General features: G+C 41.6%; 1 protein-coding gene across 1 annotated transcript; it reads right to left on the bottom strand.

The window, feature by feature from the left end:
• Positions 1–3148: 3148 nt before the first annotated feature.
• Positions 3149–109818, bottom strand: LOC309386119 (cation channel sperm-associated auxiliary subunit beta-like). Its single transcript, XM_081941160.1, has 24 exons — positions 109624–109818; positions 104792–104961; positions 81547–81699; positions 78662–78731; positions 78029–78124; positions 68027–68145; positions 66615–66647; positions 64494–64560; positions 61374–61420; positions 49841–49993; positions 49255–49407; positions 47700–47844; positions 40557–40708; positions 39198–39334; positions 36182–36378; positions 34045–34371; positions 25655–25794; positions 22949–23158; positions 21061–21171; positions 20661–20771; positions 17883–18021; positions 9482–9582; positions 7136–7210; positions 3149–3654 (listed from the first exon to the last, which is right to left on the bottom strand). The coding sequence occupies exons 1-24, from the start codon at positions 109697–109699 to the stop codon at positions 3439–3441; spliced, it is 3198 nt and encodes a 1065-aa protein (XP_081797286.1). The 5' UTR covers positions 109700–109818; the 3' UTR covers positions 3149–3438.
• Between the last annotated feature and the right edge of the window lie 14695 nt (positions 109819–124513).

Raw genomic sequence — 124513 nt, 5'->3', positions numbered from 1 at the left:
AAAAGGATCTCACTTAACCAGAAAAATGGATATCAAATCAGCAAATACAACTCAGTGTGAACTTTTAAAAACATTCCTATATAATCAACTTCCACTAAAAGCCAACTTTATATTTGTTTACAAGTTCACTTTTCAATTGGCAGAGTCTCTGCTAGCATAGAAACATATATTCATTTTTATGCAATGTCCAAAACTGGGTTTGATCTTGTTATTTAAGGGCTACTTTAGCCAGAGCATGGCTAAAACAGCAATATTTCTTCCCCCTCCCCCCATTTAATGTTTGACACAAACTTTCTTTGTATCATCTTTAACTGTTGCTTAGTGAAGTAAATGAATAAAGTTGCACTTAGCTTAACTGTATATCTCGATCAGCGGTAGGATTCAATTTGTTTTACTACCGGTTCTGTGGGAGTGGCTTGGTGGGCATGGCATGGCTTGGTGGGCATGGCAGGGGAAGGATACTGTAAAATCTCTATTCCCTCCCCACTCCAGAGGAAGGTTACTGGAAAACCCACATTCTGGGGGCTGCTTGGAAAGATGGTTCAATGGTGGACAGGTCTACATGGCTTTAGCCCTGAACAGAAAAGGTGATCAGATGCTTCAATGTTGGTGGAATCTTCTCTAGAAGCTTCTCTAATGAGATATTGCTTCGGTATCTGGGGCTGGCTGGAGCAAACGAGATCAGGGCTCCAATGGAAACTCAAAATCTACAGCAGACTTTAAACAAGGAAGTCTGAGACTACAGGACAGCAGTTGGGAAATGAAAAGACCAGACTTTGTGGAAGCATTCAGATTCCTTTGCAGGAAGGCATCAACCACAGGAGTCTGGATTCCAGTCAAGAGATTGAAGGAAATGAAACTAAATCTCAAGCTACCAGCCAATATTCTGTAGTGGTATTGCAAACTGTATTGGTATTGAATTGGTAAGGTATATGGATGCCAACAGGGCAAAACACAAGACAGATTGTTAATCCTGTATGGGAGTGAGCCAATCAGCTAGGCAAGTGAAACACAGCCAATTGTTGTCCTATTGTCTAACAAAGCAGACTTTAGGATGTAAGAGCCAAAGCCAATAATATCTTTCAAATACAAGCAAAGATATATATCTTTAATAATTCTCAGTACTTTCTTTCTTTTACCATGTTAGAGAAAGTTTTTATGTCTTATCATGACATTTACTTTTTTTCTGTCTGAAAAGTAATACTGTGTGCTGTGCCTCTGAATTTAAATTGAAGCCCCCCCCAGCTGATTTTTAAAGTCAAATTTGGATGTAAGGCACACCATTTCTGCAAACTGCAGCTTGTATAGTTACCACTAGATGGTAATGTTTTATTTTATTCTGCACTTCTGAGGCTTGTCTTTTGCCTGGTTCTACAGGATGAAAAATTAGAAATCTACTCCATTTTTGGCAATATAGTCACCTTACATGTTTGTTATTTTATTCAGATCTGATTGCAACTTCTGATACTTTGCAGAAATTAGAGGTTTTAGAGAATTATGTGGGGTTCCCAAGCCAGAAACCTTTTCTTAGAGGAACCTGAATGAATTGATATTATGCATGTAACCTTTAGAATAGCAAGTTTGAATGACCTTTCTTGGTAAACCAATGGCACACTACATTAAACAATGTGAAATTCATTGCTTATGGTCTTAAAATGAGATATGCACAACAGCTTACTACGTATATCCTAAAGAACATTCATTAAGAGTTGGGTATAATCACGTTATTATTGGACATGAAAGACAGAAATTTGAACTGTAATCAATATGATTATATCTTATCCTATGGCATTATATTTGGAGCTAACATAGCATTGTTAGCCTCTGGGTCAATATCAAAGATGCCTAAGTTCTTTTGGATTATATCCTCACATTTGAAATATGCCATCTATCAAAACAGTGGATCTTTTCAGTCATGGGAGAGGACTAAAACAATTGTCATGCAACACTGGGATGAGAAATCTGCCCCTGACTTTGGTGTGCACTTGAATTGGTCTTCTTTTAGTAAAGACTAATGAAGATCATCTCTGAACATTCCATGTTTTGATAGTTCTGCTTTTTTCCAGGCCTTTTTCACTGCCTTTTTAATGGCTATGCTTGTAAAATTTAGGTGGGATAGATCCTGTATTGATGTTATACATATACTAGTCTTTACTGATTAGTTTTGGGTAATAATACAAAAAAAATCATTCCAGTGAGAAACTCACGTGATATACTGCATGGTAGGCTAAATGGAGCCCAGTGAAAAATAAACTTATTTGGGGGAAATCCTAAGTTTTGCATTATATCCATAGGTCAAGCAAACTGTAATGCTTCCTTTTTAGCCGAATGACTACACCTCAACTCACGGATAGTTTGGGAATCACTTTGAGAGAAGGAAGCGAGAGGAATAGAACAAAGTATTGCATTGAATCCTTAAACAGGAATATTGTTATACTCCTCATTTTTATTTCAGATTCCATTTTATATCATACATCTTTTTCTCATGCTGTATGGCAATGAACCAACCATATTAATCTGTGGGGACATTATTTTTAAAAAATAATATTTTGAATCTTTGCCCTTTGTTTCAAATTCCTGGAAGTATAAAGCACATATGTAACAGTAGTTGGTGGATTTTTTAAGCAAATGCAATAACAGTTAGACTTATATACTGTTTCACAGTGTTTTTTACAGCCCTCGCTAAGTGTTTTGAGGGTCATCATGTTGCCTCCAACAATCTGGGTCCTCTTTTTACTGATCTCGGAACTAGCCAGCAATACTACATTCTAACCACTACGCTATCATGGCTCTTTTTCTTTCTTTTTTGCTATATATACTTTTGTTTTCCTTTGAAATTATCTCTGAATAACTTCTTAAAATTTAAAAATGTTCAGTGTAATGTATATTCTCATTTATATTTTATCAGCCTCATAATTAGGGAATTTCTCGCTACAGTAAAATACATTATAATGCATTCATAATTTTGTTTTTAAATTTATTTGTTTTTAATCTTGTTTGTTCTTAACTTTGTTTAGTTACTTTTTTTTTGCAATGTATTAACATAAATGACAATAACTGCTAGATTTGACTTACAGAGCTTTTAATCAAAAATAACTGGTACTTAATAAATACAGAGTTAGAATGGATATATATTTAATAACTCTTTTCTATTACATGTTAATTAAGTTATTATATACTGTTGAATGACATTTTCTGAACATCAGTCTACACTTTGGCAAAAATAAATGCATACATAACTAGCTTCCTCACTCAAAAGCTAAAAAGTGCATGGCAACAGCAGCTAGAATAATGTCATATTTAGAAATCAAAGAATATTCTTTTTGTTATCTAACAAGAAAAAAACCCTAACAAATCCTTTCAATTTTTGTGGGCCAAATTAGACCAAAATAGCCACATACTGGCATGGCAGTGAGAACATTGTGCCATAATTAACAATTATGATTTGTTGCTTTCATATGATGCTTCACTGGCAACTGAAGTTTTTGATTCTACTTTGTTTCTGGTTTTCTTTCTTTTTAAAAAAGTTATTATCTGGATTTCATACATGTGCAGAAGAAAAGCTATAAAGAGAATCCCTCCTATTGACACAGCTACAACTGTAGTGATGAGATATTGTCCAGGAAAAGCCAGTGGTGGATCATCAACATAAATCTGCAATAAAAATATATCCCGGTAAACTGAAATGTCATACTACTTTAAAAGGTGTATCTTGAGATAGATAACTTAAGTTTACATTAGTAAATGTACCTTTGAAGCCAAGTCTAGCATTGCAAGTTTAAATACAGATTTGAAAATTTATTACATTAAAGAAGCAGAAAGAGCAGCTACATTTCCATTTTAGGACTATTCAAAGTTTTAAAATACAGTACAGGTACCGTAATCCTTGACTTATGACCAATTAGTGACAGTTCGATGTTCTGATGGGCCTACCTGGGTAGTGGTGGTACTTATGACCTGAATTCGAAGATCCTGTAGTTGTATCCCTGTGGTCACCTGACCACACTCTATGGCAATTTGCAATGTTCTGTGGTCACATGAACACATTTTGTAACCATTTTATAAAAGGTCATGTAACCAATTATTTTATACCCAGCATAAGTTACGATAGTGATGGACAAGTTCCACTACAGTTGTAATCTGAGGTTATATGTATATTATAAGAACTGAATAAATGGATGAATATCAATAAATCAGTCAATCAGTGTCAAAGTCTTGTAACGTTATATTTGTATTACTTAATGGTATATTTGCTTAACTTGCTTAAATTCTAGAAAGAGACAAATAGGGACAACCATTATAGTTCTCAATGGAACTATGTCTACATGGAGGGAAGTATAAATGAGGGTACCCCAAGATTCTATCTTAGGCCCAATGCTCTTCAACCTCTTCATAAACAGTTTAGATTAGGGAATAGAAAGGGAACTCATCAAATTTGCAGCAAACTACGGGAAATAGCCAAGACCTGAACACTGGGCCCTATCCAACAAAATGCAATTCAATGGTGAGAAAAGTACTGTAAGGTTTTATACTTGAGTAAGAAAAACCAAATGGATAGAATAGATGGTACCTGGCTCAACAGTATAACTGTGAGAGGCATCTAGGAGTCCTAGTGGACAACCACTTAAATATGAGCCACCAGTGTGCTGCAGCTGCCAAAAAAGCCACTGCAGTCCTAGTCTGAATCAACAGAGGATTATCACCACACGAACTATTAGTAGTGCTATATACTGCGTTGGTAAGACCAGACTTGGAATACTGCATCCAGTTCTGGTCCCTGCAATATAAAATGATACTGAGACTCTAGCAAGTGAGTAAAGAAGAACAACAAAGATGATTAGGGAGCTGGAAGCTGAAACATATGATGAATTGTTGTTGGGTATATCTAGTCCAGTGGTGGGCAACCTTTTTTTTCAACTGAGCCAAATCTCGCCAAAACCACGATTGAAATTTATTTTGAGAGCCACATTTTTAAAACCGAAAATACATAGGATGGTACACTGTTTTTAGTTTCAATAAACTCTGGCATTTGAAGCACGCAAGTCTTAAAGCTGTCAAGTTGCAAGACCCTCGCACCCCTAACTTTTTAGAAAAAAACCCCCAGGGGTCTTCAAACCTGACAGCTTTAAGACTTGTGGACTTCAACTCCCAGAATTCCTCCTCCAGTCATGTTGGCTCAGGAACTCTGGCATTGAAGCATGCAAGTCTTAAAGCTGTCAAGTTGCAAGACCCTCGCACCCCCAACCCTTTAGAAAAAAAAACCAGGGTCTTCAAACCTGACAGCTTGAAGACTTGTGGACTTCAACTCCCAGAATTCTGAGAATTGAAGTCCACCAAGGGCATCAATCATATTAGCCCAGGGATCTGTAAAATTGGCTCTTAAGACTCGTGGACTTCAACTCCCAGAATTCTGAGAATTGAAGTCCACCAGTCTTAAAACAGCCAACTTTGCAGACCTCTGTGTTAGCCCAAAGCCTGGCGCTGGGCGGGCCTTGCTCCCCCATTGGTGGAGCCCCAAGAAGTGAGGAGGGAGAAAAAGAGACGGAGGCCAAGGAGCTTCCCCCCCGCCCCCTCCCAGCAAAAATCTAACCGGGGAGCCGTGATCGGCTAATTTGCTACTGCCCGCCCGGCTCCCCAGTTAGAATTTTGCTAGGAGGGGGCGGGGGGGAAGCTCCTTAGCCTCCGTTTCTTTTTCTTCCTCCTTGCTTCTCGTCCCCGCCCGACTTCAGGATCCTCCCTAATCATTGTGGGTCGAAAAGAAAAAAGGGAAAGGGGCGCTTGTTTTGAAGTGCCCGAGAGGAGGGAGGGGAGCGGGCGCCCGGCACACAGAAGAGCCGCATTAAAATGTGTAAAGAGCTGACCACTGATCTAGTCTAAAAAGGAGCAGGACTAAGGATAACATGATAGCAATCTTCCAATATCTGAGAGGATGTCACAAAGAAGAGGGGAGTGAACTAGAGGTGGGTTCTTACCAGTTTGGACTGGTTTGGCCAAATAGGTACCGTGTTTCCCCGAAATTACGACATGTCCTGATAATAAGGCCATGCCACATTTTTCTGATGGGCAAAAATATAAGCTTTCCCCTGCAAATAAGCCCCCTGGACAACCCACTACCTCCGGCCAGGCAGAGTACCACACACCAACCTAGCGGTATCCCGAAGGTGCCAAGCCACAGGAACCGGGGAGGGGGGGCAAAGGTGATTGCATTGCTTGGTGCCTCCGGGATACCGCTAGGTTGGTGAGCAGTGCTGAGCCCAGCTGAGAGGGGGTTGCTGGGCAGCTGCTCTCTTGCGAGCGGGCTCCCAAAGAGCCGGGCACAGCCTCATGGGCAAATGGCTGTGTTGCGCTGTTGCAGCAGTGCAACACTACAGCCATGAAGCGACCACGCTCTTGAGCAGCCACCCGGAAAAACCCCTTTCCAGCCGAGCAAAGCATCATTCACTGACCTAGGGGTATCGCCAAGTCGTGTGAGCGTTTGTTCGCCGCCACCCGCCTCCTGCAGCTCTGCACCTTCGAAATGCCAGTGAATGGCGCTCTGCATGGCTGGAGAGGTGGGTTGAATGAGCGGCTCTTCTGCTCTTGCTCATGCGCCTCCCAGCCTCATGATGCTGTGGCCCAGCTCTCCCTGCAGAGCCAGAGCACCTTCACTGCCACTGCCGCCACCACCACTGCCATCTTATCATGGCTTTTTCGGCGGCTTCCAAACCGAGTCTTCCGGCAGTGGCCGATCTGGGCGTACGCTCTATGGTTGTGGGCTAGCTGCTTGCAGAGTGTACAACCATAGAGCATACGCCCAGAGCGGCCACTTCTGGGAGGCTCGGTTTGGAAGCCTCCGAAAAAGCCATGGTGGGATGGCGGTGGCGGCGGCAGTGGAGGTGCCCTGGCTCTGCAGCGAGAGCTGGGCCAGGGCATCATGAGCTGGGAGGCGCGTGAGCGAGAGCAGAACAGCCGCTCAAGCAAACCCTCTCTCCAGCCGTGCAGAGCGCCATTCACTAGCATTTCGATATCGCCAAGCCACGGGAGCCAGGTGGCGGCAAACACGTGGCTTGGCGATACCCCTAGAATAATGTAATTATTCTATGTATTTGAAATTTGTTTCATAGTCTTCTATATTTCAATACTGTGAAAAATATACCTGAAATTCATCAAATAAATTGCAAAAGGAGACTCTGGGAATAGTGGATACTCTGAAATGGAAAAGTTCAGATCCCTGTTAAAAAGAAACATTATTTTTTATTAGTGCATAATAATATTTCTTTTACTACAAATAGATTTTCTGGCATTGCTTAATCTGCTAAAATTAATGTTATTTCGAAGGTCATCTTGAAGGATATGAATTTAAATGTATGTGGGAATTTTCAGTTATCCAGGTTATGGTTGTCCCAAAGGTGTTTTTCCAAAAGACAAATGGACTTTCTTGTTTTTTTTCTTTGAAAACCCATTCTCCATCATTCAAACAGAATTGAAAAAGCTTCTTGGATAAAAAGGAAAACATTTTGAAGAAAAAAAACCCAAGAAAGTTCAACTTCCTTTTGGAAAAGCATCTCTGGGACCTGAATGGAAATGAATTGTTTTCTCTATTACTATTTTACTTTATTTGCAAAGTGGGATTTGCTGCCCTAAATAACTTGATTGGTTTTAGATAGGTGTCTTTATTTGGACAGATAGATAGGGATTTAAGTTAAACTACATTTATCATCTATTGACTGTCTATCTAGGTGAGGCGTGAAATGCTAACGGTTCGGGATGGTTCGCAGAACTGGTAGTAAAAAAAATACTTTAAAAAGTAAAAAAAAAGTTCTGACGATCATACGTTGCACAGCTGATCTTTGGACCTGCTAGGCCAAAAATGGGGGGGGAGGGGTGCTGAGAAAGAAAGAAAGAAAGAGAAAGAAAGAAGAAGGGAGACAGAAAGAAAGAAAAAGAAAGAAAAAAGAAAGGGAGGGAGAGAGGGAGGGAGGGAGAGAGGAAAAAAGGAGATTAAAGAAGGACTACAAACCTGGCACTAGACGCAGCTTCAGTGGATAATCCAGGGCTGGAAGGGACCAACGCTGTTCCAGCAGGACATCGTTAGTTTCTGTCTTTTGAGCCTCCAGTTCAGTGGTGGGTTTCAAATTTTTTTAGAAAGTCTTCTGCAGGTGTGGCCTGCTTTGTGGGTGGGAGTGGCTTGCCAGCCATGTGACTGGGTGGGAGTGGCTTGCCAGCCATGTGACCAACTGGGAGTGGCTTGGCAGTCATGTGACCAACTGGGAGTGGCTTGGCAGTCATGTGACTGGGTGGGCGTGGCCAACTTGTAAAATGTGGTGAAACTCTCTCACAACGCTCTTGCTTAGCAACCAAAATGTTGGCTCAGAAACTCTGGCATTTGAAGCACGCAATTCTTAAAGCTGTCAAGTTGAAAGATCCTTGCACTCCTAACCCTTTCGAAAAAAAAACCCAGGGATGTTCAAACTTGAGAGCTTTAAGACTTTAAGGTTTAAACAGAACTCTTAGAGGTGGGTGGGGCGATTGGTGAACCAGCCAATCAGTGAGCGGTGGATGGGCGGGGGGAGGGAGCTGGAACCGGTTCAAAATGGCACAGTAGATTTGTGGAACCTCTTCTATAGAAGAGGTTAGAAATGGCAGGAACCCACCCCTGCTCCAGTAACATGACTACATAGCCACGCCCACCCAGTCACATGATCCCACCACACCACAAGCCACACCCATAGAACCATTAATAAAAAAAATAGATTTCACCACTGATCTAGACCGATTCTGCCTTCTCTGAATATTCATGAAAATGAATATCATGATTGAGGGGTTTTTTTGCATTGGGAAACAACTAAAATTGGAGAACAATCTGCAAATATTTGTACTGAATTATTTAATGCAATGTGTATACTAATTAATGTTCATTCAACAAATCATAGATAGCAAAATCATGCAATTTTAGCAAATCTGATTTTTTTTTCTTGAAATACAGGTATTCAATTTAAGATACACCATTAGGGTAATAATTAACATTAGGATGGAAAAAATTCCCCCTTTGATGTGAAAACAAAGATTTTTTCTCTAGAGTTAAGATTGCCAATTGTTTGATTGGTCGTTTTGACCAAAATCAAGACCAAGGAAGAAAGCTTTAACCTATCTGTGTCTTGTGATGCCAATGACATTCACATTTCTCCCAGACGGTAGGTATTAAAGGCTCTTTTCAACCTGCTTGCCTTGTTGGATTTGTTTTGTGTCAGGCACTTCTTTGAGTTCCATGGGGGGAGGGAAGGTTTTTTTTACAAATGTAGTTTCTATTTGGGCTGCAAAAACCTGGATGATAGCTACTTGACATGTACCATCTCGCTGCTCTCTTATGATCATTCAGAAATTTGGAGCCAAGGTATGGTATTCCTAAAACAGGGTGGGATAGGATTCAAAATATGGTGTGCCAGATTGTGGCAACACTTTTGGCTTTCTATTCAAAATACGTATTTTATCAGAAGCTTACAGTTATTGATATAGTTAGCCCATCTGGATTATACAACTTGCTTTTGATCTTCTTCTCCAAGTATGTCCTTAGTTTTAACAAACTTAATGTTTCATTGGTACCTGAAAAAATATTTAAAATAGTTTTTGAGTAATAGTTCTACACATTGTCTGACTATGCATTCCAGTAATAAATGAATCTTACATAAATGGTGATTAGCCAATGCTTTGAATAAAGATATCCTTTAGCAAAAACTAAAAATTTAGATTAGAAATCAGAAATGGAGATCTATCTGCAGCAGATTTTTTGTTATCATGATAACTTATGATGAAAGGGCAAACTTAAAACTTGGTAAAGCAAAGTATCATCAAAACTCTTTATCATGAGTAGAAACTTTTCAAGAATAGTGAAAATGAAAATGAAAGTGGATAGATCTGGAAAACAATATTTTTCATTTTAAGTTATTGTAGGTTTGGCAAGGAAGAGAGCATTAAATTGTTGGAAGAAATGTCCTTGTGGGTTCAGATCCAAGTGGGGAAAAAGACACTGGAAACATGAAGCTGCTTGGAAAGATGGTTTAATGGTGGACATGATCACATGGCTTGAACTCCTGAACAGAAAAGGGAGATCACATGCTTCCAGATGTTGGGTGAAGAAGAAAAGAACGGGGGAAAGGGCTTTGCTGAGAGTTCCTGGGTTTTTTATACTCTGTTCGGCCCCACCTCTATGTTTCCTGTTCCTGGATAAGAATGGATTCTGATTGGTTGTCAGACTCCCAGGGGTGGGGGTCTTAGCTAACTTTGTAGATTGTGTGTCTTTTTGAGTCCCAAGCTTGGTTGAGTTCCCATATGCCATGTGGTGAGTTTCTGTAGAAAGCTAATCCTATCTTTGTTATGTTGAGTAGACTAGCCCAGGCTTTAATCGCTCATTGAGAAAAGGGGGGTCAGGAAGCTGCAAGGAGCTACTTTGTCTTTAAAAACATGTTTCTAGCTTTTTGCATCCAGTGAAATATAATATTCTGCCTTTTCAATATTTCCCAGGATATTTCATTTTCCTAGGGGAGGGGAGGGGTCCTAACTTCCTACAAAAGAACATGGCAACACAAACATTTTGAACAGAATTTCTCAGAAAGATTCCTTCTGAACCCTAGCAGTCTGCTTCTTACTAAAATAGGACGTAAAGTGAGATTTGGACATTAAGAGTGATCATACGGGGTCAGGCTGGATAGCCTCTTGGGGAGGCTTTCGTCTTGTTATTATAAAGTAAAAGACGGAGTTTGAAACTTGTAAAAGAACAGGAAGTATGAAGCCTAGCCGCAGAGTTCAGTTAAAGTTCTCACAAAACCACAGAGTTCAGCTAAAGTTCTTACAAAGCCACGTAGCCATTATGAGACTTGAGCTCCATACCTGCGGCCCAGACAAAAGGGGAAGCAAGACAGTATCTGCTTATAAGGCCTCTTTCCTCAAGGTAACCAATCAGAAATGGGTTAAGTATTTCCGTGTTGTGCTGCTTTTGACAAAGTATAAGAATGTGTGCTTCCATTAGAAGAGTTGTTCAGAAGTTACATGCTGGCCTTTGACTACCTTTTTGAACCTGGTTGCCAAATAAACTTCTCCTTGATCCTTAAACGTCTAAGCCCTGTTATTTTCTGCAACAATTGTGGTGACCATGGCAGGACTTAGAGCGGTATTTCACTGAGGATGGCAGAGATGGCCCAATCGAGGCCGTGTTGCCCAACCTTCAGGCGTCAACAGAGAGTTTCTCTGGGAGGAGGTAGATGATCTCCCTTGGCCATCCGGTGGACGCTACTGATCCAAGAACTGGACCGGGATGAGGACAAGTCAATAAATTACACTGGCTGAGAAGAAGAAGACGCCTGCAGGCAGGTATTGTGGGAATTGTAAACTCACTCGGTTGAGAGTGGAAGAGGGGGCCTGATCACCCCCCTGGGATCTGGGACTGGCACGTCCTAACAAGATCCTAGAATTGTGTGGGAGGTTAAGTCACTGCAGTTCCTGAAGGCGACTGTGATACTCCAGCACCCCAGATCGGTGACAGTGTCTTAGAAATAGAACATGGGTGGTGAAGGAAGCGTTCCTCGAACACTTCTTCAATACATGTTACTCTATACATCTTGATCTTTAAAAATAGGCCAACACTTGTAGGGAGGTCAAAAGATAGATACAGAAAACTTTGGATCTTTAAAAATATGCCAGCGCTTGTGGGGAGATAAAAAAAATTAGAAAAGAGAAGACACTGAACACCCCAGAACAAAGAAGAAGAAAAAGAGTTGTAAGGTGTGTAGTCCTGGGTAGACAGAATACAACACTCTTAGAAAAAAACCCCCTGAGATATAGTCAGTTACCTGGATGGGTAACAAGCCTCAAGGAGAAAAAAAAAGAAAAAAGAAAAAAGAAAAGGAGAGTCTCAATGAAACATTTAGCTGCTGTGTTGTTTTGACTTGCGTGTTTGTCTTTGTTGATGTGTTTAAGTGTGCTTTTTGTTTTTGTTTTACAAAAAGAAAAGAAAAGAGGAGGAACCAGATTGGGAACCTTAGTCCATTCATCTGCAAAAGTATTGGACCTTAGTTTTGTTAGGACTCAAACAAAAGGTAGGAACTTATCAAATTCAACAGAAAAAAGGATGAAAATTCAGGGGAATTCCTAGAATGCATTTATCAAACCTTTAGGCAATATACTACATTAGATCCTGAGGTTGAAGAAAATAAGAGAATGGTCAATATGATCTTCATTGGTCATTCTGCAGATGACATTAGGGTAAAAATTACAGAAGACAAAAAGGGGGGCCAGGAAAGGCATCTCTGAACTTGTGGAATGAGAATACAAAGCGTATATTAAGTGGGCTCAAAATCTCAGAGAAGAAGGGAATTCAAAGGGCAAGAAGAAATGTCGTTTTTCTCGCCGAAGCCCTTAGACAGGAAAAGCAGGAGGCCAGGGTAACTGCCGGAAGAATTGTCGAGGAGGGGTCAGTAGTTAGAATCCCACTCCCAGTCAGAGGAAGAGCTCTCCAGTTAGCAAAAGGGAAGGTGGTTAATGTCTACACAGACAGAAAATATGCATTTAGAGTTTTACATGCTCATGGGGCTATTTTGAAAGAAAATACTCACTGATTTTGTCACTTGATACATGCTGGAAAAAAGCACATATGCCATTGTTAATCAGGTTGCTCCAGCCTGTCTCTGTTATGCACAAAACAGGCATTTGAGATTTTAAAGTAAGCATTGCCTCAAGCTCATGTTAAGGAACTTCCCAATCTTGAGAAAACTTTCTTGACTCAAGAAAAGGGAAGTGGCAACAACCCATTTGTCAAAACAATGATGAAGTAGCAAAAAAAGGGAGCGGCATTGCCTTAAAATCCTGGCCGCAACTGCTCTTCTGATCAAGGAAGCTAATAAATTGACTTGTGGGCAGCCAATTACTATATTTATTAGTCATGCAATTTGTGGAGTATTAGAAACAAAGAGCAACTAGTGTGCTTGCCCGGGGGAATTAAAGATCTCATATGGGGGATCTGCACAATCTCCAAGCTGGATGCTCGGATCCAGCAGAAAAGGGAAGAGCAGCTGACAGAAAAGCAAAGCTGTCAGCAACCCGAGATGATCAGAGCCACCCTGACATGACAGCTTATTGGAAATGCAAAGGGGACTGAGCCCCAGATATTCTAAAGCAAAGGAACTCTAGGCAACTGTAGATTTGAAGGGACATAAGCAGGGAGAATGGTATATACTCCCAGATGGAATAATTTATGTACCAGAAAATTTAGCCTGGCCAGTAGTAATAGACTCTCACTCAACAAGTCACATGGACAAGAATGCATTTGCAAAAGCCTTTTAGCATATCATGTACATCAATTGCCTTCACTCACTATGTGCCCATGCAACTGAGAGATGTAATACATGTGCTCAAGTTATTCCAAGACAAGGACCTAGTCTTCCGCCAGGAAGTCAGCTCAAGGGATATTACCCTATGGATTCATTAATTATTGATTTCACACACATGCCCAAGTGTGGGCTGTATAAGGCAATGCTAGTCATAGTGTGTAATTATACTGGATGGCCTGAATGTTTTCCCACCAAGGCAAAGCAGGCATGCGAAGTAGCTAGAATCCTACTTAAAACATTGTGCCCTGATATGGAGCACAATGGGCCTGAGTTTGTGCATCAAGTAATTCAAAGGCTAGCAAAATCCTTAGGGACCCACTGGAGACTTCATTGTTCCCTGCACCCCCCAAAGTGGGGGTCACGCTGAACGTGCGAACTGCAATGTTAAAGAAAAGATAACCAAGGTGTGCCTTGAAACCCACTTTAAATGGGTGGATGCCTTGCCGCTGGCACTTTGCTCTGTGCATGCACTCCATGAAAGGGAATTAGGTTATCTCCTTTGGAAATGATATTTGGAAGACCCCCGGTTATAAGTGCTAACTTGAAAAATCACGTAGGGGACCTAGGTCAAATAGGGACCTCATGGGTGAATCAAATGGTGGGAGAATTAAATAATCAAATACAAGAAATCCAAAAATACTGTGTGTCCCTTAGTCCACCATTTCTGAACACCTCTGCTCATAATATTCAGGTGGGGGACAGAGTATGGGTAAAACACTGGAAAGGAAAGAACTTGAAACCCAGGTGGAAGAGCCCCTATACTGTGGTCATGTGTTCTCCACCTGCAGTAAGAGTGTTGGAATCCAAGTTTTGGATTCAGTGTACTCGAGTTAAGCCAGCTACTGATCAGTATTGGGAGACAGAGCGGGACAAAGCCCGTCCTTTAGTGGTACGCTTGAAGAAGCGCCCCCTATAACTGTGTTACCGGCAATGGGTAAACTACTTACGGGGCAGAAGAGGCCTTACTGGCGTCACCCCTGGAATCTGACTCCTCTACCTATGGCTGAAGATTTGGAGGAGGAAGGCAACATTCTGTTTATTAGATATAAGATGTATTAGAATCTCTGGGCACCTGTCAGAGGATGGAAAGTCGAGCATACATAGCCATAACTGCACTTTGCATTGCTTTAGTGAGTGTGCTTGCCCTTATTGTGAATTGCTGTATTGGATATTCATTCTTCTGGAGTCGCCCACTCCCCAGAAAGGCAGGTGCCAAGTCAAAAATCATTGATTGTGGCAGAGAGCAGTACGAAACCCCTGGAGACACCTATGTTTGAGGAAACCTGGGAGTGGGCTCTCTGTAGTGCTATATTAGTCCTAGGTCTGTGGACATTGTATGTTACAAATAGGGGTTGGTTTTGTGGAACACCTAAGATTGATATTGCCCTTTCCCAAGTCACATATAACCGCAACCTTCTTCCTGATGTAGTGATTTTGTAGATTAAGATAATTGTGATTGGGTAGGTTCTGTGTAAAGGACAATTATGTGGTATTTTGTGGCTTTGCCTGTTATTGGCAAAGGGCCTGCTGAGTGATAACATCCTGAACAGTAGTTCCCAATGTTGTGAGAATGCCCCAGTGATCCCCCTTGCCCTTGAGGGATGATCTGGGGATGTTGAGAACCTATGTCAAATGAATATCAGGAACCTGACATTCCTGTAGGGATATTGGCTGAAGAGCAATGTATATCAGAATTATACCTTAACCCTAGAGAGACACTTATGGATGTAAAACTAACCCACAGTATTTCTCCTTCTGCCCACAACCTCTTCCAACAGAAGGTCACCTTTTCGCTTCCGCCACCTTTCATCATTAGCAGATGGGGAGAGAATTTGACAACTGAAAAATGCCCAAGGCCATTTCAGCCACCCTGATTCCCAATTTGGCTCTCGATTCAATCCGTCACAGGATTATGTTTTCACTTTCCCCCTGGAAACACCAGTACTCATTATCTCTTTGAAGGATCAGTTCTCAGGGATAAGCAAAAGGACCCTAAGCAAGAAGTTCCATTACAACCATTGAGTGGCATGTTCGTGGCAGGAACCTTGGGGGTATGGATTAATGAAAAGAACTTTTCATACCTTTTCTATGAACATAGCTGTGTGTCTAGGAGAAAATGGGGTATTTTTCTTATGTGGGGGGAACACCTCTTCCCCAAGAAGAATGTTGTCAGTGGGGAACAAACTCTACCTGTTCCTCTCATGGGGCATATTCAGAAAAGAGTGCCACTAGTAATCCCACTGTTAGTAATCCTGGGAATAGGGACAGCAGTTGGAACAGGTGCAGGTGGAATGACACACTCCATAATACAGTTTAGGCACTGAGGAATTCCAAGAAAGCCTAAGCCAAATTGCTGGCACCTTGGTTGAGGTCTAAGATCAAATAGACTCCTTGGCAGCAGTGGTTTTTCAAAACCGGCATGCCATAGACCTCTTAACTGCTGAGAAAGGTGGGCTGTGTGTATTCCTGGGAGAAGACTGCTGTTTCTATATGAATAAATCAGGTGTGGTCCAAGAAATAGCCAAAGATTTGCGGGACCGGGCATCCAAGATTGGACAGAGGCTGCAAGGGGCAGATGCATAGTTCTCTTGGTTACCTGGGACTGGTTGGATTAAACAAATGCTATTTCTACTGTTATGTGGGATTGCAAGCCTAGCCTTTCTTCCTTGCGTGATACTCAGAAAACTAGTTATGAGGTCAGTAAAGGAAATAGAGGTTGAAAAAGAATTAGTTTTGATGGAAAGCCTTATTGACCATAGGATTGCCCCATATCCCTATGATAAGGATGAGATTTCAGACACAGGTACATATGTTCAACTTGCACCCTGGAGACTGGAGAGAGTGCCTTCAGAGGATAAGCCCTAAGAGCTATTCCATATGTATTACTTGTCTTTTTCTTTCTCGCTGCTATATATCATTATTTTGCATTAAGTATGTTATGCCAAAGATTATATGCTTGCATTATTGATTTAAAGCTCTGTAGTAGACTAGACTCAATTATAGCTAAAAATAGAGTATAGAAGCGGGGAATAAAATAGGACTTAAAGTGAGATTTGGGCATTAAGAGTGATCCAGTGATGTGCAGTCAGGGGAGGCAGGGAAGGCAGAGCCTCACCACTCTAATCATGAAAATTAAAAACAAATTACTCTGGGAAGCCGCAAAAGTGGCTGGGAGAGGCGCGCGGCTTGGTTTAGCCTCCCTGGACATTGCAGCATCAGCCCCAAGTGCACCGATCTCGCCATTTTTTGCATTGGGCGAGCCCGGTATCCTTGCAAGGGGAATGGGACCATGTGTGCAGGGGAAGGGGACCGCGGCTCACGCTGATCTGAGGCTGGCGCTTCCGAGCCTCCTGCACACGTGGTCCCATTCCCATTGCAAGCATCCTGGGCTCACCCGATGCAAAAAATGCCTAGGTAACATCATCAGTGCTAGAAGGGAGTGGGGAGGGGGAGGAGGAGAAAGGAGAAGTTTCTCTTCTCAGAAATGTCAGAAAGGGACAGGCAGGCTGCCACAGCTCCACTGAGAAGACATTTCTGAGAAGAGAAACTTCTCCTTTCACCCCCCCCCCCTTCTAGCACTGATGATATCATGTTACCTAGGCATTTTTTGCATCGGGCGAGGAATGGGATCACGTGTGCAGGAGGCTCCTCAGTGTCAGCCTCAGATCAGCGCAGCCGCGGTCCCCTTCATGTTGGCTCTAGAAGGAGGGGAATGGGACCACATGTGCAGGGGAAGGGGACTGCGGCTGCACTAATCTGAGGCTGGCGTTGAGGAGCCTCCTGCACATGTGATCCCATTCCTCTTGCAAGGATCCCGGGCTCGCCCGATGCAAAAAATGCCTAGGTAACATGATATCATCAGTGCTAGAAGGGAGTGGGGAGGGAGGAGGAGAAAGGAGAAGTTTCTCTTCTCAGAAATGTCTTCTCAGTGGAGCTGTGGCAGCCTGCCTGTCCCTTTCTGACATTTCTGAGAAGAGAAACTTCTCCAGTCGGGCTGTGCCCGTGTGATCGGAGCAACCACGCGGTTTGATGATGTCACCAGCCTCACCAGCCATAAACCTCACTGCACGTCACTGGAGTGATCATACGGGGTCAGGCTGGATAGCCTCTCGGGGACCCTTTCATGTTGTTATTATAAAGTAAAAGACAGAGTTTGGAGCTCGCAAAAGAACAGGAAGTATGAAGCTTAGCCGCAGAGTTCAGTTAAAGTTCTCACAAAACCTCAAAGTTCAGCTAAAGCCATGTAGCCATTATGAGACTAGAGCTCCATACCTGCAGTCCAGACAAAAGTGGAAGCAAGACAGTATCTGCTTATAAGGCCTCTTTCCTCAAGGTAACCAATCAGAAATGGGTTAAGTATTTCCGTGTTGTGCTACTTTTGACAAAGTATAAGAATGTGTGCTTCTATTAGAAGAGTTGTTTAGAAATTACATGCTAGCCTTTGACTAGCTTTTCTGAACCTGGCTGCCAAATAAACTTCTCCTTGAGACGTCTAAGGCCTGTTATTTTCTGCAACATTACCTGAAATTATCCAGTTTGTTCTATTGTTTACTTCGTTTATGGTGACAAAATAAGGAGATGTCAGATTAACAAGATAACCCTCATCTTCCACAACAAAATAGAGAGGAAGGTTTACTACTGGAAATTTCATCCGCAGCGCCTAAAGACAAATGTACCATAGAGACAGAGATGTTAAAATCATTTTATATAATGTTACCAATGTAGTGCACGGTTTTGAATGAGATAGCATTCAGACAACATAGGGTCTACAAAAACCTACTTAAAGTTGCCTAATTCAAGTCAAGTGTCAGTGGGAGTTTTGTTTTGAGAATATTTTTTTCCATTTGAAAGATAAGAAGTTAGAGAAAGTGATTTAAGAAGAGATACTTTGTGTATTATTTTGCATCTTCTTCTCCCACCCACAGATGTCTTACAGGGGAGGAATGGGCAATTAATTTTCCCAAGGGGCCATTTGAGAAACTGGGATTGTTGTGGAGGACCAAACCAATAACTTCTGGCTTTACTCTGCCCACTCACCCAGAAAGCCATCCTTCAACCCAGGCAGCAGTGGGTGGCTGAGCCCAAGCCCTCACGCAATGACCACTGCCACCAGCACCACCACCTCATTCCTTAGGCCGTTCCAGGTGAGGGGTGAAGTGCTGCACAGGTGCAGAAAAGTCATTTGCGTTCTTGCCGTCCTGTGACTGCCAGCTGACTGAAGGAGCCTACAGTGACTGGGCAAGAGCTGGACTTGACTCATCTCTCCCCCCTCCCCCCCGTGGCATGCTTATTACATTTGATTTTTAATTACTGATTAACCTTACATGAGCCAGACAGGGACAGCCAAAGGGCTGGATGTAGCCTGGGGGCTGTAAAATGCTACGTCTGCTCTAGACGCCAATAGTCAATCCATAATCAGATCTTCAGACAGGACTCCCAGTGATTCCCTTTCTATCCCTTCATCTAAATCATTGATGAAGATGTTGAAGAGTACTGGCCTACAACAGAGCCTTGGGGTACCCCACTGCATACTTACCTCCATGTAGATGCAGTTCTGTTGAGGACCACTACACATTGAGTGGTTAGTCAGTCAGTTGTGAATCCATCTGATGGTGATGCTATCTAACCCCCATTTTTCTATCTTATCAAGTAGTAGGTTGTGGTCTCCTTTACCAAACGTCTTACTGATGTTAAGGTAAACTATATCCTCAGCATTTTGCTGGCCCACTAATTTTGTCAGTTTGTGAAAGAATGCATAAGATTTATCTGGCATAATCTGATCTGATCTGTTTTTAAGAAACCCATGTTGGCTTCTAGTTAGGATTTTGCTTGCCTCTAGGGGGTGTTTGTAGATTCATTGCTTGATAATCTTTTCCAGAATCTTCCCAGGTATTGATGTATGACTGGTAGGTCTGTAATATCCTGGATCAATTTCCTCCCTCCTTTTTTGAAGATAGGAATTACAACAGCTCTTTTGCAGTCATCTAGTGGTTCCCCAGTCTCCAGGATCTTTGAAAGATATGGCTCAGTGGTTTTGCAGTCACATCTGCCAGTTCCTTCAGAACCTTGGGATGTAATCCATCTGGTGATGTGAACTCATCTAGACTGGATATGTGTTCTCTTATCATTTTCTTGCTTATTTTGTCTTCCATTCCTAATCTGTGTTAAGCAGTTCTGCTTTCTCTCTGCTGCTTGTCACCTTCTTACTATTTTCTCCTATTAATGGATCAATTCCTAGACTTTTTTTCATGCTTTGTAAATGTTGAGAGAAACGTTTTGTTATTTTTGACATTTGTCACAACTCTTAGTTCCTTTTGAGCCTTAGATTTCCTGACTTCATCTTTGCAGGTTTTGGTTATTTGTTGATATTTTGCCTTAATTATGTGCTCTTTTTCCACTTTTTATGCTTATCCTTTTTGGCTTTCAGTTTATCAGAGAGTTCTTTGTGCAGCCAAACTGGTTTCTTTTGAGTTCTCTTATTTTTCTTCCTCATTGGTATTGTGCTAGACTGGCCTTTTATAAGCTCACTTTTAAAGTTTCTCAAGCTTCTTGGGTTGTTTTCCATTGAGATTTCTTATCCATGGAGTCCCAGGTTCTCTCTAACTTTATTCAAATAAGCTTTCTTAAAGTCCAAGACTCTGGTTTGGCTCCCCCACCCCTATTCCTTGTGCTTGCATAATGTTGAATCCCAACATGGCATGGTCACTCCCTCCAAGGTTCCTATAATTTCATCTCTGTTAGTGGAATTAAGTCCTGGTTGGGGAGTTGAAGTCCACAATTCAGAAAGGTGCCAAGTTGGGAAACCCCTGCTCTAGTTCCCATCCCTACCTTTAGGAGACAAAGCTGTCTGCTAGATTTGTCAAGTTTGTCATTTCAAGAAAGGTATGTTTGCATATTAAATTTTCTGGGCATTAGAAGAAGAGAATATTTGTAGCTCAGGGTTAAACTGTGGGATTCTTCGCATACTGAGGATGTTACCTAGTTTAGTAATGAAATATCTGCAAAACAACAACCAAGCTCAGAGAGTATTAAGGATGCACACTACCTATGTAGAGGCTTCTTGATCCGTATTGGGTGATAAAAAAATAGTTGAACATTCCATTTTTGGAATTCTTTTCTTAGAGAGGTGTGCCTCTCACACTTTTTTAAAAAAAATACTGCTAATTAAATATGACATAGTTGATTGTATTTGTTTCTGAGTGTTACTGTGTCTTTGTAAATCCAGTCCCTATCTCCCAAAATTATTTCGAGAATGAAGCCCTTTCCAAACACATTAAGTAGGCGGCAGTTAAAGCTTACCTTCTCTTTACAGTCAGAAAAGGCAACAGAAAATGACAGCTTCATATTATCAGTACAACTGCACTCAGCTCGGCTTGATTTGTTAGCACACTGTTTGTACTTTCCAGAGGCCTGTGGAAAAGATATCTATTGATCTAAGACTGAACAGTGATCTGGTTTTTAAGTCAGTGACATTTTTGACTATCATTTGCTCACATGTAGGCTCCTAAATAGTAGAGTGGGAATGGAAAGGGATTTGCAACTTCTTTTCATTCTTAAAAGTGACTTGTAATTTATGAATACACTTGTATATTAACATTGTACATGGAAAAAAAGCATAGAAGCAAAGTATTTTAAGTTTATTTAAGTCTTAAAAATCATGGCATTCAAATGACAAAAATGATTAATATCCAAAACTTACTTTTGATCCTTCAAAATGATCTCTCAATCTAGGTTTACTTGGATCTGCATTATAAATATTATCTGTGAGTGGAACAGCAATTCCCATTACAGATGGTGGTCTATAGTTCACCTATATCAAAAATAACAACAAAAACTGTTGAGGAATACAAAGTGTACTTCAGCATCCTTTTTCTAATCCCAAACTCCTATTTATTAGTATTATTGATTCCTATGAAATTACGCTACCCTGATTCCACTGAAAGTGGTCTTTAAAAATTGTGCTAGGAATTGCAGTCTTCAGTACAATTTACGTAATGCATGTGCAGGAGATTTCCCCATCCCAAAAAAACATTAGCCAGCTAGTTGTTACTCATGTCTGTAATTATGACAAAGTGTTGTAAACTCTAGAGATACATGGATATAGTAATTTCTTCAAAACAAAGTGATGAGGTCAACAAATCCACAAACCTCAAATAAAGAATAGCGAAAGAAAATCCCTACCTACATATAAGGGATAGGTGGCCACGGTGCTACTACTAAACACACAGTTTTTTTTACTTACTAGACTATTGAAAGCAATCTAGTTCATAAAAGGCAAATGGATTACCTTCACAAAATGCATATATAAAATATCCACCCAATCCACACACAAAAGAGGGAATAGGTACACATGTATATATACAAGACAAATAAAGGATACAGAATTTTACACACAGTTTAAGTGCAACACACCCATTTGCTTCCCACCACCCCTAGACTCCAACTCCATTTCACTCATGGGACCCAGGAACTACTCTTCTGGGGTTCCAAGAATCCTGTTGGAGTTCTGAAGCTTAGCTATGAATCTGTGACCTAAAATTGATGGGATCTCCTGGGTTTTTCTATAGTCCTGGAATCTGGAGATGCAAAGGAAATTAGAAGGGCATGGTTGGTACTGATGGATCCAAAAGTCAGGGCTAGGTTTGAGTTGTCCTCTCCAAAGAGGTTGAAAAAGATGGCTTGCAGCACTTTTCATTCGGGCTTCAAAATGTGCAGGAGAAAAAAAAAGTAATACTGGAATAGGCACTTTAAGCTTTCACGTTATGCTGCTATATGCTGGGGCCTAAATCCAAACATTGCACAGTCCTAATGTTTTAGGACAAATAGCTCTGACCAAGAACTTTGCAGTGACTGGATTTCTGCTTTCACTATATAATAGGATTGTATAGTTGGGGCAACAGAGGCAAAGATCAGGGTATGCAACAAAAAAATGTTTTGCAACAAAACACCAGATGGGAGATCTTCAGTTATGAGATTGAAGCTCTGTCTGCTTTTTACATGGATTGGACACAAACATACAAATATGAGCAGAGTTTCAGCAACCCCTTGTGGCTGCCATCTTGACTTTTTTTAATCTCACCTTGGGGACATCACTGCATCAATTGAGAGTTTCCCCTAACTTCTAGCTTCCATATGGAGAGTCAGGAAGACTAGCCAGAACTGGAATGATTGTACACTGAAGATTGTCAAATTCTCTCAACCTTATTTACCTCATAATTGCACTTATAATACAATACAATAGTAGAGTTGGAAGGGACCTTGGAGGTCTTCTAGTCCAACCCCCTGCCTAGGCAGGAAACCCTATACTGTTTCAACTTGATAGGTTGCTAAGCAATGCTATCTCACAAATAAGCAAAGCACACTCAGCTATATCTTACCCATGGCAAATTTGCTTCAGTTTCCTTATACTTTAAAAATAATAATTCATTTCCAAATTAAAGGAATGATTGCAATGTAATTCAGTTGCATACTTTGATCCCAGGTGTCTGATTAGGTCCATCTCTGAAACAGTGGTGGCCAGAGACCATATTGCTACATCTTTGTTTTCTCCTGTCTAGAGCATTTTGAAAATTCTTCAGTATCCTTACCGGCAGAACCTTCAAATATTTACTGATCCCTGAATAATTGTACCCGAAGGTATTCGCCGAAGACAGCCAGTCGGATGAAGACAGTTTATAAGGTAGAACATAGTGTGCTGCTTTAAGGTAGGAGCAGGAAGTCTTCAAGGTTAATACAATACATAGAACATCACATAAGAGACTGCCATATGGCAGAATCACAGCTAAGGTAGTTTTACCCTAGGGATGATAATTAAAAAGCATAATATTAATTTGCCCCAATATAAAATAAATAATTATTATCCCATCATAAGACATTATCTACAAAAGCTCAAACATTAAAATGGTTAAATAGCTAAGCTGTCTTTCATTACAATAGTTCAAGAATTCTAGGTGGGAGAAATATATCTTCAGTGGAGACATTATTTGTACATTGAAATACAGCAAATATAATGTATACATTTTAAGAGAATCTTTCAATTCAGCTAATGAGAAACAATAACACAAAAATTCTCCATTTAAAAAGTATATATTGTTGCTTTCAGAAATCTTGCAGTGTAGTCCTAGAAATACTAGGAATTTAATTGGGCACAAGATAGTACATGTCACAATTTAATGTACGGTAGTTAGACTGGACCAGATGAATTCCTGCCTTCATACAAGAAGAAGAGTTCTGCTGGCAGTTTGCTTGAATGTGAGTAAAACTCTATATTGAATTGCGGATCCTGCTTTATCAACATATGCACTGTAATCTCATGAAACATTATGACATGTTTAAGTACATTTGAGCAAAGTTTCCATTTAAGCTGCCTGGTTTCCACCTGAGAAAATCTGCAGAAAGGAAAACACCTGTTTGCGAGGTGCTGTCTTATATATTTGAGCATTTCTGGTCTGTTTTGATATTATTAATCATAGCATCTTCTGGACCACCTGCAGGGAGGTTTGGGGGCATTGTTTTGTAGTAATTCTGCTCATTACTTCTGAATGGTTTCTATCGGTTGCAGTGGAGAAGGAGAGGTTGTCCCATAACCGCTAATTAAGGCATACATCAACCTCTTGCTTTGTAACTGTTATATGAAACTCCTGGGAGAGTCATCCAATGTGCTGATGGACTATGCTGTGCTATGCTATGCTATTCTATTCTATGGTATGCCATGCCATGCCATGCTATGCTATGCCATGCCATGCTATGCTATGCCATGCCATGCCATGCTATGCTAATACTCTGTATACTCTCAGATCCTGCTGTTCTGATTTGCTGCCCTTTTGGAGACTGTTAAGGTCTGAACAGGAAAGAAGAGGTTCAGATTGAATCAAAGCATGAACGAGTTGCAGTTTATACATCATGGTTCTTCGTTGGTATCAGTGTTATCCCTAAAGAGACAGGCATTTCCTGTCCAGGAACATGATCATGGTTTAAGGGTCCTTCTGTATTTGCAAATAGAGACTGTGACTAAGAGGGATTAAAATTAAATATGAGTGAATAGTCTCTTTGATGTGCTAATGCTCTAATGTTTGGAACTTACTTTGCCAAAAGGCCCTCATACCTTAGTTTTTATGCCTATGGCTCCTAGGATTCTACCCTGTTTTCCAAAAAATAATACCTCCCTGGATAATAAGCCCATCAGATGTCAGCGTTCCAAATATCATGTAGAATTACATGAGCGCATGTGCAAAAATAATCCCTGTTTTTTGGGGGGGGGGGGTCAAAAGAAAATTTCAGGGAAACACGGTAGAAATTACTGAGAAGGTTCCATTGTTGAGCTGGCCATTTTTATCCTTTTGTTGCCTGGGGTTTATATCTTTGGTTTTTCTAACATTAATATGAAATTTTACAATTTATATATCTGTTTTTTACATTGTTATTTTATCTGATTATTTTGCAGAATCAGATATGGAAAATCCCTCCTCCCTCCCTCCCTTCTTCCTTCTTTCTTTTCCCTTCTTCTAGTGGTGGTTTTCAAAAAAATTTAGGACCTATTCTGTAGGTGTGTCTTATTTTGTGGGCGTGGCTTGGTGGTCATGCAACCGGGTGTGAGTGACCAACTTGTAAAATGTTGTGAAACTCATTTAACAACACTCTTGTTTAGCAATCAATATTTTGGGCTCAGTTGTGATCATAAGTTCTCTTTCTTTTTCTTCCTTCTGTTTCCTTTCTTTCTTCTGTCTCTCGCTCCCTCCTTCTTTCTTTCTTTGTTTTCTTCCTTTGTTTTCCTTCCTTCCCTTCTTCCTTTATTTCTTGTGTGTGTCTCTCTCCCTCCTTCCTTCCTTCCTTCCTTCCTTCCTTCCTTCCTTCCTTCCTTCCTTCCTTCCTTCCTTCCTTCCACATGGCAATTGATCCTGGGAAGTCTATTGTGGCTGGAAGCACACAGCTTCCTTCATCTTAGAGTTCACTATCTACCTGTGTGGTGGCAGGAATAAACTTGGGAATTGAAGGGATGACAACCACTGGTTGAGAATACCTGAAGAAGATCATTTGTTTACAACTCTTTGAACTACTCCACGTTTATTCTGACCTGTATATTAGTTCAGACTGGAATCTCTGTGTTATAGTTAATACTCTTTAATATTCATTCCCTATATTATACCTATCCCGAGAAGAGATTTATACCTAAGCAGATCAAAACAAGTTTATTGTGCAATATGTATTGGATAGAAAGGGCTCGCCTAAACATTTGAGATCTAGCTACATAGTAAACTCTATCAAACAATTGAGCAAAACAGTTTGGGTATTACCTGTTCAAAAAATTTACTGTGAACAAATATTTTCAATATATAACTATGATTATCATCCCAGTAATCTTGTGTACTCAGATCCAGTAGAGTAGGCTTTCCAACTATTGCTCTCATCAGATACTGATGAAACACTATGAAAGCTGTGGATTGAAACAACCATGAAAATTATATTTATTTTTACTATTGGTTTTCTGCAGAATAATTTCACGTAAGAAGAGGAACACCTATTATTTTACAGACCATTTACGCAGATTATAATTTCTGAAAAACAAATAAAGTTAAATAAAGATCTTAACTGGAGCTAGTAATTGCACATTGTTCCACATAAAGCCCAATTTAAGGTTTTGCCTCAATATAAAGAATCACACATAAATAAATCATAGTACCACTTTCTGACCCTATGCAGGTATTCAGTCTGCGGAAGGAATGAGACATTGGAATCATGCTAGTTTCTGCCATTCAACTTAACATAAAGTTGGATGAATGAGTTTTCACATTTGCATAAGGGCTGTTGTGTGAGAAAGCCAACACATAATCATACAATATTTGGATAGTTCTGAACATGTTTCCTACCACCCTGTTTGAATTTTCCAATCCACTTGTTTTCCCAAATTTTAGTTTACAAGCCATTTCTTCTCCAGTGACGTCAGTGTCATAATGTATACACTATAACCCTCAAGAAACAAAACGATGCTTTGTAGTAGGAGGAATTACCCTGCCACTCTTGAAACTCCAACCCATAAACATTCTGTTTATAATGATTTAGTACTGAGTCCTCTGGGAATGTGCCTTAGGTGAGAGATAGTTAGGTTGGTGACTATTTTTTAATTGATTGCAATAAGAGAGCAAAACACCTAAAAATTTTTTAAAAAAATACAATGATAAGAAAAATCAAAGATGTACAGTACAAGAATAGAATAGGTGGAACTTCTGGTTGATTTCACAGTGAGAATGGATGGGAAATTAGCAGAGCTCTGATGAGCTCTGCAAAAACCAGCCGGTACCAGCTGTTGGGAGGCCTTCGGGCCATAGCCATCTTGCAGGGATGGTGAAGAAAGGAGAGGTGTTTCATGGATGGCAAGGAAGTAGAAATTCCTCATCAGGACAGAAACAAGCTCTCCCGATCAGTGGCAGGGGTGGCAGTCATTTTCCGATGGTTGTCTTGAAGCTGGGGCAACCGAACAAAGAATCGTGCTGGAGCGGTGTTTGGACAGAGCTGGGTGAGATAACTGCCAATTCTCAAGTAAAGAAAAATTTTGGAAATTTGAAATCGATGTTCTTAAATTAATTCCAGAGCTTGGAATAGTGGCTATTTTGCACTTGGGGAAAAAACAGAAAACGCTGAGACTACAAAATAAAAAGCCCAAGAAGAATTCATGCAATTGGGAAGCGAGGGAAAACCAAAGCATTGAAAAACAACAATAATTTTCAGGAGAAAATAGAATTTTTATGTTTATTTTAAACTCCTTGAATATTTTGATTAACTAGTAACTCATATGGAATAGAAATTCAGAGTGCCATCTATTGGACAAAAAATGTGCTACAAAGTTTAGCAGTTTTGGTGAGCAGAATATGTGCTAAGAACAAAACAGATAAAACAAGAGCTGGAAGATTTTACCTTGGCTATAAAGAAGAAGATAATTTGGACATTGTGAGAAAATTTAAGAAGTGCTTGTGTTTCTCTTTTGTCCTTTTCTTTGCTCTCTTTGAAGAAAACTAATTGTTAACTGGATTTGTTTATTTTTAGAATTGGGTTACTATTAGATATATTAATATAGCATAGCACTCTACTTTTGAAGAGAAGACAATAACTGAAGAAAAGAAGAAAAACAAGGAAATTAAATAGACTTTAAATTTGGACTAACTATGAAGAGAGATATTTGGGGAAGTTTTAAAAGATTGTTATATTGTTCTAAAATGGAGTTTCAGATATATGGAGAAATACTTTTGATGTTAAAAGAAGCAAGTGACTCTTTGATAGGTAATAAAGAAACAGAAAATGTGTTTAAACATACATAAATAAAATAGAGGGAGAATTTGAAGGGGGGGAATGTAAATGAAATACAAGAAGCTAAAAATTTAGAAGAGGAAGAAGTATAAAATAAAAATCAACTAGACAATGCCACAGAACCTATAGAAAGGTAGAAAGAGTAGAGAGGAAAAGGAGAAAGCCCTCCTCAAAAAAAGAAAAGGAAGCAGCTAAAATTTATTTATTTTATTTATTTATTTATTAATTCAATTTATAGGCCGCTCCCTCTCCACAAAGGGACTCGAGGTGGCGTACAATTCAATATACAAACAAATGACAAGGAGGAGGTATATACAAAAACATTTTACAATACATAAATAAATAATCATGAGTTAAAACAACACAATAAAATTAAAACAATTAAAATACCCCAAAAGTCAGAATTAATTTAAAATTTAAAATTGTCCAGGGTGATTAGAGAATGTAGTTATAATTCAAGCCAGGCCGGCTAGTTGGAACAGGTGGGTCTTGAGTTTCGTGTGGAAGGAGCGGAGATCGGTAGTTGTCCTAATGTCGGGGGGGGAGGTCATTCCAGAGGGCTGGGCCCATCACAGAGAAGGCCCTACCCCTCGGCGCCGCCCTCTGGCATTGCTTAGTGGATGGAACCCGGAGGATTCCCTCTCTGTGAGAGCGAATTGGTCGCAGGGATGTATGGGGCAGGATACGATCCCGCAAGTAACTAGGTCCTGTGCCATGGAGCGCTTTGAAGATGGTGATCAACACCTTGAAACGCACCCAGAAGACTACAGGGAGCCAGTGCAGCTCGCGCAGGAGAGGTGTCACATGGGAGTACCTCGTACTCCCCATAACTGCCCGCGCGGCCGCGTTCTGGACCAATTGCAGTCTCCGGGTGCATCTCAAGGGGAGCCCCATGTAGAGAGCATTACAGTAGTCCAGACGGGACGTCACCAGTGCATGAGTGACTGTACGAAGGGCATCCCGGTCCAATAGGGGGCACAATTGGCGCACCAGGCGAACCTGGTGGAACGCCCCCCTTGCCACGGCTGCCACATGGTCATCCATAGAAAGCCGGGCATCTAGGAGGACGCCCAAATTGCGCGCCCGCTCCACGGGGGCCAGTTGCTCGCCCCCAATGGCCAGCGATGGAGTCAGCTGGTTGAACTGGGGGGCCGGTAGCCACAGCCACTCCTAAAAGGCAAAAAGGGACATATTTTGCAGAGACAAATGAAAGTCTTGGTGTGGGAGGTGCAAAAAATAAGACAAAAAGGGATAAAAAGGACACAGAAGAGAAAGCACATAAAAATAAAGACAAGAGAAATAGAACCTCAAGAGAGCGGGATAAAAGGCAGATCAAAAAATCACTTAAAATGGGGTCCTCAAAAGAGCAAGAGATGATGGATAAGGAAAAAATGTTAACAGAAGAGAAGTATAATTATAGGGTAAATATTACTAGAAATATATAAAGAGTTAGATCAGTAGATGGGGATGTTGGCATCCTTCAGTCTGAAAAGACTATGGTATCGTGCTCCTAATGCAGCATCTGGTGTGGCTAAAAAGTCCAATTGGTGAATGGGGATGTGAAAGTAGATAATTTGATAATACTATTAATTTTGAATGTAATTTAAACAATGTGGGGGATTTAAAAATATCAATGATTGGGAAAGGGAAATTGTTGAGATATTTTCTGAGAAGAAGAAATATCTGGAAAAAACTGTAAAAAAGATGAAATATAGGGCATATGGTGATGTTAACTATGTATGAAAATTGAATAAGAAAAGATAAATAAATATGTAAAGAGAATAGTATGATTGAAGTTGGTATAGTAAAACTATGGTGAAAAATGATTAATATGCAAAGATTAGGTGTTTAGTAATGATAAGTAAGCTTAAATGAATTAATGGGAAAAGATAAAAGATTATATAAAAGAGATGAATATTGATGAAAGTGGGAGATTAGAATATACTGAAATTTTGGTTATAAATGAGATGTATAAATCGTGACCCAGTCAACACTCCGCCCATAAAGTATATATGATGGGGAGGGGGGGAATTGCAATAAAACTTTTTAAAAAAGAAATAGAATAGGTGGATCCTCAATAGAAGCAACTGCGAGTGATCTAGGACTCCTTCTAGACAACCATTAAAATATGAGCCAGCGGTGTGGCAGTGTGCCAATGCCTAGGCTGCATCAACAGAGGAATAGACTCAAGATCATGTGAAGTTGTTAGTACTGTTTTATAACGCCTTAGTAAGACCACACTTGATTAGAGGGTAAAACATATGAAGAATGGTTGCAGAAACTGGTTATGTCTAGTCTAGTGAAAAGAAGGACTAGTGGTGGCATGATAGCAGTATTCCAATATTTGAGAAGCTGCCACAAAGAATAACAGAATAGAGTTGGAAAGGACCTTGGAGGTCTTCTAATCCAACCCCCTCTCATTCAGAAAACACTATACCATTTCAGACCAATCTCTTCTTAAAACCTTCCAGTGTTGGAGCATTCACAACTTCAGGAGGCAAGTTGTTCCACTGATTAATTGTTCTGTCAGGAATTTTCTCTTTAGTTCTAGATTGCTTCTCTCCTTGATTAGTCTCCATCCATGCCTTCAGGTGCTTTGGAGACTAGGTTGACTCCCTCTTCTCTGTGGCAGCCCCTTAGATATTGGAACACTGCTATCATGTCATCCCCTACTCATTCTTTTAATTAAACTAGACATATCCAATTCCTGCAACCATTTTTGTATGTTTTAGCCTCCAGTCTCCTATTCTTCTTTACTGCTGTTCCCTGCACTCTTCTAGCATTTCAATAATATATATATATACATATTTATATTGTGGTGACCAAAACTGGATATAATATTCCAAGTGTGGTCTTACAAAGGCATTATAAAGAAATATTAACACTTCATGTGAAATTGATTCCATCCTTCTGCTGATGTAGCCTAGGACTGTGTTGGCTTTTCTGGCAGCTGTAGCACACTGGTGGTTCATATTTAAGTGATTGTCCACTAGGACTCCAAAATTACTCTCATAATTACTACTTTTGAGCCAGGTACCACCTATACTAAACCTGTGCATTTGGTTTTTCTTGCCTAAATGTAGAATCTTACTTTTTTTTTTTTTACAATTGGACTTCATTCTGTTAGATAGGGTCCAATGTTCAATTCTGTCAAGATCCTTCTGTATCTTAAGCCTATCTCCTGGGATGTTGACTGTTCCTGCCAGCTTGATGTCATCTGCAAATTTGATGAGTTCCGTATCTATCCCCTCATCTAAATCATTGATAAAGATGTTGAAGAGTATTGGGCTTAAGACAGAGTCTTGTGGTACCCCATTGCATACTTCCCTCCATGTAGATGCAGTCATGTTGAGGACTACACATTGAGTGCAGTTGGTCAGTCAGTTATGAATCCATCTGATGGTGATGCTATCTAACCCATATTTTTCTACCTTATTAAGTAGTAGGTTGTGGTCTACTTTATCAAATGCCTTACTGAAGTCCAAGTAAACTATAGTATACCCAAAGCATTTTGCTGGTCCATTGATTTTGTCACTTTGTGAAAGTATGCAATAAGATTTGACTGGCATGATCAGATTTTGACAAACTCATGTTGGCTTTTGGTTATGACTTTGTTTGCCTCTAGATCAGTGGGTCTCAATCTTCCTAATGCCGCGACCCTTTAATACAGTTCCTCATGTTGTGGTGACCCTCAACCATAAAATTATTTTATGTTTTCTGTATTTTTTCTAAAATACGTGTTTTCCGATGGTCTTAGGCGACCCCTGTGAAAGAGTCGTTCGACCCCCAAAGGTTAAGAACCACTGCTCTTGGTGTTTGCAGATTCATTGATTATCTTTTCCAGAACTTCCCAAGTATTGATGTAAGGCTGATAGGTCTGTAGTTTGCTGGATCCATTTTTTTTTTGAAAATGGAGCTACATCAGCTCTATTCCAGTCCTCTGGTAGTTCCCCAGTGCTCCAAGATCTTTGAAGATATAGTTCAGTGGTTCTTAGATCAAATCTGACAGCTCCTTCAGGACCTTGGGTTGTAATCCATCTGGTCCTAGTGATTTGAACTCTCTGAGGTGCACAGGTGTTCTTTTACCATTTTTTTGGCCTATTTTAATTTGTATTCCTAATCTGTTTTTTATAGTACAGTTTTTGATAGGTTGAACTGTTTTTTCCTTTTGTGTAAAGACAGATGGAAAAAAATGAATTAAGCAGTTCTCCACGTTGCATATCAACATGTTGCATACCTAGGAGTACTCATCTCAAATGATCTAAGCCCCAGAGTTCACTATAACAGCATTGCCAAAAAGGCATTAAGAGTTGTTAAACTAATTTTGTGGAGCTTTTTCCTCCAGTAATACTGTACTGCTAATTAGGTCATACAAAACCTTTGCCAGACCAATCTTCAAATATAGCTCTTCTGCTTCGAATCCACACTGTGTATCGGACATTAATACAATTGTGCGGGTCCAGAGGTATTTCATGAGAAGAGTACTCCACTCCTCTGGTCACAATAGAATATCTTATGCCACCAGGCTTGAAATTTTGGGCTTAGGCAACCTTTAATTATGTCGCCTATGGTCTGACCTAAGCATAGTACACAAAATTGTCTGCTACTACGTCTTACCTATCAACGACTACTTAAACTTCAACTGCAATAATACACAGGCAAACAATAGATATAAACTCAAGGTAAACCGCTCCAAACTCGATTGCAGAAAATATAATTTCACAATAGAGGGGTCAATGCCTGGAATGCTCTACCTGACTCTGTTGTTACTTCCTTTAACGTTAACCTTAGCTTTAACATTAAACTGTCTACCGTGGACCTCACCCCATTCCTAAGAGGTCTGAAAGGGGCATGGATAAGCCACCAGATGTCTCTGTCCTACTGTCCCCATTTATTTGTACTCATTACATGTGCTCATGTCCATGTTTATACTTATACCTATTACCTCGTACATGTTTGACAAACTAAATAAATAAAATAAATTTCTTGCCATTTTCTCCCATTAATGGACCAATAGTTTCCTCAACTTTTTTCTTGTTTTTTACATTTTAAAAGATTTTTTTTGTTATGTATTTCTTTTGTCACAGACTTATTTCATTTAGCTTTCCTGACTTCATCTTTGCAGCCTCAGGATATTCTGCCTAGTTATGTACCTATCTTTTTTGTGCTCAGTTTATCAGAGAGCTCTTTGTGGAGGCATGCTGGTTTCCTTCGAGAGCAGTTATTTTTCTTCTCCATTGGAATTGTGTTAGACTGGGCTTTTATAATCTCATTTTTCAAAAATTCCCAAGCTTCTTTTCCAAAGCACCAGAAGACAGGACAAGAAGCAATGGATGGAAGCTAATCAAAGTAGATCTAAGCTACAACTAAGGAGAAATTTCCTGACAGTGAGAACAATTAACCAGTGGAACTGCTTGCCTTTAAAAGTTGTGGATCACTAGAGATTTTTAAGAGATTAGACAGCCATTTGTCCAAAATGGTTTAGGGTCTCTTGTTTGAGTAGGGGTATATGGTCTCTTGTTGGATTAGAATACCTCTGAGATCCCTTACAACTCTATTATTTTATACCATATCATAAAAAATAAGAGTCATTAAACGGAAAGGATTGGAAAGATGCATTTTGCTTTACAGAGGTCTATCACAGCTAGGTGATGGTTTAATGTTGTCTATGGAAACTATAATGCCAGCCCATCTCTTTCATTTTTTAAAAAGTACTAGTCTTCATTTAGTGAGTGGTTTTTGTACCAATTGTTCATAATTACAATGATACATATTTTACAAGCAATCTCAAATTTATGTAAAACGAAGGAAAACTGAAGTAAGATCACAAACACAATCACAGCTTTAGTTAAAAACTTTTTTGTTTAACAACCCAATTGCCTGTCTCAATTGTGGTCAATAAATGAGAACTGCCAGTATTGTCTTATTTAAATCTTTTTGATTCTAGTTACCTATGCTAATAATTTTATTATTATAATTTTTCATTAAAATTGATAAGAGCTTGAAAGGCAATTAATGATTAATTAGGCAAGGATAGTATTTTTCCCAGTATAGAGTCAATCACCATCTAAGAAATTTTGCTTCAGAAGGTTGTAGTGGGGGCCAGGGATGACATTTTTCAGCCTTTTCTACAGATTGAGAAGCAGATAAATGAATTATGCATTTCAGAGCTTGATATTTCTATTTTGAACATTTTAAAGATAAAAAAGGCAGAGCTGCCTACCCATGAATAGCAGTGAATATTTGCACTGAGGTTACTAAAAACATACATTTAACTTAAATTAATATTTTCCTGCTGTAAAAACCTATTGTACATATATTTATAACACATTGAGAGTTAAAAAAGAGAGAAAGATACATGCATGATTCCAGTGGTTCTTACCAGTATTAACTGGAGTTACTCTGAATGAAAAATGCAATTTTCCTCCAAGATCCAGGTATTTAATGGCATGGAGTGGTAGATCATCAAACTGTTGTACTACATATCTACATTCGTCAACTACAATTTTCCATTTTCTGCCATTTGTTGTGCCAAAGTCATACAGAAACCACTCATCAGGTGGAAAACTGTGGTTTAGAAGCATTTTTTCAGGCAAAGTGGCCATTCCTAAAGCGTTAAGATCATCCACAACCTCAGTGATAAAGAAACTGCTAGTGCCTGGAATCACCACTGTCTTTTCAACATCAGTTGCCTTAAATACATTAGTACCTGAAAAAAAATTACACACAGAGAGCTGTCATTAAAATGAGTTGACATTAAAATGAATAAGACTAATTTATTCAAAAATAATTTCCTGGCCTATGCCAGCTTCACTTAGTATAAGGAACCTTAGATTTTTATACCTTAATTAACAATAAAAGGCACATTTTCACCATAGTTTTCTAGCCATGTATGACAGCACACTCAGATTAATTCCGCTTGTCATTCTTCTTTAGAATGAGAAAACAAACACAACTATCAGCTTTCTGGGAACTGAGGATGAAAGGGTTCTGTCTCGGGTGATGCAGAAAATGGCAAATATGTGGGGAAGAAAACCAAGATAAAGCCTTCCAAATTGACAATATTCTTTATGCCAAGTGAAGTTCTTAACCACTATGGTGCTTCAGCAGTACTGGAAAGGCAAAGATATATTCTGCAGAAAGTTTAGAATGCACACGTAATAAGGTGTGTTGGATATGTTAACTGACCCAAGTTACTTCTAAAAATAAAAGTGGTAGGACATAAACAAACGAACAAACAAACATTAGCCCAGTTGAATGGATGATTCTCTGCAAAGAAACCAATGAGCTATTGAGGATAGCCCACAACCAACTGAAACACTGTAGCCCAAAGTGACAAAAGCATTCCAAGTGTCAATATTACCTGGATTTTTTAGGCTTCATTATCAGTCTTTTAATAAAGATGATAATTAGCCTTATTAGCATAGCATCTGTGTCTCCTTCTGAAGTGCGGGAAACCATGTTTTCTTTATCTAAAAATGTGTCTGAGAAGGACTATAGCCACTGGAAATAAAGGTTTAATTCAACAAAAAATTTTCAGACTCAGAAATGCAAAAATTTATGAATAAAAGAAAGGCTGATGAAGGAGGCAGACAACGGGGGAGCCAGGAGGAGGTAAATGCTAGCTGATAATCCCTTGGAAGAGAACACAATGTAAAGAAATGGTACAGGGAAAGGGCACACATCTGAGGAGCCAGTTGAGGTGCGTGGTCCAGTTGTGTAACCTATACATCCATCAGGGACAATCAGTAGTCAAAGTGTGCATAGGAATGTGGGGCAATATACAGGTGCCTTTCACAGAAGAAGTGATGGTTGGAGTGGAGCTGTTTTTGACTTGAGACTGCTGGAAGCAGTCTGAATGCAAACAGAACAGAGCCAGTCCTGCTAAATGAACTTTTGGACCCCGTGGAGTGAAGTGATTGAACGTCAAGCGGACTAGAAGATGGTTGCAACAGACAATATAATAGCATGAAAAAGAAGAAATCAAGAGAGAGCTCCTACCTAAAGGAGGGGTTGGGCTTTATGGAGAATAGGGAATTGATCAGGAAGATCTGCCATTTGCTGCTTGTTATTTTTTTCTGGGTTTTGGGAAATTTCAGTCTTGATAGTTCAAAAGTCTCACCATAATAAACACCTTTATAGGATTTAGCTCCCGGATCAGGTTGAGGAAACATTGAATGTATGTTTGAGAAACCATAATTTGGAATTTTACAATGTTTTCAAGAGATTTGCTAAGTTGGAACTTGACCCATGGTATCCAGCTGAAATGGAATACCATTCATTTTGTATAACAAAAAATATGGCTTTTAACATTCTAAGCATAACAATTTTTTCTTGTTCTTATAGGATTTCCAAAGGATTTCAGATACCACAGTAGTACACTTAAGGCATTAACAAGTATAGCTCTTCAGAATTTAGAAAATGCTGATATTTAAGAGAAATACTGAAGGGTACAGAAGCAGGACTCGCCTAAGCAAATTCAGAACCAAAAGTTCTTCATTATCGAACGATTGACATACCTGCAGTAGTAAGTTTAAGCTGATATAATTCAGAAGTAGAATTAGGAGGTAGAATGGTTAAAGTATTTGCTGTACAAGGGCTGTCAGTTACAGATTCAACAGGAAAATCCTCCAGAACATCTACCAAGACAGATGTTACAGTTCCTTCAGGATTTGCACGTGTGAAGATTGTGTTAATTATACCTGATCCTCCTGGCCTTTAAAAAAAAAGTAAATATTATTATCTTGATAGCTTTGTCCAATTGCATTCTATATCTACCACAATTATAGCTTTTTCTCTCAGAAACCTCTAGGCTTGGTCCTGTTTTCTGCTTTGAGGTAGCATGTGTTTCTGCTGTTAACACCTGTCTTCTAAGGCAGGGATGGTTAACCTTTTCTGGACTGAGTGCCCAAAGCACGCACGCAGGCACATGAATGCACGTGCATATGCCTGAACCCCCCAAAATGCAATGTGCGGCACCCCTCACATGCCCCACATGCATGAATGTGTGGGCCACTGCACTTGCCCCACCCCTATTTTTATTGCCCCCATGCATGCCCCGCCCCCACGCATGCATGGCAGACACCCAACAATCAGCTGGCTGCTGGGAGGTACATGCGCATGCGCGGCAGAGCTGAACTGGGACAATGGCTCACGTGTGCACAGAGACAGTACTGTGTGCCAGCTGTGGCACACGTGCCATAGGTTCGCCATCGCAATTCTAAGGTGTTCCCATTCGAGGAAATAACTCATCCTTGATTCTATATATTATAAGAGAAGGTGATCTTGATTTTTAATATTCAGATTAAAAACTCTGGAACAAGCACCATGATAAATAAACTCATTCTCTGTTCATTGCGGTTTAGTGGAGTTCAGCAGGATGTCAAGTTTAAGGGCATCTCCATACTTTTCATTGCTGCTATACTCTCATAGCAGAGGTGGTATTCAGCAGGTTCTGACCAGTTCTGGAGAATCGGTGGGGAAAATTTTGAGTAGTTTTAACTGGTAAATACCACCTCTAACTGGCCCAATCCCCATCTATTCTCTGCCTCCCGAGTTCCAGCTGATCGGGAGGGAATGGGGATTTTGCAGTAACCTTCCCCTGGAGTGAGAGGGGGGAGATTTTATAATAAAATTCCACTGTCACCGCCACTAAGCCATGCCCACCAAACCATACAATGGCCACCAAGCCACACTCACAGAACCGGTAGTAAAAAAAATTGGACCCCACCACTGCCTCATAGGATTTGTGGGCTTGTTTTTCCTCCTAAATTCTACGGTTTATAAGATAAGGGACAAAACTTAAGGAAGGGGAAGATAAGTTTGAAATTATTTGTCACTGACATGTCACAAGGTAACATTTTATCAATAAATTTTAAGAATTAACAGAGGATTGTATGTATCTTATAATTCTGAATCTTGACTATTAGCGGAGGGTAGAACTTTGAAAGGAACTACTGTAGGTCAGTATGAAGCTCTAACATGGTTTGTTTTACAGCTTCTAGCCTCCAAAGAATATCAACGTGTTCTTCCCCAGGAAATTGTCTGAAAGAGTTTTGATTTAAAGTTTCCTCTATAAGATGTTCAGATGATGATCTTATGAAGGATTTACTAAGAGTCATAATACCTTTCCTTTTCAAAGTCATTGTAGCAGATACATTGTGGCCATCAGTATTCTCTTCCATTTTATGGGTAGTTGGCTTGATATTATTCCAGGACTTTTTATTAAGCAGCAGGGTTCTAATATGTGGGTCAAACTCCACATTTTGAATAGATTTGAAAACTCTCCATGAATTTGCTTACTTTAAGTAACATGAATATAAATTGAACTTTTATATTTAATTATAACTCTATAAGTACTGAAACCTCTTACAAAATCTATCCATAACTTTCATTAATCTGCAACATATGGATATGGAGAAACCGACTCAGAGAACATATTATTTCTTTATGGGAGACTCATTATCTTTTGAAATGAGAAGGTTTTCAGCATTAAGCATTAATTAATCTACTTTTATTAGAATACTTTCTGCAGTTGTTAGCAAATCCCCAGTTCCCAATTGTTTTGAACTTTTCCAACATCTATCCAGAGTTTAGTTTTAATCTTTTCAACTCCCACACTAGAAAATTTTGTCACAGAAATAAAAAAAAATACTGTTGGTGCCTAGAACTATTAACAAAAGAAGAAGGGAACAAACCCTAAAATCACAAATCCAGCAAGGCTAAAACCCAAAAGATGTAAGTTGACATTTTTATTAAGCTTTATTATTGTATTTCAGTACATGCATATTTCTGTTAAACAGTTACCAAGGCCCAACAGTAGTGACAATGTAAAATACTAAAATAAAATCTCCAAAACTGGTTTCTGCATTAGATTTATTTTAATATTTTTTTAAACCGCAGATATTTGCACCTAGCATTAAGGGATATGAAGTCTATGACTTTTGTTCTACAATATGAGACTCAAAAGCCCCTCAGGATCACATCTCTGAGATCTAATGATACTTTAGCATTTTAAGTGATACAGTATTTCATTGTCTTCTTTTTAAAATAAGAGATGACAAGTCCCTCCTGGCATCAAGAATAGCTGAAAATGTCAGCCCTGTCCACTCTACACCTCTAGTAGCCTGTAAAAAATTGCTACTGTTATGCCAATTCTCCAGCTACTTATGATTCCCAAACCACAATGGCTGGGTTCATATAGCATGCTGAACCCAAACCAAACAAATCATATTATACTTTACCATGGTGTGCAAATCAGGTCTCTATACTCTAATCAAAAAGAAATGTTAAGGGGGTCTTGTATAATCTCAATTCTGCATTACTGGAATAATTTAATTTCAGATGCTGACAAATGTGATTTCATTTGGAAGAAATATTACAAGTCATATTCATATTACAAGTTCTGTCCCTTAAATCTGTATTTTAAGAAAGAGTGCTATTTATTTTTCTTAAACATTAGACAATGTTTCAAAATTCATAATACCAGAGTAATTTTTAAAAACCTGATGTAATTTATATACTATTGGTATTTACTCGTAATCTAAGCGCTTTCCGCTTTGTAAGTTGGAGAACGTTGGCATAGTATTTGGTGGCCCGTGGTGAAAAAACAGCATTTGCTCTTCAGTAACATAATGTGGAGATAAAGGACCATCAAAACCTAAGTCAGTCTCCTGAAATAAAGTGAAGAAGTAATTATTTAATTTCTTCAAATAGATTTTTAACTATTTTAGGAAAAAAATCTAAAGGGTTCTTGATCAACAATATGGCACAATGAATACACCAAAATGCATGAACATTCACGTCTCCAGGCAGCATATAGACCACTCTTTCTTATATTCAGTCCATATTCAATTTCTATTTATTCACAACCAATTGTTCCGTGATCCTGTCTCTTCTTGTTTTGCCATGCAGATTCAAGTAATTCATTGTCACTTTATTCAACTTACTTTTATGTGTCTTCCGACACACTATAAAAATATCCAAGACTGGAACATGAATCAAAGCAACATGTCTTTACGTAAAAAAATGATTTTGATAATGTATGTCACTCACACTAAAACAGACCAACAGATGAAATGTGAAATGGCAATTTAGTTTAACTTTGAAGATAATTTAAATTAAGAAACAAAGATTAAATGTTAAAGAGTGCAATGGGGAATTTGAGAAACATATTTAGTGATGGAGTTCATGTTATTGTAAGAGATTAGAAATTAAGGGGAATTAGTGATGTTGTTTATGTACTACGAAGAAAATACGTTTAAAATAAAAAATATGGAAAGAGAATAATTTGGCTGAAATTGGAAACAGAGATATGATGTAAAATGGATTATGTATATGAGAGGATGTAAAAGAAAGGATCCGGACAACATTGTTCATAAAATATGTAAAAATGTGCAATAAAAAATAGAAACCTTGGGGGGAAAAAGAACTACATGTACTGGCTAATATGCTGCTCAGTTCTGTATCTGAGCAGACAAATGGAATCTTTGCAGGTTGTGATCATTCCAGTGTTCTTCTAAAGTCATGTTTGATGTTTCATATTCAGGCATAGGAAGAATTCTAAGGGAGTTTAGATCTTAAAATTATATGTTACGTGTTACAGTTACAACTACAAATCTAATAGTTGCTGACAATACTTAAGAAATGGATATGATTCAATAAAAGCCAATGATTTCTAAAACTTATTAGTTTCTAAGAAATCTCTAATTCTTTCAATGTTTTGTCATAGCTTTGCCTTACCAGCTGGTCATACAATAAATTACTGTAGCTATAATATCTTTACAAAGAAAGTAAATATGCATTTCATACAATCAAACTGAATAATCTTTACACTACCGTAATATTTTATAAATCATCTTTAGTAGCATATCAAATAAATGATAAAAGTCAAACCTTCATTAAAGTGCTGATATCCACCACAGAAACCCCCAAACCATCTTCAGTTGTGCTATCAAAAGTTATATGATTTAAATTTCCCAGATGATCATAGTACATGCTGAAAGCACCAGGTGGCATTGTTGTAAGAAAGGTATATGCAAGTACTCCTACAGAGAAAAAAAATATGTGTGCGTATCTTATGTTATTATCATAAACTCTATGACTTAACACCAGTGACATGCGGTGAGGTTTATGGCTGGTGAGGCACTGACCCAGTGGTGGGTTTCAAATTTTTTTAGACTTGTGGACTTCAACTCCCAGAATTCTACAGCCAGGCATGCTCAGTTTCATTTGAACTTTCCTGTGGCTAGTGATTGGAGCTGCTGTCTGGAAGGTGGGGGGGGGGGAGGAGAGAGAAAAAGAGGAGCAGGTAGTGTCCTTTTAACTCCATTTTGTTTGAACTTTCCTGTGGCTAGTGATTGGAGCTGCTGGCTGGAAGGTGGGGGGGGAAGGAGAGAGAAAAAGAGGAGCAGGTAGTGGCCTTTTAACTCCATTTCATTTGAACCAAAATAGCAATAATACATTCTGGATTAGTGCGTTTGAAATTGTGATTTTATTTATTTCAAAATGACCACTTTAGTTCAATGTAATAGCTATCTTGCACCTGTCTTTCACAGTACTCTTTTCAAATTTGGATATTGTCCCCTTTGTAAACAAATTACTAGTCTACATAGACAGATTACCTATGTAGAATCCCTAATCTGTGCTCTCCAAGCAGAAATTAGGTGTCCAATTCGGCCATTCCACTCTACGGACATGCCACGCTATCTGCCCCCCCCCCCACCGCAAAGATACCGCAGGAGAAGAGCAGTCTGGACAACCGTGGGATCTGGCAGGGTGAGAGCTGTGAACCATAAACACAAAGCTTTTGCTGTGACCCAGCATAACAGATATAGTGCCCTTGCTGCCCCAAATGGGGACACTAAAGAGACAGCTCAAGGTAATTGTGATAATGATGACTCAAATAAGCAGGGGATCCATCTGTCCCCCTGCTTATTTGAGTCATCATACAGAAGAGCAAGGTATGCAAAAAGAGAAGTCACCTTCTGGTTGGTGATTCAATCATAAGGGATGTAAATTTAGGAAAGGATATGGAGGTTTCAAAAGAGGTCAGGTGTCTGCCAGGTGCTACTGCCAGCAGAGACAGAGGCGTATTCTTAAGATAGTCAAGAATGCAAGTAAGGACTGTGATGTTGATGCTATTATACATCTTGGCACAAATGATCTGTCCCAAAAAGATGTACTTTCTGTGAAGAATGATTTCCAGAGCTTGGGGTATGAACTTAGTAGTGTAGGTTGTAGGCTTTTCTTTTCAGAGGTTTTACCAATATATAAGGAACAAAAAGAGAAGGGCCAGTGTGTAGCAGAGTTTAATGTGTGGCTAAAGGAGTGGTATAAAAGGGAAGGCTTTGGTTTTATTAGTCATGATGTCTGCAGCTGGTCCAATGAAAAACTGTACAAAAGAGATAGTTTGTACCCATACAAGAAAGGGACTGAGTTACTTGGCATTAAATTCACAGATTTTCTGGATAAACATTTAAACTGAACAGTGGGGACAGAATTAATTGATACAGAACATTTCTGTCCCCAGCAATCTAAAATTCATAGGGTTATCAGTGCATGTAACACAGACGTTTGTGCGGGTAAGATTATCACTCCCGCTGTCAAGCAAAACCAAGCATTTAATAGTGAGTGCCATACCATGTGCATGAATCAAACAAGTTGCAAGAAAATAGGGGCAGTCAGGCACAACACAGGTTATGTAGACAGTAAACACTGGGTCAATCAAAATGGACTCAAATGTCTATACACCAATGCACAGAGTATGAGGAATAAACAGGGCGAATTAGAAATTCAAGTAAAAGTGGGCAGATACTATATTGTTGCCATTACAGAAACTTGGTGGGATGAAACCAACAAATGAAACATACAGCTAGAAGGATTTAAATTATTTAAAAGAAATACAAACCTAGCAGACAACTTTGTTTTCCAAAAAGTAGAGAAGGGAACAAGGGGATCAGCCATATTGGACTTAATTCTCACTAACAGAGTGGAAATGATAGAAGGTGTTGAAACCACAGGCACCCTGGGGGCAAGTGACCATGCAATATTGGAATTCAACATTATGCAAACACAAATAGTAGAATAAAGTAAAACTAGAGTCTTGGACTTTAAGAAAGCTAATTTCAATAAACTTAGAGAGAGCTTGGGAAAAATTCCATGGATGAGAATCTTCAAGGGGAAAACAACTCAAGAAGCTTGGGAAAATTTGAAAAATGAGATTACAAAATCCCAGACTAGCACAATACCAATGAAGAAGAAAAATAACAGCTCGCAAAAGAAACCAGCATGGCTGCATAAAGAACTCTCTGACAAATTGAAAGACAAAAAAGATAAGTACAAAAAGTGGAAAGGGGGGGACATAACTAAGGCAGAATATCAGCAAATATCCCAAGCATGTAAAGATGAAGTGAGGAAAGCTAAGACTCACAATGAAGAAAGTCTTGCCACAAAAGTAAAAAATAACAAAAAAAGCTTCTTCCAACATGTTAAAAAGAAGAAGAGAGTTAAGGAAACAATTGGCCCATTGCTGGGAGAAAGTTTCAAGAAGGTGACAAGCAACAGGGAGAAAGCAGAACTATTTAACTCATGTTTTGCATCTGTCTTTACACAAAGGGATAAAACAGTCCAACCTATCAAAAACAGCACCACAAAAATCAGATTAGGAACACAAATTGAAATAGGGAAGAAAATGGTAAGTGAGCACCTGTCTACCCTAGACGAATTCAAATCACCAGGACCGGATGGATTACACCCCAGGGTTCTGAAGGAACTGGCAGACAAGATCTCAGAACCACTGAACTATATCTTTCAGAGATCCTGGAGCACCGGGGAACTACCAGAGGACTGGAAAAGAGCTGATGTGGTTTCCATCTTCAAAAAAGGGAAAAAACAGATCCAGGAAACTATAGACTATCAGCCTGACCTCAATACCAGGAAAGATTCTGGAAAAGATAATCAAGCAATGAATTAGCGAACACCTAGAAGCAACAAAGTAATAGCCAAAAGCCAACATGGGTTTGTCAAAAACAGATCATGCCAGACTAATCTTATTGCATTCTTTGACAAAGTGACAAAATTAATGGACCAGAGGAATGCCGTCGATATAGTCTATTTGGACTTCAGTAAGGCATTTGATAAGGTAGACCATAACCTACTACTAGATAAAGTAGAAGAATGTGGGTTGGACAGCATCACCACCAGATGGATTCATAACTGGCTGACCAACTGCACTCAACGTGTAGTCCTCAATGGAACTGCATCTACATAGAGGGAGGTATGCAGTGGAGTATCCCAAGGCTTTGTTTTGGGCCCAGTACTCTTCAACATCTTCATCAATGATTTGGATGAGGGAATAAATGGGGAACTCATCAAATTTGCAGATGACACCAAGCTTGCAGGAATAGCCAACACTCCAGAAGATAGGCTAAAGATACAGAAGGATCTTGACAAACTTGAACATTGGGCACTATCTAACAAAATGAAATTCAATGGTGAAAAGAGTAAGGTTCTACATTTAGGCAACAAAAACGAAATGCACAGGTACAGTATAGATGGTACCTTGCTCAGCAGTAGTAACTGTGAAAGGGATCTTGGAGTCCTAGTGGACAACCATTTAAATATGAGCCAGCAGTGTGCAGCAGCTGCCAAAAAAGCCAACACAGCTCTAGGCAGTATCAACAGAGGGATAGAATCAAGATCATGTGAAGTGTTAATACCACTTTATAATGCTTTGGTAAGGCCACACTTGGAATACTGCATTCAGTTTTGGTCACCACGATGTAGAAAAGATGTGGAGACTCTAGAAAGAGTGCAGAGAAGAGCAACAAAGATGATTAGGGGACTGGAGACTAAAACATATGAAGAACGGTGGCAGGAACTGGGTATGTCTAGTTTAATAGAAAGAAGGACTAGGGGAGACATGATAGCAGTGTTCCAATATCTCAGGGGTTGCCACAAAGAAGAGGGAGTCAAACTATTTTCCAAGGCACCTGAGGGTAGAACAAGAAGCAATGGGTGGAAACTAATCAAGGAGAGAAGCAACTTAGAACTGAGGAGAAACTTCCTGACAGTTAGAACAATTAATCAGTGGAACAGCTTGCCTCCAGAAGTTGTGAATGCCCCAACACTGGAAGTCTTTAAGAAGATGTTGGATAGCCATTTGTCTGAAACAGTATAGGGCTTCCTGCCTAGGCAGGGGGTTGGATGAGAAGACCTCCAAGGTCCCTTCCAACTCTGCTATTGTATCTGTATCTATTTGTATCTGTATCTGTATCTAATTTGTATCAGTTCTGATTTAAAGCAACAGCATTTGTTTTTCTCCTTTGCAAAAGAAGATTCCTTCTTTTTCTTTTTCGTCTCCATTCCCTTCCTTCCTCCCTCTCTCCCTCCCTCCCCAATCTCTCAAACACACACACACACACACATTCACACACACACACATTGAATTGGACTACACACACTTTCCCCCAGCCCCGGAAGGATCCAGCCCAGCTTCACTGATTACAGGTTTGAAAAGGCAAGTGGCTCTGCCTGCAATCAAACTACACTTTGAGGTTTGAATTCCTCCCCCTCCCTCCGACCCACACGTACCTTTTCCAGCTCTTTCAGAGAGGATTTCAACTCTGCTCTTGCCTCGGGTCCTCTGAAGAAGCCCCGCCCAAACGAGCGCCCTCTACTATGAGGCAGGAGAACTGCATGCCTCACCTAGGTCAGGAATTGTTAGGCTTTTAACCCTTGCTTAACTCTGCTCGAGTGATCATAAAACGCTTAAAGTCAGACTAGATGAGGCATGCAGTTCTCCTGCCTCATAGTAGAGGGCACGTTTAAAGAGGCTTTTTTAAACAGTTAAGCAGAGCCATCCATGGTGAGGCAGCAACTAGCTCAGCCTGACCTCAGCTCTCGCCTTTTTCCTTTTTCCTTTTTTTTTCTTTTCATGATGACCGTGGTGAGGCTGTGCCTCCCCTGCCTCCCCTGACTGCACGTCACTGCCTCACACAGAAGTACTTTCAAAGAGAACATTTCTTCTAATCAAACTGAGTTTGCTCTGTGTAATCAGGATACAAGATATTTGATTTAGAAAGAAGTGAATGCAAATGTTTAAAGCAATAGTTTCTAAAACCAATCTACATGTACAAAGTGCTTCACCAGGAGAAAAGGAGATTCGCAGTATTGATGGCTTCGTTTTGGAGTGGTTCTATATTTATAAGTATTATAAGTACATATAAAATATATGTATTTTATAAAGTGCAATTTTGACAGGTTTTTTTTCTCTTTGTGTAGAAACTGCATAAAAAATTAATGAATGAAAAACATTCAAGAGCCAATGGAAGATTGCACTGAATTTCTTCTATTCTAGCCAATAAGGACAGCGTGGAAAATCAACAACTGAGATGAATATAAAGACAACATAATTTCCAGGAAAAAAATGGATGACAGAGAAAATGTTATTAAATCACAGCTTTTAATATCTGTTATCTCAATGCTTTGTTTGTTTGTTGCACATACCCTACTTTTAAATCCCATCAGTCATAAAACTCTAAGCATAGCAAATATATATAGTACAATCACTTAAATAATAACATCAGAATGATATGATACTACCAAATAACCAAATTGGAGGAATCTAGACATGGGTTATTTTTAATGATTTTGATGAATTAAATTTTTATGCTGCCCATCTCACCTACTACAGTGATTTTGGGTGCTATATAATAATATGATATAGTAATATCTCTTATTTCCTTTGCCCTTTCAGAGTTTCAGTGGATAAATGTGAACAATCTTATAAACTTAACAAATACAGTAAAATAAAATAAAGACCTAATTAGAAGCAAGAACTAAGCATGGGAAAGGGAACAAAAGAGATCTACACCTTTTTCTACTTTGATCCTAATGAAAATCAATAATTCTGACTCTAACTCTGATCCCCTTCCTTGAAAGTTGCTATAATATTTAGAGAAGGGGTAAAATACCAGATGCCAATAGAATGGTTGTTTCTGTTGCCTGGTCTTTCTCCAAATCTTTAACTCATTTTGCAACAACTGCCCAGGCACAGCAACTACCATGGTCTTTGTTAACTTGGGCAATGCCCAATCCCGTATGGGATTCTTTTTCTGTTGACTCTTCATGGCCAATGGGTTGCGAGTACTCTTAGTGTGGCTCCTCCGTTGAGACCTATCTGCTTGGTGACTCTTCTGCTTTACCTTCTGGTGGTATACCTCCAGCATAGCTCTCATCCTTAACAGAATACAGAAGCCCTTCCCTCATGACAAAGGGGTATCCAAGTGGAGGGGATACATTCATACAGGAAGATTTTTATTGGCTAGGTGTCCAATTTGATGACAGCATAGAGCCAACCTATACTGATCTTCAATTTTAAATTGACTATAATTTTTTAAAAACCCTCAGCCTTGAGGAAAGCATTTTCAAACCATTTCTATGGCTTTGACAAGAAAAGTGCAGGATTGTTTCTATGAAGTCATCAGAGTTCAAGCTCAATAAGTAAGTTTGAAAGAGAAAGGTAGAAAATTATGAATGCCATATTTTATGTATCTGGTACAGAGATCAGTTGTGTGGCTCCTGGGAGGTATTCAGGACTAATTACATCTGATTCTCTCTTCCAGATGATGATATAAGTGCATAAATTTTCCTTAGAGATGTCACATCTTGGGATTTATGGTTTTTTGGCCCTATCACCCCCCATTCCTGCTGCACTGTTTCTGCTATTTTCTATCTATCAAATAATATTTGACATATTTGTTTAGCTGGTCTTTAGAGAGCTTAAGCTCATTAAAAGCTTCTTACTTTTCAGACTACCAACAAGTGCTTTATCTTAACAGACTAATACAGATATTTCTTTTTTTATAATAAATACATTCAAAGTTTTTTTTAATTTTTTTTTGCTATTCTTGATATTTCAGTATTTGATGTTTTGTTATTCTATATGTTAATGGGGAAAGACAACAGTTTGCATCAGATCAGATTTTAAAAGCTTCACAATCCAAGAGTAATTTTAATTTTAGAATAATTTCTTACCTGCTTTAGTGTAATAAATATTTGCCTTGTCGGAAACATATACAATTCCCTGAGTGTAAACACATGAATCTGCCCTTATAATAGTCTCATTAATCAGTATAATCAATGGTATAAATGAGTTGCCTCCATCAAAAGAACCCCAAACCTGAAAAAAGTCAAAATTGGATATACTTTAAAATCTCAATGACTTAAACTTTTTAATTACTTTGTTGGGACTCAGAAGGAAGGCGTGGTTGGAGGAACTTAGAAATTAAGACCTTTTCTAAGAAAGCAACAAAGAAAAAATATCCCAGAAGATGGCAGTGTAAAACTGTCTTAAAGAAAATGGTAAGATTCTGTCCAATTTAGTCAGCAGGAGTTCGCCTGATTTTAAAGCACGTTTAGATTTATTTTTTTCATATATTATCAAAAAGGATAAATGTAAGATTACCAGTCCTTTCTTCAAGAAGACTAGTTTCACGATGAAGCTCTAGGACCATGAATGCAAACAAACTCGTTCAAAGTAGAATTATTGAGCAATTTAGAATGTGATCTAAAAATAAATGTATGGTTATAAAGAGTCCTCTGTTGCCTGAGGAGAGTAACCAAGCAAATATATTTAATAAGATAATAAAGACCAAAGATAAAAACAAAAACAATACCACAGAGAAAGAAAACAAGAGACCCCAGACAAGACCAGCATGGTTGCACAAATAGTCTCTGACAAGCTGAGGGATAAAAAGGACAAATGGAAAAAAAAATGGAAAAAGGGGACTATATCTAGAGAAGGAAACTAGCAAATAGCCTGAATTGGTAAAAAGGGAATCAGGAAAGCTAAGCTCAGAATGAACTAAGGCTTGCAACAAATGCCAAAAATAACAAAAAGTTTGTTTCAAATATGTAAGGAATAAGTAAAAAAAAACTTCAGGAAAATGGTTGGGCCACTAATGGAAGAAGATGGCAAGAAAGTGACAGTCAGGAAGGAGGAAGAGAACTCCTTAATTCTTTCTTTGCATCTGTCTTTAGACAAAAGAAAAATAGAGCCAACCTATCAAACACAGCACTGTGTGGAAAACAGAACAGGAATGCAGATCGAAGTAGACAAGGAATTGATAAGAGAACACCTATCTGCTTTGGATGAGTTCAAATATCTGGAACCAGGTAGTTTACATCCCAGATTACTGAAGGGCCTGGCAGATATGATCTTGGAACCCCTGAATGAAATCTTTCAGAGAATACCAACACAATGTTTCTTCTCTGGTTTTGAAGAAACATGTATCCTTCACCACTAGTTCTACACACAGTTGAAAAGTGTCCTGCTACACCATCTTGAAAATAACATTTTGCAACTTCTTTCAAAACTTTTTTAAAAATTGCATTTGTCTCAGCTGCAAAAGAATAACTGGGTTTATAAATGGCCCAAGGTTCCAAATGGCATCAGGATGTAACCCCTCTTTGCTTTCTGACACTCCTTGTTCTCTTCACGTATACCTATATTTCCTCCCAAAAATTACAATTAAAAGAATTATAAGAATAGTTGAAACTGTCAGTTTCACATCTCTTCCATTTTACACACCTGATTTCCATAAGCATACACAATATGACTTCCTTGATGAAAAAATAATCCAGTTGGTACAAAAGACGTTCCTGGAAATATGAAAGGAGGAAACTTGGGTTTTTTATTCAATGCACCGTCCGTTAACTTATGCACGGATACAAGTTTTTTGTCCTGGGAAGAAAAGAAAAAAAATACTAAATTTTATACTTTATCAAAGGTACAGAATAAACTAACAATAACGACATGTAACTTAGCAAGTAAATTTGCCAGTGGAACAGCATTCTTCTGAGCTTATGAGGCCATGATAAGAAAATGGAATTTTTGTTAGTACTCAGAAAGCTAGAAGAATTGGGGTGGAGGCATGGAGAGAGAGGAACACAGAGAATAAAAAGTAAAGTAAAATTCTCGATTGCTTCAGATACTGTATGTTATCCCATTGTTGTTCCATGCATTATAGCACAATTGAAAAATCTTGATCAAATCAATTTAAAACTAAGCACACTTTTTAAAACTGCATAATGAAGAGAAGGAAAGGGAAGAATAGCAACAAAGTATACATATACAGAACTAGTAATTGAAAAAGTACCATTTCTAATACTCTTACCTTTTGCGATAATAGCGCTATACCAGTATTCTGCTCATAATCAACAACAAAAGAAACTACCCGTCTAGAAATATGCTTTTCAGCTTGGGATTTATGTGGTAAGCAACTGTGCCATTTTGTAAATGAATCATTGCTATAGAAGCAGGTGGATTCCTGTAAAAACATGAGAAAGATAAATATAAAAGTGCAAGATATTAAACTGTTAAGAAATATATTATATTCTTGTCTTAAATGTGCTGCCAAATATTCTGGTCAGCATATTAAAACAAACCAGAAAGAAAGGGATCAAGGCCAAGAGTCCAAGCCTCCAATCAGAATGAGCTTCTGAAATGCACTGGGACCCTGTATCAATTTTCTGGTTAAAATTATTCCTCTCGCCATTCATCCCCCAACTGCTGCTTGTTCCCATACAGCCTTAGGTACAAAAACCAGCTGATGGCATTTCTAGTTGGAAACTACCTGTACATATAAAAACCAAATTTAAAAAAAAAAGTATGGTTGTCTCTAAAAAGCAGATGAAGAAAACAGAAACAAAACTGAATTCACAAAAGGCCAAGTATCCCTCTCTGAGAATACACATATTATATTCAGCTATATTGGAGGTTTTCTAATTGTGTGAACAACTTGTGGTTGTGATTACATAAACTTGTGTTTATAGATTAGAATTATGTATGGAGGCAGTCAATGAGGGCTAATAATATTGGGAATACAATTGATATGTTAATGCAAGTATAAACTTTTGAGCATGTCACTTCACCTCTATTTGTTGCACTGCTTAATATGCCCGACTTGTTTGAGATTTGATGGAACTTTCATGTTCTCCCTAGTGGTGGAGGCAGCATCCAGACTGGGTTAACCTTCATCCAATTATATTGAGGACTGGGTCTTGTAACAAATTTTAAACTCCGCCCCTTGTTGCTAGGTAGATCCAGCTTTTGACTCAGTCCATTCAAGAGGACAGTTGCATTATCGCTTTGATCCGTGTTAAAATCAACATCTACACCTGTCAAAATCTAAATTGGTGAAAATTGGTCTACTGCACCTGCTTGGCTGAGCGGAACGACCGGGCTAAAGGTCCTTGCGACCGGGCTGTATGGTCAGAGCCTCTAAGCCCTGTCAGGGCGTGTAGGCTGACAGCTGTCAAAGGGGACTGAATTGCTGACAAGATCCTGGCTCCCCTGTAACTCCGTGGAACCTGCAAGGTTTGTGGAAGCCCTTCCCTTTCACCTCAAAGGCTGCACGTCAAACTGAGACTGTAACTTTAAAGCCAGTCCTCGTAAAAGCTGGGAAACGCTCCACCGCTCCTTTAACAGTTGAGCGGTGAACCGCGGCTATTTTTAGCTTCCTAATTACTTTGAAGCCTTTAAATCAGCCGCGGAGCGACCCGGGGGACTAAAGAGATTAAAGAACAGCTTAAACGGTGCTTAAACAGCCAGAGAAAGCTGCTCGTAAGCCTGTTACCAGGCAGAAGACAAGGGAGATAGTGGCAGTTTAAAAAGAGCGCGAAGCGCCATTTTTGAATAGCTGTCAGTGACTTCAAAATGGCTACCGTCAGTTCGCAACCGCTCATTTTGACAGCAGAAGCTGCAGCTGAACCTCAGGCTTCACTGACAGGAGAGACATCTTCTAAACCTAATTCTCCTCCTCAGCCAGTCACTGTTGGAGACAAGGGTTGGAGACTGGCAACAAAAAGAAGTCTGTTAAGGCAGACAATATTAAAAAATCAAAAAAGCCAGCCAGCAATGAGAAACAAAAAGAAAGGAAAGCCCATAAAAAGAATTCCTCTCCCAAGGCTTTTGACAAGCCAATCCAGAATCAGAGTCAATTATCTCTTCTGCTCTCCCCTGGGGACAGACTGTATAGGGACACCCCTGTTAACCCCATATTCCCCATAGATGTTTCTAACATTTGGGGATCAGCTCAAACACCACTAACTCCCATGGCTGGCAGTGGGGTTGAATTACCACTGATGGTACAGATAATGGATTCTTTACCATACACCTCCAATCCTTTAAACCAGCCACAAGAAGGCTATGCTCCCATGCTCTTGCCAAACTTTCAAGAGATTATTGCCTCTGCTATTTCTCAAGGCATCTCGGCCAGCTTCCAGCAGCAACAGAATTTTGCGCTTAGGCAAACGCCCACCTCCTCCACTATTCCACCTGTTCCAGCCCAGGCTCCTCTCTCTACTGAGGCTGTGGCGTCTGATTTGGAGGACATGGACCAATCCTCAGAGTCTGAGGATGGTGAACTACAGGAGGCAGAGTTATCTAAAGATGAGGGCAGGGAACCTGATCAGAAATCCTTCTCTGGCCTTTTCCCTCCGGCCTTGTTCCCTTCTCTACTCTACAAAATCAGGGCGGCCTCCAAGATAGGTCCTCAACCTGCAGTGACTGCGCCTCGATTTACGACCGTGTCTGCAGAGTCCTTGTACGCTGAACAAGCGCCCCCGACTGACACCATTCCAATGCCTAAAGTATTTGTGGACACGATCCAGAAACAGTGGGCTACTCCTACCTCAGGGCCTAACCCATCGGCCACTGATAGGAAATTCTTTAATGTTGCCAACGAGCTAGCCCAGTTCCTTGCTGTTCCTCCAATTGACGCTCCGGTGATCACCCTATACACACTGGCACACATGCCAGGGCCACTGGAAGACATCCTCAAACCAGAGGAGAAGAAAGCAGACCTGACCCTACAAAGGGGTCATCAGGCAGCTGCCTGGGCGGTGAAGGCTGCCACTACAGCTTCCTTCTTTATCCGCGCTTGTCTCCTGTGGCTCCAAGAACTGCAGCAGCACATCCCTTTCTCTGATATCAGGGCCCACCAGGACGTTGCCAAGCTGGTGGCTTCAATTCAATTTGCGTCTGATGCTACCCTAACCTCCGCCAGGTTCGTGGCCAGGGCCAGGGCCTCATCTGTGGCTTCCAGGAGATTGCTGTGGCTTCGTCAGTGGCAGGCCGATGCTCGACACAAGTGGAAGCTGGCTTCTGCCCCCTTCAAGGGGGGGGTCTCTTTTCGGGGACGCCTTGGATCCCTTCCTGATCGAAAATAAAGAAAAAAGGAAGGTCCTTCCCTCTGCCCTGAAGAAGGGCTTTAACCGCCAGTCACCTTATTCCAGGCGATCCTCCTTTCGGAGCCAGGAACCCAGTTCGTCATTTCGGAACCAAGAATATGGTTCCTCCTTTCGGGGGGTGGACTATGGGACCCAAGGGTATAGGGGAGGCTATGCCCCCAGGCAGAGGTCTCAACCTGACCGTTCCCAACGGGGAAATCTGCCAGGCGGCCCTTTCGAGGAGGGGGGGTCGCTACTATCGTAGAACCTAGACCCCCCCGCATCCAGTTATCCCATCGGAGGTAGGTTAACCAGGTTTGCCCACGTTTGGGAGGCTACCACCTCTGACGAATGGGTCAGAACCACAGTTAGGCAAGGGCTTGCCCTTGAGTTTATCTCCAACCCCCCCAGTTCCTACAGGGCCTGCCCATTTTCCTCCAACCCAGCTCGCAGGCGTCTCATGTTGGAGGCCATCCAACATCTACTTGACATTTCGGCCATACAACCGGTTCCGGCCGATGAACGTGGGCTGGGGTTTTATTCCATCCTCTTTGTCATTCCAAAGGCCTCGGAGGGCTGGAGAGCTATTTTGGATCTTAAAAGATTAAACCGGTTTGTTTGTTACAAGCGTTTCAAAATGCATTCCTTACACACTATTCTGAACTCCATCAGACAGGGAGACTTGTTGTGTTCCATTGACTTAACGGAGGCCTACCTCCATGTCCCTATTCTACCACAGCATAGACAGTTCCTTCGTTTTGAGTATTCAGGTCATCATTTTCAATACACTGCCCTCCCCTTTGGTCTATCTTCAGCCCCTCGGGTCTTTACAAAGATCCTGGCTGCCTTGATTGCGGCTCTCAGGGAAGTGCCTATTCGTCTCCAGGCCTACCTGGATGACATACTTATCCAATCTTCATCCCCACGTCAGGCATGAAGGGACCTTGCGTCCACTATGCAGGCACTTCAGGAACACGGTTTTTCCATCAATGTACCCAATACAATACAATACAATAGTAGAGTTGGAAGGGACCTTGGAGGTCTTCTAGTCCAACCCCCTGCCTAGGCAGGAAACCCTATACCGTTTCAGACAAATAGCTATCCAACATCTTCTTAAAGACTTCCAGTGTTGGGGCATTCACAACTTCTGGAGGCAAGCTGTTCCACTGATTAATTGTTCTCACTGTCAGGAAATTTCTCCTCAGTTCTAAGTTGCTTCTCTCCTTGATTAGTTTCCACCCATTGCTTCTTGTTCTACCCTCAGGTGCTTTGGGGAATAGTTTGACTCCCTCTTCTTTGTGGCAACCTCTGAGATATTGGAATAATGCTATCATGTCTCCCCTAGTCCTTCTTTCTCTTAAGCTAAACATACCCAGTTCCTGCAACCGTTCTTCATATGTTTTAGTCTCCAGTCCCCTAATCATCTTTGTTGCTCTTCTCTGCACTCTTTCTAGAGTCTCCACATCTTTTTTACATCGTGGCGACCAGAACTGAATGCAGTATTCCAAGTGTGGCCTTACCAAGGCATTATAAAGTGGTATTAACACTTCACGTGATCTTGATTCTATCCCTCTGTTGATGCAGCCTAGAACTGTGTTGGCTTTTTTGGCAGCTGCTGCACACTGCTGGCTCATATTTAAATGGTTGTCCACTAGGACTCCAAGATCCCTTTCACAGTTACTACTACTGAGTAAGGTATCACCTATACTGTACCTGTGCATTCCGTTTTTGTTGCCTAAATGTAGAACCTTACTCTTTTCACCATTGAATTTCATTTTATTAGATAGTGCCCAATGTTCAAGTTTGTCAAGATCCTTCTGTATCTTAAGCCTATCTTCTGGAGTGTTGGCTATTCCTGCCAGCTTGGTATCATCTGCAAATTTGATGAGTTCCCCATTTATTCCCTCATCCAAATCATTGATGAAGATGTTGAAGAGTACTGGGCCTAAAACAGAGCCTTGGGGTACTCCACTGCATACTTCCCTCCATGTAGATGCAGTTCCATTGAGAACTACACGTTGAGTGCGGTTGGTCAGCCAGTTACCAATCCATCTGGTGGTGATGCTGTCTAACCCACATTCTTCTACTTTATCTAGTAGTAGGTTATGGTCTACCTTATCAAAAGCCTTACTGAAGTCCAAGTAAACTATATCAACGGCATTCCTCTGGTCCACTAATTTTGTCACATTATCAAAGAATGCAATAAGATTAGTCTGGCATGATCTGTTTTTGACAAATCCATGTTGGCTTTTGGCTATTACTTTGTTTGCTTCTAGGTGTTCGCAAATTCGTTGCTTGATTATTTTTTCCAGAATCTTTCCTGGTATTGAGGTTAGGCTGATAGGTCTGTAGTTTCCTGGATCTAATTTTTTCCCTTTTTTGAAGATGGGAACCACATCAGCTCTTTTCCAGTCCTCTGGTAGTTCCCCGGTGTTCCAGGATCTCTGAAAGATATAATTCAGTGGTTCTGAGATCTCGTCTGCTAGTTCCTTCAGAACTCTGGGGTGTAATCCATCCGGTCCTGGTGATTTGAACTCATCTAGGGTAGACAGGTGCTCACTTACCATTTTCTTCCCTATTTCAATTTGTGTTCCTAATTTTGTGGTGCTGTTTTTGATAGGTTGGACTGTTTTATCCCTTTGTGTAAAGACAGATGCAAAACATGAGTTAAATAGTTCTGCTTTCTCCCTGTTGCTTGTCACCTTCTTGCCACTTTCTCCTAGCAATGGACCAATTGTTTCCTTAACTTTTTTCTTGTTTTTAACATGTTGGAAGAAGCTTTTTTTGTTAATTTTTACTTTTGTGACAAGCCTTTCTTCATTGTGAGCCTTAGCTTTCCTCACTTCATCTTTACAGGCTCGGGCTATTTGCTGATATTCTGCCTTAGTTATGTCCCCCTCCTTCCACTTTTTATACTTACTTTTTTTGTCTTTCAGTTTGTCAGATAGTTGTTTATGCAGCCATGCTGGTTTCTTTTGGGAGCTGTTGTTTTTCTTCTTCATTGGTATTGTGTTAGACTGGGCTTTTCTAATCTCATTTTTCAAAATTTCCCAAGCTTCTTGAGTTGTTTTCCCCTCGAGGATTCTCATCCATGGAATTTTTCCCAAGCTCTCTCTAAGTTTATTGAAATTAGCTTTCTTAAAGTCCAAGACTCTAGTTTGACTTTGTTCTACTATTTGTGTTTGGATAATGTTGAATTCCAATATTGCATGGTCACTTGCCCCCAGGGTTCCTATGACTTCAACACCTTCTATCATTTCCTCTCTGTTAGTGAGAATTAAGTCCAGTATGGCTGATCCCCTTGTTTCCTTCTCTACTTTTTGGAAAACAAAGTTGTCTGCTAGGTTTGTTAGGAACCTGTTGGATCTTCCACTTGGTGCAGAGTTTGTTTCCCAGTTGATGTCAGGGTAGTTAAAATCTCCCATTACTATTGTGGTGTGCTTCCTACATACCTTAGTTAGCTGACTAGCAAAAAGTTCATCTTCTTCCTCTGCTTGGTTGGGTGGCCTGTAGTATAGACCTATGGCAATGTCATTTCCCCCACAACCTTTAATATTGACCCAAATGCATTCAAGATAGTTCTCATTATTGTTGTGCTCTATTTCTGTAGAGACATAGTTATTTCTTATATATAGTGCAACTCCACCTCCTCTTTTATTTGGTCTATTTCTTTTAAATAATTTAAATCCTTCTAGCTGTATGTTCCATTTGTCAGTTTCATCCCACCAGGTTTCTGTAATGGCAATAATATCATATCTGCCCTCTTTTACTTGAATTTCTAATTCTCCCTGTTTATTCCTCATGCTCTGTGCATTGGTATATAGACATTTGAGTCCATTTTGATTGACCTTGTATTTACTGTCTACATAACCTGTATTATGCCTGACTGCCCCTATTTTCTTGCCACTTGTGTGATTCATGCACATGGTATGACAATCACTATTACATGCTTGGTTTTGCTTGACAGCAGGAGTGATAATCTTACCCACACACACATCTATGTTACATGCATTTATAACCCTATGAATTTTAGTTTGCTGGGGACAGAGATGTTCTGTATCTATTAATTCTCTGTCCCCGCTCTTCAGTTTAAATGTTTATCAAGAAAATCTGTGAATTTAATGCCAAGTAACTCAGTTCCTTTCTTGGATGGGTGCAACCCATCTCTTTTGTACAGTTTTTCATTGGACCAGCTACAGGCTTCATGACTAATAAAACCAAAGCCTTCCCTTTTACACCACTCCTTTAGCCAAACATTAAACTCTGCTACACGCTGGCCCTTCCCTTTTTGTTCCTTATATACAGGTAAAACCTCTGAAAAGATAAGCCTACAACCTATACTATTAAGTTCATACCCCAAGTTCTGGAAATCATTCTGCACAGAAAGTACATCTTTCTGGGATAGATCATTAGTGCCAAGATGTATAATAGCATCAACGTCACAGTCCTTACTTGCATTCTTGACTATCTTAAGAATACGCCTCTTGTCTCTGCTGGCAGTAGCACCTGGCAGACACCTGACCTCTTTTAAAACCTCCGTATCCTCTCCTAAATTAACATCTCTTACGATTGAATCACCAACCAGAAGGTGACTTCTCTTTTTACATACCTTGATCTTCTTCTGCGACTGATGTGTGATACCTGGTTCCCCTTTTCGCCTTTCCGAAGAAAGTTCTTCGTTTTGGACCACGATCCCCTGCTTATTTGAGTCATCATTATCACAACTGCCTTGACCTATCTCTTTAGTGTCCCCATTAAGGTCAGCAAGGGCACTATATCTGTTTTGCTGGGTCACAGCAAAAGCTTTGGGTTTATGGTTCACAGCTCTCAACCTGCCAGATCCCACAGTTGTCCAGACAGCTCTTCTCCTGCAAGATCTTTGTGGTAGAGGGGGCTGATAGTGTGGCTTCACCATAGAGTGGAATGGCTGACGTAGACACCTAGTTTCTGCTTGGAGAGCACAGATTACAGATTCTAGATAGGTAATCTGCCTATGTAGACTCGTAATTTGTTTACAAAGGGGACAGTATCCAAATTTGAAAAGAGTACTGCGAAAGACAGGTGCAAAACAGCTATTACATTGAACTAAGCCAGTCATTTTGAAATAAATAAAATCACAATCTCAAACACACTAATCCAGAATGTATTATTGCTATTTTGGTTTATAGATATATGATTCGCGCGCCGTTAGGCGCGCGGGCCCCCACCTCAGTGTCTTTGTCTTGTGACTCACCCCCTCCTTCTCTCCAGCAGCTCCAATCCTAGCTTCAGGAAGATTCAAATGATATCTTGGGTAGATTACCCAAGAGTAATCTACATCCTTCCACCAGGTTGGTGCACTTGGGAGCGTTGATTGATACAGAGGTATGCCAGGTGTACTTGTCTCGTGAGAGGCAGGACAATATTAGAGCCTTAGCAAGCCAGGCGGCCATGGCACACAGGTGCTCCTTGGCTTCTCTATCTAAATTGCTGGGTACCATGGTGTCGGCCATTGGAATTGTCCCGTGGGCTCGGTTACACTCATGACGCCTACAATGGTTCCTCTTGCCGTTTCAGAGGAAACTCGTGAGCTGCTCCCTGGCCAAGGTCCTGGTCCCGGCGGAAGTCAGACATTCGCTCAGTTGGTGGACGTCTCCAGCAATTTCAAAGGGTCTTCTTTTCAAGGATCAGGATTTCCTAACTGTTACCACGGATGCCAGCCTCTTCGGCTGGGGTGCTACCTTTCAAACGCAGGTAGCGCAGGGCCAGTGGGACCAGGAAGCCAGAACACACAATATCAACTGGCTAGAGTTGAGGGCGGTCCATCTGGCCCTCCGTCAGTTCCTCCCAGGGGTGACGGGAAGACATGTGTTGGTGCTCACGGACAACATATCAGCAAAGGCTCACATAAACTGTCAAGGGGGCACCAAACCTCGAGCCCTCATGGACGAAGCCATGAGACTGGGCCTTTGGGCGAAAAAGCACTTGTTGTCCCTCACCGCAGAACACATCTCTGGGGTGGAGAATGTACAGGCAGACTGGCTCAGTCGCGAGACTCTGGACAATGCCGAGTGGCAACTCCACCCCTCAATTTTCCAGGACATTGTGGACAGGTTTGGTATGCCTGTGATAGACCTCTTTGCCACCCCACAGAACAGCCACCTTCCCAGGTTTTTCTCCCGGTACCTGGTGTATCGGTCAGAGGGGGTGGATGCCCTGAGGTGCTCATGGCCTACAGGCCTCCTATATGCCTTCCCGCCTCTACCCCTTTTGCCCAGGGTCATTCAGAAGGTTCTGAGGGAGAAGGCCGAGGTGGTGTTGGTAGCTCCATACTGGCCTCGCAGGACTTGGTTCGCCGATCTGCGAACTCTTTCAGTGGACAGGCCCTGGAGAATACCTCGGGACAGGATATCGCTCCGTCAGGGGTCGCTGGAACATCCAGACCCACAGTGGTTCCAGTTGACCGCCTGGCGTTTGAGTGGGGCATCCTGAGGGGTGACAATTTCTCTCCCAAGGTTATTGCAACTATTCAGGCCGCCAGGTGCCCGTCCACGGATAGAATATACAATGCTACCTGGAGAATTTTCTGTACTTGGTGTGCGGGTAAGACCTTGGACCCAATCAGGGTCATGATACCACAGCTATTAGAGTTCCTACAGGAAGGGTTGGATAAGGGGCTGGCACCAAACACCATCTGAAGACAAGTGGCAGCCATTTCATCAGTTTTCGCTTGCAAGGGGTCCCCTTCCCTGGCTCAGCTGCCCATGGTACGTAGTTTTCTCAGGGGGGCGTCCAATCTTAAGCCCCCTGCAGTCCATAGATACCCTTCCTGGGATTTGACCAAGGTCCTTGAAGCCTTGACTGAGGCTCCCTTTGAACCTCTGCAGGAGGTGTCACTCAGGTTTCTATCTCTAAAGGTATCCCTTCTGGTGGCCATAACCTCAGCAAGTCGCATTTCGGAGTTGCAGGCTCTTTCGTCCAGGAAAGAGCTGTGCATTTTCCATACAGACCGGGTGGTCTTGTGCCTGGACCCCTCCTTCGTTCCAAAGGTGTGCTCCTGCTTCCATAGGACTCAGGAGGTTGTTCTGTCCCCATCCGACCCATCCTCTGGAACACAAGTGGCACACCTTGGATGTCAGCAGGGCCCTTGAGATCTACTTACAACGTACAGCTGCAACTCGGAAATCCAATGCTCTGTTTGTCTCCTTTCAGCCCACTTCACTGGGCAACAAGGTCTCGGCCCCTACCATAGGCAGGTGGTTAAAGGCCTGCATCTCCACGGCATACCAGTCTCAATCTCTTCCAGCACCTGCCAGGGTCACAGCGCATTCTACCAGAAGCGCTTCAACATCAGCAGCACGGGCGGCTCAGGCATCACTGCAGGAAATCTGTAGGGCGGCCACCTGGGCTACACCCAATGCATTTATCAAACATTATAAAATGGATTCCTTTGCATCAGCGGAGGCGGCATTTGGTCGCAGGGTACTGCAATCGGTGATTGGGGCTGATGCTCCTTTGCCACAATCTTAGGCCCACCCTGGGACACCTAGGATTTGGTACGTTCCAGTCTGGATGCTGCCTCCACCACTAGGGAGAAAGGGCATTGGTACTTACCTGAGATGCCTCTTCTCCTAGGGTGGAGGCAGCATCCAGCCCCTCCCTGGTGGGAATGTGTGGTCTCTAACCTTTGCCTTACGTATTGTTATTTGTTTCTGGTTGTTACATGTTGAATTAAAAAAAAAAGTCATGTTCGTTCTGTCAGGGAATGGGTGTACCCTATGGAGTCGGCAAGTCAAGATGGAAAGGGTACAGGTATGTTCTATTTAACGGCGATAACGCACTGGGTCTACTACATTTCTTCATCAAAAGCTGGATCTACCTAGCAACAAGGGGCGGAGTTTAAAATTTGTTACAAGACCCAGTCCTCAATATGATTGGATGAAGGTTAACCCAGTCTGGATGCTGCCTCCACCCTAGGAGAAGAGGCGTCTCAAGTAAGTACCAATGCCCTTTCCCATCTCTTCTGTCTGAGTATTCTTGCTAATGTCTCATAACGTAATTTATAGTTTAGCAAACAGGTTAGATTTTAGTAAATAGTTGTAAGTCCTCGACTTACAACAGTTCATTTAGTGACCATTCAAAGTTACAATGGCACTGAAAACTGTGACATGACTTTCACAATTACGGCTTTTGCAGCATCTCCTTGACTATGTCATCAAAATTCAAATGCTTGGCAACTGGTTGATATATATCCCTTGTTCCGTCCCTCCCCCTCCCCTCCCTCTCTCCCCCCTCTCCTTTTTCTTTCTTTCCTTCCTTCCCACATAGCATCAAACCTTCTCTCCAGCAGTGGCAGAAATGACTCTGCATGGTTATCAATTACTAAAATTGGATTTTTATGGACATTGTGGTCAATCCTCTGTATGATGTTCCTGGGTCAGCTTCTATATTGAACAAAATAGAGCAAGCCATGATAAAAATGGTCATTATTTGTCTTACCTGACTCAATGACTTATCTTTGTTGAATGTGAGACTGACATAATCCGCTAGAAGAAAAAGGAAGTGCATCTAATTGCTTACATTTCTAAAGCACAAAGATGTACACATCTAGTTACATGTGAACAATTGCAGAAAATGTCGTTTCTTTCTTTTAAAAAGCGAGGTATCGCAAATTGACATGACTTTCTGAGACTTGTTTTTAGAAATCTTTTGATGTGTAATTCACTTTTGAATAATCATCTCACCCAGAGTCATGTTATAGGGAGGATGGATAGCTTAAAAATTTAATAAATAAAATTATCAGTAGCGTTGTAGCATTTTCATACTCCATACTTTTTAGCATCAAATATCAATTATTAATTATTAATGTATAATGAACTAAAATATTTGGCAGAAAAGCTTTCCTCGACTGTACAAACCATTTAAATTAGGTTAATGGGATCGTATTTGTGGCTATTATATATTTTGTTGCATAAAACTTTCTGAAAAAGTTTGAAGTGTGTTATATACTAGTCTGTCTTTCAAATACGAGCTGAAAGCATCATGAACTTCCATGACTGGGAGTGACCTTGAATTTGGATCTGTCCAACACTTTAATATTACAACTAAATATTGTGTATGAAATACTCTATAGAAAGAAAGGTTTACATCCATTATAAGTATGATTATTAAATAGAGTAAAGCATTTTTTGCTCTTTTGGTTTAGGAAACCAAACTTGTGAATGAGAAATTTCTTTTTCTTTTTTTTCTATGCTGGGTCAAAATATTTTACATTGTGGTACTATATTCCAAGTATTGCAACATTACTGGGCTTATACCATGTTTCCCTGAAATCACGACGTGTCCTGATAATAAGGCCATGCCACAGTTTTCTGGTGGGCAAAAATATAAGCCCTCCCCCACAAATAAGCCCCCTGGACAGCCCCCCCACCTCCGGCCAGGCAGTGGTATCCCGAAGGTGCCAAGCCGCAGGAACCGGTGGGGAGGCAAAGGTGATCGCGTTGCTTAGTTCCTTTGGGATACCGCTAGGTTGGTGAGCGGCTCTGTGCCCAGCTAAAGAGGGGGGTTGCCGGGCGGCTGCTCTCTTGCAAGTGGGCTGCCAAAGAGCCGGGCACAGCCTCATGGGTGAATGGCTGTGTTTTGCTGTCGCAGCAGTGCAACACAGCAGCCATGAAGCGAGCACACTCATGAGCAGCCATCCGACAAACTCCCTTTCCAGCCGGACACAGCGTCATTCACTGACCTATTGGTATCACCAAGTTGTGTGAGTGTCTGTTCGCCGCCGCGTGGCTGTCGTGGGTTGGCACCTTCGAAATGGCAGTGAATGGCACTCTGCACAGCTGGAGAGGGGGATTGCATGAGCGGCTGTTGCACTCTCACTCGCGCGCCTCCCAGCCTCATGATGCCCTGGTCCAGCTCTCTCTGCAGAGCCAGGGGACCTCTGCTGCCATCGCTGCATGGCTTTTTCTGCGGCTTCCAAACCAAGTCTTCTGGCAGTGGCCGCTCTGGGCGTACGCTCTATGGTTGCATGCTCTGCTGGAAGCTGGCCCACAGCCATAGAGCGTACGCTTAGAGCGGCCACTGCCGGAAGACTCGGTTTGGAAGCTACAGAAAAAATCATGCGGAGGTCTCCTGGCTCGTGCAACCCCCTCTCCAGCCATGCAGAGCGTCATTCACTGGCATTTCGAAGGAACCAAGCCACAGGAGCCGGGCGGTGAAAAGGCGCTCACGTGGCTTGGCAGTACCCCTAGGTCAGTGAATGGTGCTGGAAAGTGGGTTTCTCGGGTGGTTGCTCATGAGTGTGGCCGCTTCATGGCTGCTTTGTTGTGCTGCTGCGACAGTGCAACACAGCCATTCCCCCATGAGGCTGTGCCCGGCTCTTTGGGAGCCCGCTCGCAAGAGAGCAGCCACCCGGCAACCTCAAAACAATAAACCCTCCCCTCATAATAAGGCCCAAGCCATATTTTGTGTGTAAAAAGAAAATAAGACTCTGTCTTATTTTTGGGGAAACATGGTATTAATACTGAGGTTATACCGGGATATAAAATGTGAGGCCAGAGGATTATCAGCATCTTCATGGCAGTACTTAGGGCCCCTTCCATTTTTTTTTCAATTATAGGGGGATTTAAGGAGCATAATATTTGCTTCAACTCAGTGGTGGGTTGCCATTTTTTTTTATTACCGGTTTGCTTGTGGACGAACACAACACTTCTGCGCATGCGCAGAACCGTCCAAGCTTGTGGGCGGAGTATCCCACCGCTGCTACTACCGATTCACCCAATTAGGGCTGAACCGGGAGCAACCCACCTCTGCTTCAACCCTGCTCAAGTTTTAACACCTCAACATTGCCCTCTTGCAAAATAAATTCTATCCACTTTTGGAAGGAATCTTCCAAACATCCAGTGTAGCTCAAGCACATAGAGCTTATGCACTCCTGCATTACTCTAATCCCAGTTTTTTTCTTCCTAATGACAACATGCTAACAAGTCACATTGGCCTAGTAGATAAAAATGATAAGTTTTTGTAGTAGATAAAAATGCTAAATAAAAAATGCTAAATTTATATGGTTACAGTTCATAGCTGTGGGGTCCTGCTTTGCGCTAAAATAAAACCAAATACGGCACATTTTGAGTTTTTTTTTAAAAAAGTAATAGGTCAAAAAATTCAGCAGACGAGGAATAGAGTGACCCAGTTGTTAAATGAACAGGTATAGAGAAGCCATTTATTTCAGTTCCATGTATATGTTGCAAATGTGTGTGTCAAAAATTTAAAATGTAACTATGGTCACTATCTTGATTCTGACACATCATTGACTGACACAATTTTCAGAGCTAACATTAAATGCCAATGATTATCACTGAAAAACCAAAGGTGTGGGCTATTTGAAGTTCTATCCTTAAACTCAACTATGTGTGAGTTTACTGTTCATTCTTTGATAACCTCATGAAATACTTATTAGTGGGTTCAGCTATAGTGTCTTTATTACTAAATCCTTACAAAGTTGTAGACATATATCACAACAATCACTTAAAAAGCACCAATAATATAATTCTCATTTACTGTTTTGCATATACCTTTGTGCATCATACATTTTACTGCTGGAAAATCTGCTTTCCTTACCTTCATAGGCTTCTCTATTAGCTAAACACTGACGATTATACCAGATTTTTGCTTCATAATAATCATTCTGTAGAAATCAAAATGTGAAATAAATACTTAACATATAGATTGGAATATGATGTATGTAAGTATTATATACGATTGGCCCTACTTCATCTGAATTTCATTTTCCTTCTGCCGCAAGTGAAGCTGAGGAAGATAGATGTTAGGATTATCAAATGCCAGCAAGGTTAGATGACAACCCAGGATCTCTAGTTGCAGTTCTGGTGACAATGGCAATTAACAGGAGAGACCATCATTATAACACTATTATGGAAGAGTAAATCTAGTAATTCAAAAATAAAATGGAATTAACCAATCATGGTTAATAAAAAAAAGGCATAGGCCACATAATAAGAAATGCATGCACAGAACCTTCTTGATGCAACTGAGATATTTGGCTCTTACTAGGGATTAAAAAAAAAGTTTATTCTTAAATGATGGCAATTGGGAACACTACTTGTACATATGCCATAAACTATAATATAAAACAGGGCTATCAGATCCAGGTTTTAAAAATCTCGTCCAACACTCAGAAATCTCTAAACTCTTTGCTTCTGTTCAAGGGTTACTACTATATCCTTGTTTTACGTCCAGTAATGGACAGCTCCACAGATGGCAGCAACACTTGCAACCAACATAATATTGAGACCAAATGCCTACAAATTGCTAGCTCATATCCCTCCCAAATCAGTCATGCAACCATCGTAATCTCTAAATAGAAGAGTAACTATAGCAGATACAATGGCCTTGTGACCAGTGGGTCTTCAGATGCTACTGGATTTGGACCCTCAGCAATAATATTTACTGCAACATAAACTTGTTGAAGGGTGGGATACAGCAGGCAAGACTGGAAATATGTCAAGAAAAGGGGAGACATTAACTGGCATCTTAAATTTTATTAGAACATTGCCTGTTCATTTCTTGTCTCAGTCATGGTGTAGTATAGGATTGTGATCAATTCTGTATTAAGAATATCAAACTTGCCCAACAACAATGTGGCTTCACAAAAGTTATTTAATAGAATCATAGAGTTGGAAAAAACCTTGGAGGTCTTCTAGACCAACTTCTTGCCCAAGGCAGGAGTCTTCATACCATCTCAGACAAATGGTTGTCCAATCATTTCTTGAAAACCTCCAACAATTGAGCACCCACAACTCTGAGAGGCAAGCTGTGCTATTGATTAATCATTCTCACTGTCAGAAACTTTCTCCTTGGAAGACTGGTATCATGTCTCCAGTCTTATCTTTGTGAAGCTAAATGTATATGCAGTAATTCCTTTAGCCATTCTTCATAGGATTTAGTCTCCAGACTCCTTGCCATCTTTGTTTTCTGTACTCTTCCGAGGGCTTTTTCTCTGTATTGCAGTGATCAGAAGTGGACTCAGTATTCCAAATGTTGCTCACCAGTGCCATACAGAACAGAACAGTAGTGTTAAGCTAAGTACTGAATCCTGCACCTTTGCATCTGATTTTTTTCTTGCTTGGATGAACGACCTTATATTTCTCACCACTGAGCTGCAGCTTGCTGGATAGGGCACAGTACTCAAATCTGTCAAATTCTTCTGAATCTTAAGCGCCTTTCAAAGAGTTAACAATTCCTCCCAGTTTTGTGTTATCTGCAAATTTGACAAGTGCCCCTTCAATCCTCTCATCTAGCTCATTTATTAAGAAGTTGGTCTCAAGAGACAACCTTGAGGAACCCCTCTGCATATTTCCCTCCAAGTATGTGTAGTTGTATTAAGGACCACACACTGAGTGTGGTTGGTCAGCCAACTACAAATCCATCAGTTAATGATACTGTCTATCCCTTACTGTTCTCTTACCAAGAAGTAGGCTGCGGTCAAAAAATGTACTGAAAACTAAGTATACTGCATTTCATAATTTGGTTGTATATTCTAATGTATCATTTTGAAGACCCTACCTTCCTCTCTTTTCTTTTTCTTTTAAAATAAAGATGTTGAAAACAAGTACTTAGAGAAGTCAGAAGCTTTCAAGTGTTTGTGATTATGTTGTGAAATAGCATGTCAAATAATTGAATGTTATGAGTATGACCGTTGCAAAAATATTAGCAATTTCTCACCATTTCAAAGCCGCATAAAGCTGGTTTGTTGAACTGGAAGAAAGAAAAGTAAAATGAAAAAGCAGAAATGTATGAATAAATTAAAACTTCTAAAGCTTGCAAAGCAAGTGCAGAAATATATTATTTATTATATTACATATTCACCTAAGAGTCGAAATGGCGCAGTGGTTAGAGTGCAGTACTGCAGGCTACTTCTGCTGACTACTGACTGACTGCAATTTGGCAGTTGAAATCTCACCAGGCTCAAGGTTGACTCAGCCTTCCATCCTTCCAAAGTAGGTGAAATGAGCACCCAAATTTTGGGGGCAATATGCTGACTCTGTAAACCACTTATAGAGGGATGTAAAGCACTGTAAAGCAGTCTATAAGTCTAAGTGCTATTGCTAATACTTAGGCCACCTCGATACAGTGCTGTGTCCTAATATTATACATTTCTCCTGTGTTTGTACTAGAATTTAATTGCCAAATATTTCAGGGATGGGGACTCGGTTTAATTGAGGAGTTTGGATGCTGGAATTGCAAAGGAGGGCAGTTACATCATCATTCTTAGGTTTCTACTCTCAAATGTTTATACAGAACCCATTGTTGTAGATTCTTTGTGGTTTTTTCCACCACCACAACTGTTTATATATCCAGTTAACCTTGTTAATTTTTTTCACTTAAATCTTTTCTACTTTCTTAGAGTGAGTGCCACAGATAGCAGTCCAACATAGGAATTCTTACATTTATACCATAGAAACTATTCCTAGACCACAAAGCCTTTTGCTAAAAGACTTCAAGTGGAAGCTGTACTGGAATCATGACATTCTTACCAGAAAGTTGGTATCTAATTCAAGTGGTTTTTTTTTAACCAGCTCCACTTACACTGGTGTTTGTTCTGAAGTGCCATGAGGGAAAAGGCTTGATTGCCTTGAGTTCACAGAAGAAACTTGCCATGAGAACAAGTTAATAGCTTTACAGCAGATCACTGACTTAAATAGAAATATAGGCTATGTATCTTTAAAATAAATGCATGAAAGAAAAGTGTTCATTTGGCTACATCAAATCTTGAGTTATACTCTTGATTCAGGATGATTCAATATATTGCCATCAGCAGATTTGGTAGTAGTTTTCATTTTAATAGAAGAGCCAGAGAGAGTAGCTATGAAATAGTTTGTGAATATCTTTCTATGGAAATAAATAATGTATCAATCTCTTTCAATTCCTCACTACACTTTTTCTAACTTTTTCCTCTAACTCTGTGTTCTACTTCTTTAGTTTGATCTGACTTAAAGGCACCTCTCAGTTTCCATCAAAAGATTTCTAAAAGTCTAAAATGTCAGTTTTCAAACATTCTCTGAACATTTTTTCAGTATGTTCTTTGTTAACTTTACTACACCATATCATAGGGGAAGGATATATTCAAAACATACTTTCAGCTTGTCACTAGTAAGATACCGCAGATCTTCACTGACAAATAGACCCAATGTAGTAAGTAGTATTAAACGTGTATTTGTTAGAAGGATATCCACAAGTGCAAGACCAGAGCAATCTGTAGAAAAGAAAAAGATTCATGGGAGAGTGGTTATTTTTCTTTATATCTTTTAACATTATTTTCTACCAATAAGGCAAATAATGTACATTTTTCAAACATCCAAATTTGAGGATTGAGGAAGTAGGTAGGTAGGTAGGTAGATAGATATATAGATAGATAGATAAGCATAAGGAATGCTTGTCAAGATTTGTGTAGATTTACACGTATGCCGAAAATATTGTGTTGCTATCTGAGAACTTGAATGATTTACAATGGATTTTAGATGGACTGTATGATGCAACAAGGAGAATGGACATTTATGTTGATCAGTGACGTGCGGTGAGTGTTATGGCTGGTGAGGCTGGTGACGTCATCAGGAAGGCGGGGAATGGGACCACGTGTGCAGGAGGCTGAGGCAGCCCCCACCTTCCTGAGTGAACATTAAGGGGACCGCGGAGTGCACTGATCCGCGTAGCCTTGCTTCCTCCACCGGCGCCAGTCCCTTCCCCCCCCACTCCTTCAACGTCTTCCACCAACCCAAAGCCCAATCCCCAGAGGCCTCCCTCGGGCCTTCTGCATCCCCCTAACTCCTCCTGCACGGCTTCTTCAGCGTTGTCACCTCAACGAAGCCCTGCCTTGGCAGCCAGCAAAAAACCCGTTGGCTCCCGGGAATGGCCCCACATCAACGAGAGACTCACCTACAGGGCGGGCCTTTCCCGAGCCGCCGACTCCGAGAAAAAAATCGGGGTGAGGGAGGGAGATGCACAAAATGGGGGCAGGAGCTTCCCAGGGGTGTGGGAGAGGAGGAAGAAGAAGAAGAGCCTGTCTAAGGCTTGCAGCCGCCGGCGCCTACAAACGCGGGCCCGTGGCGGTGGGTTCCTTTGCGTTTGCTTCCTAACAACCTGAGAGGCAGCGCGCCGGCTGTGTGGTTGTCAAGCAGCTTCACCAATCGCTGCCCAGGAAAAGCAGCTCCGTGGGGCCCGGCGGCAAGGCTTGAGCGGGGTGACAGAGCAGCCGCCTCAATGGGAAAGCAACGAAAGGGGCTGCGCTTTCACCCCGCTCAAGCCTTGCCGCCTGCATGGGAAGCCGTCCTCGCTGGCCCTTTCGTTGCTTTCCCATTCAGGCAGCTGCGCTTTCACCCCGCTGAAGCCTTGCTGCAGCAAGGCTTCAGCGGGGTGAAAACGCAGCCCCTTTCGCTGCTTTCCCATTCAGCAGCAAGGCTTCAGCGGGGTGAAAACGCAGCCCCTTTCGCTGCTTTCCAATTCAGCAGCAAGGCTTCAGCGGGCTCAAAACGCAGCCCCTTTCGCTGCTTTCCCATTGAGGCAGCAAGGCTTCAGCGGGGTGAAAGCGCAGCCCCTTTCGCTGCTTTCCCATTCAGCAGCAAGGCTTCAGCGGGGTGAAAACGCAGCCCCTTTCGCTGCTTTCCCATTGAGGCAGCAAGGCTTCAGTGGGGTGAAAGCGCAGCCCCTTTCGCTGCTTTCCCATTCAGCAGCAAGGCTTCAGCGGGGTGAAAACGCAGCCCCTTTCGCTGCTTTCCCATTGAGGCAGCAAGGCTTCAGCGGGGTGAAAACGCAGCCCCTTTCGCTGCTTTCCCATTCAGCAGCAAGGCTTCAGCGGGGTGAAAACGCAGCCCCTTTCGCTGCTTTCCCATTGAGGCAGCAAGGCTTCAGCGGGGTGAAAACGCAGCCCCTTTCGCTGCTTTCCCATTCAGCAGCAAGGCTTCAGCGGGGTGAAAACGCAGCCCCTTTCGCTGCTTTCCCATTGAGGCAGCAAGGGGCTGCGTTTTCACCCCGCTGAAGCCTTGCTGCCTCAATGGGAAAGCAGCGAAAGGGGCTGCGTTTTCACCCAGCTGAAGCCTTGCTGCTGAATGGGAAAGCAGTGAAAGGGGCTGCGCTTTCACCCCACTGAAGCCTTGCTGCTGAATGGGAAAGCAGCGAAAGGGGCTGCGCTTTCACCCCACTGAAGCCTTGCTGCCTCAATGGGAAAGCAGCGAAAGGGGCTGTGTTTTCACCCCGCTGAAGCCTTGCTGCTGAATGGGAAAGCAGCGAAAGGGGCTGTGTTTTCACCCCGCTGAAGCCTTGCTGCCTCAATGGGAAAGCAGTGAAAGGGGCTGCGTTTTCACCCCGCTGAAGCCTTGCTGCCTCAATGGGAAAGCAGCGAAAGGGGCTGCGTTTTCACCCAGCTGAAGCCTTGCTGCTGAATGGGAAAGCAGCGAAAGGGGCTGCGCTTTCACCCCGCTGAAGCCTTGCTGCTGAATGGGAAAGCAGCGAAAGGGGCTGCGCTTTCACCCCACTGAAGCCTTGCTGCCTCAATGGGAAAGCAGCGAAAGGGGCTGCGTTTTCACCCCGCTGAAGCCTTGCTGCCTCAATGGGAAAGCAGCGAAAGGGGCTGCGTTTTCACCCAGCTGAAGCCTTGCTGCTGAATGGGAAAGCAGCGAAAGGGGCTGCGCTTTCACCCCACTGAAGCCTTGCTGCTGAATGGGAAAGCAGCAAAAGGGGCAGTGAGGACGGCTTCCCATGCAGGCAGCAAGGCTTCAGCGTGGTGAAAACGCAGCCCCTTTCGTTGCTTTCCCATTGAGGCAGCAAGGCTTCAGCGGGGTGAAAGCCCCTTTCGCTGCTTTCCCATTGAGGCAGCAAGGCTTCAGCGGGGTGAAAGCGCAGCCGCCTCAATGGGAAAGCAACGAAAGGGGCAGCGAGGTCGTTCTCCAGTCGCTTTCGTGGCTTCGTCATCCGGGAGCGCCAACAACATTTCTGCCTCAGCAGCTCCCGGGCACGGCTGACAGATGTATATAATATTATAATATAATATTACATACTATTATTTCATGAAGAGAGGTGAGGCTCTGCCTCCCCTGCCTCCCCTGACCGCACGTCCCTGATGTTGATATACTAAAGACCAGCGTAGTTGGAGCTGACAGATAAATGAACAACAGCAAGGTATACACCAAGAACAAAACACCTAAAGCAAATACATTTGTTTCCTGGCAAAATTTTATTGAAGATTAAAAACTTCAATATAATCTATATACTTGTTTTCTGAGTCCTATCAGGAGTGTCTTTAGGGGTGGGCTACAACCGGCTTAACAACCGGTTTGGTGACCGCACACTTTGCTTTCTGGTTTGAAATTTTGAGAGAAATGCAGAATGTATTTGAACCCATATATTTAATCTGGAAACTGCAAATTAGGTGCATTTCTGTAAAAAAAAAGAAGAAGAAGAAAGGAGCACTGATAGGAGGATGGTACAAAATAGAGGAAAGGATTTGGGCATGTACAGGGGCATCAACTCACTCGAGCTTGGACCTGGCAGTTAAATAACCATGACTGAAACATCAGCAGGACAATTCATGGGAAAAGCCAGTTGGTTATGAGGCATTAATTGAAACCCCCTGAACTCCAACTGCTTATCTGACTTCAGAATGAACGAGCACTGGCCATTATCTTTTAGGATTAAAAGAACAGCGATTATTCTGAGTCAGTGAAGAGATGCATCGGGATCTTCTCTCCAAAGCATAAAATTACCATACAGAATTCTAATAGGCCTTAAAGAATGGAGCATACAACTTTTTCAGGCCCTTTCTCCAAAAAGCATCAGACCAGACCAGGAAAGAAAAACTGAATTTAATAACACAATAACAGATTTGGAAGGAACCTTGAAGGTGTTGTTCTAGTCCAACCCCCTGATCAAGCAGAAAACCCTGTACCATTTCAGATAAATGGTTGTCCAATCTCTTGTCCAATCTCTTTTCCAATCTCTCTCTACTGTGCCACTCCTATTGCGTCCGCAGATAACCGCCCTGCTGCCCTGTTTGGGGTGACCCGCTCCCTCCTCCAACAGAGGCTGCGGGAAGCTCCTCTGCAGGGCAGAGCAGAGGAATTTGGGGAGTATCTGCAGGACAAAATCGCTCAGATTCGAAGCGAGTTGGTCCCTACTAGTGGTCTGGAAGGGACGTCGGAGGCGGGTCGTGAGGTCCCATTCTGGGAGGAGTTTGACTCTGTTACTTCCGAAGATATGGACAGGTTGCGTAGGCGACTGCGAGCCACCACATGTTTATTGGACCCGTGTCCCTCCTGGCTTGTACTGGCATCCTGGGAGGTCACACGAGGCTGGCTCCAGGAGCTAGTCAACACTTCCTTGAGTGAAGGGTTTCTGCCGGCTGCCCTGAAAGAGGCGGTGGTGAGGCCCCTCCTCAAGAAGCCTTCCCTGGACCCAGCTCTGTTAGCCAACTACCGTCCCCTCTCCAACCTTTGCTTTCTGGCAAAGGTTGTAGAGAGTGTGGTGGCACAACAGTTTCCGCGCCACTTGGAGGAAAATGATTATCTGGACCCACGCCAGTCCGGTTTCCAGCCCGGCCACAGCACGGAGACGGCATTGGTCGCGTTGGTGGATGATCTCTGGAGGGCCAGAGATGGGGGTTGCTCCTCCATCCTGGTCCTATTAGACCTCTCGGCGGCTTTCGATACCATCGACCATGGTATCCTATTGCATCGATTGGAGGGGTTGGGGGTGAGGGGCACTGTTTTGTGGTGGTTCTCCTCCTACCTCTCTGGCCGAGTGCAATTTGTATTGGCAAGGGGGCAGAGGTCGACCTCGAGGCCGCTTTCTTGTGGGGTGCCACAAGGGTCGGTCCTCTCGCCTCTCCTGTTCAATACATATATGAAGCCGCTGGCCGAGATAATTCGTGGGTTTGGGGTAGATTACCACCTGTACGCGGATGATACCCAGCTGTACATCTCTACCCCAAACCACCCCAACGATGCTATCGAAGTGATGTCCTGGTGTCTGGAAGCCGTACGGATCTGGATGGGAAGTAACAGACTCAAGCTCAACCTGTCCAAGACTGAGTGGCTGTGGCTACCGGCGCCCCAGTTCAACCAGTTTACTCCATCACTGGCCATTGGCGGCGAACGTCTGGCCCCCGTGGATCGGGTATGCAATTTGGGCGTCCTTCTGGATACCCGGCTGTCCATGGATGACCATGTGACAGCCGTGGCCAGGGGGGCGTTCCACCAGGTTCGCCTGGTGTGCCAATTGTGTCCCCTATTGGACCGGAGCGCCCTTCGCACAGTCACTCATGCCCTTGTGACGTCCCAGCTAGACTACTGTAACGCTCTCTACATGGGGCTCCCCTTGAGATGCATCCGAAGGCTGCAGCTGGTTCACAATGCGGCCGCGTGGGCAGTCTCGGGAGTCTTTAGCTACTCCCACGTAACACCTCTCCTGCGCGGGCTACACCGGCTGCCTGTGGCTTTTCGGGTGCGTTTCAAGGTGTTGATCATCATCTTTAAGGCGCTCCATGGCACAGGACCTAGTTATTTGCGGGATCATATCCTGCCCCATACATCCCTTCGACCGATTCGCTCACACAGAGAGGGACTCCTCCGGGTGCCGTCCACTAGGCTGTGCCAGCAGGCGACGCCAAGGGGAAGGGCCTTCTCTGTGATGGGCCCGACCCTCTGGAATGACCTTCCCCCCGACATTAGAATGACTACGGATCTCCGCTCCTTCCATCAGAAACTTAAAACCCACCTATTCCAGCTAGCCGGCTTGGCCTAATTCCACCTTTCCCACCTCAGTTTTATTTCCAAATTTTTAGGATTGGTTTTAGGGTCTCTTTTTAATTTTTATAAATTAGTACAGGGGTTGTTTAATTTGATTTTTAGCTATGTATATGATTGCTTGTATGTTTTTAAATTTATTCCTGTACACCGCCCCGAGTCCCTCCGGGGAGAGGGGGCGGTCTAGAAATCTAATAAATTATTATTATTATTAATTCTTAAAAACCTCCAGTGTTGGAACACCCATAACCACTAGAGGCAAGTTGTTCCACTGATTAATTGTTCTAACGGTTAGGAAATTTGTCCTTAGTTCTAGTTGGTTCTCTCCTTGATTAATTTCCATCCCTTGTTTCTTGTACTGCCTTCAGGACAGGAAGCAATGGATGAATAGATTTACTCCCTCTTATTTGCAGCATATTAGAACATTGCTACCATGTCACCCCTCGTCCTTCTTCTCATTAAACTAGACATACCCAGTTCCTGCAACCATTTTCATTTGTTTTAGTCTTCACTCCCCTAATCATCTTTGTTGCTCTTTACTAGAGTCTCAATATTTTTTTAAATATTGTGGCTGCTAAAACTGGACGCAATATTGCAAGTGTGGTCTTACCAAGGTATTATAAAGTGATATTAACACTTCATCTAATCTTGATTCTATCCCTCTATTAATGCAGCCAAGGACTGTATTGGCTTTTTTGGCAACTGCAGCACACTGCTGGCTCATATTTAAGTGATTGTTCACTAGAACTACAAGATCCCTCTTTCAGTTACTACTGTTGAACCAGGTACCACCTATTCTATACCTGTGCATTCATTTTGTTAGATAGGGCCCAATGTTCAAGTCTGTCAAGATACTTCTCTATCTTGAGCCTACTTTTTATTTTAATTAAGCTATAGTTAAGTTATAGTATGTTTACAGTCCAATCACATTATTTAATATTTTCTCCCTTCAGACTTATCAAAATGATAATTGGTATAAATCTGGGAGAGAACTCTGAAGCCTATAATTAAAGTTTTTAGGGCTACATGAGTCTTATGCTTCTGTCATAAAATTTAGGAATACAGAAATTTACAAATGAAAAAAGACAAATACTAATTGAAAAGAAAATATTACCGTAATCCATGAGAACACAAATTACATCTGTTAAATTATTCCAAATTACATCTGGGGATGTAAATCCATCGTAGTTGATTCCTATAACTAGTCCTATGAATCCCCAGAAAAAGTAGAGAGACATGAAAACAGAATTATATACAAATCTGGATATTAATACATAGTACATTGTTATAGGCTTCCCATTTCTACAAGTGATCTTGAATTTTCAGAGGTGAAAGAGATTTGGGTTCCCGTGGATGAAGAGAAATAAGGCATTTCTTTCATATTGGGTTTTACAGGATAGGTGGAGACATGACACTGCAAAAGGACCAACTTTTACTATAGTCATGCTCATCTCTAGTTGGAAGCCCTTCTGCATCTTCAGGAGCTTGCAGAAAATAAGAGTTCAACTGAATTTCTTGTTCTGACTGAAAACTTAAGAAAACGTGGCAGGTAGAGGTGAGTAGCTAAACAGATTACAGTGGAGTTTTATGTACTGTATGTGCAAGATTCTGAATTCAATTCAGCTGAGCCAGAAAGAAATCAACTCAAAGACCATGTGGAAGTGTCCCCAGTCAACATGTTTCTCAACAGAACAAATATTTGTATGGAGATTCTCAGTCATCCAGGTCATGTTGTCTCATAGGTGCTTCCCTCCTCCCCCCAAAAGGTATAACTGTGTTTTTTGAGGAAAAAGAAGAGATTTTGCTTCGCATCAAAGAAATTTCATCAGTTTTGGCTAGGTGGTGGTGGTGGAGGGATGGAAGGCTTAGTTGTGCACAGTTGTCAGAACCTATCCTTTCATTTCCCCCCACACCCCCACCCCGGCCCCAGATAGCCATAACTGAAGACGTTTCTTGGATGAAAAACAGAATGTCTTCTTCCTCAAAGAAAAAACATAATCCAGTTACCTTTTGAGGGGAAAAAAGCACCTTTGAAACAATCAGCAGAAGAAAGCTATGCAAATTGTTTTAGAACTAGTTACAAGATTCATCATTTTAGCAGTTCTTGAAATTAATCCAGGAGTGGGATTCAAAGATTTGATCAACCAGTTCTCTGCCTGGTGCTGGCGTGGCCTACTTGGCCTCCTGCACAATGGTATGTGGCGGTGCATTTCCACCCTCCCCAGGTTCCGGAGGCTTTTCTCGAGCCTCCAAGACAGTGAAAAAAAGCCTCCCACGGACTCCAGAGGCCCTCCGGAGGCCAGAAATTTCCAGAATTCCAGAACTTCCAGGAGGCCTATATTTTGACCTCCCCAGGCTCCGGAGGCTTTTGTTGAGTCTCAGGGAGGGCAAGAACAGTCTCCCATGGGCTCTGGAGGCCTTTTGGAAGCCAGAAATGGGTCTGTTTCCAAACTCCCGGAACTTCTGGGAGGTCCATTTTTTGCCCTCCCAGAGCCTCATGCAGGCCCTGCACTTAACTGACATCCAAAATGGGCCACATGGAGGCTCCTAGGTGGGGCAGGGCAGGGCAGGGCAGGGCGGAGTGGGGTGGGGTGGGGTGGGTGGGCCAGCCAATCCTTGCAACTACCAGTTCGTCAAACCAGATGTAAAATTAGCATCTGGTTCTCCCAAACCATCCAAACTGACTGAATACCACCCCTGGTTATAACCAATTGCCTCTTGGAGATTATAGCTAAGTAGAAGGGTAGGAAGGCAAATGTCAATCAACTCAGAAGCCTCATGCACTGGGATCTTCCCTCCTTTCCCCAGAGGGAGGTTACTTCCCCCCCAAAAGGATGTCCTCATGGAGAAGAAAGAACGCCTACAACTACCAACATAGAATCCTGCCCAACAGGATTCTTTCCTTGTTCAGCTTCTGTTGGAAAAAAAAATGAAAATATGGTGATGAAGTACCAATAAGAAGACAAATTTGGAAGATGGCAAATTTCTTACACTTTTGTTTGTCTCTGGGTATGTGTGGTAAATTTGAAATAAATTTACTTAATTCTAGCATTTATAGATCTCTGGCCTCAGTAAAATAGCTTGCAATCTTAAGCAAAGCATAATTGTGTAATCCTTTACAGGCTTAAAAGACAAAGTCTGTTATGAGTTCACTTATTTATTCAAAAATTAAACCCACTGAGCTCACTGTGACTTATTCCTAAGTAATTACAGATAGTCCTTGATTTACAACGGTTCATTTAGTGACTGTTCAAAGTTATAACAGAACTGAAAAAAGTGGCTTACGACCATTTTTCACACTTACGACTATTGCAACATCCCCATGCTCATGTGATCAAAATTCAGATGCTTGACAACTGACTCATATTTATAATGGTTGCAGGATCCCAGGGTATGTAATAATCCTTTGCCACCTTCTGACAAGAATAAGTCAAGGGGGAAGTTGCAAAGTAACACTTTATAGCCATGTTACTAACTCAACAACTGCAGTGATTCAACAACTGTGGCAAGAAAAGTTGTAAATGGGGCAAAATTCACTTAACAACTGCCTCAGCAACATAAATTTTGTATTTGTGGTCATAAGTCAAAGACTATCTGTATGAATAGGGACATGTAGTAGCATTTGGTTCCGAGTACACATATATCAGGTAACCTTGTTGGATAGCAAATGTATCATCGTTGGTGGTTGTAGCTATGTAACACTCATCAAATAATATGCAGTTACAAGATGCTGCACTTACCAATATCTTTCTTTTTATAAATCACACCAATTATTGCTACATCACTTGCACAAGGACTCTTTGTCATTTCCATACCTTTTATCTCAGACATTGTTTCAAAAATATCTACGTAGGTACCCATTATATAAAGCCACTGAAGAATTGGCTCTGTAAAATATTAGACAGTGAGGTTAATATGTAAGAAATGTGTATTCTGCACAGTTTTGTAACTTTACTATAAAATATAGATACAGAATGAAAATACAGATTTTGATTGTTAAAATCATTGAAAATATATTTACAGCCCCATTATTATGAGCCCAATCCTAAATATTATGTATCTAGTTAGTATCTAAATTCCAATACTTCCTGGAAAACAATGCCATTAAATAAACAAAGAATTGCTATCTGTCCTTCATATTTGATTTGGATTTATTTATCCTAAATTCCAGTAATAAAAGTCACTTGAAAATCTATCTCAGCTGTCAACAAACAAATCTCTCCTCGTGGCCGCAGTGTCTTAGCCAATCAGATGACCATCATTTAATATCTGAACACCTTCAGAAAGCTTTGAACTGTATGTAGCTACTACTAGTAATTTCCCTGAACTGTAGCTATAACTTACCTCGCATCATATCCAATAATGTTCCTTCAGTGGTGAACATACCTAACCCATGATGCATATTGAATTTTACAAACCATTCCTCTACTGAAGCAATATCTAGTCAAACAGGAAATAGAAAATGAGTATAATTCCTATGAACATCTAAGTGTAATATTAACATCTTTCTTTAATATACGATACACTCAGGCATATTCAGTGGAGTTATTCAGTTTACTTTTCAATAATGAGTATGCTTTTATATTTGGGGGTTCATGTCATTTTCTTATTTATATTCATATATACATTTATATTTATCATTTTATATTGTTTATGGTTAACAAGACACACTACTGGATCATTGGTGCAAATTAAACTAAGGAAGCAGCAATAATCCCATTAGAAGAAACATACTATTATAGCACTTAGACTTATATACCGCTTCACAGTGCTTCACAGCCCTCTCTAAGCGGTTTACAGAGTCAGCGTTTTGCCTCCAACAACCTGGGTCCTCATTTTACTCACCTCAGATGGAAGGTTGAGTCAATTCTGGGGAGATTTGAATTGCCAAATTGCAGGCAACCGGCAGTCAGCCGAAGTAGCCCACAGTACTGCACTCCACTGTGCCATCCACCGTGGCTGATAACAATCTCTCACCTGTATTATATGTAATCTCTTCTCTAGGGATATCAAGAGACCATGTATTCACTTCTTCATCTCCTTTTCCCTTTAGAAATTATGTCAGAAAAAGACTTTCAGACTTAAAGTTTAAACAGCTGTAGTCATTTATAGATCATAATTTTAATATGCATTTAGTATTGTATGGTATGGTTGGTTTAGATTCGGTTCTCTTCTCAGCCAAATTTACTAGCTTAGCCTGCATGAGTCAATCTTTTAACCAAATTTACTGCTTGATGCATAGGAGGGGAGAAACTACTCTTGAATAGGCTATGACAGTGATGGTGAACCTTTTTTGGCTCACGTGCCACAAGTGGGGGGAGCACAGGGGGGTTCAGTGCGGGCGTGCCACACCCATAATGCAACACGTGACCCCCCCCCGTGCGCATGCACGCACAACGCGCAACACCCCCCCATTTACATGCTTTTTTCACCCTCCCAGGCTCCAGGGGCTTTATAGGAGCCTGGGGAGGGCGAAAAGAGCTTCCCCCGACCCCCAGGAGGCTTCAGGGACCATCCCTGAAGCCTTCGGAGCGCTTAAAACCACCCTCCGAGTAAACCGCAAGTGATTTCTGGGTTGCTCGGAGGGTCGTTTTAAGCGCTCCGAAGGCATCAGGGAAGCCTCGGACGGTCCCTTAAGCCTTCAGAATGCTTAAAACGACCCTCCGAGCAACTTCCGGTTTGCTCGGAGGGTGCTTTTAAGCATTCCGAAGGCTTCAGGGACGGTCCCTGAAGCCTCCGGGGGGTGGGGGAGGCTCTTTTCGCCCTCCCCAGGCTCCTATGAAGCCTCTGGAGCCTGGGGAAGGCGAAAAATAGCTTTTAAAAAGGTGAACCCAGCTGGCCAGTGCGCGCATGCGCGCTGGCCAGCTGACAGAGCAGCGCCTCGCGTGCCCTGACAAATGGCTCCGCGTGCCACTTGTGGGCTATGAGCTCCTTGGGAAAAATCAAAAACAGAAGTAAAGCAATTTTCTTATTTATATTTATATCTTGCAATAACTACACGAGGTCAATGATTAGTATTCGGATGGAAAACTACAAAGAAACCCCAAGTTTATAGACTAAATGTAAACTAGGTGTAGATACAGTATATACTGTATACTGGAATAAAACAGTGGCACTCCACTTCTGGCCAAGAAAATAAATGAGTATGTATTGTAGGAATATCAAACTAAAATAACAGAATGTTTATGCCTCTTCAAAAATGAACATTTTAATTTAAGTCAGCTTATAGGGGAGATGGACAGCATAAACATATACCACATAAGTAAAGTAAACATTTTAATTCAGATTAATGCAAATTGTACCAAAGAGTTGGTTATCGAGGCCCATAAATGGACCAAATCATCTCTTGCTGTAATTCACAGTAACTGATAACTGAGATCTGATCCTGAAAGTAGTATCAATCATCATGAATGCCACATGTACACAGACACATACTGTATGTCTGCAGATATGTTGTATGCATATTTGCTTGAGATTTAATATTATCAAGTACAGAGATCAAAATATGCCTTCTCGGTTCAACTGCAATACATTCCACTTTCAGCCTGAGCAATCTTGTAAATCTCAACTTTTTCCTCACAATTTTTTTATTCAAATCTTCTAACCACTGTAATATCTGGTAGTCCCATTCTTGCAGGAATCATGGCACATATGACCCTCTTAAAGGAAACCAAAAGTAAATTAAAAAGTCAGATAACTTGTTTAAAATAAATGGTGGAAATTCCATGAGATTGCCAAATCCTATACCAGTGATGGTGAACCTATGGCACGTGTGCCACAAGTGGCACGCAGAGCCATTTGTCAGGGCACGCGAGGCGCTGCCTGGTCAGCTGGCCAGTGCGCATGCGCGCGCTGGCCAGCTGAGTTCACCTTTTTAAAAGCTATTTTTCGCCTTCCCCAGGCTCCAGAGGTTTTATAGGAACCTGGGGAGGGCGAAATGAGCCTCCCCCCGACCCCCGGAGGCCCTCCGGAGGCTTCCCTGAAGCCTTCGGAGCGCTTAAAACCACCCTCCGAGCAAACCAGAAGTGACTTCCGGGTTGCTCGGAGGGTGGTTTTAAGCGCTCCGAAGGCTTCAGGGAAGCCTCCGGAGGGCCTCCGGGGGGTCGGGGGAGGCTCCTTTCGCCCTTCCCAGGCTCCTATAAAGCCCCTGGAGCCTGGGGAGGGCGGAAAAAGCATGTAAAAATGGGGGGGTCGCGCGTTGGCGCGCATGTGCACTGGGGGGGGTCGCCCATTGCATTATGGGTGCGGCACGCCCGCACTCGACACCCCCTGCGCTCCCCCCACTTGTGGCACGCGAGCCAAAAAAGGTTCGCCATCACTGTCATATACAATGTTAGGGGTATATAAAGGACCCAAGTCTTCTAAAATCATTATTTTTGCACAACTGCAATTTTTTTTAAAGGCTTTAACAAAAGTTTTAGAAAAAAACATTTTAGAAATGTTGTATGTTTTTGTAGCACCTGCTATAACATGTACAATCAGATAATAATGCCCATCATCTGAAAAGATTGCTGGCTTCTGCTACAAAATAATAGAAAGACAAGATGCTGCTGTACACCGGATAGGACTATTTCAATATTTAATCCATTGTTGACTCATACTACTGGAAGTTTCTCTCTCTCTCTCTACATCTTTCAGTCATTTGCCACTTGAGTCTAACTGAAGATATCACTGGAAGTCTTTAAGAAGATGTTGGATAGCCATTTGACTGGAACGGTATAGGATTTCCTGCCTAGACAGGGGGTTGGACACGAAGACCTCCAAGGTCCCTTCCAACTCTGCCATTGTATATCAGGAAAGGAATCTAACCTTGCACTTTCTTTCCCATGGAACAATTTACCTTCCCCAGTCATTTTATTTACCAGAGTCATTTTGAAGAAGAAGACTCTTGAGTAGGTGCTATTGAAGATCTGTATGCTGGGAGCAAGACCTACTGAAGAATAGAGCAGTAGATTTTTTCTTCTGTTCTCCTTGTTATCATCTTCATTAATATTATACAAATGGCAGAGGACTTTCTTTGAGATGAGATGCACACCCAAAAAAAGAAGGAAAAAAGTTATACACAAAGTCATATTGTCCAACCATAGCACTGAACATGTTTAAAATGTTAAATAATATGCCAATACAAACATGTCTGCACGCACCCACACACACAAAAATTCCTAATTCCTACAAAAACACCTTCCAACTTGCTGCTTCTGTGATACAGCTAAATAGATTCAATCTATATCTTTATTATTATTTTTTTGATTAAAGTTTTTTATTTTATTTTTCCATTTTCATAACATATAATCACATGTATACTATTACATAGCCAACATCATATTGTATTATTAAATGTTTACATCAATTCATCTAACCAACAACTCCCAAGAACCAATTATTGGCTCTTATGCTCTCCATACACCATATTTGTACTTTGTCCATCACTTCCTTCTCCCTCTCTCCTCCCCCTATATACCTTCTTTCTTCCCTCTGTCATGCTTCTCTTCTCAATTTCCCCTTCCTCTCTCCTTCTCCTCCCTCCTCTTACCACTGCTCATTTCTCTCTTCCTCTTCCCCTTCCCCCCTTACCTTCTCTCCTATTTCTCTCTTCTTCCCTTCCCTTTCTCCTCTACTTCCCACTCTTCATCTCATTTACTTGGTGTATTTCAGCTTCTGGGCAAGCTCCTTTTTATGTTGATGGTATTTATAATTCTTTTTCAATATACATATTTAATTTTTCTCTTCCTTTTTAGTAAAAAGAAGGTGATATAACAGAAAAGTATACATATATAGTCATTGTGCTTTTAACACCACCACCACCACCCCCAACCTAATTTTAGTTGAGCTGTAGACCTGGTTACAATTCCCAGCTATTCTAATTATTATCTTTATATACATCCTTACATGCCCCCAATTTGTGATTCTTTTTTTAATGCTTTTTTTAATTTTCAAAACAAACCCAACACATCCTTCTTTACATACTGTAGAAAGTGTATCAGTTGGTTACAAAATGGATTATGTGCATCTCTTCCACAGTCAACAAACATAATTCATATTAACTCAAATATTTTAACTCAGATATTTATACATGTTACCATCATCATACCACCATTTTCATTTGACTATAATTGTTTAAACATCCTTCATCATAAAATATACCAAGACTTAATACATAACCACATACTGGCATTTCATTTACTATTTCTAAAATCCTCCAATAACACTAAATCCTTATGTCCTATTCTAGCTAAACATCCATAATATTTAATAACAAAGTTTTCTAATCCTTCTTTCCAAATCACTGTTTACAATTTACATCCTACTTCCTTATGTTGTACCCATACATATATATACGTTATCATTATCCCTCCTTTATTTGACTATATCCTGTATCATATCATCCCGCACATTGCCTCATTGCGACTTTGGCTCCTCCCCCACCCCAATTTGTGATTCTGTCTTTTTATCACAATAGTTTCCCATTATAGGTATATTCCATGTTTCCTCTCCATTTTTCTAAATCTTGGATTAGATTAGCCTTAATTACCTCTAGATGACAATCTTTGCTGTTCAGTGTTCATTACACTTCCCTTAATGTATTATATAAAGTAACAAGCTGTAAACATCTCACTTTGTTCATCATCTTAAAGGTTCTATATATGTCCACTTTTCATAGATTTTGACCCATGCTTAGTTGTTCTTGTATTGTCATATTCACTCAGTTCGCAACTCAATTTAATTGTCATGTTAAAAAATCACAAACCTCTGTTTTACAAACTCCCCATATCAATTTTATATTTATCCATATTCCATATATTTTGACTTTTATTTAGTTATCTTTCCATTATCATGTTCAACAAGTTAGCAACTCCATTTTATTATCATATTTAGGAACAAAGCCCTTATCTTAACTTCATATTTTCCCATATAGTAGTTTCTAATTATCTGTTTTTTTCCTGGTAAGTCTTTTGTCCCACTTCTCTGTTCCTATCTTCTCCCTTTTCTTTATTTTGACACATCCACTCCCTTCAAATTTCCCCAGGTGACCAAAGGAATAATTTATATTCCTCTTTGTTGGGGCATAACCTCCTGCTTCAATTTTCCTTATGCCACTAACAGCCTCCAAGATCACTTTTGTCAGCTTTCTTTTTCCTTTTGTTGGGGAAACAAAAGGGAAAAGAATTACATTTTTTCCTACACCATTGCCGTGACCAAAGGAGTGTTTTGTCTGCTTTTTATTTCCCTCCGCGTCTACCCATTCAATGTCTCACCCCCTTCTTCTTTGAGTTCTTCTATAGCTATTTGATTCTCTGGATTCAAAATTCTAATTAGGTTTGATTTTACTGATGTTATTGATTTATGTATATTTTTTTAAAATTTCACATAGTTTCACATAGAGTTAGAGGAAGTTCTTCAGCTGGACAGACATGGGGGGGTGTGGGCTTTCCAGAGCCTCACATGAACCCTGTCTGACAAATCAATTCTGAGGTCCGTCTGGACCAGAACCCCTCCCTGGAGGGGGGGCAAAGAGGACAGTGTCTCATCACACCCAGGGGGAGGCAACAGATCCCTCAGAGGTCAGAGATTTGTCTTTTGAATCGGAGTCAGGGCGACAGCTTATAAATATGGCTGACAAGATGCTGAACCTCTTGTCAAAGCAAAAGGAACAGGAGGGTTCAGAAGAGATGAATGGCCGGTAAGGTAAATTTATCTAACCCACAGCCATAAATCAAACTTGGAAAAGGCAAAGAAATCCTGAGAACATAAATAATATTGATGGTCAGATTGAGACTTTTCCAAAAAGAAAGAAAGAAAGAAAGAAAGAAAGAAAGAAAGAAAGAAAGAAAGAAAGAAAGAAAGAAAGAAAGAAAGAAAGAAAGAAAGAAAGAGAAAATGGAGAGTTGAAAGACCATCCTCTCCAAAAGTTATTTATTCGAAACAATTTTGGACAGAAAGGAGAAAGCAGAGAAATGACAAACCTACTCAAATATAAACTTTAAACTTGGTTTTGGATTCGAAAAAGAAACCAAATACTTTGAAAGATTTATTCTATTTGAATTTTCTCCAATTGATTAATCTTAACTCCAAAAAAAGAGAAGCACTTTTTCTTACTGATAACTGATAACCTAACTTTGACTGTGTGGGGAGTTTTAATCAACCAACTGCCATAAATCAGAACTTTGAAAAGTAGGAGGCAAAGAAGAATATCTGAATCTGGCTGATTTCAAGTGATATAATGTGAGCAGCTACAAGAGACTGGACCCGGTAAGGGAAAGAATAACAACAGAATAACAATGGAATCCAAACTGGGAAATATGAAGGGTTTTTTCATTTTGTTTTGCTTTCTTCTTCTTCTTCCTTTTTTTTCGCTCGGCAAAAGAGTAAGATGGCCCCAGCTTCTCTTCCGATTTGAATTTAAGGTGTCCAGAATCCAGTGGTGGGTTTCAAATTTTTTTAGAACCTATTCTGTAGGTGTTGCCTATTTTGTGGGCGTGGCTTAGCGGTCATGTGACCGAGTGGGAGTGACCAACTTGTAAATGTGGTGAAACTCATTTAACAATGCTCTTGCTTAGCAACCAAAATTTTGGGCTCAATTGTGATCATAAGTTCTCTTTCTTTCTTTCCTTCCTTTCTCTTCCTTTCTTCCTTCCTTCTTCTTTCTTTCTTGTGTCTCTCTCCCCCACTTATTTACTTTCTTCCTTCCTTCTTGTGCCTCTCTCTCCCTCTTTCTTTCTTTCCTTCCTTTCTCTTCCTCTTTCTTTCTTCCTTCCTTCCTTCTTTTTTTCCTTGTCTCTCCCCCCCACTTATTTCCTCCCTCCCTCCCTTCCTTCCCTCCATTCTTCTTGTGTCTCTCTCTCCAACATTCTTTCTTTCTCTTTTCTTCTTTCTCTTTCTTTCTCTCTTTCTCTTTGTCTCTCTCTCTTTTTCTCTCTCTCTCCCTTCCTTCCTTTCTCTCTTACTCTTTCTTTCTCACTCTCCACCCCCCTCTCACACACACATACCTTTCAGTTGGTGAAAATTTATGTTTTGCCAGCTGGGAGGCTGGCAAAGAAGCCTCATTTTCCCTGTTGCCCGTGGCACTTCACTTGCTGCAACTCGGACAATGGGGAGGTGAGAGTAGCGCTGTCTGCGTTTGAGGAACGGATGTTCCTTCTGCTCAGCTTATGCACTTGAAAAGACTCCACGGTTCCACATCCACAGCTGATCCCTTCTTGGCCAAAAGGGCGCCTTTTCGGTTCCAGCTGGGCATCTGGAAGAGAGTGGCCGAAGTGGCTTCTCTCTCCTCCTACTGCCAGCCGAAGGAAAAGCCCCGGGGAGACGGACTCTGTGCGCATCAGCTGCGGCAGCCCGGCAGAGCAGCGTGCATAGCCCATCTCCCCGGGGCTTTTCCTTCGGCTGGCAGGAGGAGGAGAGAGAAGCCGCTTCGGCCAACTTGTGTAAGATAAGACAGGCAGGCGGGTGGGCATGTGACCGCGCCTTCTTCGTTTTCTCCAGCAGAGTCACGCGCCCACCCGCCTGCCTGTCTTATCTTACACAAGTTGGCCGAAGCGGCTTCTCTCTCCTCCTCGTCCTGCCAGCCGAAGGAAAAGCCCCGGGGAGACAGGCTCCGAGTGCTGCTCTGCCGGGCTGCCGCAGCTGATCCTCCACTGACCCCTAAAGAAGAAGCGGTGGTGGATCCTCTTCTTCTTCAGCGCATGGAGTCCGTCTCCCCAGGGCTTTTCCTTCGGCTGGCAGGACGAGGAGGAGAGAGAAGCCGCTTCGGCCAACTTGTGTAAGATAAGACAGGCAGGCGGGTGGGCGCGTGACTCTGCCAGAGAAAATGTAGAAGGCGCGGAATCAGCTCTGCCTGAAGGCAAAAAACCTCCAGGGAGGCTTCGGCTGGTGGGCAAGCAGGGGTGGTGGTGGCTCCGAGCCTTCTCGCCTTCAGACAGAGCTGATTCTGCACCTTCTATGTTGTCCTGGGCAGAGTCATGCGCCCACCACCTTGCCTGTCTTGTCTTACACAAGTTGGCCAGCTGAAGCCTCCCGCCTTTCCTGAGCAGCTGGCAGCTGCAAGAGGTGCGAAGGGGAGGCAGGTGGGCTTTGCAACCCGAAGGCTGGCATTTCGTCTCTGCAGCATAAATCAGCTTGGGCACGACTAGAGAAATTTCCTCAGTGGAGCTCCTGAAAGGGACGCAGGCTGCCACCGCTCCACTAAAGACATTTCTGAGAAGAGAAACTTCTCCGGTCACACCTGAGCTGGTGGAGCGCAGGCAAGCACCGTCCCATGACAGGGGTGGGGCAGGAAACTTACTTCCGGGTTCATTGACCAATCGGATCGCACGATCCGGTGCGATCCGACAGAAACCCACCACTGCCAGAATCTCAAAATAAGATTTGTATAACTAACTGCAATTTTGGATCTGGACATTAAGGTAGAACAAAAGACTAAGATGGCCACCATCATTTTTCCCCACAACAACTGAAGCTGATAAACTTAAGGTGGAACAGAACTCTGAAATAAGAACTGCATAACTATATAATTGACTGTAACTTTGGAACTGGACATCATGGAAAAACTGGAAATTTATATCTTTATTATTAAAGCACTTAAGAGATAAAGAGATAGCTAGGTCTACTCATAGGCAAATGCCCTCACCCAAGATCCAACAAAGGTAAGATTATCCCTCTACTCATCTAGCAACATAACTCACCACATGGCACCTGGGAATATTACATCACCCAGAAGGCTCAACTCAGGATAGCCTATGGAATTGCCTCTGCATATCCCATGGGAGTCTGACAACCAATCAGAATACAAACTCAAATTCAAAAGGCCAAAGAGGGTATAAAACTCAGGCACTCTCAACACCTGTCTTTTTTCCCTTCATCCAACATCCATGTCATCCTGTCTACCAGTAAAACCATCTTTCCAAACAGCTACCATGTTTCCAGTGTCTTTCTCCCCTCTTGGAACTGAACCCAGAAGGACATTTCTTCCAAAAATTCAATAGATGGATAAAAATGCCAAATCCACAATAATAATAATAATAATAATAATAATAATAATAATAATAATAACAACAACAACAACAACAACAATAACAACAACAACAACTCCGCCGTTGCCAGTCCCAAGCCCGGATGAGAACGGAGGAGGGTTGGGGTTAGGTTGGCAACCTGGCCCCATAAAAACTTGCCATACAACATGGTGAAAGAAACGAATAAAAATTCTATACCGCATCGGTCATTGCGCGGGTTAACAGGGGCCGCGGCAGGTGTTGAGGCCCCTGATCATATGTCGACAAGTGGGCTACAAGTGGACCAGCCAACAAAATGACAAAAATATAGTGCAGATGAAAATCGTGCCATAATGGCCTGTTATTACAACTCAGAGCCAAAAAAAAGAGGCTATTTAAAGCGAATGTATGATTTGTGGAAACAGCAATATCCAGATTCAAATGTTAGTGAACAACGACTAGCAGATCAAAGGCGATTTATTATACGGAATAAAGTGTTTAGCAAAGTTGAACTTGAGGAAATTCAGGCAAATTGCAAAACAAAAAAAACAGCATCACAAGAGGAAATAACTGATACTCAAGACACAAATAAAGAAATCATAGTAGAACTCCCAGAGGAAGTTGCCGGAGAGGAAATAACAGTTCTACCACCTGAACCAGTTACCATTGAACGAACTGATGAACCAACTCAAAAACAAAAAGAACTGAAGGACAAGATCATGGAACATTTTCTGGCTAGTGAGGAAAGGCAACGTTTACCGTCATTAAAAACTGTCCCTAAGAAAATTTTGGGTCCTATCATGAAAATGGTTAATGCAGTGCTTTCAACAATTGAATCGGGAACCATCTTGGAAACGAATCAGTTAATGTACAGTGCACCTGTAATAGTCACTAATGAACTAGGCATTAAAATCAAAGCACCAAATCACACAATGGAAAAAGCATCAAAGCCAAAGGGGAAAATCCGATTAGAACAAAAAGTCAAAAAATTAAGGGCAGATGCTAGCAACTTAAAGAACATGCATGAGCAATGGCTTAAAAACAGCAAAATCATAGATCAGCTAATCAGAAGATATAGATTGGATGCAAGAAACATTAATGAAGCTTTAGAGATTGTAAAACAGCAGATAACAGCAACAGCTAGAAAAATTGAGAGATATGAGGCACGAATCATCCAATACAAACAAAACCAACAATTTCGATCAGACCAATGGTGTTTTTATTAAAGTCTTAATGTGAATTGTGACACCAAAAGTGAAAAACCAGAAAAGCAGTCCACAGCTGAATTCTGGAAAGAATTGTGGGAAAATGCAAAGGACTACAATAAGGAAGCAAAGTGGATACACGACTTTGAGGAAAGCATTGGTAACAAACAAATGCAAGTATTAGAAATAACAACTGAGATGGTCAAAAATCGAGCAAAAAAAGTAAAGAATTGGACATCACCTGGAAATGACCAATTACATGGTTTCTGGCTCAAATATCTGACCAGTTTACATGCAATATTGGCCAGGCAACTGAATGAAATTTTACAAAATTGTCAAATTGCTGAATGTTTGACAACTGGAAAACATACTTGATTCAGAAAGATGCAACTAAAGGAACAATACCTGAAAACTACAGACCAATAACATGCTTGAAAACAACCTTCAAATTACTCACAGGCATTATTGCAGATAACATTATGGATTATTTGGAAACAAACAACATCTTGCCAGTAGAGCAAAAAGACAACAAAAGAAGGAGTAGGGGCACAAAAGATCAGCTCTTAATTGATAAAATGATATTAGAAAATTGTAAGAAAAGAAAAATGAACTTGAATATGGTCTGGATTGATTATAAAAAGGCATTCGACTCATTGCCACATAGCTGGATCATAAAATGCTTAGAAACAACTGTCATTAGTAAAAATATTACATCCTTCACTGAAAAGGCGATGAAACAATGGAGAACTGAGTTGGCAGTAGGGAATGAGAACTACAGAATGGTTAATATCAAGTGAGGAATTTTCCAGGGGGATTCACTTTAACCTCTTCTCTTCATCATCGCGATGATCCCACTTTCAGTAATCTTAAAAAAAAATGAAATTAGGCTACCAAACAGCCAAAGAAGCTGAAGAAATTTCGCATTTATTATATATGGATGATTTGAAACTCTATGGAAAGTCAGAAATAGAAATCCAATCACTGAGGAACACAGTCGGAGTATTCAGCACCGATATTTCAATGCAGTTTGGCATAAAAAATGTGCCACTGTATCCATAAAATGGGGCAAAATCACTGCGTGTGAGGGAATTGAAATGCCCAATGGTCAACTAATTAAATGCAACAAAAATGAAGCCTACAAATACTTAGGCATTCTGCAGTTGGATAACATCAAACATGGAGAAGTAAAAACTAGTGTCAGGAGAGAGTACACCAACAGTTAGGAAAATTTTGAAATCTAAATTAAATGGTGGAAATACAATCAAGGCCATAAATACCTGGGCAATACCAGTTATAAGATACACAGCTAGTTGAAGAAGAAAAACATGCACTGGCTGATTATTTTTTAAAAAGTCAAGAACATCTATTAATCGAAGTAAAGAACAAAAATCTACTGAAGGCCCAACAGAAGAAACAAGAATACAGAAAAGATGTGATAAAATCAAGAATGGAGAGTTGGCAGAACAAAGCATTGCATGGTTAATTTCTGGAAAAAATAAAAGATAAAGTGGACAGTGAAAAAACTTGGTTATGGTTAACAACAGGTAGATTGAAGAAAGAAACAGAGTCATTAATCCTGGCTGCACAAGAACAAGCTATCCGAACAAATGCCATTAAGGCCAAAATCGAAAAATCCTCTGATGATGCCAAATGCAGACTCTGCAAAGAAGTTGATGAAACTGTTGACCACATACTCAGCTGCTGTAAAAAAATCGCGCAGACTGATTATAAATTGCGGCACAATTCAGTAGCACAAATGATCCACTGGAATTTGTGCAAAAATTATAATATTAAAACAGCAACAAACTGGTGGGAACATAAGCCTGAAAAAGTCACCGAAAATCAGATGGTCAAGATCCTATGGGATTTTCGTATACAAACGGACAAAATACTGGCGCATAACACACCAGACATCACACTGGTTGCGAAAAATAAGGTTACAATCATAGACATCGCAATACCAGGTGATAGCAAGGTCGATGAGAAGGAACATGAAAAAATCGCGAAATACCAGGACCTAAAAATTAAAATTCAATGATTATGGCACAAACCAGCAGGGGTAATTCCAGTGGTAATCGTCACACTGGGTGCTATTCCAAAAGCACTGGAATTACATTTAAAACAGTTAAAACTTGACAAAATCACCATCAATCAAATGCAAAAAGCTGCACTGCTTGGATCTGCACATATATTACGAAAATACGTTATGACGTCCTAGGCCCCTGGGTGGGGCACGACTAGTAATCAATGCCAAATCTGGCCAAACAACTGGCCACTGTGATACAATTTAATAATAATGATAATGATAATAATGATGATGATGATGATGATGATGATGATGATGATGATGATAATAATAATAATAATAATAATAATAATAATAATAATAATAATAATAATAATTCAGTGAACAAAGTGAACAAATCAAAACAAAGTGAATAAATCAGTGAACAAAGTCTAATGGACCAATGACGTGTAATTTTTCACTACAGCAGAATTAACAGGAATCAAAGAGAAAGCAACTAATGGTCTGAGTATACCAATAAAGAAGAGTAACATCAAGAATGATCTGCAGACTCAAAAGCAAACTGAGGAAGAAAGGGAGGAAGAGGCTGCTGAAATGGATGAAGATAAAGAACAAAGGAAGCACTGAAAAACAAGCACCAACAGATAGTGCTCAATTAGCTGAGAAAATAAAGCATCAAATGGAGGGCGCTGAAAGAACACGTTTGCCAAAGCTGAACCAAGTGAACCAAAAAGAATTGAGAAATGTACTAAAAAGGGTCAATGAGTCTGTGCAAACCATTCAAACCACTACATTAGCTGAAACAAACCAGCTGATGCATGCAGCAGCCTTCATAACTACCAAAGAATTGGGTTTGAAAATGCACAGGAACCAAAGAGGCAAGAAGGGGAAGCCTAAGTGGAAAATTTGTTTGGAATGGAAGATCAAAAAATTTCATGGAGACTTGAGCAACTTGAAGAACCTATGGCAAGGTCAGCTAAAGAACAAGCAGGTCAAAAGCAGCCTGGAAGCAAGATACGATTTGGAGAATAAGGGGATTGTGGTAGTAATTGAAGAGCTGAAGCAGAGGGTTGTTGCCATTGCTGAAAAGATTAAACGGTATGAAAATCGAGTAACTCAGTTCAAGGAAAACTCAGAGCAAATCAGCACCAGTTTTGTAAGAGCTTAGAAAGTGGAGATGAAGTAACAACAAATGAAAAGCCTGGTAAAGAGAAAGCTCTGAAATTCTGGAAGAATTTGTGGGAAAACAACAAGAAGCACAAGAGAAATGCAAAATGGATCAAGCAGGTTGAGGATTCTATTAAAGTGCTTAAATGGAATAATAATAATAATAATAAATTTGGATTTATTAGCCGCTCCCTTTCCAAGTAGGACTCGGGGCGGCGTACAATGGAGCATATAACATAAAATACATAACAACACCAAACGTACATACATACACAACACATATACATATACACGGAGGAGGAAACAAATTACAACAATAGACAGTTAAAAATCTACTTTAAAATACCCCAATTGTAAAAACCCAATAAAATTAATATTTAAGAACAATTTAAAAAACAGTTTGGAGGAATGGGAAAATTACGATTGCGATTGAGCCAGGCCGGATAATTGAAAGAGGTGGGTCTTCAGCTGTACACGGAAGGAGCGGAGATCGGAAGTAATCCTGATGTCACGGGGGAGGTCATTCCATAGGGCTGGGCCCATCACAGAGAAGGCTCTGCTCCTGGGTGTCGCCCCCCGACACTGTTTGGCGGACGGCACCCGGAGAAGTCCCTCTCTGTGTGAGCGAATTGGTCGTAGGGATGTGTGGGGCAGGATGCGATCCTGCATATAACTAGGCCCTGTGTCATGGAGCGCTTTAAAGATCATAATCAAAACCTTGAAACGCACTCGGTAGACCACAGGCAGCCAGTGCAGCTCGCGCAGGAGAGGTGTTACAGGGGAGTATCTGGTCCTCCCCATAATCACCCGCGCGGCCGCGTTCTGGACCAACTGTAGTCTCCGAGTGCATCTCAAGGGAAGCCCCATGTAGAGAGCATTGCAGTAATCCAGGCGAGACGTCACTAGCGCATGGGTGACTGTGCGTAGGGCATCCCGGTCCAATAAGGGGCGCAATTGGCGCATCAGGCGAACCTGATGGAACGCCCCCCTTGCCACGGCTGTTACATGGTTATCCATGGACAGCCGGGTATCCAGGAGGACGCCCAAATTGCGCACCTGTTCCATGGGGGCTAGTTGGACGCCCCCGATGGCCAGAGATGGAAGCACCTGGTTGAACCGGGAGGCCGGAAGCCACAGCCACTCCGTCTTGGAAGGGTTGAGTTTTAGATGTGAATGTGAATTAGATGGGAAGATGTGAATATAACAAAAGAAATGGTGCAAAGGCAGTCAAGAAAAGTGAAGAATTGGAGTGCACCTGGACCAGATGAGCTACATGGTTTCTGGCTAAAGGCACTTACAAGTATGCACGAAAGATTAGCAGCCCAAATGAACAAGATTTTAAAAACACCTGAAAATGATGAATGAATGACAACTGGAAGGACATTTTTTTTTAAAAAAAACAACAAGTACTTGGGGATTTTAGAGGCCTCTGACTTAATGCATAATAAAGTCAAGGAATTAACCTCAGCCAAGTACATTCAACAAATTCTCAAGATATTAAGGTCCAAACTGAATGGAGGAAACATCATAAAAGCCATAAATACCTGGGCTATACCTGTAATTCGATACTCTGCAGGAATAATTGACAGGACTCCGGTGGAGTTGGACAATTTGGACAGAAAAACAAGGAAGCTTATGACAATGAATCATGCTTTGCACCCTAAAAGTGATGTTGACCAATTCTATCTACGAAGAGCAGAGGGTGGTCGAGGACTCCTACAAGTAAAGCAGACTGTGGAAGAAGAAAGACACAGCTTGAATGATTACATCCAGAAAAGTGAAGAATCAATGATTAAGGAAGTAAATAAAGGAGGCCTTTTGAAGACAACTAAGTTAAAATCTGAATATAAGAAAGAAGTAATTGAGAAGCGAGCTGAAAATTGGAAAAGCAAAGCTACGCATGGCCAATACTTGAAAAGTATTGAAGGCAAAGCTGACCAAAAACTAACTTGGAAATGGTTAAGATCAGGAGTACTGAAAAAAGAAACAGAAGGCTTTATTTTGGCAGCTCAAGAACAAGCCTTAGCCACAAACTGCATGAAGGCAAAAATTCGACATGTTACCACCAACAGCAAATGTCGCCTCTGTAATGAGAAAGATGAGACAGTCGACCACTTGATCAGAGGGTGCAGCAAAATTTCACAAACTGACTACCTACAACGCCGTGACTGCATTGCTAAGATTATTCACTGGAAATTGTGCCAAAAGTTTGGATTTGAGTACAGCAAAAACCACTGGGACCATCAGGTTGAGAAGGTTTTAGAGAATGAGGAAGACAAAATCTTGTGGGACTTCAGAATCCAGACTGACAGGCATTGGCCTACAACACACCTGACATAACAATAATTAAAAAGAAAAAAAGCATGGTTCATTGACATTGCAATACCTGGTGATGCACGAATTGAAGATAAATAGCAAGAAAAGAACACAAAATACCAGGACTTGCAAATTGAGGTTGAGCGACTGTGGAAAAAGAAATCATGTGTTGTCCCAATTGTAATTGGAGGCCTTGGAGCAATACCTAAAGGGCTACCTCGCTATTTGAAAATTCTAAATTTACCTGACTTGAACATCCTGACTCTACAAAAAACCAGCCTACTTGAAACAACTTATATCCTCCGACGTTACCTTAACAGTTCCTAGGTCCTTGGTTAAGGCTCAAGCTGTTAGGCTACCAACCAGCCCCAAAGGCTGTGAATCTCACCAAAGATTAACCACATAACAACAACAACAACAACAACAACAACAATAGACTTCAATATTCACAATGTGTGAAGTTGCTGATGTTGGCAATTCATTTTTTAGAAAGTGGAATCTTAGCTGCTCTAAATCCTTGTCTTATCAATACATACAAAGACATGGTTTGTCCTAGGCCTCATGCCATTACTACGTATTGTTACATGTTTGGGATTGGCTGTCAACCCTGGATGAAAACTTACTGCAGCAAATGCTGCAGATGCTTTTTTCTGAATGTTTTTCTTTTGTGTCAATACATCAGGAATCACAGCACGCATGTCCACAACTCTGCCTCCTGCCTCCTGTTTAAGATCCCTGTTTTCCCCTTGTTGCTATAGGCAGGAAGTGAGTGCTTGCCCTTTGAAAACCCAGGTGTGAAATGGCAGAATATAAAGTCCTCAGTACCTACATGTGGAAAGAGTGGACAATATGATTACAACATTTTATCTCTTTTTAAATATTTTTTTAAAATCCTGCCTTTATTATTATTTATCAATAACTCAAGGTGGTGAACATACCTAATATTCCCTCCTTTTATTACCTCACAACAAGAACCCTGTGAGGTGATTTGGGATGAAAGAGAGTGACTGGCCCAAGATCACCAGGCGGATTTCATGCTTAAGGCAGGCATAGAACTGATAGTCTCCTGGTTTCTCGACTGTTGCCTTAGGCACTAGACTAGACCAAAATTGATAGCTGAGAGCCATTTCTTTAATTTACATTTTATTTACCGTATCCTTTCTATACTTCCATAGATTAAAAAAATTCCCCTAGCAAGTAAAAAGCTATTCTTTGTTTTCAGGGACATTTCTTATCAAAAATATTTGTATGTAACTATTCAAGCTGAATTTTATAGAAATAACAACAAAAGAATAATTTTATAGAAATAACATAATTTCATTCATACAAAGAAGAAATCCTTAATTTAACAGACTCATGGGAGAGAAGGGATGGATCGGTTACAATCAAATGTAAAATAGTGCCTGTGTGGAATGGTGAATAAAATGGCATTTTGCCTGTTGTTTAAGAAGTCTGTGAAACAGAGATTTGGTAAACATATTTACTGGATAATGAGTTTTTAAAAAGTCATTGTTAGTTGCTATAATTTAACTTTCTGCACAGTATATGAAAATGAATGAGCAACTTACTAAGCCCGTTGACTGAAGGAACAGTTTGATTGTTTTAGACTTTACAATCTCAAGTTCGTACAAATCAGTGTAGCAAGAAAAACTTGAAGTGCTCACCCCTGAGAGAAAATACAGAATTACTATAATAACATCTCTAAACATTTTTATTTATATTAAGGATGTACAAACTTTGTGGGCTAAAGGCTGCATCTGGTCTTTGCTCATGTACACCTATGACTAGAAGGGTAGCAGGATAAAAGCCAAATTTTAATCTAACTAAAATGAAATCAAATGTAATTAATATAATGATGTGACTATAGTATTCAATCAATCAATCTTTATTGATTAGCCCTTGGGCCATATCAAAGTACTAAGTTCCAGAGACAAAAACTACAGTTTAAAATGAGATTGAAATAAATCACAATTTAAAATTTAAATGGAATAAAATACAATTTAAAATAGAATAGAGTGCAATAATTTAAATTACAAATTAAATATGCTTAAAATTATATTACAATGTCACCCCTATGTCTACCCCATCAAGTGGTTTTTCCTACAATCTACCGCGTTCTGCTGCACCAGCTTCATCCTTGTTTCCATCAACTTTACAGTAAATTTGGCAATCTATTTCAGCAACTGCAAATTAATACCTAACAAACAATGTTGCAAAAAGCGCTCTTTGGACTTAGGAGTGCTGATATAAAAGATCCTACCCAACTGGTGTTCCCTCAAATCTGAGTACAGGGGGAAATCAAAAATTACGTGGGAAATTGTTTCGACTTCCCCCATCCCACATAAACAAACTCTTTCAGTTGCAGGGATTCCCTTATACCTGCCCCCAAAGCATGTTTGTTTGAAGTTGGTCCAATCTCAATTTGGAAAAAAAATCTCCTTATGACGGGAGATAAAGGCGAACTTAAGTATTTTTCTATTTTAAAAATTTGTTTGTTTGCTGATAGCTGGGGGCAAACTTTGGCTGCTGTCACTTGTGCAATGTCTGATTGTGTACTTATGTCCATAAATCTCTGTGCAATCCAAGATCTGATCTGCCTAAGATCATGCTGCTGCCAATTTAAAGGAATACCAAAACTTGATACCTGCTTCAAAATTCTTGATAACCAATTATTTTTATTACTTGAGCTAATCTGCTCCATTAGCGCTATCTTTACTAACCTCCCTTCCTCCATCTCGATTATTCTTAGCCAGTAATAATAGCCAGTAATAAACAGTCTTCAACATGGCCCTTGTGCCAATCGCATGTACTCCCAATTCTGCCCTCAGTAGTCATGCTGGTGTTCCAGGGGACATAGCCAAGATTCTCCTCAAGAACTTATTTTGAGGGATTTCCAACCCAGGCAACTTAACTAACCCCCATATTTCTGCCCATAGGTAAGTATTGGTCCAATTTTCACCTGAAAGACCTTTAACACTGGGGTTAATGAAGATGGACTTTTCTCTAAGATAAGTTTATTTAATTGGGCCATCCAAGCCAGAGCCTTCTGAGCTCCGGCTTTTACATGTTTATTCCATTTACCATTTGTCTGGAATACTATCCCATAGTAGGTAAATGACTGAACTTGTTCTATTCTTCTGCCATTTAAAATCCATCTCCTCATCTTTTGTTGCCTGCTAAATATCATTACCTTTGATTTCTCTACATTAATTATCAAGCGATTCTTTATGCAATATGCTGCCAACCTCCCGAGTGACCTTCCTAGCCCCACCCGTGAGGCCGACATCAAAATTATATCATCAGCATATAACAAGCAATTTACCTGTCTTGTTCCTATACTAGGCCCATGGAGTGATATGTCTTCCAAACATTTTGGCAAGACGTTTAAGTATAAATTGAAAAGTGTTGGAGCTAAAATGCAATCTTGTCTTACGCCCCTATTTATTGGGATTGCACTTGTTACCGATCCTGTCCTGTTCACTCGAACTCTAACCTGGTTTTCCATGTATAACAGTTTAATTAAATATAGCAATTTCTTTTCTATTCCCATGGCCTCTAATTTATCCCATAATATTTGTCTATTAATGGTATCGAAGGCAGCCTTTAGGTCTATAAATGCCACATACAGTGGTTTTTCCCCCAAAACTTAAACTTTGTTATTATATGGTCCAATACAAAACAATTGTCCATAGCAGATCTTCCGCTCCTGAAGCCTGTCTGTTCGTTAGCTAGAATGTTATCTCTCTTTATCCAATCTTCTAATTTATGCAGTAAATACTTAGCATAAATTTTTGCTGAAATATCAATACAATACAATACAATAGTAGAGTTGGAAGGGACCTTGGAGGTCTTCTATTCCAACCCCCTGCCTAGGCAGGAAACCCTATACCGTTTCAGGCAAATGGCTATCCAACATCTTCTTAAAGACTTCCAGTGTTGGGGCATTCACAACTTCTGGAGGCAAGCTGTTCCACTGATTAATTGTTCAAACTGTCAGGAAATTTCTCCTCAGTTCTAAGTTGCTTCTCTCCTTGATTAGTTTCCACCCATTGCTTCTTGTTCTACCCTCAGGTGCCTTGGAGAATAGTTTGACTCCCTCTTCATTGTGGCAACCCCTGAGATATTGGAACACTGCTGTCATGTCTCCCCTAGTCCTTCTTTCTCTTAAACTAAAGATACACAGTTCCTGCAACTGTTCTTCATATGTTTTAGTCTCCAGTCCCCTAATCATCTTTGTTGCTCTTCTCTGCAATCTCTCCAGAGTCTCCACATCTTTTCTACATCGTGGCGACCAGAACTGAATGCAATATTCCAAGTGTGGCCTTATCAAGGCATTATAAAGTGGTATTAACACTTCACGTGATCTTGATTCTATTCCTCTGTTTATGTAGCCTAGAACTGTGTTGGCTTTTTTGGCAGCTGCTGCACACTGCTGGCTCATATTTAAATGGTTGTCCACTAGGACTCCAAGATCCCTTTCACAGTTACTACTACTGAGCAAGGTACCATCTATACCAGCGATGGCGAAACTTTTTTGGCTCCCGTGCCACAAGTGGGGGGAGCGCAGGGGGGTCGTGTGCGGGCGTGCTGCACCCATAATGCAATGTGCGACCCCCCAGTGCGCATGCGCAGACAACGCGCGACCCCCCCCATTTTTACATGCTTTTTTCGCCCTCCCCAGGGTCCAGAGGCTTTATAGGAGCCTGGGGAGGGCAAAAAGAGCCTTAACTTCCAGGTTGCTCGGAGGGTGATTTTAAGCATTCCGAAAGCTTCAGGGAAGCCTCCGGACAGTCCCTGAAGCCTCCGGCGGGCCTCCGGGGGGGCGGGGAATGCTCTTTTCGCCCTCCCCAGGCTCCTATAAAGCCTCTGGAGCCTGGGGAGGGCGAAAAATGGCTTTTAAAAAGGTGAACTCAGCTGGCCAGCATGCACATGCGCGCTGGCCAGCTGACAGGGCAGAGCCTCACATGCCCTGACAAATGGCTCCGCGTGCCACTTGTGGCACCCGTGCCATAGGTTTGCCATCATGGATCTATACTGTACCTGTGCATTCCGTTTTTATTGCCTAAATGTAGAACCTAACTCTTTTCACCATTGAATTTCATTTTATTAGATAGTGCCCAATGTTCAAGTTTGTCAAGATCCTTCTGCATCTTAAGCCTATCTTCTGGAGTGTTAGCTATTCCTGCCAGCTTGGTGTCATCTGCAAATTTGATGAGTTCCCCATTTTTTCCCTCATCCAAATCATTGATGAAGATGTTGAAGAGTACTGGGCCCAAAACAGAGCCTTGGGGTACTCCACTGCATACCTCCCTCCATGTAGATGCAGTTCCATTTAGGACTACACGTTGAGTGTGGTTGGTCAGCCAGTTACGAATCCATCTGGTGGTGATGCTGTCTAACCCACATTTTTTCTACTTTATCTAGTAGTAGTTTATGGTCTACCTTATTGAATGCCTTACTGAAGTCCAAGTAAACTATATCGACGGCATTCCTCTGGTCCACTAAGTTTGTCACTTTGTCAAAGAATGCAATAAGATTAGTCTGGCATGATCTGTTTTTGACAAACCCATGTTGGCTTTTGGCTATTACTTTGTTGCTTCTAGGTGTTCGCAAATTTGTTGCTTGATTATTTTTTACAGAATCTTTCCTGGTATTGAGGTCCGGCTGATAGGTCTGTAGTTTCCTGGATCTATTTTTTTCCCTTTTTTGAAATGGGAACCACATCAGCTCTTTTCCAGTCCTCTGGTAGTTCCCCGGTGTTCCAGGATCTCTGAAAGATATAATTCAATGGTTCTGAGATCTCGTCTGCTAGTTCCTTCAGAACCCTGGGGTGTAATCCATCCGGTCCTGGTGATTTGAACTCGTCTAGGGTAGACAGGTGCTCACTTACCATTTTCTTCCCTATTTCAATTTGTGTTCCTAATCTGATTTTTGTGGTGCTGTTTTTGACAGTTTGGACTGTTTTATCCCTTTGTGTAAAGACAGATGCAAAACATGAGTTAAATAATTCTGCTTTCTCCCTGTTGCTTGTCACCTTCTTGCCACTTTCTCCTAGCAATGGACCAATTGTTTCCTTAACTTTTTTCTTCTTTTTAACATGTTGGAAGAAGCTTTTTTTTTGTTAATTTTTACTTTTGCGGCAAGCCTTTCATCATTGTGAGCCTTAGCTTTCCTCACTTCATCTTTATAGGCTCGGGCTATTTGCTGATATTCTGCCTTAGTTATGTCCCCCTCCTTCCACTTTTTATACTTACCTTTTTTGTCTTTCAGTTTGTCAGATAGTTCTTTATGCAGCCATGCTGGTTTCTTTTGGGAGCTGTTATTTTTCTTCTTCATTGGTATTGTGCTAGACTGGGCTTTTGTAATCTCATTTTTCAAAATTTCCCAAGCTTCTTGAGTTGTTTTCCCCTTGAGGATTCTCATCCATGGAATTTTTCCCAAGCTCTCTCTAAGTTTATTGAAATTAGCTTTCTTAAAGTCCAAGACTCTAGTTTTACTTTGTTCTACTATTTGTGTTTGCATAATGTTGAATTCCAATATTGCATGGTCACTTGCCCCCAGGGTGTCTGTGGTTTCAACACCTTCTATCATTTCCTCTCTGTTAGTGAGAATTAAGTCCAATGTGGCTGACCCCCTTGTTCCCTTCTCTACTTTTTGGAAAACAAAGTTGTCTGCTAGGTTTGTTAGGAACCTGTTGGATCTTCCACTTGGTGCAGATTTTGTTTACCAGTTGATATCAGAGTAGTTAAAATCTCTCATTACTATTGTGGTGTGCTTCCTACATACCTTAGTTAGCTGACTAGCAAAAAGTTCATCTACTTCCTCTGCTTGGTTGGGTGGCCTATAGTATAGACCTATGCAGTGGTGGGTTTCAAATTTTTTTGGAACCTACTCTGTGGGTGTGGCCTCCTTTGTGGGAGTGGCTTGCTGGCCATGTGACCTGGTGGGAGTGGCTTGGCAGTCATGTGACCAGGTGGGCATGGCTAACTTGGAAAATGTGGTGAAACTCACTTAACAACGCTCTTGCTTAGCAACCAAAATTTTGGGCTCAATTGTGGTCATAAGTTCTCTTTCTTTTTCTATCTTTCTTTCATCTCTCTCTCCCACTTTCTTTCTTTTTTTGTTTTCTTTCTCTCTCTCTCTCTCTCTGGCTCTTTGTCTCTCCCTCCCTCCCTCCCTCCCTCTCTGTCTCCCTCTGTCATTTTCTCTGGGTGTCTATCTGTCTGTCTCTCTCTCCTCCCTCCCCCATCTCTGTCACTCTGTGTGTGTGTGTGTCTGTCTGTCTCTCACTCACTCTCTCTGTGTGTGTGTGTCTGTCTGTCTCTGTCTCTCCCTCTGTCTCTCTCCCCTCCCTTCCTCTCACTCTGTCACTCTGTGTGTGTATGTGGGTGTGTCTGTCTCTCACTCATTCACTTAATCACTCACTCTGTGTGTGTCTCTCTCTGTCTATCTTTCTCTCCCTCCCTCCCCCTCTCTGTCTCTGTGTGTGTGTGTGTGTGTGTGTGTGTCAGTCTCTCTCTGATTCTCTCTCTCACTCCCTCTCTCTGTTCCTCTCTCTGTCTGTCTGTCTGTCTCACTCACACACACACACTGTGGTCACCTTGTTGAGTGTTCCAATCACATTTGAAACACTCAACAACTGGCCTGCATTTATGGTATTTTGCAGCATTCTGCAGTCATAGGACCAAAATATATGCTTTTAACCATATATTTTGGTCCTATGACTGCAGAATGCTGCAAAATACCATAAATGCAGGCCAGTTGTTGAGTGTTTCAAATGTGATTGGAACACTCAACAAGGTGACCACAGTGTGTGTGTGTGTGTGTGTGTGAGTGAGACAGACAGACAGACAGAGAGAGGAACAGAGAGAGGGAGTGAGAGAGGGAATCAGAGAGAGACTGACAGAGTCTGACAGAATCAGAGAGGTACTTTTAATTACCTGGCAGCGGCGTTTTTCCTTGGGGGGCTCCTCAGAACATCCCAAGACTTCGGAGGGAAGCTTACAGCCCGGAGCAGGAGCAAAGCCCCTTTTCCAACTGGCCTTTCCTTGCTTGGAGGACTTCGAAGGGAAGCTTCTGCAGAAATCCGGGCGAGTGACAACAAGTTCCCACTGTTACAAAGTCTCGGAGGCTGTAATTTTCTGAGCTGTGCGCGCGCCTGTTTTCCAAGGCGTGGAGCAGCGGTGAGGCTCTGCGCGGCAAGCGGTGATTCCGGATGCTATCCGGGAAGATGAGGAACGCGAGGGGGGACCGTTGATGGCCTACGGAATCACCGCTCACCGCGCAGAGCCTCGCTGCTGCTCCACGCCTTGGAAAACAGGTGCGTGCGCACAGCTCAGAAAATTACAGCCTCCGAGACTTCGTAACGGTGGGAACTTGTTGTCACTCACCTGGACTTCTGCAGAAGCTTCCCTCCGAAGCCTTCTGAGGGAGGAAGGGCCAGTTGGGAAAGGGGCTTTGCTCCTGCTCCGGGCTGTAATTGCGCCTATGTTTTCCACAGCGTGGAACAGCGGCGAGGTTCTGCGTGGCCGGTAATGACTCCGGGGGCCATCAGTGGGGGGCAGGGTCCCCCTTGCATTCCTCGTCTTCACAGATGGCCCCCAGAGTCATTGCCGGCCACGCAGAACCTCGCCGCTGCTCCACGCCATGGAAAACATAGGCGCAATTACAGCCCGGAGCAGGAGCAAAGCCCCTTTTCCAACTGGCCTTTCCTCGCTTGGAGGGCTTCGGAGGGAAGCTTCTGCAGAAGTCCGGGCGAGTGACAGCAAGTTCCCGCTGTTACGAAGTCTCGGAGGCTGTAATTTTCTGAGCTGTGCGAGCGCGCCTGTTTTCCAAGGCGTGGAGCAGCAGCGAGGCTCTGCGCGGCGAGCAGTGATTCCTGAGGCCATCAATGGTCCCCCCTCGCGTTCCTCGTCCTCCCGGATGGCATCCGGAATCACCGCTCGCCGCGCAGAGCCTCGCCGCTGCTCCACGCCTTGGAAAACAGGCGTGCGCGCACAGCTCAGAAAATTACAGACTCCGAGACTTCGTAATGGTGGGAACTTGTTGTCACTCGCCCGGGCTTCTGCAGAAGCTTCCCTCTGAAGCCCTCCAAGCGAGGAAAGGCCAGTTGGAAAAGGGGCTTTGCTCCTGCTCCAGGCTGTAATTGCGCCTATGTTTTCCACGGAGTGGGGCCGCAGCCAGAAGACAAGGAACATGAGGTAGTGCAGCGGTGGCGGCGGGGAGTCAGCCCCGATGCAAAAAACGCCAAGGGGGCGGGGCAGGAAATTACTTCCGGGTTCATTCTCCAATCGGATTGCGCGATCCAGTGCGATCCGGGAGAAACCCACCACTGGACCTATGGCAATGTCATTCCCCCCACCCAACCTTTAATATTGACCCAAATGCATTCAAGATAGTTCTCATCATTGTTGTGCTCTATTTCTGTAGAGAGGTAATTATTTCTTACATATAGTGCAACTCCACCTTCTCTTTTATTTGGTCAATTTCTTTTAAATAATCTAAATCCTTCTAGCTGTATGTTCCATTTGTCGGTTTCATCCCACCAATTTTCTGTAATGGCAATAATATCGTATCTTCCCTCTTTTACTTGAATTTCTAATTCGCCCTCTTTATTCCTCATACTCTGTGCATTGGTGTAAAGACATTTGAGTCCATTTTGATTGACCTTGTGTTTACTGTCTACCAGTGACGTGCAGTCAGGTGAGGCAGGGGAGGCACAGCCTCACCACTGTCATCATGAAAAGAAAAAAAATGTAAAAGGAAAAAGGCGAGAGCTGAGGTCAGACTGAGCTAGTTGCTGCCTCACCATGGATGACTGCCTAACTGTTTTAAAAAGCCTCTAAAAAAGAGCCCTCTACTATGAGGCAGGAGAACTGGGTGCCTCCCCTACGTCAGGAATTTTTAGGCTTTTAACCCTTAAGTTAAGCAAGGGTTAAAAGCCTAAAAATTCCTGATGTAGGGGAGGCACCCAGTTCTCCTGCCTCATAGTAGAGGGCGCTCATTTGGGTGGGGCTTCTTCAGAGAAGCTTTGTGTGTGTGTGTGTGTGTGTGTGTGTGCTTGTTTGTTTGTTTGAGAGAGAGTTTGCTGAAGTAAGAGAGGGAAGGGGGTAGGAGAGGCAGGGAGGGAAGCCCGCTTTACCCGGTTGGAGGGGCATCACCTCCGGCTCCAGTCCAGCCTGCGGTGCTTGCAGCCCCTGCAAGCTCCTCCAGGGACTCCCAGGCTCGGTGCCGGAGAGCTGCTGCGAGAGAGGCTGGCCAGGTTGCCCGGGCGGCAGCAGAGGTTCCCTTTGTTCTTTCGGGTGTTCTCCCGACAAGCGTTCCCCAGATGCCGCATAGCTCTGGCGGGCGGTGCCATGGCCGAATCCCAGGGCGGAGGGCAGCAGGGATGCCAGGCAGGATTCTTCACGGGGTGGCTGGCCTCTCCCGGACCGGTCTTGGTTGACCCCGACTGGAGGGTCAGGGGAGCTGGGCCGGCGCCGCTTGGCTCTTCTCTGTGGAGCGAAAGGTGGGTGGTGGCAGGTGGATGCTCAGAGCCCCGGGAACCCTTCTGCCGAGCACGGCGCTCCCTCACAGCTCCTGTCGCCCCGTAAGACAGGTGCTGCCAGCCCAGGAAGCAGATGAGCTGGGGAATCCCGGCCGGCAGTTGGGCTTCCAGAGTGGGTGGTGCGGGCGCCGGTGGGCTCCTCCGGCCTCCTGCCTTCCCAAAGCGCATCCCTGTTTTTGCGGAAAGCAAAAGAACGGAGAAGAAACGGGGAAGGTTCAGGTGTGAATTGAGACCGTGGAAGAGAGTTTTGCCCTTTGCTGGTGAACGTGGCCTCATATTACACCCAAAGCTTCCCCGTTTCTTCTCCGTTCTTTTGCTTTCTGCAAAAACAGGGACGCGCTTTGGGAAGGCAGGAGCCCGGAGGAGCCCACCGGTGCCCGCACTGCCCGCTCTGGAAGCCGAACTTGCGCCCATCCTGGAGGGATCTTACCCGGACTGGCTTTCAGAGACGTGAAAGGCTCTTTTCTCAGGGGGGCATCTTTTCCAATGAAACAGATCGAGACAGGAAGGTCATTTTATTACATTTGAACGTTCTGACTAAAACGGATTCTCTCATTCAAAGACCATCTTTCCGTCCCTTTTATCAAAGAAAATGCAAGAGAAAAGCTGATTGGGCAGGGCAAAAATAACTCCTCCTTTGCACTGTAAATCAGCTACATGGAATTAAACACTACAAACCAACTTGTGTGTGTGTGTGTGTGTGTGTGTGTGTGTGTGTTTGAGAGGGGGAGGGAGGGAGCAAGGGAGGAAGGAAGGGAAGGGAGAAAAGAAAGAAAGAAGGAAAACAAATGCTGTCGCTTTAAATCAGAACTGAGCATGCCTGGAAGTTGACGTCCACAAGTCTAAAAAAATTGCTGTCTCACCAGCCATAAACCTCACCGCACGTCACTGCTGTCTACATAACCTGTGTTATGCCTGACTGCCCCTATTTTCTTGCCACTTGTGTGATTCATGCACATGGTATGGCAATCACTATTAAATGCTTGGTCAATTAAACTAATTAACCGGAAGTTATCTGGGTTATCCCTAAAGGTTTTTTTATGTAGTGGAATAATTATTGATGTGCGCCAGCTAGCAGGAATATAACCTGTTCTATTAATAAAAGTAATGAGACCCACCAGGGCAGGCGCCCACCAGGTTATGTTTTCTTTAAATAACGTTGCCGGGAGTTCATCCTGTCCTGGAGCTTTGACTCCAGGGAAGAAAGTAAACGCCTCACGTCCATGATTGACACTTCTGCCCACTGGGGTAAGGCTTCATATCTCTGTTCCAGGCTAAGAGAAGACATCACGTCATCAGAATTTTCCGCTACTGCTGGAGTGGCCAGATGCCTCTCCCAACTTACTGCAGTAATAGTTGGGTCACTTATTGATTTTCTATCTTTAATAATTTTTGAGACCCCCAACCAGAAGAGTGTAGGTGAGGCCAGCTTTGCTGCCTGTTCTAAGCCAGCCCAATAATTATCAGTATAAGAGCCTTTTTTTCTTCTTCATTAGCTGCTTATATTTCTGCCACATGGTGATATATTCCTTCTGTAATTCCATGTTTGGGCTGTTTAAGTATTTCCTAAGTGACTTCCTGAGCTGTTTTCTCCTATCTTTGCATTCGTTATCAAACCATGTTGAGTGACTTTGATCAAACTGGCCCTTTGGCTTAGTAGTCATGAAAAAATGCTTCAATTTAATGCATATTTCCGCAAAATATACTAAAAGCTCTTGTTCCCCTGTACTATTTGAGCATATAAGCGCTAGGGTTTCCATACATGGTGAATTCAAAAATTCTGTCACTACTTTCCCGTCAACCCTCTTCTATGTTAGGTTTCTCTCCTGGCCTATTTCCAAGTTGTGGCTTATTTGTTGAATTATTTTATTCCTTTTCCTTAAATCAGAAGGAAATACCAGGGACATCGCAATTGAAGATGATCACTTTCAGGCCTTGGTAACGTCGAGAACGAAGTAGCCCTGAGACTAAGCTGTGAGAAACACAAAAGAATCGATAGAGCTACATGCCTTGGGACCAAAAAAGGTTATGGGGTACCTTCTAAACTCTGAGTACTGCCCTACAATTTGAAGGTTACTATAGTATTTTTTCCTCTTGTGTTATATTACAATATGATTATGTACAAATTCTAGGACTAATGCTCAAGATTTGGGAAAGCAGTATGCAACCAGTGAAACTTAGATTGTACAATCATTATGTTTGATGTTTAATATAAATGAAAGCCTGAAGGAGAAACAAATTAAAAGTTTAGAGAAATGGAGGAGACATGGAGAAATGGAAGGAAAAAGAAAGAAGAAAGAAAGGAAGAAAGAAAGAAAGACAGACAGAGACAGACAGACAGGCAGGCAGGCAGGCAGAGACAGACAGACAAAACATTCTTGGTGTCATTTACTATTAATATTATCACTGGGCTTGTAGTAAAAATTAGTTTACATAAATAGCCTCCTTGCTCCTTCTTTTGGGCCAAATCAAATGCTTAATTGCTTACAGAGATTTAAGATACCATAGAATTGCAAGCAGAGAGTTATTCTTTTAATTTAAAGAATTACATTTAATTTACAGAACACCTTAATAAATAATAACAAATTTTGCAATGGATCAGAAATGGATTGTTGATATCCTTTTCTAATAAAACTGTGGTGCAAGAATGATTGTCCTGGTAGGGGTGTGTGTGTGTGTGTGTGTGTGTGTGTATGCATGCTGGTCTTGTTGTATTAGGTTCTTTTCCCGTGTAAGATCTTGCACAGGAAAAGAACCAAATACAACAAGAATACAAGACCAGCATACCTACACCCGTGAAAATCTATGAAAACATAGACATAGAAAACATAGTGTTATGTCAAAGCACCTGGTATGCCCAAATATGGGAGGGTACATACTGCTTCACAAAAATGGTTTTCTGCCTGGAAGGCTCCTAGGGTGGAGATGAAAGGCAAAAGGGAAGCAGTATGCTCCCTCCCATATTTGGGCATACCATGTGCTTTGACATAATGCTTAATCATTTCCTTGCCTCAGCTGATAAGGGAGGAGAGTTTGTGGCTTAGAGGCTAATAAAACTGGGTAACATGTAAAACCAGCCCAGGTTCGAATCCCAGTAAGGGTATGGCTAGCTGATGAGAGCTAAATAGCTTGGAATAGATCTATCCAAGTCTCCCTTTATTTATTTATCAACACAAATGCAACACACACACACAGAGACACACACTGAGGTCAATTAATATTAATTTGTTTCAGTTCTGGCTGCAACAGGTTCCACATAATGCATTCATAGAAGAGATAGATTACTATCACAACATCTAAGATTGTATGTCTTGTTTTGAAATTTTCAATAGCTACATCTGCAAGACAGTGACAACTTTTCCAGGAGGCATACGGTAGGACTGCCAGATCTGGGAGGCAGAAACCTGGAAAACCCACTAGATGGCAGCCAAGGGTTCTTTGCCAGGATCCATTGTTCATCTGAATTTTTGCAGCCTGGATTTGCTAGACCTAGGATATACCCGTAATATGATTCTTTAGAAGTCTCATCAGGAAGCTGAGGATGCCCTTGTGGTGAATGATGCATACTATATCAATTAGTATTTGTGCCGCAGATGGATTTATTCTAATTCCTGGAATCACGTATGTACATAGATAATTCTTACTATAACATCAATATTCATTTATTGCTTCTCGTATAACTAAAATTCACTTTGGTTTAATGGGTGAATGATGGCAGGGTGAGATCATTTAAAGAAGGATAGCCTGAGGTCATTATGTTGCAAGGAATGTAACTATAGAAAATGGAACCAGGTGGAAAACAGAACAGAGTAAAAGTGATCTGAAATCAAGTAAAGTAAAACAAAAACATTCAAGAACAATTTGACAAAGCCAATGAGATCTCATAATAAAACAAGGACATTACAAAAACTGAAATAGAATCCATTATGAAACCTAACAAGCATGATTTCAGCTGTCATTTAAAGCAAAATTTCCTTATAGTGTCAAGAACATGATTGATGGTCATTGTAGCTGCCCGGGACATCACAAAAAAGCACAAAAAGCCAGCACGAGCCTTCCTATGGCATAAACAGGCAAAGAAAGAGAACAATGAGCAAATTCCCTAGCCTGAGGGTCCATCTTCTCCTTTTGATCATTCTAACAATCAGGAGTGAATGCAGTTTCAAGGTGTTGATTATCATCTTCAAAGCGCTCCATGGCACGGGACCTAGCTATTTGCGGGATCATATCCTGCCCCATACATCCCTTCGGCCGATTCGCTCACACAGAGAGGGACTCCTCCGGGTGCCGTCCACTAGGCTGTGCCAGCGGGCGACGCCCAGGGGAAGGGCCTTCTCTGTGATGGGCCTGACCCTCTGGAATGACCTTCCCCCTGACATTAGAACGACTACGGACCTCCGCTCCTTCCGACGGAAACTCAAAACCCACCTGTTCCACCTAGCCGGCCTGGCCTAATTCCAGCTTTCCCACCTCAGTTTGTATTTTTAAATTTTACAGTTTTGGTTTTAAGGTTTAATTTTTTAATTTTTATAAATTTGTACAGGGGATATTTAATTCAATTTTAGTTATGTATTTTATCGACTGTATGGTTTTTAAATTTGTACCTGGCCACCACCCCGAGTCCCTTCGGGGAGAGGGGGCGGTCTAGAAGTTTAATTAATTAATTAATTAATTAATTTGAAATCACAACTTGCCTCTTTTATTGTAGGTAATGCCTGAAGAAAGTTTCAAAACAGCTCCAAGCAAAATATAAAGCCGTAGCAGCTCCATCTATGACATAAGAAAAGAAAAGAAAATGTGAATATGAACCTTTACTTTCTGTTCCAGACATGGTCAAATAAAGTCAAGATGGTAGCCCCAAGAGTGCAATCCCAGCTGCATCTGTTTTTATGTGCGTTGCATGCGCAGGTGGCACTTCAGCACACTGCTGTTTACTGTGCTGCATCCTCTGATCCAGTGGCTGGTTCATACGTTACATACCTGTTTAGACCAGGCGGGTAGGCTGTGCTGTCCTCAGGAGATAAGTAATTTCCTTTTTAAAAATCCAGTTGAAATCTCCCGGCTGCTCTGTTTTTTCCACCAGGTCCCCTACCTCTTCTCCAGGTTATCTTTATATTATCTCCTGAAAACACCTTCTTTTTGATTTCTGCTTAGGCTGGTAGAAGTACATTCTCCTCTCCTTCTGACCCAATAGAATAGTATTACAATAGTTCTCTTCCCCACTTTTTAAATCTTTAAACTACAATTTAGGCATGTTGGAATGAAGCCACAACATTTCAATGAATCCTATTTCTTTTTCTTCTATGAACCTATCAGCTCTTCATTGCCACAAAATTGTTATGGACCTAACAAAGGAACAGTGTGTTCTTTCCACTTTAATCTTTGTAGCATCAAGGCAACAATAGTATAATGTAAGAGAAAAGATGGATTGATGGATGGATTGATGGATGGATGGGTGGATGGATAGATAGATGATAGATAGATAGATAGATAGATAGATAGATAGATAGATAGACAGACAGACAGACAGACAGATGGAGATAGATAAATAGATAGATGATAGATAGATAGATAGATAGATAGATAGATAGATAGATAGATAGATAGATAGATAGATAGATAGATAGATAGATAGATAGATAGATAGATGATTGAATGGATGGATGGATGGATGGATGGATGGATGGATGGATGGATGGATGGATGGACGGACAGATGGACGGACAGATGGAAGAAGAAACAAGAAAGAAAAAGAAAGAAAGAAAGAAAGAAAGAAAGAAAGAAAGAAAGAAAGAAAGAAGAAAGAAAAAAATAAAGAAAGAAAGGTTTGGTAGTGTCAAACAAGAAAGTGTAGGAGTGGGTTCCAAGGTGCATAAATATTTGGAAAAAGAATGGGGACTAGTGAGAAGGGAGGGCACGCACACGAAACTACCCCCTTTCTCCCCCTGCTACCACCACCACCACTGGTCCGCAGAACTGGTAAGAATGGGGACCACCAGGTTATAGCATTGCACCTTGTCTACCACACCCCACTGACTTTCCATTTTTTCCTACTACTAGTGAATGTCTGTAAATCTCCCATAAGTAAAAGCAAAGTACTGGACTTATACAACCAGGTTTTGGAGGAAACAAAATCGCACTTTCTACTTACTGCAAAGTAGCAATGACCTAATAAACGGACTTCCTCCCAACTATATTTTTTCACGGACCCAGACAGATGTCATTGTTCTGGAAACAGATGAGAGGGGTTGAAGTGCTTTCTCTGCAGCTGTGGAACAGTATCGCCCTGATGGCTCTTTCCTGGGGTTGGGGGTGCTGATTTGCTCCCTGATGGTATTCTGTGCCTAAAATTCTCTCTTTTAATCCCTTTATTTTGCTTTTTTCAATCTTTTTTTTTGCCAAGGAACAATATTTATTTTTGTTCTTAGTGTTTTATCTATGTTGCTTTACTTGCTGTCTAAACCTTAACCTTAATATGTGAGGTTAAGGTTAACCTTAATATGTGTAGAATTACTGAGTTGAGGGTGTGACATAAATAAGGAATCATCATGTCCTAAATACATTGAGCTACAAGCAATAAATAAGGAATGAAATATATAAATCTTACCTAACTTGGCCAGGGCTGGCTTTACTAATAGGAGAGATTAAATGAGATGCAGCTTTGTTAACAGAAGGATTATCTAGTAGATCTACCTTGTAATGGTATATCTTTTGAAAGACAGAGTGCTATAACAACTGGCTGATGATATTAATGGTGGGTAGTCAAATATCTATGAGAAACATAGGGCAAGGACGAACAATACCTTTCTCTACTTCCTGGGGTCTTCTCCCTTGCGCTTTTGCTGAGTTCTTCCTGCCCCACCCCCTTGTAGGGCCTTTGAAAGAGCCAGTTAACTGATTCTTACATTTGAATCTTCAGAAAGGCAGTTAGAAGGATGCAGTTTCTCTTCCAAACATCATGTTATATGAGCAGATCAAACTGCAGGTAGTCCTTGACTTACAACCATTCCCTTAAAGTTACAACAGCACAAAAGTGACATGACCATATTTCACATTTATGACCATTGTAGCATCCCTGCAGTCATGTGATCAAAATTTGGACACTTGGCAGCTGTCATGTATTTATGACGATTGCAGTCTCCCGGGTGTGTGTGTCATATGATCAGATTTTCAAACTTTTGGACAAGTAAGTCAATTGGGAAGCTAGTGAAGTTAGTGTTACTAACTTAACAACCACAGTGATTCACTTAATAACTATGGCAAGAAAGGTGATAAAATGGGACAACACTCACTTAACAACTGTCCTGCTGAGCAAAGTAAATTTTGGGCTCAATTGTTGTCCTAAGTTGAGGACTATTAAACAATGATGGACATCCAGACAGTTGATTTTCAGAATGATTTCAATTGGAAGCAGAAGATTGCATGAGACAGTCCCCTTGCAGAATATAATTCCTAAATATAAACTGGCAGAGCTAATTTGGAAACTCTATTTGTTTATAGGGCAGTAAAGTAAATAAACTATATTTATAGTGAAGGTTAATTCCTGGCAATTTATTTTGGCAACAAATAAATGTCCTTGAACTCTTAGAGAAGAAGAGGGATATAAATGAAAACAAATGAAAGGACATAAATAAATTATCTAAAGCTAATGTTTAGGCTTACAGAAGAAGATTATGAATAATAGTGTCAACTATATTTCACTAAATGCATTCTCCCATTCAACTTTTGTCCCTAGTCATAGTCCCACTATGCTTTGGCCCCCATCACAGACTCAAAGACTGAGTGAGATTCATCCGACTCTTCCGTGATCCTTTGCAAGAGAGCTTTCTCTGTATGCTCTGACATGCATACTCTTTCTGGCTTTGAAGCCCTTTTCCCAATATCTCTGACACCTTCCTTTAAATACCAATTGCAGGTCTTAAAAATGTTGCTCATGCTTAAGGCCGTAAGGATTCTATTTTCTGACGGGTTTGGTTCCAAGCCAGGAAATGATGAGTGAATCCAGTCAGTATTAAAAAAACACATGCAGATAAAGGTGATTTAAATAATACTTGGCCCTGTTCACTGTTTATACTACGCTGAACCATGAGGGAGAGAGAAATGTGTTGTGCAATTACAGTACTTTAACTTGGCCAACTGACTCTATCAAGTGATCCTGGTGGGGTTACCAGGTGAATTCTGCTTTAGTTCCAAACAAACAAAGGTCTGCTTTGGCTAAAACAATGAAAAAGGAATGTCATTGAGTGGGGCTAAAGTGACTCCACCCAGTCAGTTAGGTAGCAATTTTTCATTATCACTTTATTTTGTCATTCAGTGAAGAACGATTAAAGGATCTCACTTAACCAGAAAAATGGATATCAAATCAGCAAATACAACTCAGTGTGAACTTTTTAAAAAACATTCCTATATAATCAACTTCCACTAAAAGCCAACTTTATAGTAAGACCCACCCCAACCCCCACCTGGGGTTCACCAGCAAAGGGCATCCGGGTTGTTGGTTGTGACCACACAGGGCTTATTATCCAGGGAGATCTTATTTTCCAGGGAAAAGGGGTAGGTGAATGAATTCTGGTCGCCACGATGTAAAATCCAGTTCTGGTCGCCACGATGTAAAAAAGATGTGGAGACTCTAGAAAGAGTGCAGAGAAGAGCAACAAAGAGGATTAGGGGACTGGAGACTAAAACATATGAAGAACGGCTGCAGGAATTGGGTATGTCTTATTTAGTGAAAAGAAGGACTAGGAGAGACATGATAGCAGTCTTCCAATATCTCAGGGGTTGCCCCAAAGAAGAGGGAGTCAAACTATTCTCCAAGGCACCTGAGGGTAGAACAAGAAGCAATGGGTGGAAACTAATCTAGGAGAGAAGCAACTTGGAACTGAGGAGAAATTTCCTGACAGTTAGAACAATCAATCAGTGGAACAGAAGTTGCCTCCAGAAGTTGTGAATGCCCCAACACTGGAAGTCTTTAAGAAGATGTTGGATAGCCATTTGTCTGGAACGGTATAGGGTTTCCTGCCTAGGCAGGGGGTTGGACTAGAAGACCTCCAAGGTCCCTTCCAACTCTGCTATTGTATTGTATTGTATATTTGTTTACAAGTTCACTTTTCAATTGGCAGAGTCTCTGCTAGCATAGAAACATATATTCATTTTTATGCAATGTCCAAAACTGGGTTTGACCTTGTTATTTAAGGGCTACTTTAGCCAGAGCATGGCTAAAACAGCAATATTTCTTCCCCCTCCCCCCATTTAATTTTTGACACAAACTATCTTTGTATCATCTTTAACTGTTGCTTAGTGAAGTAAATGAATAAAGTTGCACTTAGCTTAACTGTATATCTGGATCAGCGGTAGGATTCAATTTGTTTTACTACCGGTTCTGTGGGCGTGGCTTGGTAGGCATGGCAGGGGAAGGATACTGTAAAATCTCTATTCCCTCCCCACTCCAGAGGAAGGTTACTGCAAAATCCTCATTCTCTCCCGATCAGTTGGGACTCAGGAGGCAGAGAACAGATGGGGCCAGTCAGAGATGGTATTCAGCAGGTTCTGAACAGTTCTGAAGAACCGGTCGTGGAAATTTTGAGTATTTTGGAGAACCGGTGAATACCACCTCTGACAGGCCTTGCCTCCATCTATTCTCTGCCTCCCGAATCCCAGCTGATTGGGAGGGAATGGGGATTTTGCAGTATCCTTCTCCTGCCATGCCCACCAAGCCATGCCACGTCCACCAAACCACACCCACAGAACCGGTAGAAAAATTTTTTGAATCCCACTACTGGTTCTGAGGATTTCCTTGGGTACTGCACCAAATCAGTGAAAAATCTTCAATAAAAGTTGGCAAAGCCTAGAAAATCTTGGAACTTCTTTGCACTTCTAGGTGCTTCCCAGAAAAGAACTGACTTTTTGCAGAATGCATCTGCATGCCTTCTTTAGAAATCTGTTATTCCAAATATCCGATATCAGCACAGGAGCTGAAATACGTTTCTGTTGCATGAGTATAACTGATGGCTTTTTCTGGAAAAAAATCAACATGTAATTCAGATAAACTACTACATATTTGCATGAAAATGTCTAATTCATCTGAAAATCTGAAAAATACAGCTGGACAGTTAATTAGACTATAGGACATTATTGGATATTCATATTTGTCATATCACGTGTCAATGTGCTCATGCCCTTCTTTCATCCAAATCAAATTGTAAGCTCTCCTCTGATTTACCATGTTTATTGGAAGCAGTGGATAGTAATTTGTAATGGCCACCTAATTTATATGTTTGTAATAGATCTTGAAGAATTATCTTTCTTTTTTATAAAACTCAAGGTACAGATGTAAGGAAGACAGGTAGATAAATCCCTTTTTTCAGATTATAGTCCTTTGTTTGGCAATGAAAGAGGTGAAGACAGAAGGGGGGAAGGATGAAAAAAATTCTGTTTTGGTGATGCTTTCTCAGAGTCCAAAAGAGCCCTGAGCTGTATGTCAAGCTCATGAATTTGCAAAGGCTATCAGGGGTTATAAAGTGCAATTGCATAATGCCAGATATTGGACCTAGTGTACCACAGTAAAAATACAACCCAAGGTTTCACTTTCATTGTTTCTCTTTTGCAGGGAGTGACCTCGTCATTTCTCCTGTTTGCAGGTGCTCCACATCTTTGCAGTCTGAGCAGGCAAAAGGGAAAAAGGCAACTAACTGCACATATGGCTGATCCCTCTTTCAGCAGGATAAGAACAAAGGCACCTCTGGTTCAGTCTGTAGGAAATCCACTGGCATGCCCATGATGAACAATTTGCATTATGTTGTGAAAGTCAGGAATTCACCTTGACCCATTCTGAACCTCTCAGATAGACTTTCAGGAGAATGGAGCAACATTAGTTGGGGACTATTCCCAGATGAGGTAAGCTATCTCCCAAATTCCATGCTACCTGTATGCAGGTTTATTATGTGGGTATCTATTTGCTGTTGATACTACCAAAATACTTCAACTACTTGTTTTGCAGAGAATAAGGTACCTTAAGGAACTATCATCATATTCAGGTGTAGAAATCAAAGTCCAAAGCTTCTCTAATGAGATATTGCCTTTATGAAAAGATTGTATTCCTGCATGAAGAAATGAAGAACGCCGTCTACATGCAGCAGCCAAACAAGTTTGAGGGATCTGGGGAAAAAGATCTGGTGTTCAAATTCAGAAGAGCATCTACAGCCTGAAGCAATCAGTTAAAGCCTGGAATGGAAGGACAAACTATATACTATATTTGTCAAGGAAGAGTTTGTGCAAGGTATAAATCTGACCCTTGCCTTTATTCCAGATTCAAAAACACAGATGACCTATATCTTATATATTATTTAGTCATTTGCTGCCAAGAAACAAGTGATGGCCAAGAGATTGAAAGAATCTCAGTAATGAAATTGATATGAAAGTGTTGGAAATCAGTTTTTGCTATCTTGGCATCCAGACAGAAGAAGAGTAAGATGGAAGTTACCTCTTTAGCCAGAAACAGAAGACAGGATTTTCTTCCGTATCTGGGGCTGGCTGGAGCAAACGAGATCAGGGCTCCAATGGAAACTCAAAATCTACAGCAGACTTTAAACAAGGAAGTCTGAGACTACAGGAGAGCAGTTGGGAAATGAAAAGACCAGACTTTGTGGAAGCATTCAGATTCCTTTGCAGGAAGGCATCAACCACAGAAGTCTGGATTCCAGTCAAGAGATTGAAGGGAATTAAACTAACTCTCAAGCTACCAGCCAATATTCTGTAGTGGTATTGCAAACTGTATTGGTATTGAATTGGTAAGGTATATGGATGCCAACAGGGCAAAACACAAGACAGATTGTTAATCCTGTATGGGAGTGAGCCAATCAGCTAGGCAAGTGAAACACAGCCAGTTGTTGTCCTATTGTCTAACAAAGCAGACTTTAGGATATAAGAGCCAAAGCCAATAATATCTTTCAAAGACACGCAAAGATGTTTATCTTTAACAATTCTCAGTACTTTCTTTCTTTTACCATGTTATAGAAAGTTTTTGTGTCTTATCATGACATTTAGTTTTTTTCTGTCTGAAAAGTAATACTGTGTGCTGTGCTTGCAAATTTAAATTTAAGCCCCCCCAACTGATTTTTTTTGCAATTTTTTTTTATTTTTTATTTTCAAAACAAACATAAAAATCCTCCTTCTTTACATACTGTAGAAAGTGTATCAGTTGGTTACAAAAGGCTTTTGTGCATCTCTTCCACCGTCATCAAGTGTAATTCACATTAACTCTAATATCTTAACTCAGATGTTTATACTTGTTACTATCATCATACCTCCACTTTTATTTGACTATGATTGTTTAAACGTCCTTCATCATAAATTACACCAGAATTTAATACATAACCACATACTGGCATTTCATTTATTTACTCATAAAATCCTCAATTGACACTAAATCCTTATATCCTATTCTAGCCAAACATCCATAATATTTAATGACAAAATTTTCCAATCCTCCTTTCCTAATCACTGTTTACAATTTACCTCCATTTTCCTTATGTTATACATACATACATGCATACATACATACATACATACATACATACATACATATCATTATCCTTTCTTTATTTGACTATATCCTATCATAACATTTCCCCCCTAATAATCAAGACTTAAATGTGTCTGATTTAGTTCTTTTTTGTTATTATTATTATTAGCCTTTATATATAATCCAAAAGGATTTCTAACCTTCTCTTCACGGGTATTATTCAATATTCATATCCAATTATTGCTTAGCATAACACTATACATTGTGTACATTACTATCATTATCAATTTTTCATTTAGCTGTACCTATTTATCACTAACTTTAGCTAGGTTTAGCTAGTTTTAAATTATACTCTTCCATCTATTAACCTGTATCTTTCCAATAACAAAACAATCTCATCTATTCTGCCATCTCCAAACATCTTCTTAATCAAGTCTGTATGAACTCCTCTTAGCAACTTCTTGCTTGTAAAATCTCTCATGAATTCTTGAAGCCCTCTTTCTGCTTCCTTGTTCAACTTCTCTTTGATTATCAGCTGTGTTATCAAATATTTTGCAGATAGGATTTCATAGTCCATAGATTCTTTAATTTTTTCTTCTTCCTCTATATCTTGCCCTTTGAAATAAATTTCCTCTCCATTTAATTCCTCTTTCAATATTCCATTCTTTCTTTTTTCAGAAATATATCAATTGCCATAGATATCAATAGGTTTAACTTCTTTATGTTCATCTTTCATTTCGGTTTTTGGAGTTTCAATCCCTTCGTTTTGCATTTGAAGAATATCCTCCATTTTCCCATGTTTTATTGTTTAATACATCAAGAGTTCCAATTTTCTCTCGATTTTTTCCTCCGTGTTTAATAATTTTTGCAGTTCTGAAAATATTCCTTGCAAATTCAAATCCTCCACATTGTTTTGAGATGCCATATTCATACACAGTTGCTTTCGCTTACAAGGTCAAATAAGATTAAAGCATGTGTTCACAAAGACCACTATTTTTCGCAAATAATGCTGCTCTCACCTCTCTGTGAACAAAAACAAACTTGAAAGGGACAGCTGTGGACTCTTAAGATAGCCAAACAGCCAGGCAGTAAAGCCTTGAAATGCAGAAGTCAAAACAATCCATGAGAGAGAAAAAAGAACATTCCGTCTTTGAATTCACAAAGACTCCGATCAGCCTCCAGGGTGGGGATTTTTTTTTTGTATCTTTTTTATATATCAAATTAAACAAGGAAATGCAATTTAAATGAGTTAGAAAAAAGTTCTCACAACAATAAAAGAGGAAAAAGTTAATCTGTAGCTTACAAAGAGTCACAAAGAGAAGTTTGAAGAAGAAAACCTTGATCCATCCGTTTCAAAAAGTTTGCACAGATTCAATCCATGTAAATAACATTTTAAAAATATGATAATCACTGTCCAAGACCATTCCAGAGATTAAATTCGGCGCTAAGTTCTTCTACTCTTTAATTTGAATTGGTTTTTAAGTTTTTATAGGCAATCTTTTTTAAAAAAAACAATAAAAATTCCTCACCAGCTCTTTCTCTTTCCACATCATTCCGTTTGGAGCTGCCCTGACTTTGTCAGCCTTGGCTGGATTTTTTGTCACCGGCTTGAAGATCTTTGTTAGATTCGGGCAACGAGAGAACAGACTCCGGATAAGTAGTGACTTAACAGCTCTTTATTAGTAATAGTAGTAATCCAGCTTGGTGTGTGGTCTGAGGGATCCCCTTTTATAGGGATCGGGTACGCCTCTCGACCAATCAGGATGATCCCTAGTTCCCGCCCTAGCGGCGGACCTGAGTGAAGACTTACCGCGATATATGCTAATATCTAACACCCCTCCCTTCTTAGACGGAGTGTTCCGGTTAGTAATAAAGTCCTTTAAGTACGTTGGTTTCTGTCTTATGCGAGTGGATCGTCTGAGTTCAGGTTGAGTTGGAATGAGTGTGAGATCGGCTTGTTTATCTAGTTCCGTTCCGCAGTCGAGGGCTGGAAGGCTTTCCACGCTCGGATGCTGTTCCGCCACGTCATTGATCTCTGGTTCCACTCCGGGCTCCGGGGTGTTGTGTTCCTCTGTGTTTGGGCTCTCTGGTTACTGACTTTCCAATGGCATATAGTCCCTGTTAGCTGATCGCAGGTCTGAGTGTGTTAGGCGACCCCGTAGTTGGTCTATGTGCCTTTTCCAATTTCTACCATCTTCTAGTTCCAGCAAGTATGATCGTGGACCCGTGATACCTATTACCCTTGCCGGCATCCACAGTGTTCCCCCTGCATAGTTGTGGGCGTATACTGAATCCCCTATGCTAAAGTTCCGAATTTTGCTTGTAGAGTCTGGGGGCGATGTGGCAGAGTAATTAGGGTGAAGTCGGTCCAGGTGAGACCGTAGACAGCGGCCCATGAGGAGTTCAGCGGGGCTCCTACCCGTCGTGGCGCTAGGGGTAATATGCTGGATTAAGAGGTAATGATCAATGCGTGTTTGCCAATCACCTGGGCCCATCCTAGCGAGGGCCTCTTTAGCAGATCGTACCATTCTCTCCGCCTGTCCGTTCGAGGCCGGATGGAATGGCGTGACGAGGGCATGCCGAATTCCCTGACTCGCTAGATATGTTTCGAATTGTATGGCCGTGAATTGGGGCCCGTTATCGGAAACCAGGAGGTCAGGAAGGCCATGAGTGGCGAAAAGTCGCCGTAGTACCTTAATGACTGCCTCTGCCGTGATTGAAGTCATTAAGACTACTTCCAACCATTTGGAGTATGCATCCACAACTATTAAGAATGTTTGTCCCTGGACTGGCCCTGTGAAATCAATGTGTATTTGCAACCAGGGTGCCTTTGGTTTGTCCCATTCTGTGGCGGGCGCTTCGGGGGGTGCTGGTCTAGACTCTTGGCACGGATCGCAAGTGGCCACCCATTCCTCTATCTCTTTGTCCATGTTTGGCCACCAAACGTAACTCCTAGCTAACGCCTTCATTCTAACGATCCCCGGATGCCCAACATGTAACGCTTCTAAAACATTTCTCCGCAAAGCATAAGGAATAACAACTCGATCCCCCCACAATAAACAACCTTGTAACACTGATAGCTCATCGCGTTTCGACCAAAACAGTTTGAATTCGGGTCCCACGTTTCCCTTTGGCCACCCCCTCCATACCCAAGTTTGAACTTGTTTAATTACATTGTCTTTAGAAGAGAATCTAGCAACGTCGAAAGAAGAAACAGGTCCTGAGTCCAAACAGTCAATTAATAAAACCGGTACCTCGGGGGTGGGGTCTGTTAATAGTTCTGGAAGTGGGCAACGGCTGAGTGCGTCTGCATGTCCCAGAGTGGAGCCCGGTCGATGTATCAGCTTGTAGAAATACGCAGCCAGGAAAACAGTCCACCTGGTCATGAGCGGGGAAAGTGAGACTGGTGTGGGGCGGTTTCCCGCCAAAAGTCCCAGCAATGGTTTGTGGTCCGTGATAAGTTCGAAATCGCGGCCGTAGAGGTACTCTTGGAAACGTTTGACTCCAGCCACAGCGGCTAACGCTTCCCTGTCCATCTGGCTGTAGTTCCTTTCAGCTGATGAAAGAGTCCTTGAGTAGAATGCTATGGGCGCTTCGTTCCCGTTCGGCATTCAGTGGCTGAGGACCGCGCCGACACCGAAAGGTGAAACGTCGCAGGTCAATACCAATGGTAGCGTCTGGCTGTATTGCACGAGCAGCGATTCGGTGGTGAGCAGGCGCTTGACTGTGGCGAAAGCTGCTGCCTCGGATCGTCCCCATGTCCATTTTCCGTTCTTGGCGAGGAGTCGGTGTAGTGGCTCAGCAATGGTCGCTTTCTGTCTCAGAAAAACTCTGTAGAAGTTAAGTAGTCCGAGGAATGCCTGCAACTCGGTCTGATTTCGTGGTGTGGGGGCATCCTGGATCGCCTTAATTTTCTTCGATGTTGGGTGTATGCCCAAACCATCGATTCTATATCCCAGGAATTCTACGCTAGGCACGTTAATTTGGCATTTTTCTTTTTTAAGGCGGAGACCCTTTTCTCTGATTCTGGCCAAAACAGTTCTAACTCTTTTTAATAGTTGCTCCTCGTTTGCAGCTGACACCAAGATGTCGTCAAAATAAGGGACGACTCCTGGTATTCCCTGCAAGAGCCGTTCCATGACGCTCTGGAACAGACCGGGAGCAATGCTTACGCCGAATTGTAACGGTTGCATTTAAAGGCACCCCTGTGCGTCACTATAGTTTGGGCCTCCGCCGTGGCGCTATCCACAGGCAGCTGCTGATACGCTTGTGCCATGTCTAGTTTAGCGAATATTTTACCTGGCCCCAGCGAGTGCAATAGGTGCTGGACTACGGGCACAGGATACGCGCTCTGTTGTAGGGCGACATTAATTGTGCATTTATAGTCTGCGCAGATGCGGACTGACCCATCTGGTTTAACTGGGGTCACTATGGGGGTTTCCCAGCGCGCGTATTCCACCGGTTCAAGGATCCCTTGTTCTACGAGCTTATCTATTTCTTTATCAATTTTGGGACGGAGCGCAAAAGGCACTCTTCTTGGTTTGAGTCGGATTGGCGCCACGTTGGGGTCTAAATTGAATGAAATAGGTTTACCCACATACTTACCAAGACCGGGGCTGAACACATCCTCGAACTCCTTAAAAATCTGTTCAGCGCTGCTGTTCTCTATGGCGTTGATTCTGGTGACTTCTAACCCCAGGGCTTCAAACCAATCCAGTCCCAGGAGGCTCTGTAATGGCGCGCTGGCGACGGTCACAGGCAGCTGGGCTATGATGTCCTTGAACTGCACCCGAAATGTGCCTTGACCCACGATGGGGACCCTGTTCCCCTGGTAGTCTCGTAGCAGGATGTCTGGTGTGCGCAGTTGCCGCTTTTTGAGGCTCGGGATTGCCTTTTTCATGGCGGACCATGAAATGATCGTCAGTGACGATCCTGTGTCAACTTCCAGCTCGCAAGGGGAGTCCTCCAGGAGGACAGTGATTTTCAGCTTTTTAGGCCGCTTGGTGCGGACCTGACCTATCATTGTGAGATAGGTTCGCAATGGTTCTCTCTGGGTTAACTCTATCTCGGCATCGGTATCCTGGAGATACTCTCTCTCCGTGCTCTGGTAATACGCTCTTTCAGCTCTTTGTGTGTAATCTCTCTGTGAATACGCCCTTTCAGCTCTTTGTGTGTAATCTCTCTCGGCCGACTCTCTCGGGTTTCTCTCTGGGCGCCCCTTGTGCTTTCGCCAAGCCCCTGGGTTGGGCTTCTGTTGGCGGTACATAGGAGGCTGCCGTTGTGAGGCAGGGACTTCGCTCTGGCACACTCTTGCGATGTGCCCCAGTTTGTCGCAATGCGAGCAAACAACGTTTCTGAACCGGCAGGTAGACCGGGGGTGGTTCCCTCCGCAACTTGCGCATGGTGGGAAACAGAATTCAGGTTTCCCCACCGGTCTCGTGTGACTGCTCCGCATACGGTGACTGTCTTCGAACTCGGTCTCTTCGGCTTCTTGATCGGTGTCCTCATAGTGAACTCTGGCTTGCCTGGTTCCGGTCTGGATCGCGCTGTATCCTCGTTGTATGGTCTCGGACGATCTGTCCGCTGATTCTGAAGCTCTCGCCTCATCAAGTGCAATCTGTAGGCTTAAGTTGGGTTTGGCCAACAACCGTTTCTGTAGGGAAATGTCTCTCAACCCGCATATGAGGCGATCCAGGATTTGCTCGTCCAGGTCTCTGAATCCACAATGTGTGGCTGCTTTCCGTAGAGCTGCAACGTACTGGTTGATAGATTCTCCCGCCTTCTGGTTCCTCGTGTTGAATCCTTGGCGGCAAACGTGGCGGGAAGGTTTTGGCGCGTAATGAGTTTGCAGCGTTTGTTGCAGCGCCGTCCATGTTACCGCCTGAATGGGGGTTGGTTCTGAGAGGTCCCTGGCCGTCTCGAAAACTTCTCGGCCGCAGTAGCTCAGGAATATATTTTTCTTTCGAGAGTCCGGTATTCCTGTGTACTCGTTTGCCTCGAGAAAACACTCGAACCTGAGCATGTAGGATTCCCAATGATTGGCGATTGGGTCGAATGGAGCTGGAGGAGTGTGCATCACCATCTTGTCTGCGTTTGAATTTGCCGCGCTGAGATGGCTGCCGGAATTTCCGCCGAATTCCTAGGCTGGATCGAATCCTTGGATTCTGGAGGTAGCTTCTTCGTCCTATCTGTCTCTCGATCCCACCTTCGTCGCCAGTGTTAGATTCGGGCAACGAGAGAACAGACTCCAGACAAGTAGTGACTTAACAGCTCTTTATTAGTAATAGTAGTAATCCAGCTTGGTGTGTGGTCTGAGGGATCCCCTTTTATAGGGATCGGGTACGCCTCTCGACCAATCAGGATGATCCCTAGTTCCCACCCTAGCGGAGGACCTGAGTGAAGACTTACCGCGATATATGCTAATATCTAACAATCTTCTCTTGCTTCCTTCGGAGATTTTGCAATATCCCAGAGATCAGCAAGACGTAATATTCCTATTCACCATCTCTTTGGGATGGTTTAGGTCCAAATTCGGACCCCTCCAATGGCAAAAGTATCGACTGCAATCTCAGAGCATTGAGATTGCACGTCGTTCCGTCATGACTTCAGCTCCTCCCCCCCAAGCTGATTTTTAAAGTCAAATTTGGATCTAAGGCATACCATTTCAGCAAACTGGAGCTTGTATTACCACTATGTTGCAGAAAATCAGGAGATTTGGATGGCGAGATCAAGAAATAGCTTTATTTGGCCAAATGGTTCAGATAGAGATAACAATTTCTAACTTCTGAATAGCGTTCTAATCCAAACACACATTCTTATATTGTATTCAAAGCATCAAAACCACAGAAATATTTTAAAGCATTCTTATTGGCTAAATTCCTTAATTCTAAGCAGAGAAGCGAATTCTACCGTATTTCCCTTTCATATCTAGGCTGCAGTAGGCAAGCAGGAAGCACTGAATACATACCGGCTTTTGTGGTTAAGCTATCTGCCTGACTCGTAGGCGAGACCTCTAACTGACTTGGCCTCCTTAGAACAGATGTTGTGGTCCAACATTTGTATTT

This window comes from Natrix helvetica (assembly GCF_964273705.1).
Source record: "Natrix helvetica genome assembly, chromosome: 1".
NCBI classification, from domain to species: domain Eukaryota; kingdom Metazoa; phylum Chordata; class Lepidosauria; order Squamata; family Natricidae; genus Natrix; species Natrix helvetica.
This window is presented reverse-complemented; position numbering and strand designations above follow the sequence as displayed.

Bases quoted from the DNA above. Each gene is read 5' to 3' on its own strand.
- LOC309386119 (XM_081941160.1), bottom strand. From the start codon at position 109,699: ATGGAGCTGCTACGGCTTTATATTTTGCTTGGAGCTGTTTTGAAACTT. The intron at 78,125-78,661 runs GTGAGAGATTGT...CTGTTTGACTAG, and splicing joins AGAGATTACATATAATACAG to ATATTGCTTCAGTAGAGGAA. The intron at 20,772-21,060 runs GTAAGTTTTGGA...TCTTTTCCACAG, and splicing joins ATCATTTTGAAGGATCAAAA to GCCTCTGGAAAGTACAAACA.